The sequence below is a fragment of the Amblyomma americanum genome, chromosome 10 (genome assembly GCF_052857255.1).
Source record: "Amblyomma americanum isolate KBUSLIRL-KWMA chromosome 10, ASM5285725v1, whole genome shotgun sequence".
In the NCBI taxonomy this organism is placed as follows: Eukaryota; Metazoa; Arthropoda; class Arachnida; order Ixodida; family Ixodidae; genus Amblyomma; species Amblyomma americanum.
Genome location: NC_135506.1, coordinates 85,579,342 through 85,723,520, shown reverse-complemented (window position 1 = coordinate 85,723,520; position 144,179 = coordinate 85,579,342). Strand labels below are relative to the sequence as shown.

Sequence of the window (144,179 nt, the reverse complement as noted above, 5' to 3'; positions counted from 1 at the left end):
CCTAAACAGCGTAAAGCCTAAGGGAGTCAAGGAAGGAAAAGAATTGCAAATTATTACGCTTGCTGCGTATTGCGCGAAACCAGGCGATAGCTACAAGACTGCCTGCAGCGCTTGTGCAGCATGCATATTGTTTGAGTCGACGTCGTCCAGCACGAGTGACCCGCTTAAAAGCTTTCATTGCCTTGCTCAAATTATGCGTCCCTAGCGCGCGCTCTCCGCATTCAAACCACTGCATGCTGGCTGGCTCTGGCCACCCGCCACGTCGCGGAGGCGTTTCGAAACGTGTGGCACCGTCTTATCACCCAGCGTCACACCCGATGGAGACCAAAGCTCTAAAATGAAAGATTGGTGGGCTGCGTGTACGAGGGAGGGGAGGGGTCACGTGATTGCGACAAGCACGTGCCGCAGCCAAAGTTGACAACGATGATAGCGCGAGGCGCGTGTTATCTGCCGGCATACCCAAAAGGAGTGAGCAAATGCTGCGACCATGGAACTTGAGTCAAACTTCCTGCTACCAGCTATCACTGCAAAAGAAGTGAATGCATGGGTAAAACGCAGATCAGTACTGAGTATAATTCTTTGAGCGGCAGAAAATAACGACATCGGGAAGACCATGCAAAAGGACCAGAATTTTCTGAACGCGTCAGACTTATTAACGTAAAAAGAGTTAAGGAGCTCGATAGGCGGAAAATCCAGTTTTGTAGTCACCGTCGGGCTAAGGTTTTCTTTTCTAGGGGGGGGGGGGGGGAGAAATGGCGCAGTATCTGTCTCACATCTCGGTGGACACGTGAACCGCGCCGTAAGAAAAGGGATAAAGGTAGGACGGAGAAAAGAAAGGAAGTAAGCTTGAGGGTGCCATAGTGGAGGGCTGCGGAATAATTTCGACCACCTGGAGATATATAAAGTGCAGTGACATCGCAGAACACATGGGCACAACAAGCCGCGGTGGCTCATTGGCTAGGGCGCTCGGCTCCTGGTACTCGGGTTGAAATCCGACCGGGGCGGTCGCGTTTCGATTTTCTTGTAGCTACGGGGCGGTGCTCGGCTTATGCCACCCTTATCGTGGGGCACTGCTTGGAGCGGGAATGGGGAGTGGGGATGGGGGGGGGGGGGGAGGCGAAACGCAAATGCATCCACCGGGCTGCCGCGGCGCAAAAATCGCAGGAGCAGCAGGGGCGGAGGCTTTGCGCAACTTGAGGAAAGGGAAGCTTTCAACTTCTCGCAGAGGCCGCCAGGAGCGCTGTGAGTGTGACGTCATCGTTTGCCCTTCAAGAAGCGGTTTCCAAAGCGCACGGCGGCATCTGAGAGCAGTGCGGAGTAATGCCGTCATGTGGTTTGCCTGCTCTTGACACACGTGTGTGATGGAGCTGGTAACGTCCACTGAAGCGCGGCTGTATGCCTGTGCCTGCCCTGAATGTTGACGTGCCGTTTACATCGACGGATTCTCGCCCACGAGGAAGACCGCATAAGCCAGGGGAAGAGAAGGCACAGACCAAGGTTCGGCGTGCTGAAGGTATGCGAAAATTCTGTGGCCGGGTCCATTAATGCTATCACGTTTCACTCTTAAGGCGAAGCTTATTCTCCTAATTTTTTCCTTCATTTCTATTTTTTTGTTCTTTAGGAAAGTGAAACATTTTCAGATTTTGGCAGTCGGAACTTCTCAATATTATTTTTATATAATTCATTAGTCACTGTATCCAACTCTATGCTTCTTTCTGGGTAGAAAGTAATGACCACTGATTGCAGAATGTCATCCAGATGGAGCGTCTTTTTGTAGCGAGAGCTACACTGCGCTAGCCAGCCACCACGGTACCCTAGTGGTTATGGCACTCGGCTGCTGACCCGAAAGACGCGGGTTCGATCCCGGACGCTAATGTTGCATTTAGATGGAGGCGAAATTCTAGAGGCCCCTGTACTGTATGATGTCAGTGCACGTTAAAAAACCCCAGGTGGTCGAAACTTCAGAGGCGTTCACACCGGCGTCCCTCATAGCTTGAGTCGCTTTGGGGCGTTAGACCTCCACAAACGACTACGCTAGCCGGCGCGATTGCGCCCGTCTCGGCCATCTGCTCCTACTGCGCAAGCGCGAGTTTCGCCACAGGTGCGCCGCGCGGGACGTCCCAGCTGCGCCGCCGCCGCAACCGCCACCAACTCCGCTGCCTCGCCCCCTGCCCCGCTGCGCGTTGACGCCACGGCTAGCTATGCGCCTTACTGCGCATGCGCGTGGGGTCGAATTAATATGGGAGGCGATGCGCTTGGCCGTCAATTTCAGCAAGCCATGGAAAAATGGAAGCCTTGGTCGTTGCGGCAGCAACGTAGGCCTTGGGAAATGAACTCGGCGGATTCCGAAGTCGTTGCCCGGGCAGTTCGGCATGACTGACAATCAAAGGCTGACATCTGTTTGGCTCCATCAGTTAATTTCTCTTTTTGCAACGTACACTAGGCACAGCAGGGCTAAGCCACCGCTAATTTTTCCATGCCTCCTATACATGGTTTCAGCATAACCTCTACGTCTCTCAACGTAACCGCAGCCGCAAACAGCTTCCAATAAATTAAACCAAGAAACTTACGCTCAGATGAGTATCACTTTCAATTCTTACAGCAAGAGAAGTGGCATTTCCAGCCTCTGCATAATAGCCAGTGTCTTTAACTTCCTTTTGTTTGTGGTCATCCCCTTCTCTTTCACTCGCCTACGCCAAATTTCCATCCTTCACTCTGCATGACAAGCTGTAGCCGCGACTATTGCGCATCTTCATTTGAGCGAAGCCCCTGAAAGTAGAAGACAGGAAACCATAATGAGACGACTCGATGAATCACGATCAGTTTCCCGCTGTTCTGTCCCGGCCATCCACTGGGGTTCAGTAGGAATGGCGATCGTCCACTAAACACGAAGTCGCGGCTTTGACCCTTGGCTGTAAAGTTCGCATTTAGGCCGAGTGGGAAATGCGAGAAGCCGCGCGTGCGCTGTGTGAAGATGAATGCACCCTAAAGGTGGCTTCAGACGAGCGAACCGGATCGTGGGTGGTCCGGGCGCGCCAGCGCGGTTATCCTGACACCTGACCAAGCATCCGCGAGTCGGTCTGGACTTGGAGCATTCGAACGAATTCAGTGGACACAATGCGCGTACTATCCCTCGCTCGCCTTTTTCATCCGGTCCGCGGTTCGGGCCCGCAAAAGACCGCACCGCCCGCTCAAGGTCGCTCAGAGCAGTGACGCGCACGTCGCGTGGCACGCGGACAGCGCTGACGCGCCCGGACCATCCGCGATCCCGTCCGCTTGTCTGAACCGACCCTTAGGAATCTCAGGTATTGTAAATTATTAACGCGAAAAGCTTCACTACGCTAGGTAAAGCAGTCGTCGCGTAGGCCGGAAAATGACATTGAACGACCTTCAGCACTATACGTTAGCTGTGTGTGATCATATGTGGTGCAGTTATGGTGTCGAAGCGCTGGCCTTGACCCATGACCTTTAGTTGACCTTTGACATTGCTAGACCTTTGGGTTGACCTTTGACCTTAAGAACACTCGATGGAGTGATGTGAAACCACGTGATCACATGCGATGGGGGTGTCGTAAGACCATGTGATACCACGTTATAGCCACGAGGTCGTGTGGGTATGTATAGAACGGCTGTCGCGAGCGTGTATATATATAGCAGAGCTGCAATGGACGAGCCTCAGACGCTTAGCAAGCGCCCTTGCTTTTCGCTGATTTGCAGGGTTAGCCAAGTTAAGCAACTGCCAGTTTTTTTCCAAGGCAGTCCACTGTTACCACTTTTCTTCTTTTTTGCAGCGCGAGTTTCATCTATTAAGGGTTAAGAGGGGTCTCTGGGGCAAACCACTTAGGCAGTGATGCGCTAAAGCACTAAAGCGCTTAAGTAACTCCAGAGTGAGAGGAAGCAGCACCCTATAGAAGGAGAAAATCAGTGGATGGCGATCGTCGTGACAAACGTGTAGGGGAGCCAAACACCCTGGCAAGTGATGCGTGGTCATTGCAAGCATGTCATGTGACGTCAACAAACCGGAAGTGATGCGACAACACCTCGATTAGCACGTCACTTGGAGGTCCGGCGCGTAGAACGCACCAAAGGGCTGTGGTCCTGCAGATTTTTGAGCTAAGACACTAAGGCTAGCTCTATTTTTTCCCCACCTTATATACTTTCCAGACGGTGCACAGTTCACGTTTTTATGTTGAGAGAGAAATTAGGGCATTTTTGTCATTAGTACCACGAGCGCAGAGCCAATTTTGAATAAAATGCCGCAGTGTATCGTCTGCTCCGCGGAACAAAACCTGGGACATATCTGCTTCTACTGACGTTGGAGTACGCGGATGTGCCCCCCCCCCTACCCTATTCCCCCCCTCCCCCAAAGAGGCTAGCAATATTTTGAAAATAAATAAATAGTATCGGCTCTGTCATAAGCAACAAAGAATTATTCATGATTCGTTTCCATGCCACGTAGCGGCTTGCCCAGGAGCACTTTGGCACCCCTTATAAACACTTCATCTGGGAAAGGTCAGAAGAACACTTTTCCTCAACTTTAAGAGACCTTTTGGTCTTTACGTGTTCGGTGCGGGCTGCACAGTGAGAAGCAAACAGCGTTCCCAGTTACTTTCAGCAAAGGCGGTGCGTAAAATGCGATAGTTAAGTATAGCTGACGTGTTGTTGACAGTTGATGATTCAGTAGCTCACAAACACTTGTGAGATTATGTTATCATCATCATCATGAACTAGGTCCTGACATATATTCTGGTCGTTGGTGACGCCTAAACACCTAAATGCGGTGACACCTAAATTGCTTAGAGACCATGAATTTTTGCTCCACGACTGCAGGTTCTCTGACACCATCGACGCTGTGCCCTTATCGATAGTGTCGAAGGCCATGCAGCAAGAAGTAGACTCCTCGAACGAAGTGCGTTGGGAGATCGATGCCCTTTTTTCTCTGTTCACAGCTAGTCTCACAGTCTTTACGGTGCAATTGAGCGCCACATTCACTTCAACCAAATGATTAGCGCTTGGAGGTATCAATCCGTTGAGAAAGCAATGTCCAAACACAGGCCAGCCAACAGCCATCAAACAACAGGCCGACTGCTATGGGCTGCAACAGCCTAATCGGGTGAACGTAGTGTATGTCGCACACGCTCCGCCAGGGCAAACACGGAGGTTTCCTGCATGTGTATTGTTTACTGTCGACCTGTTTTTCCTCCCTATTCCACTCTGTGAGGCCGCTACAACGCACTTTTCCCAGGACCTCCACATCCTGCGCGATACTAGGGTGAGGGCATATTGTGAAGTCTATTTCATTTTTAGTTTCAATATTAGGGCTCTTCCACGTCCACATCCTGATATTTCAATTTCGGAACCTTATAACCATCAGGGATTAACCTGTGCAGAATATATGTGAATATCCTCTGGATATTAACATAATAAGAGGATAATCACCATATTCGGATAATAAGAGGAAAATCATACGTCCTCCCAACCTCACTAAGTCCTATGACACATTCCATTTAATACCTGCTAGTTCCTCGAACAGCACTGCTAGGCTATCCTCACTGGATAATGTTCTAGTGTTAAACGTTTCTTGGTTCACTTTCCAATGCCAGCCTGTCGGAGTCGGAGGTTTTTAGCACCCTCCGCTGCGTCACAGGTCTGACTGCCGCCTTGGTCAGTTGCTCCGCAACCGCTAGGGACTCAGGGCCGAGGGTCAGTCGGTGTTTTCATAGTAGATAGAAAGTTGTGGCCAAGTACTACACCAAGGGAACCAGATCCTGTTCTGGTGAGGAAATGGGTTTTCGGTTCTGGTCAACGAGATCAGGCCGCACACCAGGCCTGTTTATGCAACTCCATCGACATGCGGATTTTTTTTATATCTTTAATGCGATGGAGAATTTCGCGGCACCGGAATTCGAATCCCGGCCGTTTACAGGCGTAGCACGTCATTGTAGAATTTCGTTGTCACGCAATACTCGTGATCATGGTGTCACCGTCACCACGCGTTCTAATTTGCTTAACCGCATTATGTGCTGTCATTGTGACGTGATGTCGCCGTGACAGCATCGTGATGTGGCCACCAAGTCACTGTGAAGCCGATTACTTCAAAGGTAGCCAGGAGCCACACCAGTGCCCTCCGCACAGGCACTGCTGGTTCGGTTCATGTCACTGTTGATCGCAAAAACACAACTTGCAAAAGCGCAAAGAGCAGAGCTGGTATAACCAATTGATTAGAATGTGTGATCGCACTCATTGTTTGCCCGAAATATTTTTTATGGTGAGAGAAATTCATGTGTAGTACCCGATTTGCTCCTCATTTACACCCATGAAACACGGCGCTGCCAAAAGATTGTTATGAAGACCTTTCCTCCGGTCTATACCGGCGAAGAAGAGAACGAAGACAAGGGCTTGCTTATGTTTCCAGTGAAACAACCATTCGTAGATTATTCCTCCACACATAGCACCACCATTTTGTTTACCGTGCAGGACAGTTCATCATCTTCCTTGCTGTAAAGTGTGAAAGATTCATGCAATCAGCACAAATTAATGCAGTCTTCCCGTCTACAAGAAGACGAAGCATGGAATGTGCTTATTGGTTGGCGCTTTTGAACGTTTTACGCAGTATTGTTTCATGCAGACTGACTATGCGGCTTGTGATTCTCTCTCACTGCGTTGAACTTTCGACAGTAATGCTCATCGTAATAATGTTCCAAGTGAAAGCCCTGAGCCAATCAAAACGCTCAAATAATTTCCTCGTCTAGTTGAAGTTACCGGAGTTTTAGAGTGGCGTGGTACAGCTTTCCGATTTTTTTTACTTGTCCAGGCTGTGTTCCTGGAAAAAAGTAAATGTTCGCTTTCCTGAGACTGAAACCTCGCAATCTTCTGCACTGTGTATTCCTCTAAGGCGTCTTTTTGCACAGTTGGGGTAAAAAAAAATATCGCGATGTATTCTAAGGAGTGCAATGATGCTCACGCCGAAGAAGTTCCGTCTTCCTTTCTAAATCAAAAAGATCACGTTGGCTACTAACGATGGAACAGCAGGAACCGGAAATAGGTTGAGGAGTGTACTGAGGTATGCAGTGACCAATGAATGATCGCTTTGATGCGAAAACGTACGCGCCTTTACGGTAGTGATCGAGCTGCGCAGCACTAAAGGCCCGTATTGTGGGCAAGTAGGGAGCAAGAGTGTTGACCAGGACGAAGCGAAATTTCAGCCAAGACCCTAGCGACAATAAATAACTTTACCACGTACCTTTTTGTGGCGATGAATATAAAAATACTTGCTGTGTAACCAATTCTTTTAGGGGAAGGCATTGGGAAATCAATCTCCTTGGTGTACCCCTTCGTATTCTGGAATAAGAAAAGAACTGTACATTTCACCGGACCGAATTTCCATTGCCGATCTAGCGCCGTCGCAAATGGCAGTCTCGAGCCGAATCAGTATTTCACAAACTCGGCTGCCCTGCTCCAAGGACGCCAACACTGTCGGTACAACGGGCATCTATAGCATTCTGGTGTTGACACTGTGCCCAACAGTGCGATTAGGCCTTGTTCGCCGCTCCCCGTACTTAAGGTATTTTGAACACGGACATAAGGCGCCAAGACCAGAATGCCCTTCGGGGTTGCACATGTATTAGAGAGCGAACACTACATGTGCACGCTCGCCGCCATGGTGGGTGGTGTCAGCACTTAAATATATTTACAATGTCATTTAAAGCAACCGAAGGAGCTAGCCAGCTATATACTTGATGCTGAGTCCCTCCGCATGTACAGAACCAGCTACCCGCGTTGCTTTGTACGTGTGCTTCTTACCCGGTATCGTCTCTATTATTACTCCTCTGAAACGAAACAAAAAAAACTTGAAGGAAAGACAGAGGGAGAGAAAAATGAGAGCAATGCTGAAAAAATGGCGGTGGATTAGCTTTGTTTCAAGCTAGAGTGACGCGATAGCTACAGCTGGCGGATTGGAACTTGCTCAGTCGAATATGAAAGTCAGTCTTTCGCCGCAACGTTTCGCTTGGCGTTGCTAGTTGATCTTCGTCCCACTTGACACGGCACATGCGCTCAGCTGTTGCAGCTCGGTTTCGCCGGCGCGCGTGCCGCCGCCACGGCCACGTGCCACCGATACGCTGAAAGCTCGAAACGGTACCGTAATGTATCTGTCGCTAATGTATCGGCATGACCTACTTGATGCAGTGCGGGACCGCGCAGTGGCCCAGGGACGCAGCTGGGTCTAAAACTCACTTGCTGAATAAAGTTTTTCTGTCTGTCTGTCTGTCTGTCTGTCTGTCTGTCTGTCGCTAAAAAACATGATTTCAAGGAAAACAGGGAAAGGATATGGGAATTCGAAAGCATTAGGGTTCGCGCGGCCGAGTTCGCGCGGTCACCGACGGAATTTCGTCTACTAGGGCTAGTAATGCTTCCGCATTAAAAGAAAAACATAAACACACAGCGAAAGACTACTCTAAAGAACAAGACGCTAAGCAGGTTCATGAAGATATACATTAAGAATTAGCCGTGGTTAAAACTTTGCCTAACCTTGGTGAGAAGCAAAAGCTTCCTTTGCATGGTTGCGTTTACAAACGCCACACACACTGCCGAATGGATTGTCTGTAAGGCCTCGATGAAATGCCCGATGGGCAGGTGCCACCTGCCATGGTGGGCAGATTGTGATGGCGTCAGTAGTTCACATGACCTACCATATGACACCTCTCACGTGACTGCACTGACGCTCCCTTCTTGAAAACCTAGCGCAGTGAAGCTTTCGCTTCAAAAACAACAAATCAGAAAACTAGACGAAAGCAGTGAGTACCGCTGGAATGGTGGGTAGGTGTGCGAAGACGTCCAGGAGGCAGCCTATCACCCCAGATGTCTCGCTAAGGGTGTGCAGCCGCCTTGGCTTCCTTCATATGAGAGAAACCCTCCTTTGAGAACGCTGGCCTAGACACAGCGGCAGCTCACCCTATCTTACAGCCTTCGCATTAATCATCACCCCCCATAATTACACTCTTACTGGGTGACCGACAGTTCATGAGGACACGCCGTGCCCACACTTCCTGTCCACAGCCCGTGGTGACACCTCCTGTCCATGGCGCTCACGAGGCAAGAAATGGTTTCGCTTTAATATAACATCACAACCGGATCTTGGAGAGTTGTCTCATCTCGGCACTACAATAGCTCGCAGGTAACCATCCTCTCGTCGCTGGTGCTTTAGCTCTGGTTCACGGGCGTTCAAGTGCGTATATTTAACTCACTGGTCATCGTGTTCATGGCGATATTCTCCAATTTCTTGCGAGTAACATTTTCGACGACCGATCTCTTCTGCGTCGGGAGGCTGTGAGGGAAACTATAACTGTTTCACGTACTACGTAGAAGCTTCCCGTACGTATAGCGCTTGCGGGTGACCAGTGCGCATGCGCAGAACGAAAAGGGTCTGCGTGAGTCTCACGGATGTACTTGAGATTCGGGTTTTTAAGTTTTAGCAAACCGGAGACGTTCTAGCGGAGGTGTATACCGGTTTACTGGGCCCCTCTTGCGCATGCGCAGCGGCGTTGTTGTGGTCAGAGGGAGCCACTGCGCATGTGCGAGAGGGGTCCGGTAAACAGCCATACATCAGATAAACAGGCATATAGGTAGGTATGCTAAAAACGGCTTGCTACGTAGCATTGACAGCATGGTGGCATCCTGTCCGCCCACTACACAGCGGTAACAGCTTTGTCGCAAATCCCTCGACGAGATATCATGTTCTAAACTGATGTATTCGCCTTCAGCTTGCCAATTCATACCCTCGAACAAAATTTCAAGTCACAAATGGCTTTTGTTTTCCAGATAGAAGGGCGAATTTTCAGCTTTTCTTCCTGACAAAGTAGCTTTTTCCGTTGTCTTAGTATTATTCCGACGCGGTTCGACTGGCTTGGTTTTGACTTGTCTTGCATTAAAGTGGCTACCGTAGTGTTTGTATCTGTTAGTAGATGGCACTAGAAACAACGCCAGTCGTGCGTCGCGTACTTGTAACTATAAGAGTTTCAGACCACATGCGCGTAATGTACGTAGACTTCTCACGTTTGCGTACGTGAACTCTGTATGTACGAGAAACTTAAACTGCCTAATAGATACCTTTAGCATTGCGAGTACCTCTACCGCTTACCGTGCGCCGCTAACCGCACCTGCGCATGCTCAGACCCGCCGCGGTCACTCAGTGGTTAGGGCGCTGGGCTACTGTTCCAGAGTACCCGGGTTCGACCCCGACCGCGGCGGCGGCGTTTCAATGCAGGCGAAACGCTTAGGCGGGCGTGTGCTGCGCGATGTCAGTGAACAAGATCCCTAGATGGTCGAAATTATTTTGTAGCCCTCCACTACGCCACCTATTTGTTCCTTTCTTCTTTCAATCCATCCTTTATTCCTTCCCTTACGGTACGGTTCAGGTGTCCGCCGAGATGTGAGAAAGATACTGCGCCATTTGCTCGCCCCCCAAAATATTTTCAAATCGATTTTATAAGCCCATCGACCTGAGAGCGCCCAATGGCGTCACTTTCCTGTTAACAGCGCGCGCGCCTTGATCGCCGGGACCAATCAGAACGTGCGTAATAATGGGCCGCAGTAAGCACCAGCGGTACGCGCTATGCTAAAAGCACCCATGAGAGGGCTATAGCATATTGCGATCAGTTTCCGTTACCGTGATCCCCGCCTGTGGGGCGTCGCTGCTCTTGCGCATTTTGCCCTGAGGGCACCAGATGGCGCCACGCACCTGTCGGCTGTAGTGTTCCTGTATATGCTCCCACAGGGAGCAGAATTGCGCGAAGGTCCGCCAATTTGTTCCCAGCTATGCGGGAAAGCTGCTTCTCGTGTGGCAGGAGCCTCACGAGAAGGCTGTTTAGAGGCACCCCTCCTCGTCCCGGTGGGGGCTTTACAATACCCCCTCAGTCGGATAACAAAGCAGACAGCACTTAAGGTGAGGAGCCCCTGGCCCCATCCTCGTCCAGGTGGGGCCTTCACAATACCCCCGTCGGAAAACAAAGCAGACTGTGCTCAAGATAGGAGGGGCTTTCCCCCTGTGTAGTGTTCCTGTGGAAGCATATACAGCAAAACTATGCCTGTGAAGTCAGCGTCCCCGCGGAAAGTTGATCACTTGACGTCACGAAAATCATGTGATCGCCTCTCGGCGAATGGCGTTCGGAGCGGCGTTTGAAAACAGACGCGAAACTCTGCTTCCTGCGGGAGCATATACAGGAACACTAGACGGCTGTGTGCACGCCTTCCGCGTCAGTACCAATTAGTCGATGCCCACTGACGGGTTGCAAAAGCAGATCATTGTAGCAGTTCGCGGATCGCGATCTTTTTAACTCTTAACAGACACCTTTAGCACAGCGCGTACCGCTATCTACCGTTTACCACGAACCATCGCTGTGCATGCGCAGATCGCCTTGAGAGCGCCAGATGGCGCCGCGTTCCAATCAACAGCACCCAATCAGAAATTTAATTTTAAATGGGTTTTTGGTGAAAGGAAATGGCGCAGTATCTCTCTCCCATCTCGGCTAACACCTGCACCGCGCAGTAAGGGAAGGGATTCAGGAGGGAGTGAGAGAAGAAAGGAAGAAAGAGGTGCCGTAGTGGAAGGCTCCGGAATCATTTCCACCTGGAGATCTTTAACGTGCACTGACATCACACCGCACGCGGCTCAGTGGTTAGGGCTCTCGGCTACTGATCTGGAGGACACTAGTTTGAACCCGGCCGCGGCGGCCGCGCTTCGATGGAGGCGAAACGCAAAGGCAAATCAGAAATTAAAGTTGGTTTTAAGGAAAGAAAACGACGCACTGTCTCACATATATTGTTGTGCCCGGACAACCAGTCCGGATTCCAAATCTACAAAGTGCAAAATTTCCCCTGTGAATGAACTTTGGACAAGCCCTGGGCTGCGCCTCAAGGCAATCGCGCCTAATGCTCCTTTGACACGTTAAGATGCTGCGCCGCAATGCAGTGCCGCCCTATGGCGAAGCATTGTCGAGCGACATGTCCAAACGTGTAGGAAGTTGCTAGACAGCCAGGCGCCGGTTTCTCTTTCCCCCTGGAAGTCACCGCGCGCGGCAGACTTGAAGTGGGTGGCCAGAGCGGCCGCCGGTTGGACCTCTCGGACGGCCGTCAAGTGCTGGCTCTGTATTGAGCCGTTTGAGTGACAACTGTTTCTTGGGGCTTTACAAACCCCTGGAGGGCAGACCGATCTACCGAGTCCCATCTACCGAGAGACCGACCCACCGTGAGCCGAGATCCGCTCACGAGTGGAGTGGGATGTGTGACGCGTTGAAGCTTCGCCGGACGTCGCCGTGCGAGAACAGTCGCGTTTGCTCTGAGCTCTCGGACCTCGTGCCGACCTTGTGCTGTGTATAAAATCCCTTTTGTATTCTCACCGACGCCTGACTCGGAGTCTTCGCTACTGAGAAGAGAGCTGGAAACGATCCGTCACAAAACTGGTGACGAACGCTACGGGACCACCTCAGAGTCACATCAATATCGGTGCACATCCGAACCGCGCCGTTAAGGGAAGGGATAAAGGAGGGAGTGAAAGAAGATACCGCCTTGAGGCGTCGGGGCTAATCAGCGCGTAGTAGCGGGGCCGCGGAGCGCAGTAAGCGGTCGCGGTAGCGGCAAGCGCTATCTAATATGAGGTAGTGACGCTTTTTGATAGTCTTCGCTGTGAGCTTTCCTCAAGCGCCAAAAAGTTTTTGAAATTTTGCCCGATTAATTACCCAAATTTGTCGAACCACAGCAGCGACGATAAAGATGCTCTCAAAATTCTGAACACTTATACCGCTATTACTAACGATTGGCTGCAAATCTGTTTCCATTTTTGTGCCTCTCTGTAAGAGATAGAAATTTATTATTGGAGTTTAGAGTATTACTTTTATACTTAACATGAATCGCGGTTATCTGACGTCCTCCAGAACTGCTAATATTATGCCGCAAGATGATTATCTTTATCTAAAAAAGATTTTTTAAAACCAGTTGTGGTCATTTCTGAAACATGTGGTTTATTAGATTCCACCCCACATTTAGGACCGAGCACAAACACACTATAAACTGATATGTCAAGCATGTTGCTTCAGAAACTCGCTGAATTTTTAAATTCCAAAGGTCGACTTTGGAGTTGCACAACTAATACAAATTAGCCTGTTTATTTCACTTACAATTTGACACCAGTGTGCCTGTTTTCTTTGGTGCCTGTGAGCTTTAATTTTTCGAAAATGGTAGACCGTGCAGAAAACTGTGATGTAACAATATGTATTTCCAGATTTCAGATTTTCCACTACTCTTACTGAATGTAAATGAACTCGGGGAGCCTTGTTTGTAAACGCTAAAGGTACGATTTCAGTTAGAGATGGTGCAAACAATAAGTCAGAGAAGTAAAATTATAAAAAAAATATTCATTTGCTAAATCCGATTTCATAATTCGAGGATTTTCTCTCTTCTTTATAATAAGGGAAGTCAAATGCAGACGTTAACCCGCTTCAAAACGCTATTTTTTCATTCACGATCGATGAATGCAATTGAGTCATTAAAAAGCTCTCGAGCGCCGCCCTCAATCGGTGTTCCGGGCTTTATTACCAGATATGTAAGCCTGTGCAGCTGCCCTATTTTGTAGCTGCTACGTCCAGTGTTGGTTTTTGTTCCTTGCTTGCTTGATTATTGTATTATATTGTTTAGACTGGCCTGTTGCTTTATTCATCTACCCTTCGGCCATGTAACCCCCGATAATCGGGCCTTCAAGCGCTGAAGAAATATTTAGACAAATAATGACCACCTTTTAGCACTTTACTAGGGCGCAGTTGAATTGCCTTGAAGCGTTGAATTGCATGTAAGGCTAGGCGGGTCATCATTGGTCTTGGACGCATACTCTCATCAGTGCCACCTGTAGGCGTGAACAGCGAACTGGAAGCCGAATTACTCCGCTAGCAAAGGAAAACTTCAAGGCTATTTTATTCTGTTGCATGTGCGTCGTCACACGCCTATCACTGCTGTAGGCGTACAACGTGAACTGGTGGGCGAGTTGGTCCGACATGGTTCTTGTAAACCCGCTTCAAGACGTTGCGCTGGTTTATAAGAACCATGCTGTAGACGAGTCTTTCTCCGCGGGAAGTGGTGCGAATGGAAGATAACTTAACCGAAACATTTTCACTTTCCTACATTCGTCGAACAAATTTTGTCGTGTACAGGCCACTCATGCTACCAACAAACCTTCATGGCGTCTTGCCTAGAGAGATACTCATCTCAATGCCACCTTCGTCGCCCTCGAGGCATTGATAATACTTACTCAAGCTACAACTATATTTTTTTATTCTAGCCAGACAGCCAATTTACAGACGCCTCCACAGAAGCTGCTTCCTCTTTTTCTGCGGAACTGGTCGTACGAGTGGCGTGCAGCCCACTGTCAGTAATTTTCAGACCAGTTTTTACAATTTCGAAAACGCGGTTGCCCTCGGCACTGTGGCTCAACAAATTTTGGCTATTTCGACGAGTTACGTGCACTGGAGAGGTTGCTTTGTTTGCGAGCTTCTCGAAAGAACATGAATTTCGGCGCGGTGTATAGCCAAAATTTGGTGCGCCACAGTGCCGAGGGTAACTGCGGTTCCGAAATACCAAAAGTTGATACGGATATTACTGTGGCTTAGACGCCTTCCAATAATTAAGGAACATAACACAAAACGTTAAAAAGTTAACTATTCCGTATTAGTTAACCAGCCTTCTGGCTGGCATGTCTTAGCTGTATACTGATGTACTACATTCTGAAAGTGGTATGCCACAAGAAGCGCTCTTCTAACTTAATAAAACTATTTTAAAAATTGGGTGAATTATTGTTTTTTTTTTTTTGAAGCGATGTTTTTTGCCTCAGGGCATAAAAACTATGAAATGAGAGGTGAGTAAGATGAATAAATAAATTAAAAAAGGCGGGCGAATATTATGAAATCAAAAAGTGAACGATGATATGAACCCTGTGTCCAGATAATATAGGAACCAGATTGTCCGGTGAGAGACCCACTGCCGCCAGGTGCCGAATTGTCGTCGGCTTCAGCGCCGACAAGAATACTGTTGTTCGTCGCCGTCCACCTGCTTCAATTTTGCCCAGTTGTACCCAAGAAACATGACAACATTACCCGGGAATCATGGCAAAATAATTAAAATTTCTTACTTCAGATTAAATACTCTCCGCAGGAGAAAGTTACCGCAGATCAATCTAAGCTGGCAAAAAATCACAAGGTGAAGATACCTACCTCAAAATAGAAGTGGTGGCCTGGTTTGTTTCCTATTCTGACCATTTCTGCCTTGTCTGACATCGAAAGTCCTGAAAAAACGCCGGTATTTTGTGTCATTTTTTACGGCGAAACGAGGGTTCAAAGAAGTCATGGACCGCAGCAATCTTGCCTTCTCGCCTCCAAAAGAATGCAGAGCTTCTGGAACGTACAGGATTGAAACCTCTCGCTCGAAACGGTACAGCACAATCAGTCGCTATCTCAGTTTGGCATCTTGACTGGGAGTTCGTTTGTCTAAGAACAGCCAGAGTAATGGGGATGCGATGGTTGTATAATAAATGGTCGGACGAGCAAAAAGCAGTGGCGTCATTGTTTTCAAGCCAGATGCGAAGGTTGCCACAGAAACTAGTGGGAATAAAAAATAGCTCACATTTCAAGATTACCAGCAGCAGGTTTCGCCACTGTCGTCGTTGTCATTTGGTTTCTGGTCCTGCACGTTTCACTCTGGTGTACCCAAAAGAAGCTTTGACGAACAAGCGCAAAAGAACACAACCACCAAAATGGTGGAGGTCGACGGGGTATGAAGCGCTCAACTTATATCATCCAGTGCAAATGACGTGACGTTTTCTCTTTTGCACTCAAGGCGCTTGTTGAAAGACCCTCTAATCAACGGCAAATTTTCACGGTACACACATTTCAAAGTTTGCTTGGGAACAATCCATCAAACTTGGCTTTCTGCGGCCAGGGAAGTCCGATTTTCTAACTGTGCAGCACTTTATGTCAACGACATTGATACTGCTTGATCATTGCCTGCACAATTGTCAAGACGTGTCAACAGGTTTCTGCACTTGAAGCCATCGTAAACGATCTAGGTATTCATGTCTATCAAAGAGAATGCATGCCGCTTCCATGCTCTTGGCCCTGAATGCCAGCCCCTCTAGAACTTTCAAAGGTAATGTCATTTTATTCCTTGTTCTATTGGACATGACGTTACAACACTCGGCGTGAGCCCTATTTCGAAGATATCGTATTCTGAGCCCGAAATACGCATTTGTCAGTCAGCATGATTCAAAGAAAACTATGAGTGGGAAACATATTTTTCGATGATTGCTGGTGAACTCTCACTTTACATGCACATTTCCCAACGGCGACATACTTCTGCTATCTCCGCCTTTTAGAAAGGCCCGATGACGCACCTTTGGAGCAGATCACACCTCACAGCCAGCTAGGCCAGCCTCGGCAGACGAGAATGTTCCTACTGACCCAATGGGTGGCGTACATGGGACTGTCCATTGCTGCTGGACGTTGGTCTAAAGACATTTGCATGACAGTGGATGCCCCACATGTCTTTCCTGTGTGCAATTATGCTGTGTGGCTCCATGTTCTTAGCGGACTTGTAAGCCGCTTTTAACATTTTTTTTGTTGTGTTAATGGGTCTTTGTGAGTTGAATGCCAAATTACTGAACAGATTTGCACGTCGCCATGGGCAAATGTTTTTGAAACTGAGAGCACTGCCGCATTTAGTTTTTGCTAGCTTGGCGGGAAAATTACTGCGAGAACAACGCCTAGGCCACCGCACGAACAGCAAACTCGAAGGCAATGAAATGGCAGATGCCTCCGCCCGCGCGCTAATTCTCCGGGTAACAACGCCTTCTAATCCTACCGCAGCGGATCCCGATCCCAAGCCCGTCTTTACCTTTAAGGAAATAACACAACTTTACCAATCTGAGCATTCAATCTTTCCCAAGCCATGCAAGGACCTCACTAAGATGGAGGAACACATTCTCCTCCGTCTCTTCACCAAAACTCTGCTGTGCCCGGCAGTTCTGAAATTCTTTGATCCCGCTTGCACGGGAAAATGCCCACACTGTGAGAAGTCATCGGATATCTACCACATGGTGTGGGCATGCCAGTCAACCCCGAACCTAGACCCCAAACCCAACCCCACCCCGGAGGACTGGGAGGCAGCCCTGCTCAACTGCTCCCACCTAACGAGCCAAAAGGCCCTAGTCGTCCGAGCCCGAGCAGCCCTGGAGGCCAATGGGCTCCTGTAACGAGGAGCCCACCTAGTGTTTGTAAGGGAGGGTCCCTTCAAGGCCCTCTCATACTTCCTCCATATATATTCCTAATAAAGTTTTCTCTCTCTCTCTAACAGCAACACGGATCGGCTAGGAAGAGCGGTCGTTCCTAACATCTGCGAAGTGAGCCATATGCTTAAGAAGATAGTCAGAAAACTGGGAGTTCGGGTAGCCCTTAAAACAATTTCTTTATAAAGTCCATAGACTGTCCATATACCTTTGTCTATTAAGTCTATATTCTGGCTATAGACAAATAATAGAGAATAGTCTAAAGACAAGCCAAATCCTATAGAAAGTCTATAAAAACCTATAGCTGTATGACTATACACTCTTAGAAGACTTTTGTCTATAGACAGTCTATAGAATATGAATATACAAAAGGAAATATCGAAAGGAAGGCAATAGCGTCTATAAGAACTCTATAGACTGTCTATAGAAGTTTTATAAGTTAGCCTTTTCGGTGCTCAACAAATTATGAGGCCTCTGCAAGAAAATTAACAGAGACGATCAGCCAAAAAGCAAATGCACGATGAAGCACAGAGTTTTATTTTTAAACCCATGCGTGACCTCGGTCGTCTACGAGATGCGGCTATCATGTGGAACATCCAACATTTGACAGAGCTGGAAGAAACATCAACGACCGTCAGCCGGAACGTTCCAACACTGTCGAGAATGGCGCAGGCTGCAACTTGCCAGTTCGTTGTAAGAAATTCTCCTGCCTGCCAGCCTTTGACAGGACGAAGATTCTAAACCGATTTGACGAAAAAGGCACGCGAGATATTCATTAAGCATACCTGATACGAAACCATAGCGCCGCGTGTGCCAGCAGTCCGTCCGTATACCTGAAAAAGAAGTAATCTTTTCTTCTTTAGGAAATTTTTAGCATGCAACCTAATCTTTCAACCACTTAAATATTTTACTCCATTTTACCGACCCTTCAAGCCCTAAAATTCTCAGTGCATTTAACGCCACTTGTCTTATTCTTTCCCCTTTTCATTTCTTGCTCTGCCCACAGTCTCACACCATGTGCCTTGCTGAAATCCTGTCGCTATAGTGAATAGTAAAATTTTATCCCTTTTATTTGGACTTTTATGTTCCCCCTGAAATTGACTGACAGGCTGGCAACTCGTCTCAAGACTACGTATTGCCCTTGGCCCTTATTGCCATTTTTTCTAGGAGCCCCCGCCCACGCGTTCCTCCTCAAATGTACACAAAAGCGAGGAAGTCATTGTCGGCTTAAGTGTCGCTACAACGGCCAAAGACTCCTGGCATTGTTATCCGCGGGCACCCGGTGGCGCCAAGAAAACGCGCGTGGCGCGTACAATGGGTAGCAGTCGACAGGCGGCTCCACTCGATCCTGTCGGGCATTAAATGGCATGTTAAAAACGCAGAAGGTGAAAATTGGATAAATTAAATAAAAAAGAAGCGCATCGTAGGGCTATATCGATAGTGGAAGAGGCAGATCAGGAAGGAAGCGTTTTATGATAAACCAAAAGGCAGTTCCCTAGTCTTTGATGCTAGGATAGGGTGTCTTAGAACGCGCATCTACGAAAAGAAATTTAACGAAGAAGAGGACACATGTGCTATGTGCGGTAAATCTGTAGAAACAATAGAATACGTCATACTCAAATGTGATGGTATTTTTATTTTAAAGGAAAAATACAGCGCGAACAGAGACGACGGACCAAGAAGAGGTGCACAACACAAGCGCTGGCTCGCAATTAAAACTTTATTCAGGAGAAAACACATATAAAAGCGACCGAAAAAAACGGCGAAGTCCGCAATCACATGTGGCAATCAACACAAGGAAAAACTAAAAAACTGAAAATATAGAGCGGAACGCCCTTTTCTATGACTCATGGCAAATCAGGTATTGTCTAGGAAACGTATCTCTGCATCAAATAATGTGACAGAGGGTTGGCTGATGCACGCGCTAATTTTCTTCTTTATGAAAAACGCTTCCATAATCTCTTTGGTACGCTAGTCCCCGTGCCGGTACAGTACCTCGGTTTTCTGAAATATCGCCTTACAGTTATTTTTATCTTCGCACTGAACGCAATATTTTGATATATCTGACGATGCTTTTTTGTGTTCTTTTAGGTGGATATTTAAGCAGCACCCGGTTTGTCCGATATACACCTTTTGGCAAGTGAAATGAATCTGATACACGACTGAACGCACACAATTCACAATCTCGATCTGCGCCGCGCCGAGCACGTAAAAGGGTGCATTTTTTTCCTACATTCTTGGACATCTGTCCCAGTCATCGGACACAGGCGGTGAAGCTTTAGGGGTGCTGAACAGACCACGTCAACACTAAAACGACGAGCAACATTCCTTAGGTTGTGCGCCATGCGATGCATGTAGGGAATGGCCACTGCTGTTAATTTTTTAATTAATTTTTAATTTACATAACACTGCAGACCTCATGTGGTCCAAGCAGGAAGGGCAAATAACAAGGCATATTAACAAACACCATATGGTTATTACTTAGACAAAAGGTTTGACACATGACAAACATGAACGGAACAGGTCAAAGGAAATACATTGCACATCAATCTGCACATCAAAATTCATTGCTGAGATTTCTTTCAAAACTGTCACTTGAGACAATCTGTTCAGGCAGTGCATTCCAATCGTTTACTGTGCGCGGAAAGTATGAGTATTTAAACAATTTTGTTTTCGCAAAATGTGGTGTTAGGGCATGGGTATGTTGGTGACGGGTTTTTCGTGTAGTTGAAGGTGTAACATAAGGTGAAGAAGAAATTCCAAACTTTCCCTGGATGAGTGAATGAAGAAACGTTAATCGAGCAATTTTTCGTCTTATATCAAGAGGTTTAATTTCGTTGGAGGCCATTAAAGCAGATGGGGAATCAGTTCTCTTGAATTTATTGTAAATGAAGCGCACAGCCCGCCTTTGCACGTTTTCTATTTTTGCTATATCTTTTCGGTGTACGGGTCACACACTATAGCCGCATACTCAAGTTTGGGCCGAATAAGAGAGTTATAGGCTAATAGCTTAACGTGACTGGGTGCTCCTTTGAACTTGTGTTTCAAAAATCCAAGTTTTTTTAACGCAGATGAACAGATGTAATCGACATGGTCGCTCTAGTTAAGCTGTGAATTTATTAAAACGCCTAAATATTTGTATTTTTCGACTTCCGAGATAGTGGTGCCGCAAGCAGAGTAACTAAAGTGGATAGGACGTTTCTTTCTTGTCATGCGCAAAAGAGCAGTCTTATCAGAATTGAAGACCATTCCTGATCTGTCACACCAGGCCAAAATTTCGCGGAAAACATCATTCAGTAATATTTGGTCAGCCACAGAACTCATTGGGGTGTACAGCATGCAGTCATCGGCAAATAAACCAATTTTAACATTTCTATCAATGGAACACACAATGTCGTTTACATAAAGCAAAAATAACCGTCGACCTAGTAAACTTCCTTGGGGCACGCCAGATGTCACTGGAAGTAACGTGGAAGAGATGCCACCAATATCCACAAACTGTGTTCGATTTTGTAGGTAGGAAGCAATCCAGTCAACTAAGGTCTAGGGCACGTCAAATAATTTCAGTTTTTCAAAAATTTATTATGGGGAACTTTATCAAACGCCTTGCTGAAGTCTAAAAATTATGTCCAGTTGTCCAGATTTATCTAATACGGAACTAAAGTTATGGATAGCAGTAACCAACTGCGTGACAGTTGAAAAACCTTTCCTGGAGACGTGTTGAAATGGAGGCAAGCATCCTTTAGAGTTTAATATTTCATGTATGTGGTTAGCGATAATGTGTTCGATTAGTTTGCAGCAGGTACTCGTCAAAGAAATCGGACGGTAATTGCTTAAACACGCGCGGTCCCCATTTTTTATGCACAGGCACAACTCTGGCTGTTAGCCAGTCGGGGAGCAATGAAAAAGACGATAAGGATAAACAGAAAAACTTTGTTAAGAACTGAGCTAATGATTCAGCATAACGGCGTAAGAGGGCGTTTGGTATGTCATCTGGACCATGCGAACTTTTGGTATCTAGCCGGAGTAGGGATTTAACAACGCCTTCGTATGATACAGTGATTGATTCTTCAGGCGGAAGGTCAAACACATGTTCATTGGCACTTTCTTCAGAAAATACAGAATAAAAGTAGGCATTGAAATGCGTAGCAATTGATTGAGGACAGGTAATCACGTTGTTATGCACAGTGACTTGAGTTATATGCTTGTGGGAAGTTCGAAGGTGACCCCAAAATTTATGGGGATCATTTCGTATGAATTGTGGAAGACTCTCTGTAATGTTTTTTTTTGCTGATTTAATGCTAGAAGAAAGCTCTTCTGCTAAAACAGCTAACTGACTAGAACTGGCGTTCTTAGCTTTTTTCAGCCGTTTAAGCCCTCGTTTTAGGTGAATAATGTGCCGATTTACCTAGGGATTTGCTTTCTTTAAGCGATTCTTCTTATCGGGTATGAAGCTATTGATACAATATTTACAGTGTTCCTTGAACGTGTTCCATAACTGTGTGACACTGGTTCCCTCAAAGCTTTCATAAGCTAATTCCAAGTAATCAAGGGTAGATTCACCAGTGCTTTTCAATAATCTTTTACGTTCTTATGTTTTGCTTTCTCTATACGTCCGTGTACTACAGGTAAAGATACGACTACTAACTTGTGATCAGATACCCCGTCATGAACAGATACTGTGTAACCACAATAAGAGCGTTTTATGAATACTAAATCTAAGATTGACTCAGTAGAACCATGTATTCTGGTTGGTTCGGTGACTATTTGCTGAAGGTTGTGGAATAACATTATATCATAGATAGCGTCAGCATTTTCAGAACATCCAAGGTTTTCGTTATACCAGTTTATGGTTGGCAGATTGAAATCCCCTGCAAGTATCAAATTTTTATTTCTGTAGTCGAACAAAAAATCCTGCAGGTTATGCAGATAGTCCAGGTCTGAATTAGGGGGCCTAACAGTGCACATAAGATGAAAGTGTAGCCAAGATACGTGATTTTCAGAGCAAGGCTTTCAAGGTTTTCTGGTGAATTTAGAACTATAGCGGAAACATTCGGCTTTAATAAAATGGCTACGCCACCTCCTCGAGACCCCCTATCACGCCTAAATACAGTGCATGGTGGAGGAAAGATGCAATCTTTAGTGATATCACAGTGAAGCCAAGTCTCGGTTATAACAACTATATCAGGGCTGTGAGTTAACAGAGCGATCTCACGGGCAGTTGCCTTGTTCACTAAGCTTTGGGCATTTATGTTTAAGATAACAAGATCACGAAGAGCTGGGTTATCTAAGGTGGTCTGTCAATCAGAGTTACTAGAAGAGAGAGGAGAAAGGCTAATCCGTTGTTCAGTTGAATCGTTACAAGCGTGCATGCTGTTGCTGTTGCTGATTTTGAGCTTGTCATGAACGAGATAAGCCTTCTTTCCATCCTTCCTTTCGGTTTTGCAAGATTCCCAGAGCAATTTTCGTTTTCTTAGTGTCTCCTTAGAATAATAATTTTGTATGGAAAAACCCGAACATTTAAGTTTGCTAACATTTCCATACAGGGCCTTTTTCTCATTAAAATCTTGGAACAATGCGACTACAGGAAGGTTTGAGTTGTTTGCTTTTCCTTCTATGTATACGGGCAATGGATGACGTTGAGACGCCAAGGTGTTTTTCAAAGACCTCAGAAATCACCTTATTTTTAAGTTGCTCTTCAGTTTCAGAGGTATCTTCCATTATGCCATGTATAATCAAATTCGAGAAAAGACTGCGATCCTCCAGGTCAGTGAGCTTTTGATGCTGCTAGGAAAATGACTGCTTTATCGAATTCATATGCTGTTCGATTGGAGCAAGCGGTTCAATACCGGCCTTGAAGTCGCCAAACAGATGTTCTATGCGATCTAGTCAAGTTGCTAAGGAGCTGAGAGATATATCTAGCTTACTTTTGAAAGCTTTCAGTTCCGAAATTTCCTGTTGTGTGATAGTTTGAGATTCCATGATTTTATCGAAAACTTCCTGAACAGAGGGGCCAGGGTTGCTATCTACATCACCGCATAAGAGCAGTTTGCACACAATTAAGCATTCATATGCAATGCACATCAAACGCTATGGGCACGGCAGGAACAGCAACATACGGTTATCGCTTTTGCACGAGGAGTAGCAACCAACCTGGATAAGCAGAAGGGGAGGCATGCTTAGAGCCAGTTTTCCGTGTGGTCCGCCGTGCCCAGTGAAGTAGAAGCGCTGGGGATCTGCTCTTATACCGGCTGTTGAGGATAACGCCACTCCCCAACCGAAGTGGCCGGCAGGGGGACGGATGAGCATTGCTGTGTCATGGACAGGGGAACGGTGAAAGTTGTATCAGTTGATACTGGCAAGCGGGTGTGGTTGTAGCACATGTTTTCATCGGCGAAGCCAAGCAGCAGAACCTGGATAAGCAGAAGGGGAGGCATGCTTAGAGCCAGTTTTCCGTGTGGTCCGCCGTGCCCAGTGAGGTCGAAGCGCTGGGGATCTGCTCTTATACCGGCTGTTGAGGATAACGTCACTCCCCAACCGATGTGGCCGGCAGGGGGACGGATGAGCCTTGCTGTGTCATGGACAAGGGAACGGTGAAAGTTGTATCAGTTGATACTGGCAAGCGGGCGTGGTTGTAGCACATGTCGTTTTCATCGGCGAAGCCAAGCAGCAGAACCTGGATAAGCAGAGGGGGATGCATGCTTAGAGACAGTTTTCCGTGTGCTCCGCCGTGCCCAGTGAAGTCGAAGCGCTGGGTATCTGCTCTCATACCGGCTGTTGAGGATAACGTCACTCCACAACCGAAGTGGCCGGCAGGGGGACGGATGAGCATTGCTGTGTCATGGACAGGGGAACGGTGAAAGTTGTATCAGTTGATACTGGCAAGCGGGTGTGGTTGTAGCACATGTCGTTTTCATCGGCGAAGCCAAGCAGCAGAACCTGGATAAGCAGAAGGGGAGGCATGCTTAGAGCCAGTTTTCCGTGTGGTCCGCCGTGCCCAGTGAAGTAGAAGCGCTGGGGATCTGCTCTTATACCGGCTGTTGAGGATAACGCCACTCCCCAACCGAAGTGGCCGGCAGGGGGACGGATGAGCATTGCTGTGTCATGGACAGGGGAACGGTGAAAGTTGTATCAGTTGATACTGGCAAGCGGGTGTGGTTGTAGCACATGTTTTCATCGGCGAAGCCAAGCAGCAGAACCTGGATAAGCAGAAGGGGAGGCATGCTTAGAGCCAGTTTTCCGTGTGGTCCGCCGTGCCCAGTGAAGTCGAAGCGCTGGGGATCTGCTCTTATACCGGCTGTTGAGGATAACGTCACTCCCCAACCGAAGTGGCCGGCAGGGGAACGGATGAGCCTTGCTGTGTCATGCACAGGGGAACGGTGAAAGTTGTATCAGTTGATACTGGCAAGCGGGTGTGGTTGTAGCACATGTCGTTTTCATCGGCGAAGCCAAGCAGCAGAACCTGGATAAGCAGAGGGGGATGCATGCTTAGAGACAGTTTTCCGTGTGCTCCGCCGTGCCCAGTGAAGTCGAAGCGCTGGGTATCTGCTCTCATACCGGCTGTTGAGGATAACGTCACTCCACAACCGAAGTGGCCGGCAGGGGGACGGATGAGCATTGCTGTGTCATGGACAGGGGAACGGTGAAAGTTGTATCAGTTGATACTGGCAAGCGGGTGTGGTTGTAGCACATGTCGTTTTCATCGGCGAAGCCAAGCAGCAGAACCTGGATAAGCAGAAGGGGAGGCATGCTTAGAGCCAGTTTTCCGTGTGGTCCGCCGTGCCCAGTGAAGTCGAAGCGCTGGGGATCTGCTCTTATACCGGCTGTTGAGGATAACGTCACTCCCCAACCGAAGTGGCCGGCAGGGGGACGGATGAGCCTTGCTGTGTCATGAACAGGGGAACGGTGAAAGTTGTATCAGTTGATACTGGCAAGCGGGTGTGGTTGTAGCACATGTCGTTTTCATCGGCGAAGCCAAGCAGCAGAACCTGGATAAGCAGAAGGGGAGGCATGCTTAGAGCCAGTTTTCTGTGTGTTCCGCCGTGCGCAGTGAAGTCGAAGCGCTGGGGATCTGCTCTTATACCGGCTGTTGAGGATAACGTTACTCCCCAACCGAAGTGGCTGGCAGGCGGACGGATGAGCCTTGCTGTGTCATGGACAGGGAACGGTGAAAGTTGTATCAGTTGATACTGGCAAGCGGGTGTGGTTGTAGCACATGTCGTTTTCATCGGTGAAGCCAAGCAGCAGAACCTGGATAAGCAGAAGGGGATGCATGCTTAGAGACAGTTTTCCGTGTGGTCCGCCGTGCCCAGTGAAGTCGAAGCGCTGGGGATCTGCTCTTATACTGGCTGTTGAGGATAACGTCACTCCCAAACCGAAGTGGCCGGCAGGGGGACGGATGAGCATTGCTGTGTCATGGACAGGGGAACGGTGAAAGTTGTATCAGTTGATACTGGCAAGCGGGTGTGGTTGTAGCACATGTCGTTTTCATCGGTGAAGCCAAGCAGCAGAACCTGGATAAGCAGAAGGGGATGCATGCTTAGAGACAGTTTTCCGTGTGGTCCGCCGTGCCCATGAAGTCGAAGCGCTGGCGATCTGCTCTTATACCGGCTGTTGAGGATGACGTCACTCCCAAACCGAAGTGGCCGGCAGGGGGACGGATGAGCCTTGCTGTGTCATGGACAGGGGAACGGTGAAAGTTGTATCAGTTGATACTGGCAAGCGGGTGTGGTTGTAGCACATGTCGTTTTCATAAGCGAAGCCAAGCAGCAGAACCTGGACAAGCAGAAGGGGAGGCATGCTTAGAGCCAGTTTTCCGTGGGGTCCGCCGTGCCCAGCCGCCGTGCCGAGGCTCCCGTTTTTTCACCTCTGTTCGTGGTTCGGAGACCCCTGAAATTGCCAATTAGTTTTTCGCATGTAGATGTTACATCAGAGAGCGGGAAACCTGCCGCGGTCATCCATCTTGATGTCGATTCAGGCACAGTCACTTTCCTGAGGTTTTAGAGTTTAGAGATAACTATAGTCATGTAAATAAATCTTCGGTGGAAATTAGCAAAAAGCGATAGGAAGATTGGTGGCTAAAAACGCAGAGAGGTGACACAAGGTTAGAAGTGTAGGAAGACGTATTTAATGAAAATAGCGAGTTTTTTTACACACAACTAACAGCACATTTATACAAAAATAATTGAAAAAATGCTTGGTGGCAACTGCCATCACCCCGTTTCAATGGGTACGCTTCCACCTTCCATCCATCGATCTATCCATGGCGTACCCACACCAGTAGATCCGCGCACCATATAGCGGAAAGATTGGTGCCTGCGAAGAGTTTTGCGAGGGGTCTTTTCGTTTGCAGGCATTCATGCCGGCACAGGAACGTCGCGGGCTTGTTTCCTGCGTCGCACTTCGCCATCCGCCAGTTTTCTGTTGACAGCGTTATGACAACTGGTACTAACACAATTAGCCAGGCAATTACTGGCGCTGTCAATTGGCGAAAAGGGTACGTCATCCTTCGGAATGCGGCACGCAATTGTGGATGCGAACAGCCGGACGCGAAGACTAACCTTGAAAGTGCTAGAGAGTACACCACGCTGAGAGGGCGGGGAGTCCCGTTTGTAGAGGGTGTCCTCAATGTTTTCTAGATGTGTTTTTTTGCCTAGCACTCTGTTCGAGGTTGTGCCAACCTAGAGAGGCTTTGGCTACTTCATTGGTTAATGAAAGTCAAGGGAGGGCTTGTGAACATCAGAACCATAAATACTTTTTGTGAAACATAAAAATGGAAGAAAAAGCACTGGACACCAATCTGGGTAAAGGCTACGTGCTCAGCAAGTAACTTTAAGAGCATCCAGGCTTTAACTATTACGTTTAGTCGATAAGTAAGGCACTGTGGAGTTGTTTCTTTGTGTAAGATTATTTTTAAGTTGGAGTTAGCTCAGTTAGTCAGTTTCGGTTCGCTTATGTGACGTTGTCCAAGTTATGTAACTTGAAGTGCTTGTATTTTCTCAAACTTCAAACTTGAAGAATTTATTTCTTCCTTACGAGGAAAGAGGAAGCTGGGGCAAACAACCAGTAGTGACTGACGAGGCCTCAGCTTCCTTGTACAGTTTGCAGTACTGTTTAGCGGTAAAAAAATTGAACATGTCACAAATCAAACAAATACTGAACGTATTACAGAGCAAAACAAAGACAAGGTGGCTCGCACATTGCATGAAGCGTAATCACAGCGGAGCAACAAATATGACATAAAACCAGACTTCGCTTGCTGACAGAAAACAAACAGGTGAAATACACTAGACTTTTCAAAGTTAATAATAATGTTATGACACAAAAAGGGCTGTATTTATTAGGGGGCTAAGATTGTGTTAGAACGTCAGTGCACAAAAGTTTAAGGGTTTAACATGTCATTTTGGATTAAGTAGCGTTTGGTTGTGACATGAAAATGCTTGATAGAAGCCCTAAAATCAAGATCGCCAGAAAATTCTATTTCCTCGTTTCATCATTTGCATCATTGAACGTCTCCTTCTTCATCACCATCGAACCTCAGGTAGGGAGAGGCCTGATCCCTTCCGAAGAAAGCGAACGAACCGTATTTAATTTTACTATACCGGCCTCTAACATACATGTACAACTAATAATGTTGGTTAACGGAGTGCATTGTAGGTCAGCAATATGTTTCAAGGGACGTCATTAATTTTCATCAAAGCCAGTAGCAGTGTCATCCTTCAGGTTGTTTATATGCTTTCTACTTCCTACTCAGTGGCAGGTGCTAAATTTATTCAACTAAATATAAAAGGTTTTCCAGTTGAATTATGCTATCTGGCATGTGAAAATTCGTTGCGGCATAAGCTAGATCGTTTAAAATGTGTTGTTTAGTGCTGCTGCTGTAAGAAATTGAGCCGTGTCCATATGGGTCGAGGTTATCGTGAAATCAAGCGTATGAGCATACATTTGTGAGTGAGAGTGTTATATTGCGCGAGATTTTTCTGAGTCAGTGCCATTACGTGAAATTAACATCTAATTGCATTCTAATTTCCGTTTCTTTAGCTCAGAATTAGGCTGATTCCCAAAATGCTTGAATTTTTAAACCTCTCGAGGGCGCGGTTATTAAAAAATAATGAAATATTTTGCTCGCTTCTTCAATCTTCTTGTGGAGTTTTTGTAACACAGGGTTTTCTTATCTTATGTTTCTCTCTTACACTTGCTTGAGAAGATCTTTATTAACAGCCGTTTAATTTGTTTGCAAATAAACTGAAAGCTTTGCTGGCGTCTATTTCATTCACGACAAATTCCCAGTTTACGTTTATTAAACTGGATCGGAAAATTCTAATGTCATCGTGTTAATTTCTCGGAACGATGAAGAAGCTGCAATGTTATTTGTATTCTGCCCAGCAGCGACACAGAAGAAATTAGACAAGAAGATGTTCAATAATATCAGATCTCAGAAAACCGGCTAATGAATGAGTATTTGTAATGCATACACATAACAACGTAGCAAAACAACTTGTAAAGTGTGTGGAAACTGTCACAATGTTGTTATATTCGTAAGAGCTTATATCATTGAGTTCCCTTGTGTGCCCATCATTGGCAAGGGCATTAGTATTCATATCGCCCTTTCTCAGAAACTTATGTTAAAGATTACGTAAATAATGTAGCATTTATCAATGACGAAAAAAAGCGATTGTTGGTGGTCTGTATGGAACTACTTAGTATGATTTTAGACAAACAGCGAGGCACTCAACATTATCAACTACGAAGGCGAATTCCGACATGACATCATGGAAAAGGTGTTTGCTTTTTGCTTTTCTTAGTTGGCGCCGGTTACTCTCACCTTTATTTAGAGCGCGTAGAGAAGGGTACAGTACAGGCCAGTCAAAATGAAAAATAAAGAACAAGACAAGGTTGCCTAATGTAAGAATACAAATTGGCGTCTGCCAACAAGTATACAAATATATTTGTAGGTGTCAGTTTTGATTTCCCTACTCCCTGTTTCACAATTCGAGCGGAACAATCGTATGCCATGGGAGGACCTTCCCTACACCTTCTTTTTTGGGCTAGTTGGTGCATAATGATTGTCATTGTATGCGCAGTTACAAACTCATGCTAGCACGTAGGTTATGCTTCATGTACATTATACTACGACGTGGACATCGTGTTGAGCAACGAGTTACGAAGCACCAGCGTGAGGGTTCTTTATGAAAATGTAAGCCAAAACCTTTGTCTTTTTTTCTGCGCGTTTCATCGGATGAGATTGGCGTGAAGAAGCCAAGCACACTCTTTAATCGATGCGAGAACGCACGCCCTTTTTAAATCGTCAGCTCTCACTACTCTTGTTCGAACATTTCTTGTCCATCCGAGATTTCAAGATGGCGGCCAGAAATCTCATGTCAGGAAAATGTGAGCCGCCATCACGTGACTGTGCGCGCACAGTCGTTGGGCCAGTGGCCGGTTTACCCCCCATGCTAGCATTCCGCTATGTACGTACCGTCTGAGCGGGTGCCTAGGCAGGTGCCACATGGGGTCGCCATTGGTGACAAAATTATGCCCTACCCTTTTGTCACATAGGCTTCCGAATGCAGCAGACGCGGCAAAGGAGTCGTCATGATTCTCGCACAGAGTTGTTAGTCGAGTCGAAGCCTTGTGCGTGTGTAAGGGATTCATACCGACGACTTTTTTTTCGTCAAAACCGTAATGGGGGGGCGACCTTCGGAGGGCCGCGGTGGCCGAACCAGTGGTCGAAAAGAGATGCGGAGGGTACCAAAAAATTCCCCGTTTCGTGATGACGCATGGGTAAAAACAACTTAGCTAACCCTATTCATTTGATTTCGCATTCACGAATCCTTTAATTTATTTTCCCCCATAAAGCATCTACCGTATGCTCTCGCTTCAGGGCCGTGGTCGTGTATGGGCCCCTGCTCCGAACTTGGCTCCCGATAATAAGTAGGAAAGTGCGCAAAGAACACGTTTTCACACACGTGCTACTTTTCTGCCGTGGGGTAACCTGCAGGGAGCCACCTTGCCACCGCTGACTTCGATACACTACATAAAAATAAGAAATAAGAGGATTGTTTACAGTCTGAATGGCAGGTGCTTGTTTTTTTTTTGCTTCTTGAATGCCTCGTGCACGTGGAAGCCAGATTAACAACGTCCGCACAGCTATTCGGAATCTTTATATTACTGCAAAAATTGTAATCGTTCCAACTCCATTAGGGCGTTCCATTCAGCGAGTTCGTAGCGCACAGATTACCCACTGGTGTTTTTACCACTTTTGCTGCTACGCTTTGATAATTAGGCGTCTGATGGAAGCCATGAAATATATCTTTCTTTGAACTCTTTCCCGAAGGCCGGAAAAATGACCATTGTTGGTATCTAGGAAGGTACCGTAGTCGCCAGTGGCATGGGTGGTGTGCTCGCTTTAGGCTAGCAGCCAGTAAATCATCTCCTAGCAATCTGTCATCATGTCACCTCGTTCTGCTTGCCATCACGTAGCATTGGTGGAGGTGCGACCTCAGTGATGGCTCAGCAGGTTTCTCAGATCAGGCTTCATCCGCTTTTAATCGCGGCCGGCAAGCTCTTCACCTTCTCTTCCCTCTGCAACAGTCCACTCACGCCCTTCGTCATGTCCTACATCTCATTGACTTGCGAATACCTCTTAATTCGTGATCGGAATGATGATGATGAAAACATCTTAATTTAATCGAAAATTGATGGTCGGTCCCCTATTTCGGGGAGTCCTTTGTACATTGCAGCCGCTCTTGCCCTTTCGGTCAGCTTCTGCTAAACTTTCGGGTCGTGGCTGGACAACATTTCCTCCCACCTTCGGTTATTTCATTCTTTCTTATACTTTATCGTTTTGGCGGGACATATCATGTGACATACGTCCGTCTCTATGCCACAGTGTGCGCACTGTGGCTCATAGCATTCTGGGAAGATTGCAGGAAGTCTTTTTGGGCTTGAGTATGTGTTAGTATTGTTCAGAGTGTTATTTGTCATGTTTTTCACCTGATGGCGCGTATTCCCTTCTGCCCAGCCTATAGTGTTATAGGATTTTGAGTATGTGGCGATTGCTCGGTAGCCTCCGGTCGTGTTGCGGATTAGGAAGACGAGGAAGCGAGAGTTGCACGGACGGAGCGCTCGCGCTAGGCGAAAAGCAGCTTTTTTTATGTGTATCGAGTTAATTTTCGACATCATAGTTTTTGGAACAAAATATTTACCGGAAATGAATAAAACAAAACCTTCTGTGAAATGCTTATTGTCTCCTTAAATTTTGTTGCGAAATCAAGCTTTCTTGAAATTTTCTGCAAAATTTGCATTAATGTGCTCGTAGAAAGGAAAAAAAAATGTGTATAGAAACTTTTAGATATTGTGACTGTTTTCCCACACAGAAGAAAATACTTTTGAAAAAAGTCAAACTCTTATGCAGTATAGTTTTCCGGCTACAAGGCACTCACTTTAGATCCAAGAATAAGGTACGCCATTCGCGAAACTGTCCGTTGTATTTTTCGCAGCGCAGGTGGCATAGAACAATGTGTAATCAATGTAGACACCTTACAAAAGAGAACAATAACATCTGTCACTTCAATACCCTTTTTAACCCGCTAGTTTGTCTTAAACGGGCTGAAGTGAGGAACTGACGATGATAATTATGGTTTTTTATGCTGCAATTGCATCTGAGGACAAAAAAGGTCATGACGCAAGGTATTTTCATTTCAATCAAGTTGAGTTGAAAGACCGATTTCCCAAGCATTTCACCCTAAATAAGCCGAGCATCAGGGAGAGGAAAGATCGTGCCCATTGTATCACCGGTGGGTACCCGGCGGCATTGGGAATCGAACGCCGCACCTCCCGCATGCGAGGCGGATGCTCAACGCCACTGATGTTATATGCTCTCGTTCCTCGGTTCTTCATCGCCCTTTGAGCTAAAGTCGGATGATGAGGCAGCATTCCCTCAGTTACTGCTGCCCAGATATCCGACAAACTCAAACGTTGGTTCAGCTGAGTCGCAACATTTACCGAGTTTTAATGCGGTTTCCACTTTGGCGGAGACGGCCAGCCTCAACTTTAAATTCCCCTTTTTTCACAAGCGGTTCATAAATTGCTGCCACGAGGAAAAAAGACAAATTAAAAAGAAATTAAACAGAGTTTTGTGCTTTGACCAGTGTAGATAGTATGTCGATGAACTTCACCGAAGGGTTTGAAATTGACGCTTGCATCTTCAACGGCTGTCAGTGCAGAAAGAGTTAAACGTATATTGTCGATGGCATAGAGCAACTAAATACTCTATATACCATTCATCATTCAGCAGCATCTGCAAATATGAAATTTAAGTACTTGTAAATTTAGCAGTGCCCTATAGTTCTTCACAACGAACTGGTGGTTAAGTCAACATACTGCCTCCTGTATTCACGGATTTCTGCGGTTGCAGTAAAATAGCTTGAGGTACCTCCGAAATATCTCAAATTTATCCACTGGAAGCCTTACCGAGTTCACTTTCTAATTAAACAAACATCGGTCCTGGTAAAGACCTTGAGCTCTGTTTTTATGACGCAAATAAATGCGAAACATAACTAGAGCCATCCCAAACGTCGTACTCCAGGAAACAAGAGTCCGCATGACGGTACAATGATTGCCGGTTGTCATGCGTGTTTGCATTTTCTCGTGACAAATCATACAAGTCCTGCATGCCAGTATTGAAATAAGGTTCACTGGAGCAGTGAAGCTTTGACGCAAACTGGCTGTCAGTTGTCGTCAGTACCAGTCCAATTACGCACACTGCAGGATATGCACCTCTTCCAAATCTCTCCAAATATCTCTGTCAGCTGTAGCAGAGCATTTTGCCGACCGCCAAGCAGAAATTTATTGCCATGTACTGGATGTAAACAGCTGCGCTACGGCCTGGAGTTTTCATAAGTTTTATGGGACGGACCGAGCTTGGGAACGTCGGGAAAAAAACTGTTTTTTTAATTCTGTTTTCGACTTCAATTTACCTCGGCATTCCTGGCTAATAGGCTCCCTAAACTAGGACTTTTGGAAGCAGCGAATGATTTGTTCCTCTCGTTTGTCTCCTTAGCGAGAACTTTATTACCGAACGTCACGATAAATCGTTGCTGTGCGATTGACGTGACGGCCGGCAGGCAAGGAGCGTCTGTCAGCAGCATGCTGCGATGTTCAAGCGCTATGGGCACATTCGCATGCAGCCGCCAGTGGATTATATAATGGCCGGTCATCGTGGCCGTACGGAATATCTTTGCATTGGCAATCGAAAGTTGCATTTCGCTATGAAGTCGCTTTCTGTCCTTTTCATCGTCGCTTTGGGTCTAGGAGGACTCTGCCCTCCCACGTCGTCAGCCCGATCAGGTAATCGCCGCTGGGCCATTTGTTTCACCTGCAGAACTTGTAGACGCGGACGGCGGCTTGTTAAAATTTTAATGCCTTGAGTATATTTTATTCACATGGCATCCTTTCTAGGCATGACTTATAATAATAGCCAGCCGTTTTAAGTCATGACATATTGCTGATTTAACGTACCTCAACAATGCTTAAGGATATTATATAAAGATATTTTATTTCGTAAAGGATATGAATCGCTTAATTTTCTCACCGTAAACTCTGTAGCCTATCTAATTAATGCTGAAGCAGTATACTTACATTTACTTGAGATGGAATGTGGAGTTAAATATAGCGTAATTCTGTACTGATATGATTTTCAGATGCGCGCCGAAAACGTGGTCACCTGGTGAAAATAGAGAACAATAATTAGGTCCTAAGTTTGCTTTCCGAAGAATACAGCCTGTAGCAAATTTCTGCATCACAACAGGATCAGTTTATTTAAACGAGCAAGCAGTACATACACATATTTGTTAAATACACAAGGAGCTCCCGAAGTCAATGGCTGCACAGGGAATTCTCTGTTACAAACTTACAAAAAATGAATATTCACGAATCACAGCTGAAAAAATTGAAACAGAGCATAAAATATAATGAGCAAAACACGCGAAAGTGCAATAAGATGCAACAGTAAACGAAGCATGAGTAGGATAAATGTACATAAATGCATAAATAGACTAGAGCAATTAAAATGAGCGCTCCGTATGCTCTATGAAAAAAAAAAGATTTTTTGATTGAAGAAAAGTACAGAAACTACGCTTGAAAGCATGAATGTGAGATGATTGCTTTATACTAAATCGTAATGATTTCCACAAATAGAGAGGAGAGGCAGAGAAATTTACTGTAAATTTACCGTACTTAGTTTGTAGGTTTAGATAGTAAGAAATTGTTTTCGCCTGAAAAGTGAGTGAAAATTCGTCGAGGAAACTGGATATGATGAGGAAAAGAATTTGAATTAATGTCCAGGCCTACAAATACTGCTGCATTTGACCAATAAAACGTCGCTTGTAACGTTTCTTTATTGTTTTTATCTGGAACAAGGTGCGTACTGTCATGGATAGAATATTCATGTTAAATTACACTTGAGTAAGTCTAGTTGTGTTATGACAATGTTAAACCCGCCATCATAACATTTTTTTTTACCGCAAATATGCCCTTCGGCATAAGTGGGTTATGAATACATATGTAGGCCGGTGTCTTCTACGAACGCCAACAAGACCCTGCATTGGGGCTCATGGGTCCAGAATTGAGGGTTCGGTGGTTGGCTGCGATGGGAACCCTGAATGCCGCGGTGTCGCTTGCGTGGTGTCGCTTGCCCGAAGTCCAGGGCAAATTAGCATAAAGTGAGGTAACGTCGCCTGTGTAGCAGAAGAGGAGCATAAGGGGCAGTTCAGGAGTTTGTGAAGCGCGAACTTGCGTCTTGAGCACATCTGCTTCAGAGACAGCTGCCTGTCTCGGGCCCATTGCGGGAACAGTACTGAGATTGTTTCTGCGGTGAGATTCTGTTCCATAAAGTTTTGACTGTCAGTTCAATCTTGCGTCGAGCTCGTTTCGCCAATCACGAAATCTCGCGTCTTCTTTCCGCGGCTTACAGGCTGCGTCAACGTGTATTTTCCTGACCCAGGCACCATCAGCGATGTACGTATTTTTTTCTAGCATGATATTCTTCACGCGAGTTAAAATGTGCAAGCCTGCTCTGCTTCTAACCGATTTGGTGTGAGCGATGATAAAAAAAAAGGCGCCTCGGTGCTGTGTTTGACAATGAATAGTGCTGTATATTCATAGCGGTGCTTAAAAAAATATACCAGATGCTATCAGTATTCAGTGGAAGCTACTCGAGCGTAAAATATCGAAGGATCATTGATCCTTTGACTTCTTTATTGCGCTCTGTTTCATTCTATTATCGTAAAAGATAGAATCTTCATTTCTTTTGTTTTAAAAGGTCGCTGCGTATACGAAGTTCAAAACGGGGCTTCTATGGCCAGGTTTTTTACTTCTGCTTCGTGGCATTCTGATCATAGCTGATAGACTGTTCAGCCTCGATTTTGGCCTTTATATTCTCGTCTAACAGTGACAATCTTAACAAGACCGCATTGTTTACGGACCTCAAAACTGCGATCAGCATTGTATGATGCAATGGCGCTCACTGCAGATAGTACTCGTATCAGTAACGCTAAGTACTTGTATTAGATTTGCTGCCTAACCTTTAAAAACAAAGAAAAAGCTACAACAGAAATACTAGGATGGTATACGGTGACAGCCTAGAGAACGCTTTTCATGACTCCTATTGAGAGCACTGTTGCTTTTTTCAGACTCTAATAGACGAACAATAAGCTCAAAGAGGGCCCGGTTATACTGCCTCCTTAAAATACACGGAATACTCAAGGTTGTTAGTAGGAACGTCTTTTGGGGTGGCAACGGCGTTATGAGAAATCAGAGACAGTTCCAAGTTAGCGCCGCTAAACCTAGCAGCTTATTTCACTAGATGTCGTGGCTTTTCATATGAACAATCTTGCATAATACATAAAAGGTTTTTCTACTAGATTAAGGTTCCGGGAGGTCCGTCAACTGCGTGAAAGGTAGTGATGTCTCGGCGAATCGCTTGAAGTTTATGGCAAAATAATTCAAATTTACAAATGGGCATGTATGAAAACAGTGAAAGTTTAGAGCACGCCGTCAAGGATTCGACGAAAATTCGTCTGGGCAGGTATAGAAGTGAAAGAAAAATTTGCAATCACTGATCATGTCCAGCAATGATGAAAGACGATTCGGAACCCGTACGGGTTCCTTGATCGATCCTTGATCACAAGGAAGCCGTACGGTGATCAACGTGTTGTGGAAGAGAACTCGTACGGGTTCCGAAACGTCTTTCATCATTGCTTGAATGGGTAAGTGACTGCAAAAATTTCTTCGACAAAAATTTTCAGCCTTTTCAGTTGAGAACATAACATTTAAAGAGTCTACGCTACAAGAGCTCGGTTTAGAGGCTTTAAAAGTAGAGGAAATAGAGCTTACATTGTTGAATGCTGTTTTTTTCCGAAACAGAAACAATGGTCCATAATCGTATTTTAGACAACAGGGTTGCCCCACGTAACACGGAAGGGCTATAAGCCGATGCGGCCACTAGTACGTATGTGTAGCACGGTAGACTCTGGCCCAACGCTACACCGCACAGATGAAGAGGTAGTCAGGGGACTGATCGAACATTCGCTTCAAAATGTGAAACTCGATGTCGGCTTCGGCTGTAAAAAGTGGCCACGAAAAATCGGCATGATGTGATTGGACAAATTACACGATCCCAAGGAAGCTATGAGTCAGTGGGTACACTACTTGTTGACAATGGGTAGACACAGTGATAACAAAAGAGAGGTCGTAGTTAGTGACGTCATAAGTAAATTGTAAAGACATTTAGCTCAAACATCTTCAGGGTAAAGGCTTTCAAGCTAAAGGATTTTAGGTTTATGGTGTTTTGGGTAAAATGCCTTTATGTTAAAGGCCTTTCGGTCAAATGTCTTTACAGTTGCGTTCGTTGACATTCAGGGCTTAACTCTAAAGGCGCTTAGGATCAAGGCTTATAGGGTAAAGGCTTTAAATCCAAAGGATACTTTCCCATTCACAGCGCGTAAGGAAATTATGTGCCAACTGTATCTATTTCTGATTTGAAAATAATGGATCGGATATTTTCTTGTCATGCGCCACGTGGCGGCACAGAAAGGAAAGTAGACCACTGTCGCGGATTCGTGTAAACGAATGGGGCGCGATCTTACTTAATATATCACGGTTACCGGCGCATGATATTAGGTCTTATTACTTTTTTGTCACGTTTACCATCTCTTCATATTTCTCGCAGAACGGTGTGCGTTAAGGCGGTTAAAACATGCACATGCCATCGCTTGCCGCATAATGTCCACTGCCGCGGCCAAAATGTAGTCACATCGCTAACTGCAACAACTCCGCATTGTCGTTTCAAAACCAGCTCCTGTTGCCAACTTCAAGCATTGTTATAGCTCCTTCTCTCGAGCGGTGGGAGACCATGCTGGCTAGCTCTGACCCCAGAACGCAAGTTTTGGCGGTGGAGTGGGCTGACAAAGTCGTCGAGGGCTATGTACTCTCGACCACTTAACGCGACCTCTTGCCAAGCTCTTCCCGGCGAATAAAATGTTTTCCAATCAATCAAGCATTGTCGGGGTACGAATTTACCCGGTTCTAGCTGAGCCTATCCTGCTTGTAATAGAGAGCGCGCCAAGCCGGTTACCATGCATTCCAAATACCCATGCATTCTGCCACGGCGCACTTACCCTCCGCGGTGGCTCAGTGGTTAGGGCGCTCGGCTACCGATCCGGAGTTCCCGGGCTCGAACACGACCACGGCGGCTGCAGTTTTATGGAAGCAAAACGCTAAGGCGCCCGTGTGCTGTGTGATGTCAGTGCACGTTAAAGAACCCCAGGTGGTCGAAATTATTCCGGAGCCCTCCACTACGGCACCTCTTTCTCCTTTCCTTCTTTCACTCCTTTTTTTATCCCTTGTCTTACGGCGCTGTTCAGGTGTCCGTCCATATATGAGACGGATACTGCGCCATTTCCTTTCCCCCAAAACCAATTATTATTATTATTATTATTATTATTATTATTATTATTATTATTATTATTATTATTATTATTAGTATTATTATTATTATTATTATTATTATTATTATTATTATTATTATTATTATTATTATTATTATTATTATTATATTATTATTATTATTATTATTATTGCCGCTCTTGACTAATCCCTCCTTGCAGTCTGGGCGCTATTCTTCGCTGTCGCAATATTTCGCTGGGCATCCGCTGTGAGAATTGGCCGTGCACTCCCTACATGCGTGACAAAGACATCAGGTACTTTCTTCGTGTCGCGCACGGTACGAGGCGCTTCGGCTACTCGTTGTCAAAACCAGTGCTCGTGCTCAGCAGCAGCCCAGGCAGCTCAGGTAGGGACCACCGACGGGTGCGCGTAGCTGAACCTCCTCGTGCCCGGGAGATCAACGATGGCGAAGAAGGGCTCCTCGCGCTGCATCTTCGTCGTCTTGCCTAGAAATTTCGCTGCGCCCAGCGCTGCTGACGGCGACGGCATGAAACTGAGGAACGTGCTAAACACTCTAAGACCACTTTGCTGTGAAGCTGTCACCAGAAACAGGCTAGCATATTTACTTATCGACGTTCGGCGTAGTGCAGTAGCAGCTTAATCTGTTAACGATGTTTGCTTTCGCATTTTGCTGGGGTGTCGTTAACGGAGGACTGGGATTGCGAACTAGCTAGTAATAGTGACTTACGTCATATTTATAAACTGATCTTAGAAATATAAACCTAATTGGCCGCGCGTCTTTCTTTTATGCTACGGCTTCGGTGCCTCGTTTAGCCCTGAGGCCAGAATGAATGCTCTTTCGAGGCCTGGTGCTAAGATTTCTCCCTATTTGCAGCTAAATTAATTATAATTGCTGCAGTGCATAATAATCGGTGCTTTGAGCACTTCATGAAGTTCAGAGCAAATGCGTCTGAACATTTTATGGCGCGTGCCGATCATTTCGGTGCGCGGAGGGGTGGGGAGCTTACTGGTTCACGTTGCATTACCAAGGTGAAGTCAAGAATTAGTTGAGGTAAGTCATATCAATGAAACTAGTGGCTGTCATTGTTACTATGCAGCGCGGCCTCCGCCGACAGCGGAAGGGAAGTTTTCAGGACTGCAAATCCTTAATTAGATTGCCGCATATTCAAGTTGGCTCAATAATTTTTCTCTTTGTTCTTTTCAGTGCCCCGATGTTTCCTACAAGTGTACTAGAGAATTCGTGAGTGTGAAATGTGAACGTGACAGTAGGGGAAATTAGTTTGGCGACAAGCGAATACAGTGTCTGCGCAATAACGCAATGTTTTATGCTGGTAATTTCTTGGGAGCTCTAGAAGCCTCACGGTGCGAAGTGGCGTGGCAACATTCAGCGAAAACAAATGCAAATGACGCCTTATTCTTGTTATCAATGCGAAAGCCACTGATAAACCGAGATTAATGAACAAGAAAATTATTGCAGAGGGTGTGGGAGAATCAACAGATACCTCGGTAGAAACGCCTGGTGTAGATGGGGCCAGTTCCTTAAGAGCCTTACCAGACTGTCAAAAGTGCGTTGATAGAGAGCTCTGTTACATAGCAGAGCAGAGAAACAGGCGGAAAAAGGTGGGATCATTGCCCGCATGCGCATAGTTCCGTGTTTCACCGTGTTACTTCGTCACATGACTTAGTACGGCCGTTTATTTGAAATAGATTATACAGCAAATTAGCTGCATGTATTACGCAATGTTACACGATCACCCAGGCAGCGAGTCTCGGTGAACGTGCCTCGGATACTGAAACATCCCCACAGATAAATAAACAATTTTCAGTCTTTGCCGGATACTCACAGGCCACCATGTGTGCTGCTAGGTTCTATACCCGCCGCTTATTCACGGCCGCAGACTGCCACCGTTGACAATGCACGACACTGCACTGAAGCGGTCCCCATAATCTTGTAACCTTTCGAATATGTACGATCTGTACGCTGGTTACATTGGAAGTTTTAAACTTCCCGACTGACCATTATTTGCACCTTTAATACCTGTCTAGCAACCACGAATGGAATTATTATGCTGCAACTTCAATACCGATAGATGAAATATGAGGTTCAGCATGCTTGAAACGTTGCAATTGATTTCAGTATTGTATATTCGGCTTGCACTACAAAACTCTCCGCGATGGCAATCTTAAGATTCAAGTTTTAACTTCGCGTGAGCCACAGTCGCAGGGCATCACACCCTAACCACCCAGACGCCCAATGTTGGCTGTGGCGTGCAGTGCAGAAAGATAACCTAATTGCATAATTCCTTTGTAGACAACACTCCGAGCTTATTCACAATGGTGAGAAGGTGAAGAGGACAAGCAATTTGAATTAAAGATCCAAAAAATTTAGAAGCTATAAATCACTACTAAGGCAGCACTGACAAAAAGACAAGCTTACTTTATTCTTCACGATATCCTATTCAGGATCCGTATTTCCGTTTCTGCTTAATAATTCGATAAACTATTTGCCCTGTGCATACGGAATGAACAACTTTTATTGTGCCTGATGTGAACTTACTTGATGGCCTTGTCTATTTTGTGGGCCGTGGCCTAACTTGTTGAGCTGTCGTTAAGTTTGATGTACACTGTTTTTTCTCTTTCCGCATGGACCTGACTTCCGATGCAGTTCTTTGGATTCGCTCTACCGCAGCTGTTCCGTGTAAGTGAGCAATGCTACATGAGAAGCCGTGACGGTGGCTCATGAGACGAATGCGACGACAGATGTAAAGCAGAGATGCAACATGAGTAGAGAATAGGCTAGAGAATAAGCTTTGTTGATATCCATGCATTGAAAACTATACATTTGATCTGGGCAGAACATGAAATGGTGCGGACTTTAACGCCCGGTATCCTCACGTGTGCACTGAAAAACACTGTAGCTTAGAGTAGGGACACCAAATTTTAATTAGAAGTAAAGGCTTTGGTGCGGTTTCTGGATATGCACACCGCGTATCAAGCGCAGAACCTGCTGCGAATATGCGATGATTAGCAGAAGATGATGCTACCTAAATGCAAAAGCTGTACAGACGCTTTAAACAGCTCTGGGCCGTCCATATTGTCACGCGGTAGTGGCGGTGTGATGCATTTGACAAAGAGCGGCTAGCGTAAGCTGCGACAATTTCGCCGCTTCGCTGCTTCAGAACGAGAACAGCACCCAACCTCACACTGCATGCGTCTGTATGAATTAGATTTCGGCCTTTATGTTCAGGTGTCTATTCACGGCCGGCGACTGAAAACAACACTAAAGTATTGAGGCGAATGCCTTTCTTGCCTCATCTGAGTGCGCAAGACGTGTACAAGAAAGGTCCGCTGCACCTGTCAATCAAATCAAATGCCATTCAATGTAATAAGTAGTCATCAAATGTCATCCAAGGTCATCAACTGACATATTAAATTTACGATTTAAAATGTCAGTTAATCTACGGCATATTCATCATTTATGAAGTAATTAAGAATAATAAAATAATGACCATAAATAATGATGAGAATTACATGGCGTAGTACGTCGTAACTTGAAACCAGATATATTGAAGACATCGAAAATAACGAAGGGGCAGTGTGTCATAACTTAAAACCGGATGTAACAAACAACGAATATAACGAAGGTCTAGTAATTCGAAACCAAAACTACTTCGAGAAGCGTGAGGCGATCGTGCTGTGCTTGAGAGTAGAACAGGATGACACAAAGGCTTTTGCCTTGATGCACGTAAGGTGACTAAAGTGCTGCCCTGAATTTTTTGTCGAATGCTCTCCGGTGCGGGAATTCCCATTCGTATGACACATCCGGCTTAGGTAGCCGCGTAAAGAGTTCCGCAAAACAGCGAAAATTTATTTACTTATACGCACGCAGACGCAGGCATCTGCGCACCGCTTTTCTTCTTACGGCTGTGAAAACTCCGTGAGAGCAGTCAATTTGAGTAAATCCAGAGGTATAAATAATTGCTTACGATATGGCCTACAAACAGTAGCTCCTCGTACGTGAATGGGCACTTCTCTGTCTTGAGGGTTAGCCCTGACGAGCTCATCGCCTCCACCGTAAACGAAGATGCGTGAAGGGAATTTGTCTGGCAGAAGGTTTTTGGCTTTAAAAACAAAAAAAAACAATTTAATTGTGTACGACACGGAATTTCGAATAATAAAGCGTTTTGAGCAGTCATGGGTAATGAAATGAAATCCTCATTGCGACACACACTTGGGTGGAGCACTGTAAGAAAAGGTTCTGTTTTTCATTGTGACGTTGATTATGCTGGAAATGTTGCAATAATTAGAACAGTATGCAATTTTATGCAACACAGGAGGCAAGTGATGAATTGACTGTATTGTAAAGCGAAGTTCATTTTAAATTATTTACCGAGAGTACACGAGCTCTGCGCAGCAATTCATAATTACTTAGAATACAGAAAACAAAATCAAAAACCTCACAACAGATATCTTGGTTATCATGTCTGTATAAAGATATATTACGCTTCTTGCAAGGTGTGAGCTTAGAAGTCAGTTTCCATTGCCTGCGTATTTAAGGCCTAAATTAAATAAACGAGGTAGAACACTTGAACAGTGCGCATTTAAGTGTAACAAGCCGAATCGTCAACGTTCTTCCTTTGAAGAAGTGGTACTGGGCCCAGCTTCAACTGGGAAAAGCCACCTTCCCCTCTGCCCTGCCACCACTGTATTTATTTTGAATTGAAGACCACCGAAAACATATCCTAGGGTGAGTGCACAGTCTCTAAGGGCGTTCAAAGCCCAGGATGTCAAAGCATGTCGAAATATTATTTTGACAAAAGCTATGACTCAGGAAAAACTTGGCTACAGCTATGTGGTGTGTACCTAGCTAGCACACATGCACAAGATCCCTCAAGGCTGTCAATGTTGTCCCCTGTGCTCTACCGCATGATCATATAAAAGTCCACGCTAGTTAGAGAATCAAAATACATATTTTATTTCTAGTGTACCATGGAGACAGCATGGACACAACCGCAAGGATTAGTAGCCCTCTTGGGAAAGGTAATCCTTCGATTAGCAAAGGAAAGGAACCCTGAAGGTGAGTCCTTGCGTCGTTTACAAGAGCCCGACCGGAGCTTGTAAAACTGTTTTGCCAGGAGCACAAATTATCTGTGAGGATGAAGTGGAGGCTCTGCTGGTCGAGCTTCGCAGGCCTCAGAGCTGGCTCAGTCTGATCTCTGATCAGGGATGAATTGACTCCCATAACAAGCTTTGCCAAGTATCATGTTTGCAAAAAGTAGCAAGTCAGCATGATTTTGCTTCTCATTCGCACAGTGGACCACTACACTCCCCCCTTCCTCAAGCTCTAAATCTACCCGCACAAAAATTTCTTTAGACTGTCTATAGACTCTCATAGACTTCTGTCTATAACGTCTATAGACTGTCTATAGAGAAATTCTAGACAATAGTCTACAGACAATACAAATTCATTAGACAGTGAATAGACAATCTATAATTTTATGGTCATACATGTTTAGTAGACTTTTGTCTGTGGACAGTCAATAGACTATATATCTACAAAAATAAATAACTATATGAAGGCTATAGAGTCTATAATAAGTCTATTAACCATTTTTATAGGGGTATGTAAGGTAAGGCGATTTTTGGACTTCAAATCTCAACACCATCTCATTTTAGGGAAGCTGGGACGGCTCCATCGTACGAGTGACGAGTCAATCAGACTGCCTCTAACATTGATCATAGACGGTTTAAGAAAACGAATGCTATTATCATTTGAGCTCCGACTGTAGGGAGCGTAGCATGCACTCGACACGTTGCTGAAACGGTCTGCTTGTAGTAAACACAGCTTGGGTGGTGAAAGGCATACTAACAGTTTTTTAGGGGAGCAATAAATATTTTACTTTTTGAAGAGTTTAAAAATATTTCTTAGCCTTGAAAACATGTTTTCACTCTTGCCAATAGACTATTTGTTGCCGCGGAGCCGCAGTGGCGATTGCACTCGGTTGCTGACCCTAAAGACGCAGGTCCGATCTCAGCCGCGGCGGTCGCATTTCGATGCAGGCGAAATGCTACATGTCTGTGTAGTGCGCGATGTCAGTGTACGTTAAAGAACCCCAGGTGGTCGAAATTTTCGGGGCCCTTCATTATGGCGTCCCTTATAGCCTGAGTGGCTTTGGGACATTAAATATCTTAAACCACACTTGCTAACAGAACAACGCGAGTTATTAGTTCTCAGTTGCAAAGATGTGCCATTGAGGGTAACGGTTAGAAAGCAAGAACTGCTCTGTTTTTGCACTTGAACACACACACGAAATAGAGGTGTCAACGATGAAGCGGGGCGTGCATTCACCCGCACAATTACCTTAGCTCTAATCTAAATGCATCCTTCTCGTGATCACTATAGCGAGCAAGTCCTCGAAAAGTTAGTAATATACCTCCAGCATAGGCTCTTAACTCAACAAATTCAAATCGCGAAGAACATATGCGATACCCATGAAAAGGTTCCGTACATACAGCTCGCCAATTCAGCATCCATGAGAGTACGTTTAAATTGTTTGCTGACAAAACACGAGGTGCTGTGCTTTGTTAAGGAAAACGCGATCCGTCGGGCTAGTGATGTTTACAGAGGCTGCAACCATGATGTCGGTAAGACCCACCGGATCGAAGGCAAAGTACTGAGGCACCATAGCCATGCTGCTTAGGTGCTGGTGTCACGTATCCTGGACACCCTAGCGTTGTGTCGGTGATACCCCTAGGTTCCGGTCACTAATGGAGCAGTCCTGGATTTATTTTACATCCTCCGCAGGAGCATTAAGCCCGAGACAAAGAACGGGAGAGTGATCTGGTGCTAAGGTTTCTACGCTCGCTACGCAGAGGAGGCACAGCATCAAGTTAATAGCCAGAAGAATGCTGGCACCGAGCGCCACCTCACTATACCATATGTCTTAAGACCTCAATGGTACTGAAATCTTGTTAGAGAGCTAAATTATCTTAATTTTGAAGAAAGGGCACGTCAAGGACTTTGAAACCACTGACACATCAAATTACTGCGCATTGCCTTCATTGTATACACTAAAAAAAGTTAATAGAGCAAACGCAACCTTAGACTTCTGTAAAGTAAGGACCAGGTTGGCTTTCTTAAAGGCTACTTAAAAAAATCATCTTCAAGTCTTATATCAAATGAGAAAGAAATGTGCAGAATATAACGATACTTAATATGTAGCCTTCGTTGATAAAGAACAAGAATTGGATTGGTTGGTTGGATTATCCGGGTACTCGGGGTATGAGAGACGCCGTAGTGAAGGGCTCCGGAAATTTCGACCACCTGGGGTCCTTTACCGTGCACTGACATCGCACCGTACACAGGCCTCTAGAATTTCGCCTCCAGCGAAATTCAACCGCACTGGCCGGGATCTAACCCGCGTCTTTTGGGTCAGCTGCCGAGCGCCATAACCACTGAGCCACCCTGGCGGGCAAGCATTGGGTTCAGTCGAAACATCAGGAGTCAAGGTGCATTGCGCAACCAGAGCACCGAAGAGGCGTATCTAAAGGTACTAAGAATATTTACTGTGGCTGTAGACTGACCATAGTCCTTCATAGGGAAAGCGATAAAAGCCCGCAAAGAAAGGATGTCAGGAAGGGAGGCACTACACGTCCTGTACTTCTAAGCGACTACTTACAGGAGGTATTCAGAGAACCGGATTGGGAACAGTTGAGGATAAAATTTAGTGGACAGTACCTCGTAATCTCTGGTTTAGTAATGGCACTGTCTTGCTGTGTAACTAAGGGAACAAATTGCATCGCATGATCAAGAACGTGAAAGGCCAAGTTGAGCGGCGGGTCTAAAATTACTATGACGGAACTTAGAGTGATGCTCACTAGTCCCAGAAGTGCCCAGCAGTTCTGGATACAGGCAGCGGAGCAGTGGAAGTTGTTGAAACATTCGTGATCCATAAGGTCTTATGGGCTTGGGATGCAGTGGACGGAGATTTTCTGATGATGATGCTGATTGCCGTGCTTGCAGCATGTGTTGCTGTGTGCGAATAGTAGAAGTAGTCTTGTGCATACCTGTTGAAACATTCGTGATCCATAATGACTTATGGGTTTGGGCTGCAGTGGACGTAGTTTTTCTGATGATGATGCTGATTGCCATGCTTACAGCATCTGTTGCTGTGTGCGGAAAGTAGAAGCAGTCTCATGCGTACCTGTCGAAACAGTCGTGATTCATAAGGACGTATTTTCTTTTAATTCAGAAGTAAGGGGGCATTCTTAAGTTTGACGTTTTCCGGGGCAAAACTATCTTTTGTTCTATGAGTACTCTCCAAGGAGTCTCGCATAAGAAAGCCCTGAGAGCTAAGTGAGTGTTTTCGGAATTCCCTCTCTAGTGGCTGAATCTCTGGAGAACATGAGCCCATTCAGCGGTCAGGCTCCAAATATGAATTGCAATGGAGATTCTATAGTCGTTCCTACAGGATTGGACAAGGTAAGGACACTGGGCTTAATAACATACTTCGTCCCTAATCTTTGTGCATATGTAAATTTGCAGAAAACCATTACTGTGGACGTCTTTTTCTTCTCAAAAGGCACGCATTGGTAGAATATATATGCTTGCCTATAAGCCTATGTCGTCTCTCTCTCCACCCTTGATGCTTTAGGCAGACAAAAAAGGATGTGTGGCTAGACTGTGCTTTCAGTTGTGCAGTTCTTCGTGACTGCTTCAAAATTCACTTTCCCGTTGTCGAATTCCCGGGTTGTGCCAAAAATTTCTAGAGTTCTTTGACAACTTATGGCTTCGGGATGGCGAGGTCCATTTAATAACACTGTTCGAGAGCAATTGGCGATTGAAGGCGATTAAACGGCACAACTACTATGCCGTCCACTCGCTTGCGGTCCAGATGACAAAGCTCGAAACTGAACTCCAGTCTGTCCTGTAGTCTGCATCTCCGCCCTACTCCCGATATGAAGGTTACAGGAAGTTTGCCATCTCCTTGTTCGCCGAGGAAACTCCTGGAGCGATTGAAGCATGTGTTTTAAGAGAAGCAATTTTTTAGATTTTTTTCATACGCGAGTGTTTCAATACATCATGGCAGGAATGGGCACCGGCACAAATGGCGTGTCTACCTCAGGGCTCCAATGTAGGTTGGCTCTTTATGTTGTCCGATACCCCCAGTCCGATTTTCGAAGGTGGCGGCTGTTAATACTTAACAAATACGCAGCGGTATACATGTATTTTCCGGCAGTCCCATCGAGGCGGCATCCGCTCGGCCAAGATTAATCTTGAAAGCCGGGACTCTGTAGGTATACGTGTCGAAAAAAAAACTGGTCAGTCGGTGTCTTTTACGCGCGGTTTCTTAGCACAAGTATTCGACATTTGAAGCCAGGATCAGCGCATTGTGTCTATCGAGTTAGTGCATCTTCCAAACATGACACGTCGGGTAACTGTAAAAATGCGCATTTTCTCAGGTTAGCTCTGATGTCAGCCACCTGCGAAGCGATTACAGTTACAATGAAATCACTGACTACCTGACAGTACCCTCTTGCCATGGCCCCAGTGCCCCTTCGCATGCAGCATGACAAAGGAAAGGCACCTGTACCCTGCATAGGGCCAGTCACCGGCAGATCCACCTTGATACTATGCAGCACCCCCTGTACTACAGTTAAGGGCTCTTTTCAGCTGCAGGAGCCATTGTGATGAAAGAGGGAGCACCTGCCCACTACGCATGTGGACCAGCCACTGGTTCCACATGGAACCAATTAGATCTCATAGCTTTGAGTGGCGAATGTCGGTAGTCTTCCGGAAAAGCAGCATGCATTTTTATAGCGACACCCGTATGTATTGCGCTATAGGTCGTGTTGGTCTGCTTTCTTTTTGCACGGCGCATGCCAGTAGGCAGGAGAAATGCACTGGTGCAGCGCTTTCAGTGCGGGCGATCGCAACAAGCCGCACATGGCGCGCGAATGACTTTTATTCGGATAGCGAGGTGGTGTGGCAGATCTAAGTGATATTGCACTGTCGTATTAGCACTGCGAAGATGTTGAAGCGGTGAATCGGAGAGTGAAACAAGGCTAGAACAGTGCGCAAATGCGGATGCCTCATGCATTCCGCGTCACACCTTTCGGACGCATGGCGTTCCGTAATAGACAAAACGGCCGACCGTTCGAAGCCAGACGGTGGTGTGGAGGTGAAGTATTTCTACGCGGAAAAAGGTGTATAGATGAGGATAGTGTCGTATAAACAGCGCGAGTATAGATGCGCCGTGAACTGGTTGCCGAAAAGTGGCGAAATTCACTTGGGTTTCTCTGAGACTGCTAACGTTCTAATTTTTTTACGATTACTCCGACTCTCCTTGTTGCAATATTTGTAACATCATGTGCAGTGACTTTTTGTGGAATTTCGACCCCTGTCTCTAGCTAATGAGGTGAGCATTTTGCCGAAGTTTCCAGTTCGTCCAATTAAACAAACACGTTCCAGAAGCACAAAACAATAGCAGAAAAACAAAAACTTCAATTTGCAGCAGAATTGAATAGGGTTTTATCTTCGGGTAAAAAGACAGCACCAGTCCCAGACAATGTGCAATACTATGCTCGCCCATCTCACTGAGGCTGCCGTGCAGGCATTGTTGAAATTCTTTAACAAAATATGGAGAACTGGGTATATACCTGAGGAGTGGAAGAAAGCAATAATAGTACCTTTTCTGAAACCCGGAAAACCACCAACAAGTTCTAACAAATACAGACCGATAGCCCTCACCAGCTGCATTGCTAAATCTTTCGAAAGCATAATATGCATTAGACTGACCATCACACTTGAATCTCGTCAACTCTTAGATGTACATCAATGTGGATTTAAGAAAGCATGCTCGACCACTGATCACCTTGTCCGCCTAGAAAACGCCATCCGAGAGGCGTTCATCCACAAACAGCACTGTATCGGGGTCTTCTTCGATTTGGAGAAGGCCTATGATACCACGTGGAGGTTCGGCATCCTCCATGACCTAGCAGAGCTAGGGATCCGCGGCAGGATGCTCAACTGCTTGAACGACTTCCTGACCAACCGCACATTCAGAGTCCGTTTAGGAGCAACTCTGTCCATGACATTCACCCAAGAGAATGGCGTACCCCAGGAATGAATTTTATGTACGACACTCTTCATAGTAAAAATGAATTCTTTGGCCGAAATAATACCCAAGTCCGTAATGTATTCAGTTTATGTAGATGACCTACAGATAGCATACAATTCTTCCAGTATACTGTCCTGCGAGAGACAAATACAAATCACACTAAATAAACTGGCTGCTTGGGCAGAGAAAAATGGATTCAAATTCTCTCCTCAAAAACAGTAGCTGTTCTGTTCTCATTATGACGAGGCCTACAGGTCGATCCCAATCTGTGCTTGAATCAAACCACACTGCCAGTCAAACAGAAACAAATTTTTAGGCGTCACTTTTGGCAAGAAACTTACATTTCTACCCCAAATTAACAACCTTAAAAAGAAGGCATCCCAAGCCCTCAATGTATTAAAGGTACTCTCGCAAAAACGGGCGGGGGGTCCGCTAGAGCATGCCTATTACAAATATACCGCTCTTTGGTGCTCTCCAAGCTGGACTACGGGTGCATAGTATATGGTTCAGCAAGCGCTTCCTACTTGAAACGACTGGACGCTGTTCATAATCTTGGTCTGCGCCAATCAATGCAGCATATACAACATCCCCGGTAAATAGTCTTTAGATGAAGCTAATGAGCCCACACTAGAGGATAGAAGAGTCACACTTACATGCACGCACATCCTAAAAACCCGTTCTCTTCCTAAAGATCTCTGCTATCCCATTGTTACCAAGTGCCCATCTAGAAGATGATTCAAAAATAAACCACTTTTTATCAGGCCACTAATAATGCGCTTTGAGGATAAATGCGAAGAGTTAGCAGTGCTGGACGCCCTACCGAATATTGCACAAAGACATGAATATCGGCCAGCATGGTACAGCCTCCCTTCGGTGTGAGACTTCACACTGACACATGTAAACAAAAAGCAAATGCCACACGAGCACATACTGGAAGAGTTCTTTGCCTTACAAGAAAAATATGACACCTACACTGATTTCTACACTGATGGCTCAAAAACAGAAAGTCATGTGGGAAGTGCAGTAATTCAAGGAAAAATGAAAAAATGATACGATTACCACAGTACGCATCGGTATTTACTGCGGAGTGTTATGCCATCTTTGTAGCCGTAGAACAAATAGTAAAACAAAACATAAAAAATAGCATCATTTACACCGATTCACTGATGTGCTCAAAGCGCTGCACTCTACAAATGCTGCTGAAACCATAATAGGAAAAATCATATATGACGTAGTTAAAATCACAAAGCAGAAACATAACATTATATTCTGCTGGGTCCCTAGCCATGTTGGAATTTTAGGTAATGAGAGAGCAGATGCTTGCGCAGCCCAAGCTCGAATTGGTCATATAAAACAAGTTAACATACAACAGAGGGATTTTTCTAATTTACTGCGCAGTAAACTCAGGCATAAGTTGCAGGTTGCATGGTAAGAACAGACAAACAACAAACTACACTCTATAAAACCCGTTTTGGGAGAGTAGATATCATCTAAACATCAGGAACGTTTTACAGAAGTTATATTGTGTCGACTACGCATTGGACTACGCTATTCACACTTTACACACAACTTTATATTGACCAAAAAAGAAAAACCTCTCTGCGAAATGTGTGGCGATGAACTCACGGTAAACCACATTTTAATTGTATGCACAAAAGTGGAACAACTGAGGAAAAAATATTTCACAACATTCTACAATGAATACATCCCACCACACCCCATGTTACTTATTGGTGATCAAGCACTGGTTGATTTTTCAAGCATTTTTAAGTTTCTCAGAGAAGCCAATGTTTTAAAAAAATTTAGATATAAAAAGCGTAACCTTTAACAAAAGCTCTAACCGTGTGCTTTGCGCATCATAGCCTCAGTTGCTTTTGAGCCATTAAAATCAATATAACTAACTAACTAATTTTTAAACACTATTTTGAATCGTCTTAAGTGATGAATTCAAGCTTGAGTGCATTGTTTGCTTAGTTTTTCAAACGGATTTGCCACTTATAAAAATGGATTGTTTGTTTAGTGCATATTTTACTATTCAACCATTTTTTTGTAAATCAATAGTATTAGATATATTTTCCACGAAATTATTTGCCGGAAATAACTATTCCTCCAACCAGATAACCCCGATTTCCGCAAGCATACTTAGCAGTTGACTAAGCAGCAGGGCAGCTAGTTTCATTAGATTATTCACTCGCTAAATTCCTACAATAACACTATTTCTCTTTGGAATTTGCTAAAACTTTAATTTTGGCGGCGTTATGATAAGCCTAGCCTTAATTAAATTCAATGCTATTGGTGAAATTCCTAAATTGCTACAATAAAGAATGCTCAGGCAATAGCCTCACTTCTTCACTCTAAACCGCCGGTGCGCCACACTGGTCAGGACGCTCGGCTGCGGAGGCCGAGGACGCGGGTTTGGTCCCGACCCCCGACCGCTGGAGCTTTGTTTCCATGGACGAGCCGCCCGCGTACGGTGCGATGTGAGTTCATGTGAATAAACCCCAGGTGGTTGAAAATAACCAAGGGCCCTCCATACGGTGTCCCTCATAGCCAGTGCGTCGCTCTGCGATGCTAAACCGCTAATACCATACCGCCCTTCTTCCTTTCAGTGCATAAGCAGGTCTCGATCATGCGCGGTAAGTCAGGCATGCTTCGCCAAAGTCGATTTTCGCCTAAGCCATGCCCCGTCGATAAAGTGAAAACTTGTCTGCCGTTACAAAATATTCTCTAGACAGTGTTTAGACTGCACTTAGACTTACATTTATAAAGTCTAGACAAACCCTAGAGAGCAGTCTTTAAGCGATACAAATTTTGTAGGCAGTTTATAGACAATCTATGGATTTATAACCATACACGTTTAGTGGATTTTTTTATAGGCACTCTTTAGACCGGGAATATCAAAAAGTATCTATAGGAAGGCAATAGAGTCTATTCGAAGTCTATAGACCGTTTCTATAAGGGTGGTATACATTATTAATTTCGTGGCAAAAGTACAGCCTTAATGTTTACAGCAAGAAACATGCGCAGACTTTGATACAATCGTATCGTTACAATAAATAGTTTTTTATAAAGAAGTGCTCCACGGACACGCAGCCTAACATAGTGGTATCTGTGAAGCCGATATCACCCATTCAAAGTCTTTAATTTGATGTTCTGCTGCATTTGTAAACTAGTTCACCAGTGTTCAGCGCAGCTTACAAAATAGACGGGAAAATAGCTGGGCACAATTTAACTTGGGAGCAGAGCGCCACTCTTTTGTTAACACGTGTGCTGCATTTTTCGTGTGTCGGAGTTGTAAAAAAAAAGGCGTTGAATCCATTCTGTTTATTCGAGAAGAGAGTTTCCCCCTCAACTCTAGAGGTACGTTGGTTATATGCGTTGCATGTGGCGACCATAACATATAGAGTGCATATAGATGGCCCGTAGGTTGCTATCTTCTTGCCGCGTTACATTCTTAAACATATTGCTCTTTGTCTTGCCTTTTCAGGATCGCATAGGTAACACTTTTATGGTAAGTACATTCAAAGAATAGGCAATTTCCTTGAAAGCCGGGGATCCAAATTTTATTTGCTTTCTATCTGAATTTCTATTTTTACTCTTTTACAGTGTCAGTAGTGTTTGCCCGTACAGCCCAAGCTTTAATTATACTGCGGGATGAGGATTCAATACAGACTGACAATACGCAATACAGTCACAAAACATGCAAAAGTTTAGATAATTCGAGCATAAAATAATGGTGTTATTGCAGGCAGTCAGGGCTTAGTACGACATGGCTCTTAGAAATTATTAGATAGCTCAGCTGGTCACTGTCACTCATAAGAATGTACAGCCTCTAAAAAATATGCACGACACTGGGTTAACTGCTGGGCCAAGAAGTGCAGGGCGGGGTGGGGGGGGGGGCTACTTTTGTAGCTCCTTTAGGTTCCTGAACACAGTGGGATTTAGGGCGGCAGTTCTTGCCCTGGAAACAGTGGCAGCCCTGGTAACACAAAGCACTCATAATGCACACCTGTGCAGCAAACACGAGGACCTGTATATTTTTAACAGTGACTGTATACTTGCCTCAAAAATCAAGCTTACCTCGCAAGCGATCAGCGGACCTACCGACGTCTTTAATTCATGGTTATGTGCACTGAAACAAAAACGTGGTCTCATTATCTAGATCAGCGGTTCACAAGACTAGAATGGTATTCATACGTTCCTAATGTATGTTAGTAAAGATCGGGCTCGGTCATCACCGACATTTTCGCTTTATTTTGTCCTGAGGAGCTTTTCCTACAGAAATGCAAACAGTTAAAGTAGTACTCATATTTAACCGAGTTGATAGAAATTTGTTATCTACTATGAACCAATCTGCTCACTTCATGCGCCTCCTAAAAGTGTAAACTTATTGGGCTTTTAAATGAATGCCTGGTAATTTATCAGCTTATTTTGTTCTTTGATTTTCTATACCTGTTCATAAATACAGGTGTGCTGAGACAGAGCGTTCAACATGGAAAAAAATAAATAGTTTCGCTGAAACCTTACTCTCGTGGGTAGTTTTTACTGTTGGCAATAAGGCGTCTGTCTGAGTAGTTTCTACTCATCATCGATTGAGAGGGCGCGACCTTAACCGCGCTGTAGTGATACCGTCTCCCCTTATCTTGTCGATCATCATATTTTATAAAATACAATTTTTGTCGCGTCGGTGGCGTGGCTTTAAATTTATTATAATACTGTTCCAAAAATGTGGTCCATAGAAGAGAAAAATTGATCTAGTACATAGCATAAAAAAACCCCTGTGTTTAGGGAAGCACAATTCTTCAGTTACAATTTCAAACTTATAAAAGCGGCACATTCTACAGCACCCGAGCCTTCATAACTGATATGAAGGTGATACAACATTGTTCGCTAAGGGTGCATCGGAGACCAAAAAGCAGAAGCAAATCTTGCGTTTGTAATCCATATTTGTTGACAGAACAAGGGCGCGAGCCTTAAATGAATACTGCATTTTTTTTTTCAATTGTGTAGTATTTCGCCCTAAAAAGGTAACAATAAGGCATAGCGATATCTCTCTCAGTGGTCAGCCGATAACTCGTCGATTAAGTAAAAAAGATGGAAACAGGATTTTTCTCTTATCGGTTAGCTCAGGTATGACGCAATCATGCGCTGTCTCCTGGGTAATGAAGCGTTCTCATGACGACAGTTGTCAGGCCTGTGGGTAGAACTGCTGCTGTCACGGTATCTAATATAGGATTCCCTGAAGCACTGCAGGATTTTGCAGATACGAGCAACTCAGAGACGTCAATCGTGGTGGGCATAGGTGCGTCCGATTGATCACGTGCCTAAGTAAAGATCCCTTAGCATTGTCTGAACAGAAGCTGAAAACACCTATTCTCGCTGATCAGTACGTATCTCATGAAAGTACACGAACGCAGAAAAGGTGTGCAGCATGAACCGGTGGTAGTAACTCGTTAGCACTCAAACTACTCGTCGTTTACGTGTGGTTGCCTGAACATTTGGCTGTGTCCACTCATAGGTTTAGGATAATTGCTACGGGCGTCAGCGTGGCGGCGGAAAGAATTCAGTGAAGCAGCTGGCAAGCTGCCTTTATGTCCACTACAAACAACTAAAATTTTAAGGGGACAGTAATAACTGGCCGAAAGCGAACACTGTGGCTCCCCGGTGAGCTGCAGAAATCGAAAACGTGTGGAACCCTGGTTCAAGGATCAAAGCTATTCGTCGATGTGCTTTTTAAATATTGACTGTCTGCGACGCTGATCAGTGAGCCCTGTAAAAGGGTTGAACTGAAGCGTGATGAAATGTACTTTGAAAACTTGCTTTGCTTATTCGAAGCAGCAATCCTTATTTTGCTGCAGCTGCTTACCAAACTGACCTCTCCGACGTTGGTGCCGCCCTGAATTTGGACTGGGTATGTGCGGCAGACCAGTGAGTATACGCCGCAAATGTTGTTGCAGCGATAGCGTGGAGAACGTTGCAAGGATGCAAAGGTGCTTCGACAAATAAAAAATTCTTGAATTTTCTGAACATCCCGTTAATTCTCTGTTGCCGTTGTAAATGGTGGCTGTGGCGGAAGGAAGCACTTTATGTCAGTTTTTTCTGCGAGGAGGAAGAGTCAGCGATTTTATTCGCCATGTTTTGCAGATAATCTTTCGGTATTATTTATAGTGTTCTTAAAGCTGCAAGTTTAAGATATTCTCATTGAGTTCCGGAGGGATCGCTAATGGCGGCCAAAAGATGGCGGTAGTTGCTAAACGCTCAGAGCAGCTGGACGTGTCTGTAGTTCACGGCAACCTGGACGGAAGTGTAGACTGTCGCTGCGGATGCTAGGGCACCATGGCGGGACAATGTACTGCTATGGGCCGCATCACTCCTGTTCTGCTGGTGTGAATGCCTTTCTATGGTTGGACAACCACGCCCTCAGTGCAGCTTGACACGAAGTGCGCAATGCATGTTCTGAAAATGCGTTAGGGACACAGTATAGACTGGGATGGCATTGCTTCTGGCTGCTTAATCGGCCCACGGCCTGTTCACAGATTAGGACGTCACAGGAGGCCGTTTTACGCGAAGGTGTTGAAACACCAACTTCACTGCGTGATTGTCTAGTAAACTATAGCGCGTTCTTACAAATGACCAAATACGTCTCATTATTGCTGACGTATCCACGTTAGGCAGGAAAACATACTTGTGTATGTTAGCAACGTTATTTTATCACCTTTATGATTCGGTCTCGATGGTAGGCAGTGACATTCAAGAACTTCTCTTAATCATGTGGTGGTCTTTTTCTTCCCACAGTGATACGTCGAAGAAGGACTTCAATTCCATGACCAAGTAATTAGAACCCAGATGATTTGCAATATGCTTGCAGATTTTTTGTTGATGATTGGCCGTAACTTCAACGAAACACTGGAGGGAATAGCTTCAGAAATAGACAAGGTGAAATGTAAGTTCTGATTGCCGCAGAGTCCGAACATTTCAGTGTCCAGAGACATATTTCTCTTTTATAGGGGACGTGGTGAGATGACATCAGCATACTAAGTATACTGCTGCTTGCATTTTAGAGTTTATTGCAGCCGTTCCCCTATTATGATGGCTGCCAGGTTTCGAACGGAGGAAATATTAAATCCATCAGTCTGTATTAGACTTCAGCGGTCCTTAAATTGTCGCCCTCGAAGCTAGTTTAGAGGCTTCAGATATCAGACTCCCAAATGTCGCCAGAGAAATGTGATCTTAAACACGCACTCATGTAAAACAAAATATAAATAATTTGCGACATTCCTTGAATAGTTGCCAACCACTACATTACTGCGTTAACTGGAAGCGGGAGCCATGATATCTGAACTCTAGTAAGTTCGCATTTGCCAATGGTGTCACAACTTCTCTCAGATAAATGCAAATCAGTTTATTCAGCCTAATAAGCCTGTCAAGGCTAACTTGTCCTCTAAAGTCCTGCGGGGCCACATAAATAAAGTTGGTTGGAGGATCGAAATATTACAGTGTGGACAAAGGCTACAGCAAGACAAGAACCGGACTAATAAAGCACCATGCTTCTTGTGCTTTGTAAATTCTTATCCTTGTTTTAGCCGCTTTTTTAACGATATACATTAATGGTTGGGAACAAGCTAGCATAGCAGTGCATGCTGAGCGCACAGCCAATAACCCAATGGTATTGCGTTCTAGAGTATGTAACAAATACTGTTGGAACATGAAGCACGTGCTCGTTACAAATGTCGCCAACCAGCGTCGGAATAAGCCGTCTCTTTTTTATTGTTTTTGGACGGTAAACGATGCGGCGGCAGGCTTTTTTCTCGAATAGCTACACAGGGCTATTTTCTCTTGAAATGGAGAGTGCAAATGCTACAAAAGTTTGGATACTTGTACGCCAATACACGTTTGCACACATTCGTTATATATATATATATATATATATATATATATATATATATATATATATATATATATATATATATATATATATATATATATATATATATATATATATATATATATATATATATCTTAATGCCAAAGGTAGTATAAGAGGGCTCTCGCACAGTTTCCGCCCTCGCCATTAGATGACGTTCTACGTCACGCTCGCGGTATTACAGGACGTCCTACGTCCGCCGCTATGGTCGAGGGTGGCGCTGGTGAACACTCTCAAGGCTCGCTTACACCCAGTAAACATAAATACCCACGAGAGCAGCAGATTGGACAGCCGTCGCCGTAGCTCAGTTGGTAAGAGCACCGGACGCGATATTCGGAGGTCGTGGGTTCGGATTCCACCGGCGGCATGGTTGTTTTTTCTGCTGCTTTATAAGTAATTTTCTTTAAGCGATTTATTAATCTAAGAATTATTATCCTACTGATAAGCATAACACATTAAAAAAAATTAACGTTCCCCTATGCAGCTTGGTTTCGGTGACTGTTGGCTCCCTTCATAAATTTGTGAAACGGGCCCCTCATTTCCTTTAACTTGTCTGCTGATATATATATATAGCATAAAGCTGGAAACATCCTAATTTACATATTTCGAAGCTTGCTGCATACACGTTAAGAAATTCACGCACATCTTTGGAGTAAAAACGTGCTCGCATACTTTGTGCTTTTCAGGCGAGGGCGCCCTAGGGTTGGGTGATCTTCCACCTTCTATTAGGAATCCTGACGACTATAAGGTTGAACTTTTGGATATCTACTCAGCTCTACGTTGCCCTGGTTGCATTAAGGAGCCGGGATATTGAGGAAATAAAGTGTTTAACACAAACGAACAATTTTGCACACCTGAGTGTTTTTGTGAACCGCATCGCAATTCCAACTTCGCTCCGTGCCCTTCAAGCAATCAGCATTATACTCCGCTGATATTAAGAACCGTTTCTCAAGAATCGCATAAAATCAAGCCCTGTTCCTCGATTTTATTGCAGCGATTGTTCTCTCCAAAGAGGGGTCAGCCGTGAAAGCGTGGTGATCAGTAACCTAATTTATATTTTGTCTGTTAGAGAGCCGAGTACTGATACAAGAGGAATAATATTTTCCTCGGTATTGGTTCTTAACAACTCGTAGACCTCCGGAGACAACAGCAAGTGTGCTCGAATGTCGATAAAAAAAGAATCACTCCCGCTGACGGCAGTGGTCAGATTAGCGGTAATAGATAACTTCCGAGAAAACGCGCGAAGCGCACCTGTGGCAATATTGAGCGTTAGAGAAATAGTTATCCTAACCTACAATTTCGCCAGAGAAATCTGGACGCTTCTCACGCTACAAAAAAGCAAAAAGAGTGCGTACCAATGCTTCCGAGAACGAAAAATGTAAGTTTTCTGACATTACTTTCCTCCTAAAGCACCATCGGCTTGAATAACCAGTCTTTCTGTGAGATCACGGTTGCGATACAGCGTCCAGTCCAAGACCCCGTCACCTGGCTTCTATTCCGTAACTTAGCAGCGTCGGAACTTCGTAGGTTGAACGTCTGGTGCAGGACAGGATGGCTGCCTCACATCCGCAGCCGGGCAAGCCCAGGGGCATCTTCTGCACGGGGGAGAAATGCGATGATCCTCGGTTGTCTTCTTCAGCGACGTTTGGTAGCGTGGCGTCCAGCGTGGTCATTGCCTTGCTGTAATGGACGCGGTGTAAAAGCGGTAATGTGTGGTATTCTACATCACTGTTGTTACGCTAAAGACCGCGCAAGAAGTGGGATGACATCCCAGGCCTGGGTTCGGCATCGACATACTTGGCGAGCTGATCGCTGGTTCTTTTTTTCCAGCGTTCCGTTTGCCAGCAAGTTTGTGGATTTCACATCGTCGTCTCCCGAGGGACTGTTTAGGCAAGGTCGGCAGTATATACCGTTCTGTGGGGGTAACTTCGCAGACAGTGTGGCGAACAAAGAGGGAATGTTTTGGTAGAATAAATTCGTAACTTGTGCTGCGCTACCACGATGCAACCCTTTCGATTCTACGTAGCGGCGAAGTAGCCGGTTGCTACTAATATCTACTTGCTACCGGATAGCGGCGTTCGGAAAGTCCAAATAGGCCCACTCCAATTTGCTGGAGGGTCTCAGTGGAGGTTGAATTGGCTGCATAAATACTGCCAGTGTCGATGGAGGCGTGTTGCAGAGTTGGAAGCCACGACAAATCTCGACGTAGTGCGCGACCACAGCGAAAAGACAGGATCAGCGATATTTGTTTTGACATTTAAGGAAGTTGCATCTTTTGCTTTCTGCGTGCTGCGAGTACTCTATTGTAGCTACTGATATGACTAAGAAACAGTATCTCCTTTTTTTAGGTGAACCTGGAAGTGCGAGGCGAACGCCGCGACGTCATCTGGTACATTGGATGTATTTGTCCGTTCAGGCCGGCCAGTACTCTATTGCCTGTTGGAAAGTCGTTGGTGCCGAAAAGAGTCCGGTAAAATATGCTGAACTCGAAGAGGCCGTCCGCGGTGATAAAAGTGATGACCGCGGTCTTCTCTTGGTGTTTTTCATTGAATCAGTTTCAGCCCCTCTTAGCGTCCACGGAAGAGAAGCACTTGATGCTACAAGTTCACAATACAGGGATATATCTGTGAAAGCCACTGGTGCGGCGCATCATCCTTATGGCGCAGATAGGTGGACATCAGTGGTACAAATTTTAAGGTCGTATCAAGCGGTTTGGTTTATATTCATCAAGGCAGCGAAGGAAACGATGATGGAGTAGTTTGTTGCAGTGTCCATGGTAACCTTGCATTCACCAAGTGCGGCAAGCTTGTGGTCATCAAATCTCACTTCAAATTCGACGGTTCTTCCCCCGGCTTCGTAGGGTATGAGAGTCGTGGATCGGACAGGTCGTCGGAACTATTATTGGTGGTGTCGTCATTTGAAAGTTGCGTCACATCCTTGTCAGGTTCTGTTGCTTCGCTGGCATCAAGGGAAAAACTGACACAGTGGGAGAGTTGTGGTAAAATGCAGCTGCTACTTACTTTTCTCTGAGGAATATTGGTAAAGTGTCATTCATGATCGAGAGTTCCTGCTAAATGCGCTTCATCGTGTTTTTTTTAGTTATTTCACTCTGAGGGGCCGGATCTAGGTCACTACCTGCACAAAAGCGGAATACAAGCTAATCTGGCTGCAGGTAATCGTGTATTTTCCTTCACCAGGGTGTGGTCGTGTTGCGTCGTAGGAGAAAGCCTGGAGACCCATTTCAGGGTATGTGCAGTGCCGCCGGACATGGACTTGTTCGCCACATTGGACACTGAGGAGAATGCGCTTGTCGGGTGCTCGCCAAACATCAACCTTCCTTAATGTAGTCCGCTGAACAATGGAGGAAAGGACGGCTGGCTGCGGTTGTGAAGGTGTTTCGTTGGTTCAAACTAAGCATGTCTGAATGTGTAGATTTTTTTGTGGGAAAGCCTGTTTTTAATGAACTTACATGGATGATTGACTTAACTGATGGACAAACATGACGATTGATACATTTCGCTGTGTTTCTTTAGCGGACCGCAAAAGAGGATTTTGACGGGGTCAGAACATCCTAATTAGTGCTACGTACAAGGCGTCGATGAGTAGGCAGTGCCGCTGAAAGGAGCGCTCGCGCGACATAATCTCAGCGCATACGCGCAACAGACGATTTTGCTGGGCTCTGAAGGTCACGATTAGTGCTCTCGCTCCAAAACGAATGCACATAAACGACGGCTTCACTACATGCGTCGTTGCTTCAGAAGATAAAGAACGGTAGTGTGAAGAGGATTGCCGCTGTAGTAGCTAAAGAAAGGAAATTTGAAGTCCGCGTTACTTTTGAAGCCTGCTTTTAAAGCGACAGCTTTACTGGACGGGAACTTGCGATTTCGCCGTGGCGGTGCTCCGAGGAGGCACATGACGTCACAACGCGCGCACCGCCGAGGATATTACTCTCTCTCTCTCTCGCTCCCTATTCACTACTGCGCATGCGCCAATAGTAGCACCGAGCCACAGGTGTTCCTCCGCTGCGCAGCGCCGCGCCTTTCCTCAAAATCCAACTTTAAATTTTCAGCTTTCTCTTTCCTCTTTCCCTCCCTCCTTTATCCATTCCTTTACAGCAGTGTGAAGAGGCATGGCGCTGCAGTAGCTAAAGGAAGGAAATTTGAAGTCCGCGTTACTTTTGAAGTCTGCTTTCCTTTAGAACAGTATTTTCCTGGCCGTAACAATAAATAGTGCCGTTCAATTTTTGCAGCAGCCACACAATCCACTTGTTGACTTCTGCTCGACAGCACTGTCCTTTTCCTATCATATACCACTTGAGATTTATCATTGCTTGGAGTTTTTGCCTTTGAAACTGACGTTCTTACAATGTGCGGTAATTGTACTGTAGGTTCTTCTACTTGCAATGGCTGGTCTGGCCCTGACGATATTAAAAATAAATTACGCTTGGGCTGGTGTGAAAAATTCAATAAAGAAACGAAATATGACCAGAATCAAGAAAGGACGATGAAGCTATAAGACATTTGGCTCTAAGCGCACTGCTCCGCGTGAGTCGCACTGCTACGCCGGAAGCGGGATCGGCTTAGTATTTGGCGGCTTGTCTTGTTTTCATTTTCCCCCTGTGCATTTGCGACTTTTATCTTCTGTGGATAACGCACGCGGTGAGTTAGTAAATCTGAGGTAATGTCTACGCAGTCATGCGGTCAGGGGAGCTCCCACTGGTCGACTTCTCTACCGCCTCATGAGATCCCTCTGGAAGCTTTTCAGTTCTCTGGCGTCCGCACCATTCCTGTGGCGCTGGTGCAGAGGATGGTAGTGCTATCAAAATCAACAATATAGGGCCTGTTCGAGCTGCTCTTCCGGCGGCCAGTTTCCTTAATGAGGCAATTATTGAGGTAAGGAAATTTGGACGTGGCGGAATGCTGTGCCGTTGACCAGACCTGTCGTGCGTAAGGAATCTTCTAAATTGCTCTTCTTTTGGATCTCTTCCTGTAAACAGCTTCATTCCGTCTCATCTGGCCTGCACAAAAGATTTGGTTCGCGGTGTGGACTCTTGCTTGTCTCCAGTTGAGACTCTCGACCTTTGCTCTGCAGCGGGTGTTGTTGCGGTGCTTCGCTGTAGCCGGGAGGTGAACAATGTGCGGGTGCCAACGGAAACGGTTATTGCCGCATTTGCGAGTTATTGTGTAAATAGTTTGTGAAGATTACTTCTCTCCATATCCTCTCTTCCATTCCCCTCACTTCTTTCATTTCATTTCTCTATTCTGCCTGCTATCCTCTATTTCCGCTGCCCCAGCTAAGGTGCCTCAGTATCGATGGCAGATGCCGGGGCTAGCAAAAATCTTTTCCTTTCTTTTTATTATTATATTAATCAAAAAGCCCATACACTACAACTGCTTAGCGGGTACTGCCTGCCCCTCAGAAATAAAAGCATGGCCCCTAATCTTTCCTGTAGATTTCCTTCCCTCTAAGCTACTGCAGTGCAGCAATTGCTGGCGATATGGCCATAGTGCTCGTGGCTGCAAGTCTACTTTGCGGTGTTGCAAATGCGGCAATGACCATCCATCAAATTTATGCTCTGATCAGAACGAGAAGTGTTGCCTTCGTGGTGAATATCACGCGGCAAATTCCACGGATTGTCTTTCTTAGGATCATGAATTACAAATTCTAGTCATAACCGACCACAAACGCTGTTCGCGGCGCGAGGCAATATCAGAAATTAAAAAGAGAGCTCGCGGCTATGCAGGTGTGACAGCCCGTTCAAGAGTGACAATAGATTCGTCTATCTCTCAGGCAATAGTGAATGCTGTGGAAGCCTCTATGTCTAAGATTGTTGACTAGATAGTGTCCACTGTCACAGAGTGCATATCTAATGCTCTGGCATCGCAGATTTTCAAGTCCATGCAAATCTGAACTTCTGCTACGTCAGCCATGTCTTCGTTAATGACCCAGCTTTTCTTGACTGCGCTGTCTGAGCCCCAGGAAAAAGTTACTGCTGTTTCACCACTTCTTCGGTCTGGCAATTCAGATAATGTTCAAATTATTCATGATGCATTGATGGTAGATTCAGATAAGCGAAACCTTGAACGCAGTGGATCCCCGATGTAAAACCCTTCAGCTCCGCATCCTCAGGCGAAATCAAATGAGCAACAGATTGAGTCTAAGTTAAAGAAACTATTTTGGGGCAGGCAGTTGCGACTGCCCGGATTTCTCAACACTAGGGTTGTTAAGAGTTCTCCAGTGGAACTGTCGGTCATTTCTTTGAGCTTCAACAGACTTACTGTGCCTTATATCCCAGCATAATCCGGACATAATTTTTTTCCAAGAAATTTGGCTTACACCAGAAAAACATTTCTATTTGCAAAATTACTCTTCATTTGGACAAGATCGACAGTGAAGTGGGGGAGGCTTATTCCTACTAATTTCTTCTAAATTTTGTCACAGGGCTGATTTTGTTTCAGTCCTCTATTATAGACTGCGAGTTATTGGCCTTAGATTTTGAAATTTCAGGGTGTTATCTTTTTTCATTAGTAAATGTTTATTTTCTATATGGTGTGCAGGATACCAGGCTGATAGATCTCCTGCTACTCAATTTTCAGAAGTCAGATCTTTTGGCAGGCAACTTTAATTCTCATCATGAGTCGTGGGGCTACAAGACAGATTTCGCCGTTACTGATAATTACCTTTCGTGCATGAATTCGATTTCGGCCACATTTCTCCGCGCACAAAGCCAATATGTGTTAGATTTAATTTTCACCAGCCCTTGTGTCCCTGTACTCAGTTGGTCGATTTTGGATTGTGGAAGATCTAGTGTTCACTTACCGATCATTTTTTATGTTAATTGGCGCTTAACACCGGCGTGCTCTCACTTGGGGTCATATATGAACTATGACCATTTTCAGTCCACTTTGCACTCTTCTCATGCTTCAGCGGTTTGTTATGCTTAAGAGCATACAGTAAAAGGTATATGCTTGGCTATTGAGGAATGTCGAAATAAGTCTGATTTTTGATACGTACATCAAGAGGGAACATTTCAGCTAGATTGTGGAACGGAGATTGTTTGAGGGATTACAGACGCAGAACGGCTGCATGAAAGGAGCTCCTACACAATCAGTGTCCGAAAAATTGGCACGATTATAACTTCATTGCGGCTACCTTTAAACCCACAATCTCACAAGCGAAAGAAAATTATGAATCCGAGAATTTCAATTTCCTAACAAATTCATGAAATCGTCGCGCACTTTTCGGATTCTTAAGATCGCGGAAAAAAGATTCCGGTTTCAGAAAATTCACCCTCATGTGTTTTGATCCCGCCAGAAACAATAGAAACAGTTCAGACAATTTCCCAAGGATTAGAGCAGCGTTTCTCTTCGGTACTTCCTTTGAGCTTCGTGTTTGGTGCGTTAGTGTACCATTTTCAGCATGTCGTCCCTATTAACGTTCCCGAGCTTTCCCCGATAGTGTTGAGGTTAACACACCTGCTCCTGGCCTGATAGGGTAACATAAAAAAATGTTAAGGATCCTCTTTGTGGAGTCCCCTGCCTCCTTATTGCAGCTGGTTAATTTTTCAATCAAACATGTATGGATTCCTCCTGAGTGGAAAATCACTAAAGTGATCCCTTTACCTAAAAACAATGCTGGTGGCTGTTCACTGGATATTAGACCCAATTCATTGACATCAAACGTGGTTAAGTTAATTGAAAGGGTCATACTTTTACGTGTTTCAGAGTTTGTGGACCGCAATAATTTCCTTAGTCCCTGTCAAATTGATTTCTGTCAAAAATGTTCCTTATGAAATGCGCAACCGACCCTAAGAGTCGTATTCTTTTTGCGCGGCACCAAAAAATGCATGGTGCGTTGGTCACATTAGATGCAGCCAAAGCTTATGACAGCATGGAACACTACATATTATTACAAAGATTGTATACGGTGCAGTTAGTGAATTACCTAATTGCGTGGGTATCTGCGTTCCTCGAAAACAGAGTTTTTTTGTATACTATATGGTACCAATTCTGGAATATATACACAATCCACAGGTGTCCCACAAGGGGCGCAGTCCTGTCGCCTGTTCTCTTTAATATTCTAGTGTGCTCTATTTCCAGTCATCAACACGTTCGCAAGTATGTCTATGCGGACGACATTGCAATTTTCACTGCTGTCGCTGATATTCAAACTCTTTATGTGCGCCTGCAATCGTATCTGGATTTGCTTGAAAGTTAGTTGTGTGACTTACGACTCACCTTAAATAATCATATTAATAACAACAACAACAACAACAACAACAACAACAACCACAACAATAATGATGATAATAATAATAATAATAATAATAATAATAATAATAATAATAATAATAATAATAATAATAATAATAATAATAATAATAATAATAATAATAATAATAATAATAATAATAATAATAATATTAATAATAATAATAATAATAATAATAATCGGTTTTGGGGGAAAGAAAATGCCGCAGTATCTCTCTCATATATCATAAAAAGCCTGAACCGCGCCGTAAGGGAAGGGATACAGGAGGGAGTGAAAGAAGAAAGAGGTGCCATAGTGGAGGGCTCCGGAATAATTTCGACCACCTGGAGATCTTTAACCTGCACTGACATCGCACAGCACAAGGGCGCCTTAGCGTATTGCCTCCCTATAAGTACAAGTGCTCTGTACTTGTTTTACAAATGAAAGATCCTGTTCATCTGTCTCTCATTTAACAGCGACAAAATATTCCTTAAATTAAGTCAATAAAATATCTTGGTGCAATTTATGATGATAGCCTCACATGGCGCTCTCGCATTGACCATGTTGCAGCGAAAGGGGCTCATGCTGTGGGCATGTTACATAGATTAAGTAATATCCGGTATTGAATGCGGAGAGATGCAGTTTTGCTGATTTATCTTTTGTATGTCCGACCAATTTTAGAATTCGGATCTGTGTTATATTCTGGTACCGCTGCTTACGAAATTCACCCGCTCGTTCTTTTGGAGCGGGAAGCGTTTCGGTTCTGTGTTGGCCTCCCCAGTTTTGTGGAAAATAACGTGGTTTATCTTGAAGCCCGTATTTCTCCTTTATTATCCAGATTTCAATTCCTAAATGTTCAGGTACGAACAAATTTACACCGCTGCCTGTTTTTTTTTTGTTGCCATCCGACTTTTTGGAGTCCACTGGTCTAGACTTCATACCCCGCAGTTAGTTATGGTACAAAATTTGCTTGATCCTTTAAACGTTCTCCTGTACAACATGTTTCCAGAAGGAAACAGAGGGTCCTCTGTAGAAAATGTCTATGATGAGATTTTCCCGAAAACCGTTAAGCATTCACCACCCCACATTTTAAATAGATTATGAGAAGACCATCCACAAAGCCTACCTTTTACCTTAACCATAGCTACTTGCGCCTGCTAATGATATGAAAAAGCAGGGGTGGGAATATAATGCCGGCTTCTAGATCGGTCTTTTTCTGTGCGGCTTCCCGACTGCACCCCTTTACAATGGGAGTTTCTTGCGGTAGTGCTTGCTCTTCGCAAACTAGAGTCATCTGTCTCTTCAGTGGCTGCCATTTCATACTTTCTTTCTTTGTATTCGTCCCTTGCTTCAGCTGTGGATTCACCAATCTTGAACACCTTGAATTCATTACTACCTCCGCATTTCAGCCTTGTTCACATGATATGGGTATCAGGTCATAGCGGTGTGACAGCCAATGAAGTTGCGAGCTGCCTAGCAAAGTCGTACGGACCTCAATGGCCCGGGCTACCTCTCGCTCTGGCTACAGCGTACATCACAGCAGCGAGGTTTCGAAGACAGAATTTGTTAAGAATGAAAACTTGATCTCTTATGATCTGATGTTTACCTGCACCTGAGGTATTCGCGGAGCAGGCAATCATGCCATTCACGGCAGCTTGAGGTATTTCTATCAAGGCTCCTCTGCTAGATCCCACCCTTAAATTTTATTTGCTGAGGCCTGGGTTGGCGCTTTATCCCGTTTGCGTATTCTGTGGTGAACACGAAACCATGCACCATTTTTGTTGTTTTCGCGCCGCTGCACCATGATGAGAAGACGGTTTTTAGAGAAGCCGTTACAGCAGCTTGGCCTTTCTTTGAGCTGCCCTATCACATTTCTGTTTAGAGCCACCACACTTGGGTACAGCCACAAGTGCGTTTTTACCGCCGACCAAACTTTTTTAAGAAAATCAAATCACCTACCTTGGCAACTTTTTTTTGAGTAGTAATTTTCTCCTTACAATTATCATTATCACTAAACCTCTAGGCTATAAACCTCAGTATCGATCCCTTGCGTGCATTATGAATTTCCCGTTTCAATTCACTGTTCATTTTTATTTACTTTTTCCTTCCTCAGCATTCATTTTATTTCCGTCTAGGAAATATTTACCTGAAAAACTCTCTGCAGTGCCCCCAATTCTTGGCCTATCCCCTTATGTAGGCATGTGTCATTTTGTAAGGGTAACAACAAGAACTTTTCGGAGGTTAAGAAAAGGAAGCTCGGACGAAGATGAAGTCATGACTGTCTTTACTCTCAGCCTTCCTGGTCATCAGCTGCATTCTGGCTGGCGACTACTTCAGATCTGTGCAAGGCCTATCTAGACTGTTTCGCACGGAGCAGGCCGTGGTCGGGGCGCTGCGCCGCCATTTGGAGCACTGCGAAGCTACCTGGCGCCAAGCTTCCGCCGTCGTACCACTCGTTCGGAATAGGCTAAGGGTCGCTGCTTTAACGCGCATGGGAAGTCGGCCTGGAGAACAGCCCCTGTTGAGGCTACTGAGGCGCTCCGCTCTGGGTGCCTTGTCCAGCGTGCTTCGTGACTTCCGCTGTTCTCGGCCGCTGGTAGATAACGCCCGCTTCTTGCCCTGACCCACGGCACAAGACGTCGACGAAGCTGCTGCGGGAATCTGTAGGCTCCAGAAGGCGTACCACATCACGCCAGAGCTTGCCGTGACGACAATGCGCTCTCCCGAACTGCCTCAACCTACGGCGGACGATATGCTCTCGTTGGCTGTCCGCTGCTCACTCAGGGAACGGACACTGGCCAATGAATGGGGGGCTCTAGCCGCCGCTGACAGACGATACACGTTCTTGTTGAAGCACCACCTGCCGGTGCTTGCGCCGTCCACAAGGACAGTGAGGTCCAAGGTCTGGCGCGAGGTCATTGGCTACCCTCCAGAGACGCCGGTCATGTGGCTCTACAGAGAACTGGTGCGAGGAGCCGTCCGCTCCAGCTTCGTCACTAACTCGAGCTTCGGCAAGCTATCTCAGTCCAGCCGGAAGGCAGATATGAGGCCCGCCCGCTCCCTGGTGTGCCGGCTGTCGAAGGGCAAGCGTGGCGCCGCGTCGCTGGCACCTTTCACTGTTGAGGCGCTGTCTGCTGCGGAGCCTCGGGTGTGGCTCATCCACAACTTCATGAGCGCCACGGAATGCGCTGCTCTTCGAAGGCGGCCGGAGGCGCTCGCACCAGCTGAAGTGTTGAACATCAAAGTAGGAAGTGAGGTTCAAAATTTGAGGACAGCGGAGATGAGCCCTCTGAAAAAGAACGCTAACACTAGCGTCTTCTACCATTGCGCCGAGGTGATGACGGGGCTTTCAATGGCGTTCGCTGAGAGAGTGCAGGTGCTGAACAACGGTATAGGAGGGCAGTATGGAAAGCATACGGACTTATTAGGGCCGTGGACAATGGAGACTTACGGGGAGTGGCTGGCAACACTGCTGGTGTACCCGAGTGACGTGGCGGAGGGCGGGGCCACCGCATTTACCATGGCTGGACTATCAGTCACTCCTCGCCTCGGCTCGGCGCTGTTCTGGTTCAACCTGAAGGAGAATTGGGCAGGGCTTTGGGAGCCAGACCGAAACACTATGCATGGTTCGTGCCCTGTGCTTCGAGGATCTAAGTGGATCGCCCCCTTGTGGATTCATGAGCGGGCGCAGCCTGTTGACTTCAACTACAGGCTTCTTTAAGCCCGCCTCTTTTCTTCCCGACACCACATGCACTCGTTCCGCAGTTTCCATTTTATTCCAGCCATCGGGTGCGGAAATCCCATCTCTGCAATTATTTTTATTTTTTATTTCTGCATTTTAACTTATGAAACGACCTGGTCGTACTCACAATCGACATATTATTAACATATATCTTTCGTTGATAAATATATTCACGAGCTCTTTTTCTTCGACTTTCTTAATATTCGAGGGACGCAAGAAAATTTAATTTATATTGCGCTTTAAGTTTGTTCGTTTTATGGCCTTGCTTGGACAGGCCAGGGTGGATCAATCCTTGCACTCACCGTGCACAGTTGTCACCACCAGCGCATCGTCTGCGCGTCGATGGGTAAGAAGCTGTGTTGGAGTGTGAAGAGGGACTCTCGTTCTCTCAGCCCCATCGGATATAGCAAGCAAGACGGGTCCACTATTCCAGTATTAAGTTACAGAGTGGTTGAGGCATGATCTCGCGAAAGATAGCAACGTTTTTTTTCATGGGCAATTTCACGTCGTTGTTTCAGAAAGCGGAAAGTACCCTATACAAGATTGCCATAAAAAATCGTTCTTCGCGGTGTTTGTACACGCTCGCCATGTGCGCCGACAACCACTTTTTTCCAGCCATCACTCTATTAGCATTCCTCCACCGCCGCTTCACTACAACTTTGACAAACGGCTCGAGCTCCAGTCAATAGCGTTACAAAAAATATTTGATATGACGCGCACCGAGTGAGCGGCTACAACAAACAAGCAATTAATGCACACCTTTCAATGAACAGTACTCCATGGTCCCGACAGGCGATAACACAAAGAATAAAATATAAGTGTAATCCACCTCAGAACATGATTGTGCGTTTCCGCAGATGCCAAGTAAACCGTGCTCACACGGCTCTAACGCATAGTTTCATTTCGGCCTTCACTCACGGGCTAAGCGATATTTCTGGCTGTGCACCTACCTTTCAACACGGAAAAGCCAGTAGAGAGTTCGCGAGGAGGGCTTACCGTCCCGGGTTTCGCACCGAGTGCCTTTCCGCCCGTCAGGAAAGACATGGCGGCACAGACGTAAGCGCATTATTCGAGAACATGGCGGCTGCCGCTGCTCATGCAAACGTGCTTACAAACGCCGCTTACAAACGTGGATAGGAAGTTTGTCGCTGCGCACACAATCTGCCCTGCACAAATAACACTGCTTAGAGTGGCTAAGGAGACCAAATGAATAAAATTAATCGTTTAGACTTACCTTAAGTGGACGATTAAGTTGAATTTCAATCAAAACGTTATCCACAAGAGGAAACGCCGCCGACGCCGTCACAACGGCGCACACAGTCGTTTGCTGCCCGGATGATTTTCCGCCGTTTCCGGGCAAAATAGGTAAAAAGCGAAACAGAAACCAATTTCACGGTCATGTCTATATTGGTTGCACTCTTGCCAAGTGTAGCTTGCTCTAGCATCCAAGAACACAAATGTCCATTGGTTTAAAGCATAAATTCCCCACTCGCGCTTTAAAAACCTTGTTACTTTCGCGAAAACCAAAACCGAAACCTTACTACTTCGTCCATGGCACCGCATCTCCCATCGAATATTAAGTGGCGCCCTTTTCAAATAATTATAATGCTGCATAGCATAACGTCTTTTTGGCGTGTGCTCGTGTTTGGAAAACCGGTATGCACAAGAGCGCGTTATGGCCTCCAATGCAGAGGTGTACGGCGAAGAACGAAAACATACTTGTTTTCTGATTGTTGAGTCACAGGACGTTTTTCACGTGAATGCGAACTGCAATGGTATAAATGGCATATCTTAATTCCGCAGAGAACCATGATCATTGAGGCTCTTCTAATCATGTTTCTGAGAGATGGGCACATCCTTGAATTCTCACCCCCGTTATTCCCCCTTATTTTACAGGAGGTTTTAAGGAGAAATAAATGTACAGTCATTGATGAAATGCTTCTTAATTAAGAGCGCTGGACAGTAACGATAGAACGATGTAATGGTATATTCTCGAGCGACTCCTTTAAGGGAGAGCGTGTTCGTGTGATGTAGTACAGTTTGCAGCACCCTTACTTCAGAAATGGCTGCCTTTCCTCGCTCTACCTATCAGCAGTAAAGATTATTGAATTGTATTCTCAATATGCGTCGCGGTTTAAGGAAAATGAGCTTTTCAAAGCTTCTAAAAACAATATACAGGAAGGTATTGCATTGCCGTTGGATAATATTTTTTTATTCCTGAAATAGCAAAGAAAGCGGAGGACTCTGACAATAGTTGCGGTCACCCGATGCAGTTTGGTTCGTAGGGGTTTAACGTCCCAAGCCAACTCAGGGAATGAGGGACGCTGTACAGAAGGGCTCCGGAAATTTCGACCACCTGGGGTTCTTTAACGTGCACTGACATCGCACACTACACGGGCCTCAAGAATTTCGCCTCTATCAAAATTCGACCGCGGCGGCTGGCAACGAGCCCGCGTCTTTCGGATCAGCAGCCTAGCGCCATAACCACTTAACCACCGCGGCGGCCCGATGCAGTTCTACTCAGCATGCAGTGCGAAAAGAAATGGATATTTTATGGACTTAGTCAAAAGGCGGTGTATACAGTGTTAGGTAAAATTAGGATTGTTTCAAACAATAGTCAATAGGTACATAGACAATAGTCTATATGCATTCTAAAGATTGTCTATAGATGATAGGAAATTAAGGCGGTTAGAGATTGTCTATAGGTCGTCTATAGACAAATGGCTGCTACGCCGGTTATAGACTAGTCTACAGATGGTTTATAGATTGTCTGTGGACAAAAGGAAATTATGGCGGTTATAGGCTTTGGTAGCAAGTGTAGTGCTACCATCCAAACATCCATTAGAGAAACGGCCGTATGTCTAAGATGGAAAGAACAGTCGCGACTTCCGCTCGTCGCTTATAGCGAGCGAAGCGCTGTAATCGCATTCTTGGGATCGAAAAATTCAGTTTTCGGCAGCTTGGATACCAAAGAGCGTCTCTCAGTCCCACTGCACAATGAGCGTTGCGACCCCGAAGAGGCAAAAAAAGATGGCACTGGACTCGCCATTAACCTCGGGCCAACTTGCGCCGGGGGCCTAGCTGGTAAATCAGAGCGCGCGTGCAGGCTGAGGAAAGCGGCTGGCGGATGCAAAATCATGTGAGAGACAATCAATCAACGTCAAAAGCGAAACCACAGCCCATGGTCGGTGATCGACAACGAATATTAGCGGCATGGTACACATTATTGGTCAAGCGTTGCTCCCGCGTACAGGCTGCACGGAAACAAGGAACTCCACTTACAGCGAGCAAGTACTCTATATGCTATCTTCATCGCCGAATCGTTACAATTTTGTTCAAAGGTCGGCGACGACAAGGCGTCATTCTAGACACCGGGTGCAGTACAAGTCCACTAGAAGGGCGGAGGGTGACGCGTAGGGCAAAGCACTGGCCACTGCTAGATCCCATCATGCCTCTTAGGCGACTTGGACCTCAACCAGTTACCGTCAACGCTTCAGCCACGATTAGCCGTATAAATTATATAGCGCCCTTAGATCCGCTTATGAGCCTCGACGATTAGCATGGCCACGTTGGAGATTCTAGAAGGCGTCTTAATAGGACTATCTGAAGGAACAAACACGCATAAAAAAATTTAATATGCTACACGTTTATCTGACTTTGTATTTTTTGGCCGTAATATGGGCAGTGCACTTACTACGTACTTCACATAGACAGAGTTAAATACGCGGAACCGTGAGGTCCGTTACAGGTGGACCGGACTACTGGGTTTTGGAAACGTTCACTAATATTCCTGAATATTCGGACAGCAGTTCCTACAGAACAGGCTGTTTTTTCGAAGAATAGACGAAAAATTCTCAAGAAACGCGTGTTTGCGCCACCAATACAAATTGCCGTTGATATGCACGGAGGCATATGAAGTTTTGATGTTGTTTCGAAAGGCTTCTCTTGAAAAAAATCATTAAACACTCTGTTAACTGCCCATAAACTTTTGTTCGTAAAGTCTATAAACTTTCCACAGACAAATTCTATAGACTAGACTGTAAGCAGTGCAAATCCTATAGACAGTCTATAGGCTATGTATAGATTTATGGCCATACATTTTAGTAGACGTGAAGAGTAGATTTATTCAAGGGTCAAAGTGACCAACCCTGGCAGCAGTCAGGTCAATAAAATACATAGCTTTGGAAATTACAACTCGGGCAGTGTAGACAACTGTCAGCAGGAGGTGCTGTGCGTTGGCGGTACGCAGTGTTACGTCTCGCCTACGACGCGCGGTATAGCCGGCGCGGATGCAACGGACGCCGCGGCTTCGTTCAAAGTGGCGGTCATTTTGGGCCCGTTCATCGCTGCCGCAACGCCTCCCGCCAAGCGCGTCCAGGCAAGTTTCAGTGCCACGTGTCGTCGTGCGTGCGTGTGTGTGTGTGTGTGCATGTTGGTGCCCACGCTTGTCAAAGCGCGGCAGCCGGGGAGAGGAGCTCCCCAACTGGGAGGCGAGGAGGTCTGACCGGCGCCGGCCCGGCGGGCGCGCACGTCACGTCTGAACATGTTCAAGCGTCGCCGCAACGGACGCCTCTTCCCAAGCCGTTCCTTCTTGCCCTCGACTCCGTGGGTATAAAGGGAGCTGCCCCGGACGCCAACGGAGAGACTTCGATTCCTTCCTTCGAGTAACGTGGTCGCCCTGACCGGCTGCTCTTTTGCGATGCCAGAATAAACAAGTTGTTCTGTTGCCAGTCGACTCATCCTTTGCCGGGACCTTCGGATGTTTCCAGCTTTGCCCCAGGCCGCCAGGCCAACGCTACCCTTGGGGCTTGCAACCCTTTTGCAACAACTGGTTGCCAGCGGTGAGATCGCGACAACGGAGGCCAGCAGCGAAGATATGCGTTCAACTGTATGCTGAGCAGCACAACGACCATCCGGGAGCAGTGCAACGAGCCCTGTGTGATGAATGGTTGCCTGCACCGGAACGACTGCGCTGAATTCTTGGCTGCGAGGTTTGGTGAGTGCGGGACTTTCTTCTTCTTAGTTTTGCCAGGCTTTTGTTAGTGTCAGAAACAGAGCTGGTAATTGTGGTTGTCGTTGTTGCCGGGTTAGTTTGCGGCAAGACAATAGTAGGCAGTAGAGAAAGCAGCATTCGGAGCAGCCATGGATTTGAAGTCGTTGCGCAAACCGAAATTGCTGGAGCTTGCAAGAGAGTTGGGTCTGGATGTCTCAGACAAACTCAGAAAACCAGAACTGCTAAGGGCTATTCTTGAGTTGGAGGCTGAGGATGACGAGCTGTCGGAATGCCTTGAGACCATTGAGGAGAGGGAGCAAAAAGAGAAAGACGAGCGCGAACGTAAAGAGCAAAAAGAGAAAGAGCGCGCTTTGGAAATGAAGCGTCTCGAGGTAGAGATGGAACGCGCTCGTAATGGAAGTCAGGCACACGGTGCAGGAGAACGAGTACCGTTCAAAATGACTGACCTGATGCGGCCGTTTAAGCTTGGAGAGGACATTGGTTTGTTCCTGGTTAACTTTGAGCGAACGTGCGAGAAGCAGGGGTTCTCTCGGGAAACGTGGCCACAGCGCTTGCTCACTTTGTTACCCGGCGAGGCGGCCGACGTAGTCGCTCGCTTGAAGAGAGAGGAGGCAGAGGATTTCGACCAAGTGAAATCGAGTCTGCTAAAAAAGTACAGGCTGTCAGCGGAGGCGTTCCGTCGGAAGTTTCGGGAAAATGAAAAAGGCAGAAGTGAGTCATATACAGAGTTTGCCTACAGGCTTATGTCAAACATGCAGGAGTGGCTCAAAGAAGAGAAAGCGTTTGGTGACCACGAGAAAATTCTGCAGTGTTTCGGGCTGGAACAGTTTTACAGTCGGTTACCTGAGAACGTGCGGTACTGGGTCTTGGATAGGCCAGACGTTAGTACAGTGGCTAAAGCCGCCGAGCTAGCCTAGGAGTTTGTGACGCGTCGGGCTCGCGGAGCTAAGGACGGTCAAAAGGGTGAATTTGGCTCCAAGTCTGAGAGGCCGAAGTTCACACCCATGAGAGCAAGGGGGGACACACGTAGTGCGGATGCGAGTGAAAGCAGTCCGACCGAACGTAAGGAGACGGCGGCAGCCGAAGCCGAACGCAGAAAGCGGTTCGAGAGGAGGCAAGCGCGCGTGTGTTATACGTGCCAGAAGCCGGGTCACTTTTCGGCGCAGTGTCCAGAAACAAAAACAAAAGTCGTATTTTTGTCATTATGCAGCACTGACGAGAACATGAAGCTTCTCGAGCCTTACATGCGAGACTTCCTCGTGAACGGGAAAGAGTGCCGAGTGCTTCGTGATTCCGCAGCTACAATGGATGTAGTTCACCCCTCTTACGTAGAACCCGATATGTTCACGGGCGAGTGCGCATGGATCAAGCAAGCCGTGGAAGCTCATAGCGTGTGTCTGCCCGTAGCAAAAGTGCTTATTGAAGGACCTTTCGGAGCAATTGAGACGGAGGCCGCAGTGTCATCTATGCTGCCCCCCCAGTACCCGTACCTATTTTCGAACAGGTCCGATCACCTCCTGCGCGAGAAGGGGCTTTTGTTTGGTGAGGCTAGCGTTCAGGCCTTAACCAGATCGAGAGTTCGGGAGCTCGCTGCAAAGGCGGTAGTTGCGGGGCCGACGTTGTCGAACAATGAAAAAGGGTCGGAGGCGCAGCAAGCTGATATTCCGAGCACGTCCGAACTGGATAAAATTGAGCCTGTAGCGTTGAAGGCACCAGGTACTGGAGAGGAAATGCCTGACACGGGAAAGTTAGAAGAGCTTCCGGTCGAGCTTCCGGGACTAGGCTCAGTGACAAACAGGGAAGACACTGATCAGGTCATTAGTGACTTAATCATTAAAGCACCGCTGTCGCCTGAGCAGAAAACCGAACTACACCAACTCTTACAAGAGTTTCAAGGTCAGTTCTCTGAGAGGCCTGGTAGGACTTCTGTCCTTACTCATGATATAGAACTTACCTCGCCAGAGCCAGTACGATCCAAGGCGTACCGGGTGTCACCCCGCCAGCGCGATATTATGGAGGCTGAAGTAAAGAAAATGCTACAGCTCGGTGTTATTGAGGCGGGTGAGAGCCATTATACCTCCCCTTTGATTTTAGTAGAGGTACCGGGCAAGGAACCTCGTCCTTGCGTCGACTACCGCAGGCTTAATTCCATCACTAAGGATCAAATTTATCCGATCCCTAACATCGAGGAGCGCCTTGAGAAGGTTAGTAGCGCTCAGATTATTTCCACCCTAGATCTTGTCAGGGGTTATTGGCAGGTTCCACTTACAGAAGAGGCTAGTAGGTATGCGGCGTTCATTTCACCAATGGGAACATTCCGTCCTAAAGTTTTGAGTTTTGGTTTGAAGAACGCGCCATACTGCTTTTCAAGCCTCATGGACAAAGTGTTGCGCGGACAGGAAGAATTCGCTTTACCGTATTTAGACGACGTAGCGATATTTTCCGCATCCTGGTCTGAGCATATGGCACACTTGCGGGCAGTGCTAACCCGCCTGCGCGAAGCGGGCTTGACAGTCAAGGCTCCCAAGTGCCAATTAGCACAGGCCGAGGTTGTCTACCTCGGTCACGTGATTGGACAGGGTCGTCGCCGCCCCTCTGAAATAAAGGTGGCCGCTGTGCGAGACTTCCTGCAACCGCGCACGAAGACCGATATTCGGTCGTTCTTAGGTGTCGCCGGCTACTATCAGAGGTACATCCCCAGGTACTCCGATATCGCGGCTCCCCTGACGGATGCTCTAAGAAAAACAGAGACCCAAACAGTCGTCTGGGGCGAGACAAAGGAAAGAGCTTTTAGCGCCCTAAAGAGCGCCCTAACAAGCCAGCCTGTGCTACGATCGCCAGACTACACAAAAGGGTTCGTTGTTCAGTGCGATGCTAGTGAGCGAGGCATGGGCGTTGTACTGTGCCAAAGGGACAATGGAGAAGTGGAACACCCCGTCCTGTATGCTAGTCGTAAGCTGACCTGTCGTGAGCAGGCGTACAGCGCCACCGAGAAAGAGTGTGCGTGTCTCGTGTGGGCCGTTCAGAAATTGTCATGCTACCTAGCCGGCTCGAGGTTTATCATTGAGACGGATCACTGCCCTCTCCAATGGCTGCAGACCATCTCTCCCAAAAATGGCCGCCTCCTGCGCTGGAGCCTCGCTTTGCAACAATATTCCTTTGAGGTGCGTTACAAAAAAGGGAGTCTCAACGGTAACGCCGATGGCTTAAGTCGAAGCCCCTAACGTGGGAATCCGCCTCAAAGTTGTTTGTTACTGATGTTTTCTTCCTGAGGCAGGATTTTTAACATATTGCTTTTGTTTAGTGTTTCAAAGTGATTATGTGCTTTCTAGTGCAATTTTCCAATTTGTGGACGCGTTCTGAGTGCTGCTTGACTACTGTAAGGAACTAGGCAGTAGTATAAAAGGGGAAAGAGCCTGGCAGAGCATAGTGAGGGTTGTCTCGTACTTGCTAACTGAGCGGTTGCGTTTCGGCGTAGTTCTAACGCTTGCTGGGAACGAGCACAAAAATGGCAACTCTCCTGAAGTGACTTTGCAGTGTCCTATGTGATCCTGAACCCGAGAACGAGGCCTTCTCTGTGCGCTGCGCTCAAGCAACGTCGAGGGACGACCGGTTTCAATTACGAGCATCATCGAGCGACATCCCTCTGGACAGCGGATGCAGTCCCCTGACCATCGGGATCTCCTTCTCCCGGCGGGGCGGTCTGTTACGTCTCGCCTACGACGCGCGGTATAGCCGGCGCGGATGCAACGGATGCCGCGGCTTCGTTCAAAGTGGCGGTCATTTTGGGCCCGTTCATCGCTGCCGCAACGCCTCCCGCCAAGCGCGTCCAGGCAGGTTTCAGTGCCACGTGTCGTCGTGCGTGCGTGTGTGTGTGTGTGCATGTTGGTGCCCACGCTTGTCAAAGCGCGGCAGCCGGGGAGAGGAGCTCCCCAACTGGGAGGCGAGGAGGTCTGACCGGCGCCGGCCCGGCGGGCGCGCACGTCACGTCTGAACATGTTCAAGCGTCGCCGCATCGGACGCCTCTTCCCAAGCCGTTCCTTCTTGCCCTCGACTCCGTGGGTATAAAGGGAGCTGCCCCGGACGCCAACGGAGAGACTTCGATTCCTTCCTTCGAGTAACGTGGTCGCCCTGACCGGCTGCTCTTTTGCGATGCCAGAATAAACAAGTTGTTCTGTTGCCAGTCGACTCATCCTTTGCCGGGACCTTCGGATGTTTCCAGCTTTGCCCCAGGCCGCCAGGCCAACGCTACCCTTGGGGCTTGCAACCCTTTTGCAACAGCAGATACCGGCCGGAGAGGCCTCGTCACCTTGCGAACCGAGCGACAGAGCTTTTGACTAATAGCAGATACGGCGCCACCAGTGTCTACGAAGGCAAGCGTCAAAACACCTTAAACGATAACGTCCATTAAGTTCCTGGGGAAAATAGGGCTTACACCTCTGTCAAGCGCACAAGTGCACTTATGGGGAGTCCGCTTCGACACCCGGAGTGACACTTCAAGCTACACGGTGCTAAGGGAAGAGAAAGCGCACTCGTAGTAAAAAAAATAAGAAAAATGGCGACAGGAAATGAACGGAATCTTGGAAGAGGTCGACGAAAATGTAAAAACTTAAAAATTGACTGTTTGACGTGATAGCGCAAATAAAGCAAGCTTAAACAGTTTCTAACAATAAAAAAATAGAAATAGAAGAAAGCAAAGCTAAGCCAAGACTATCAAGAATTTTGACAAAGAGATGGCGACGAGCAGCGGAGTTTTATCGGGGCGCGTTGCTATGTTTTGTTGCATCGCTTTTGGCTATGACGAATAATTATTTAAAAACACTGTGTTATAAAAAGAATAAAATAAACTTGCGAGTAGTTTTTTTGCACCGTACATACTGCGCCTTCAGGGATGCTAGGCTCTCAAAGTGTGCTCGGTCATCGCACTCCAACAGGAGTGCACTGTTCTGCGAGTGCCATTCCACTTGCGACGTTTAGAGTTCACAAAGTGCACTTTTAGCGAGTGACACTCTCCGTGAGTGCACTTAAATTGCCCGCTTGACAGAGGTATTAGACGTTCGGACGAGTACGCAGTTCGTGCCTCGGGAACTGGTGCGGTTAGTTTCCCGGCTCGGCAGAAGGATGCCGGCGGCGCATGAGCGAAATGGAGCGGCGACGAGGGGTTGGTTCTATTTGTGTTCGGCCGCCCGCTAAAGAAACAATCATCGTTGAGATCATCGGGAAAAAAAGGAACAATTTCATATTCTTTCGTCAACTTCTATTTTCAGCCGCAAGTTTTTTTTTTACTGCACATCGAGTTAGAAAGACTCGGTGATCAGTGTTCGTAAGTGAATGACCGCGTATGAAGCAGCCCCAGTGATCCACGGCTAGTGAACTGCATTAAAGCTACCTCTGTTTGCTACCTAAAGCGTTTCATTATCGAGTATACCTTTATTTCATTTCTTCTCCTTCTCTACCTTATAAGAGCTTTTTTGTCACTAAGCGTAGCCTCTTCCATATAAGAACGAAGTAATATATCGATACAGGTTAATATTAGTCTGTCCCACTCTGAATTAGTGTCCCACAGTTTGAAGAGGGCGTAGCAGAGTGCTTCAGATTAATTTACCCCAATTGGTGTTCTTAACATTCTGCTCTTCGAAGTAATATGTTACAAATAACTCGGAATCTTGATCACTTATGTCTTCACTTCCACTAATCACATGGACTATTTAATAGCTAAGGCTAATATCTAGTTGTTTTTTCTATTCTTTCTGCCCGGCTACTCGCATACAAAACTAATTCTGCCGATACCAGACTATGCATGCTTTATTTGGGGCCCGTTCACTAAAACTTACACTAACAAGCTAGAAATGGCGCAAAACATCAACTCGCTTCATTTATAATATACTTAGACGTACGTCAGTGACAGGATTCTTAACTAGAGCGGACATGCTACCATTAACGCAAAGAAACCGTGTGTCATGACTAAAATTCTTTCAACGTATTACGGCTGCTATAAAACAGAACTTACTGGAATAATTTCATTTTCGTCTGGTTACGTAAGTATGCAGACACATAGCCGCACAATAACCCTATTCATCAGGCGTAATAACCGTTTAAAGTATTTTTTATTTGCGCGAACAGTAACTGACTGGAATCTTCTCACCAATGACCAAGTTTCAATATAATCTATGTCGACATTTGTTTCCAGTATTTAAAAACGTGTTTTCTATGCGTATTTTTCGAAAAGTTTCAAACTGCGTTGATCTAATTTGGTCTTCTGTCCATTGCTGTGTTATTAAACTTGTGTTCACTTATCTCTATGTCACCCTGCTAGAATCCCCAGTGGGGATTACAGCATATGCATAATAAAAATATACCTGTGGTTTAAGCATTCGTTAACCCTGATGAGAAGCGAAAGCTTCCTTTTCATGACTCCTTTCATAAACGCCGCACACACTGCCGAATAGATTGTCTGCGAAGCGTCGAAGAAATGCCCGATGGGGCAGTTGCCACCTGCCACGGTGGGCAGATTGTGATGATGTCATTAGGTCACATGACCGGCGACGTCACGCCTTTCCCGTGACTGCACTGACGCTGCTCTCTTGAAAACCTCGCGTAGTGAAGCTTTTGCTTCAAAAAAGAAAATAATGTCCACGTACCTCGCACAGCACACGGGTGCTTGTTAATACGCCTCCGCCGTTGAGCCGCCATGGCGACTAACGGCGGCTCCCGGTCAGTACGAAAAACCACGCCGCCTAATGGACGATCGTTACGAATCGTCTCTCAAATTTCTCTTTACAGCTTCCAAACAACGTCGGATACGAGACACCGGCCGATGGTCAGCTCCACGGTCGCCACGGACACAAATCGTGCGCGCACTCTACACACAAAGGTCACAACCAGTGGGTGCACTTGAGCTCGGGGTTCATGCGCGCTGTGGGACCGCAATTGAAAGCCCTCGAGAACTGCGGGGTGTTCATCGCGGGGATGTTGCAGCGGGCGCGGGAGCCTTCGAGAGTCTCCGTCTGCGCGAAATCATTGAAGTTGCACTTTGTCATGCAGCGACCAACGTAGACGAGTTGCTCCGCAGTCAGGTTCAAGTTGGGCAGCGTCCAGCTGCGCTCATCGTCGTGCAGTTGCCAGAACAGCTTGTCTAACAGACTGGCTCCCGCTAGGTCTGCCACGTTCTCCAAGTCGATCAATTGGCTCCCATTCGGGCGACCAGGCAATCCTGCCTGCAAACAAATTGGTGGCGCAAGTCAAACATTTTTGGACGAAAATTATGAACATTGTAAAATTGTGTTTACCCGACGCGGTGGCTCAGTGTTTAGGGCGCTCGGCTACTGATACGGAGTTCTCGGGTTCGAACCCGACAGCGGCGGCAGCGTTTGGATGGGGGCGAAACGCAAATGCACCCTTATGCTTGCGATGTCAGCGCGCGCTAAAGATCCCCACGTGGTCCAAAATTATTCCGGAGCGCCCCACTACGGAACCTCTTTCTACCTTTCCTCTTTTACATCCTCCTTTATCCCTTCACTTACGGCACGGTTCGGGTGTCCGCAGAGATGTGACACACATACTGCGCCATTTCCATTCCTTTAAAAAAACCACTTTTTCAACTAATTTGTAAAATTGTGAGTACTGTTATGGAATTATTGAAGGTAACGGACCATTCTTCCAATATATAGCTAAATTTATCTTTTAAAGTTTTTCTATTGCTTGCATGGAACACTTAGGACTGCCATAGAAAACCAATGGGATTGCTGCTGACGATCGCAAAAACGTTAATAGCAAAGAAATGCAAGCCTGTGGACGGAAAATCTGCCGATACATACATACATATATATATATATATATGCATTACCGGTATTGGCGTTGGCGTTATATGGCAACCATGATGAGCGACAATGAACAACCGGTGGCGCTCGGGAAGAATTTGCCGCACCTATTTAGAATAAAAAGCGCGAAGAAATGAAGGCTGGAGGATTCTTTGAGGAGAGGAAAAAAAATCCACCAGACGTATACCCTTGCGGTAATGCGATATCCAGCGGCAGCTGGATCGGTGCAAAATGTCAGCCGGAGTGTTTAGTAACTCTGGACAGGGAGGCGGATGAGTACCAGTTATGCCATTACAATGCCATTAGGTGCATTTAGCATAATAGTGGGTACCGTTACAGCTTACAGTGTACCGCGAAACGCCGCTGCGCATGCGAAGATCACCGTGAGAGCGCCAGATGGCGCCACGTTCCCGGCAAAAGCACGCGCATCTTGAGCGTAGGGACCAATCGGTGCGTGCGTTTTAGCGGGTAGCGGTAAGCAGCAGCGGTAACGGTATGCGCTACGCTATACCGAGTAAAGCGCTCAAGAGAAAATCTTTTACGACAGCGTTGGAGCAGCCAGGTGTCATAACCAGACACGGGGGTCGTGGAGAGAGTCATGGTAATGAAGTGGGGGGGGGGGGGGGGGCAGAGCCTCAGACGGGATAGAAATTGAACTAGCCATGTAAACTGCTCAGTGGGCGACCTTGTGTCCTAAACAAAAGTAGGAAAATTACGAATTCTGGACAGGCGTTTCAGCCTGACTGAACGCACAAGCAGGTATGCCAGCTAACATTACACATAACTGTTCACCGTCCACCCTCAAACAACCATTCAGTGAATCTCAATACCACACTTAAACCCGAGTCATTCCGTGCTTTCGCATTCAGGTGTGTGGTACGTACGCACAATACGCATGGGATATCGTGAACGAAGAAGTAATGAAGGAAATTTCGAAAGTAGCATTTGCACTCGTTTTGAAAAGGAAGAGACGATCCGCTGCGCAGGCGAGACATGAGCATTCAAGCAGGCAATATGGAGGTTCGAAAATATTCTGACAAATTTGTTAATGCCGCGGTTCAGGTGTCCAACGATATATGAGACAGATACTGCGCCATTTCCTTTCCCCCAAAAACCAATTATATTATATAAACATACTTCGCGGGTTTTGGTTCTGATTGATGTTCTATCGTCCTGGATATCAGCGATGCTACCCAAATATTGCCTTACGCTGGATCCATCCACTCAATTTTAGGATATAGCTAATGTATACATCACTTTCCCCCATGCTCCGTATTCTTTTCACTATAATCAAATATATCACGCATTAAGCCACTGGTTACAACTTCTCCCCGTTGCATGTTACTCTTCTGTAATAAGGAAGCAAATCACCCATTGGCATCCACCCAAGCGCAGCCGTACGGCTTGGGGGATTCCACTAAAAGACATTTGACCAACACTTTTCCCACTTCGAGTTATTGATCATTTCGCTCTCACCCTACAACATGCTAACCATCCCGGTGAGCTCATTTGGTAGAGCGGCTGCTCTGGTGAAGCGGTGGTCCCAGGTTGGTTTTATTTTTTGAGGAAAGGAAATGGCGCAGTATCTGTCTCATATCTTGGACACCTGAACCGCGTTTTAGGGGAAGGGATAAGGGAGGGAGTGAAATAATAAAGGAAGAAATAGGTGCCGTAGTGGAGGGCTGCGGAGTAAATTCGAACACCTGGGGATCTTCAACGTGCACTGACATCGCACACGTTAAAGATCCCCAGGTGGTCGAAATTATTCCGGAGCCCTCCACCACCTGGTCCCGGGTTCGAACCGTCAAAGAGGACGAATTTGTTTAATGCTGTATAGCTTTTTAATGCTGCATAGCTTTACTTAGTAGCCGTATGGCCGCAACTGGGCGGATGCCAGTCAGTAATTTGCTTCCTTATTACATATTTACTCTGCATTGAGGGAATCTTCTGAAATCATTTCAGAAACAGGCACTCTTCATTGGCATTTTTTTGCTCTTGATATCTTTTCGAATATAATCGCCTCGAATTTGTTTTTTCATGCATATTGTTTCGTTTTTATATCTCAAGGTTAACCCTATATTATCCTCGTCAGGCCCCCGGGTAAATTATAATGTTATTCTGTGTTATGCGTTGTTTTTGAAACACACGTCAGTACGGGAGCATAACAGCAAAGTAAGTCAGAGTGCTAACTGCACTCCACTGCAGTCACGTTTCAAGGATCACGCTGCCATAACATTCCTCTGAGCAGCCTTCCAAGTTGGTTGCTTTATCTTGATCAGCTTCTTTCGCCCACGATCGAATTCACCTCAAAAGGATAAATACGTATTAATCGATGCATGTATCCAACGATTGCATAACCAGAAATTTTGTTGAAGCGCATTTTTGCAACGGGAGGTTATTAACGGCCGAATTTTCCACATATAGTGAGACTGCACCATAATTAATATATACGCCGATCCCTCCTCCCGACCATCGTAGTTTTCTGCTGTTTATTGTCAGAAACGCACCCCATTGGCTTAAACGGCACTCTTAAATGCTCGGCGCGAACGCGCAAATGAAACATTAAAACCAAAGTTTTTCTTGAAAATATCGGAGAGGTAGACCTCCTGTCAAGATGTTCTTGAGTTTCTTAAATTCAACAGTTGCGTCACAATTAAAACTGATTACCAAGAAAACTGGACTCCGTGCGTTATGAAATCATGTGTCATGTTTTCCAAGGAGCAGAAACTTGTAGAATAAATTACGAAGAAAAGCCACAGCGAAAAGCCTGCGGGGCATTCGGTAGCAAAATATGATGAGTACCTGTATAGGAACACTAATACGGGAGAATAGAATTTTGTTATTACTAACAAGCCAAATATTTGCTGAGATCTGAACACGATATTGCTTTCCTTAGCACACTGAGTGATCCTCGATCTCATTAACGCATTTGTTCTCTCTTAAAAAGAAAGTCCCTCATGTGATAAGAGATTTTCCGAATGTAAAAACTTCGCAGCTGTGTCCGAATATACATCTGCGATGTGGAACACGGTACAGCGGTTTGGTTCCACTGAAAATACACCTTAATTCTAGAGCCCGGTCCCGTATGGCGCATTGTTACCTGTTGACGCTGTTGTGCCAGGCACTCCACGAGTTCGGTGTACCTCCTCCTGGTCCTGTCAGAGTAGCATTGGTAAGGTCCTTTAATGTCGTAAGCCTTCATGATCTCGTGGACCAATGCCTGCAGTAAACGCAAGCTGGCGTTACGCGAACAAGGTCTCCGCAGTTGACTGCGGGAGGATTGTCCACAGACCCTTTTCCCAAGCGTTTCACCCGTTAAAAGTCGAGCACCAAGAATATTATACCTTGTACCCATCAACATACTGGCGGGTCACCGCTAATACTGGGAATGGAACCCAGCACCTGTAGCATGTGACACTGATGCTCAACTTAGCTCAGAGTTACGGCTACGATACGAGCTCCTTTAGCTAACCCTATTTCACTTTCTAAGCTCCGCTCTCACGGAGCCTTATTTCCAGCCCCTGCAGACGAAATTCAGCGATTCGCATGAATTCTCACCATGATGGTTGGTGTGCTTAAGGGGTCCCCAAACTGCGCCCCGTGGTCGGAATCCGGCAGTGGAGTCATCAGGACCGGCCCACGGCAGGAGATAAACCCCATAAATAGACTGCATTCGGCCATCGACTCGCAGCGACTACGATGCTTGCTCTCGCGTTGGCATTGCATTGAGTTCTAATGAATGATCCTTCCGATTTGTGCTTGGCCATGTAAGCCGAGCGGTGTCTCTGTTTTAGTTCACTCGTTTGCCCACATCACACTTGCAAGTGTAGAACGAGCGATGTCAACCCCCAATGGCCGACGCCTGGCTGTCTGGACATAGGTGAGGAAGGAACAGAATGCCCGGTTTCGCTACAGAGGCAGGAGATCGTGACAAATTCTTGGGCAGCTGTGAAATATCTTTTACGAACATGCTGGCAGTCTAAAGAACTAGCGGCACAACGGCAAGATCAAAGGGCTCGTGTTTGCTGCTCATGCTGGACCTTTGCATGAGCTGAACAACGAAAGCGCACGGCAGTGTCTTAACCCGTCAAGTTCGAGTTCATGTAAACGCGCAATCGTTGAATTGGGGAGACCTTGCACCCCTCAATGCTCGACAAGACTATATAGAAGCCTGGCATGCTGTCAGGACCTTGACGTAGCTCGGGAAGGGCAACCTAAGTTTCACAAGCTACACTGGTGCAGCACTGCCATCGCAGGACAATGGCGCATCGCTTAACCGCTCATCTTGAAAGCGGAGCCTCGAATCGAAGCAGAAGGAAAAACCGAAGCCTTAGCGAACCTAATTCGCATATAATCACCTACGCAAATCGGCTGGCATTTTGTTCACGGCCAAGAGCTAACATTAGGCGCCTTTAGCATATCGTGTGCCATTTTGCCGTTAGCGTTAGCGTAGTACCGGGATCCCACCTGCTGCCAGTGAGCACACGCTGATTGGTCCCGATGAGGGAAGCGTGCGTCCAACTGCCGAGTACGAGGCGCCGTCTGGCACCGTCGAGGTGATCTGTACATGCTCATTGGCGGTGGGCGGGCTCCCGGTACTCACGTAGCGTTAACGGTAACACGGTACACGGTATGCTAATGGTGTCTATTAGTTCACGGCATGCTGCTTACTGCAACTGGTGCCCGCCTTCTGAAAACTTACGTGACGCTCTTGCCCGCACCGACCACAACGGCCAACTAGGCCGTTCCCCATTCCGCAAACAGCAGGCATCAGACAAAGCGCCCGACAACCGCCCGCACTGAATGGTAAAATTCTCACCTTGGTCCCTCGTCTCGCTTTGTTCGCCTTATGGCCGCTTGGAGCCCTCTGAAAAACTTTATTCTAATATGCTGATTCGTAGAAGTACGGGAGTTTTCCCATTTGCAGAAAGTTTTGATCTAAAACCGGGTCTAAAGAAAATTCAGAAGAGAATTAAGAATAAATTGCTGTGTTCTGGCCACAATTGATGCCAAGAAATCGCTACGAAATTCTGTAATCTAACACTAGTACATATGCGAAGATTTGCAATTCGGCCACGGGGAAAAATTGTTCAGAAGTTAATTATATAAATGAACAAATTTCACATTTACAGCAAGGAACTTCACAGGACCATATCATGCAATGTCCTACAGGCCAGGTCGCTGCGATGACATACGGGACGGCTGCGGACTGCCCGGAAGCACAATACCGCACCATTTACAGTGGCATAGTGCATGTCTCACGGCTTAAACTCTACCCGAGCTCGGTCTCCGAAGCAACCTTATCTCCGCTGAGTCTGTTCTTGCGAAAGAGAGGCCGCACCGCGGTTGCTATGGACGGGGCTGTCGGCGTGCATCAAGCGAGACTGCTGGCGCGTGCTGGGTGGTCTTGGATCGCAGAGTACTGACCTGGTATACCCTCGCCTTAATTACGCGTTGCGCCATGTTACAAGGTTCAGCCGCGTAACATACAATTAACCAGCGGCGCCAAAGGCTCGGCACTCATGCCCAAGTGCACTGTGCACAGATTTTGAAAGAAGGTCACATAACCGACACTGGCTAGGAGGATTAAGGATGGAATGTCCTAGAGGGGTGGGGGGAAGGGAGAGCACATATTACACTTGGCTACAACGAAAGAGAATGAGACGTGGGAAAGTTGTTTAGGCCGTACAAATGGCCAGAAGCCAAAGGAAACACACCCCCTGAAGAGGGGGAAACTCTAGTTCCCTGAGCCGTTCTTGGTGCTCGGGAGTAGAGTAGTTCTATTCGTAGATTGCAACACCGATACGCCTATCCCGGCTCTTCGGACACGACCGAATGCATGTTTTCTGAGCATTACTTCGAATCTGCTTGCATAACGTGTTCCTCTATGCAAGTCGTGAGCGGCAGGTCTGAAGCATCTCGCCTCTGATTGGTGCGCTTCCATACCAATCAGAAGAAGATAAGAGATCTGCTTCTCAAATATACTGAGCAGGCACCAGTACGATTAAATATTCAACAAGAGACGGCCTACTCGGCAGGACCATTGTCTTTTCGTGCATGAGATACCGGTTGCTTCCAGCCAAGAGATCGAGATCTCGCACTTAACTCTCAGAGCAACACCGTCATTGCGATGCTTCTTTGACTTGAAGTGTCATCAGTCAGTTTGTGCAGGCAAGGTTTAACAGGAGGAGTTACTGCACCGAGTAGACACCAGACAGGCGCCGCGCACGTAAAGAAATCACTTGGCACGCTTTTAACTCATCACTCACCTAGAGTAACACCAAGTGATGATAAAAACATAAGAAGAGGGGAGCGTTTGTTCAGTGCAATCATTTTCGCTAGCAGAAGAGTACGGACTGTTCGACATCCTTTGCCAAATGTCTTCAGACTACATGTTTTTCCCGCTGCCGTATTGTGGAGCAATTTAAAACCCCTTGAGCCAAAGGATCACAAAAGGGGATGAAGAAGCTTCTCCTCACCGTGGAGAGATTTAGAGCTTCAGGGCAACAATTATACTGATCGACTACGCAGTTTAAATGTGGCCGGTAGAGTTTTTGACCAAGGTTGTGCCTAGGTATAATTAAAAAACAATGGCTGCGGCTTAGCTCAGCTATCCCTGGTTATGCAAGTGAAAGCTTTGGTGTCATGTGGTTAAGCCTCGGTTTAGCTATGGTTATCGACGAGCCAGGCGAAGCTCCCCACTCTATCGGTTTCTGCTGCCCGTTTAGCGCGTTTACGCTCCCTATCGATTGCTAAACCCTCGCACGGTTGGCAAAGTCGACCGGATGATCAGACTCAGCCCGACGTCTGCGAGTACCCGCTCACGTGGACGTCAGCTTCGGCAGGACTAGCTTCGTCTATAGCGAGACGATGGTTATGCTGCGCGCAGCTGCTTCGAGTCACGTGGTACGTGACGTGGTTACTTTCGCAGCTTCGCTCTTCCTGTTCAAGGTCATTCATGCAGACACAGCGAAATCGGTGCCGCTAGGCTAGTGCACCTTTAAAATGTTACTCCGCGTAACACGCCGTTAAATGTTCGGTACTTACATCGCCTAAACTGCCCAAGGTCAAAGCCGGATGGCCGTCACCGTACAAGGAAATGGGTAGGAGTGCTCCCGCCGGGATGACCAAGCTGTGATTGCGCTTTAAATAGAAAGGGGCCGCCCTGCTGGTGTTGAAGAGGACGTGCGTCTGGTCCGTCCACTTCAGCCGAGCCCTCCCCGACAGCGCTTTGAACCATGCGTCCAGGAAACGGCCGGTCGGGGACATGTCCGGGAAACCAGCTGCGCGCGCAGTCAGTGGTGCCGTGTCAGCAGCATGCGGAAGCAGGTGAGCTTCCAGCGTCACTGATAAACATAGAAAAACCAGAACTGAGGGCCTTCCGTACATTAATGTTTATGGCTTAATTATCCTACGCGAAAGCCTCCCATACAGCAGTTGGCGAGCGTTTAGACTACATCTAGAAAAACTGGACATCGGTGAACTACTGTCACTTGGTACTGTTTACTGGCGGCCTGTGTTGAAATTAGTTAACAATTTTATTTTAAGAACTATTGCGAAATATTTCTCTGTCACAAAAGATAAAAGAACTCGGGGTGCCTCATTTATGGTAAAACCCGTTGATTTCGTCTTACTTTCTGCTTCACTGCGTAGGCCCTGCCTTTTTTGGCGGGAAGCAACGCAATATTTTGCTCGTAATTGGCAGGTTGCATTTCGCAAGCATTTGGAAAGCTGGACGGAAAGAAAGCGATGCGCGGGTCGAAGAAACTGTTCAATTTCTCATAATTACAGAAACTATAAACATTAAGCTACAAGGATGAGAGTACATTACACCAGGCCTCGCACTGACCGGCCTGAATGGTAGGCGGATCATTGTCGACCATTCGTTCTTACCGGACCAAACAAACACATGCTTCCAGCCGCCTCACGTCACACCGTCATGCGATTGTGGCAGCCCGCCGGCTTTGTTTTTATTTTTTTCTTGAGTGATTATAAACGCTCACAAATAGCCACTCACAAACGTCCACGCTGTCTAATCGCGTTCGTCTTGTGCTGTTTAGAGCAGGCCTTATTCGTCGGCCAATTGGTTTAGGCCTCTCCTGAAGACCATAAAATCCCGGTGTACGTTTCCCGATCGAAATATTTTGGTTTTCATTCTGCTCCTCGCATATCCTAATAATACTAAGAGCGCCTTCAACAGCAGCCTCATCTAACCTGAAGCCCGCACTAGCGTTGGAAAATAGGCAACTTTCTTTTCGTCACTTTTTCTTTGGAATGCATTACAATGCGAACAAAACCTATTGAAACCAGATTCGGCTATCTCGACAAGTGATGTGCAGTCGAGGGGATGCGTTGCGTGCAAGGTTCTGAAAAGCTTGTGCATTTTGGCGCAATGTATGCAAAATTTCTTGGCCCACAGCGCCGAGGGTAACTGAGTGTTAGGAATTCTAAAAATTGATCGGGATATTGATTACTATGGACTATAAGCCTCTCAAGAAATAAGGAGACTAATGGTAACAGCTGAACAGTTTAGCAGTCAATATCGGTTAAAAACTGCACTAGTTAGCACGTCTTAGCTGTATTCTGACGCGCTACACCGCTGACAGTATGACGAAAGAAGTGCTCGTCTGACTGAAAAAGCCTGTTTTTAAGAAATTGCAGAACATCTTATCTCAAACTCCCGGCATCAAATCGCATTTGATATTTCTTTTCAGAACATGATATGCCGATGTCCATTTCCTATTCGTCTACGCAAACTTGAACCAGCTCGATGAGGGCATCGTCCGTGAGCCTCCGAGCGGAATGCATCAAGGCCGTCAGGAGCACCAACCGAAGAACTTGTTGACGAAGATTTGGTCCAGTCGTTGCTGGGGGCTGCTGACGAGCGGATTCATGAAGTGCACAATCCGCTGAACGAACACGCGCTCTGTTTCCTGGAAGCCATCGTAGAGGTCCAGGACGCCCCTGACGGTATCTTTTGCGGTGAGAAACATGCCCTCCGCTCGGTTCCGTGCTCTCGAGCTGACTACTGCGATGTGCAAAACAAAATGAAGCCCCAGCAGAGCTATTGAGCAGATATGAGCTGTTGAAGGCTGCGTAAGTTAATCAGTTACAGGTAAGAAGATCCCCTGCGAGAGAAAGGTGAATGGCAATGTTCCTCACGCCAGTAGGCAGGAGACAGCAAAGGTCTTTTATCTTATCTTTTATCTTACGAAAAAAGGGGGTCCGAGGTGGCCGAATTGTGGGTGTTTGCGGATTGTAGCGACACCCATTTTTACTGACATAACCCGTGTTCGAGTTGCATGGTTTGACATTGTAGGCAAACGCACAGCCGCCTGATAAAAAATTGAGATTAACAGACCCAGGAACAGATAACTATAGACATAACAGTCGGACAGAAAAATTATGAGGTAACAGAACAAACTATTTTCAACATAAAATGGCAACATATGACGTAACCTTTCATTTTACGCCATTCTCAAGCATCTGAAAAGAGAAGGCCGCCACCATATGGAAGACCTTGAAGTAACGAGCGTTAGCTGTTTGGTTTACTAGGTGCACATAGCGGAGAAGAACTCACTCCTCGTCTCGAGAAACGGAATGTAATATCCTTTGAAACGGGGTGGATTGCCACCATGCTCGGCTACGAGTGCACGCACGCCGCCTTGCGTAACGATCGCCGCCTAGCGCCATCTATCAGAAAAATTACGATGCACGTCTAGCCATTTTCGAGTGGCATCCCCTCAAGATAAGTCCCAAGCAGAATTCACTTCGTTTTGGGGTGAACTTGGGCCTAGAATTCGGCTTGGGGTGCAATATGATAACGTTTCAATTTCTAATTCCGTGTATACAATGCTTACCTATTATTTAATCGTGGTTTTAATTCTATACCAGAACCCTTAGGGTTTGATTTCCCAACCAAATTCGGTATGCAACTGTCCCTGGAATGGTGCCCGTTGCTGTCGGAGTATATATCGCGGAACGATTGCATATATATGTATAGCGGAAAGGGATGGCACCATCATGAAATCAGACAACCGAAACTATGCCGCCATTTTGTCCCCTGACGTGATGCTCACATAGTTCCACCTCTACCCATCGTATTGGACTGTGACGCCATCATTGGCACATGGAAGGTGATTGTTTCTACAATGCTGTTGTAGATGGCACTGCAAGTCTCAATGCGAGATCCGCTGTTTTCTGGTTGCAGCCACAGATCTCGAGGTGGTAGGAGTCCTCACGAAATCTCGAAACGTGGTGAGTAGTTGTTCCCACAGATGGCACTGTGATGAAGGGCTGTAGGAGACCCCACGAAATTTCGAAACGTGATGAGTAAGAGCTAACGTTCTTGAAAGGACAGCTCGGATTAGTCACTTTTACAAGCGGAGATTCCTGACTGGTCGATCAAAAGCACTTCGCTGCTGTTATGAAAGAAGCCAGAAGTTTTATATCTCCATGAAGCAATGATAGCAGGTTGCAGACTCCTGAAGTTTTACAGTCATCTTAATTATAGTTAGGGTAATGAATTAAAAAGAAGTAACATCTTTTAAGCTGTCTTGTGTAGCCCCCATGAAAATAGTCTATAGACAGGCTGTAGACTTGATAGACTATTGCATTCATATAGATAATTCTTTTTGTCTATTAATAGTCTATAGACTGTCTACGGACAAAAGTATAATAGAAGTGTATGCCTTAATTCTGTACATTGTCTATATTGCCACACTGCTCACATTCTGCGAGCGCCGCCATGCGGCCGAGCGGCATTACTGGGCTCGTGTGGGAGCGAAGAAGAGGACGTTCCCGTTCGAACGCGCGCTGCTGGGTTTCTGGCCTTCGGATTAAAAAAGCCCCCTTTCGTGCCGCCCTACGTTTGTCGGCGACATTTTGGTGGAGGTGCTGGGTATCGTTCCATGAACGCTCACCCCGAGGGTAACTCTGACGCTGATCAGCGACGCTTGGACACAACACCCGTCCACAAAGCGAGCCGCCGCCTGCGAGGCCTGCAACCTGAGTGTCAGCCACTGACGAGGCCGGTGCGTACCATGACGTCTACTACAGGCAGTCAGACAGGCCAGCCTTCCGGCACTGTCCCGCCCGTTGTAGTTCTCACCCCTCGCTCACCACCATCCTTCCACGGCGATCGGTTTGAGGACGTCGAGGACTGGTTGTCCAGCTTTGACCGTGTGGCCACTTTTAACCAGTGGGACGACGACCGAAAACTACGAAACGTCTATTTCTCGTTCCAAGACTCTGCTAAGACATGGTTCGAGAACCATGAGGCATCCTTTACGAACTGGGAAGCGTTCCGCCGTCAGTTGCTGGCTACCTTCAGCACAAACGCACGCAAGGAAAATGCCGAACTCGCCCTTCGCACCTGGTCACAGCAGGCGAAGGAAAGCGTCGCTATGTTTATTGAAGACATGGCACGTCTTTTCAATCGGGCTGACCCTGCCATGCCAGAGGCTACCAAGGTGCGCCACCTCATGCATGGTGTGAAGGAGCAGCTCTTCGCTGGCCTCATACGCGACCCACCAGGAACCGTCGCTGACTTCGCTAAAGAAGCCACAGGCATGGAACGTTCCTTACAGGAACGACGCAGTGCGCAGTACGGTCGTCCGGGAAGTGTTGCGGCCAGCAACTATTGTGCGTCCCTGCCAGTCGCCGGGGACGAGGCTCTTCGGGAGCTTGTGCGGAGTGTAGTTCGCGAAGAACTGCGCAATCTCCGCTTAGATGCTCCACCTGCCAGTGTTACAGCTGTAGCCGATGCCGTCCGCGAGGAAATTCGGCGAGCAGTCCAGCCACCACCGGCACCACAGCCGGAGCCATACGCCAGCAGCTACAACGAAGCCCTATGGACACCGCAGCCGGAGCCGTACATCATGAGCTACAGTGAAGCTCTGCGGAGACCTGCGCCAGTTCCACATGCGTTCCGCCCTGCTGCCGAACAAACGCAGGGGTACTTTCCCTCCGCCGAGCTGCGTGACCCGCGCCCTGTTTGAATAGCTGACGTGTGGCGCACACCCAACAACCGGCCACTATGCTACCACTGCGGGGAGCCCAGTCATATCCTCCGCAACTGCCCCTACCGGCGGATGGGATTAAGAGGATTTCCACCGAGCGCACCTCGACCGCGCTATGGTGAGAGACCGCGAGACATTGAGCAGTACCTGGCCGATAATGTGCTGCCCTCAACGCCTCTAGACGCCAGTCTAGGTCGCCGTCTCAAAGACGAGTTCCTCCACCCAGTCATGCACCATCATCTGGTCAATTCAGAGGCACGTCTCCCCGCCGGGAAAACTGAAGACGGCGTCCTCTGGGGGTACGACCGCCGCTGCCGCAGACAGTGGAAAGCCTCCATCTGACGATTTTATGCGACGACCCCACCCGCCGACCTTAAAGACGATCCCACCGCCGACCTCACCGACGACCTCAGCGACGACCCCATCGACGACGGCACCAAAAACCTCGCCTACAAATTGTCGAACAATTGTTTCCGCCGCCGAAATTCTTGTTGCCGCCGATGGCTATGACGTATCTGCACTCGTCGATACCGGAGCCGACTTTTCTGTCATGAGTAGTAACCTAGCCGCAACACTCAGAAAGGTTCTAACACCTTGGCATGGGCCGCAGATACGCACAGCTGGTTGCCATGTGGTAACGCCGGTTGGCGTCTGCACCAGCCGTATAAAGATCCGCGGTGCAACTTTCACTGGCTCCTTCGCCGTGCTACGAAAGTGCTCTAAAGAACTGATTCTCGGCATGGACTTCCTTAAAGAGTATGGGGCGGTCATCAACCTGCACGAGCAATTGGTATCGTTTTAGACACAGCGAGCCGTTGATACCGACCCCGAGCCGCACAGAGCACCATTACGCATCTCTGATGACCACACAACGATACCGCCGAGAGCAAGCAAGTTTGTCACAGTCCAGTGTGATACCAGCTTCGGTACTCGGGGCATTGCCGAAGCGAATATGTCGCTGCTACTGTCTCGGCAAGTTTGCGTTGCTCGCGCCCTTGTCGACCTTGTTCAGGCGCGTACCACGCTCTTAGTGACCAACTTTAGTTGTGAACCCCAACATTTGACGAAAAACATGGTGATTGCCCATTTTGAAGAACTTGGCCAGCATGCCGGCCAATGTGCCTTATCAACAACGGCCCCCGAAATAGCTGAACAGGACACTGCAACAGCCATTAGGACCGACGTGAACACTGACCTTCTGACCAATCAGAAACGCCGCGTGGAAAGCCTTATTGACTCTTTCCGCGACTGTTTTGCATCAACATCCAAGGTTCGCCAGACGCCAATAACTAAGCACCGTATTATCATCGACAGTGACCAGAGACCGCTATGTCAGCGTCCTTATTGTGTATCGTCGAAGGAGCGCGATGATATCCGCCGCCAAGTTGGCGAAATGCTCCACTACGACGTTATACAACCATCGACGAGCCCCTGGGCGTCACCTGTTCTCGTCGCAAAGAAGGACGGCAGCCTACGGTTCTGTGTAGATTATAGACGTCTTAATAACGTTACCAAAAAAGATGTCTATCCACTGCCGCGCATTGATGACTCATTAGACCGCCTCCGCCATGCTACCTACTTTTCGTCACTCGACCTTCGTAGCGGTTATTGGCAAATCTAGGTCGACGAACGTGACCGAGAAAAGACCGCCTTCGTTACTCCTGACGGACTGTACGAATTTATGGTGCTTCCTTTCGGCTTGTGTTCAGCCCCTGCGACGTTCCAACGTATGATGGACACCGTACTAACTGACCTGAAGTGGCAGTCCTGCCTTGTCTATCTCGACGACGTCGTGATTTTCTCCGACACGTTCGAGGAGCACCTGAAACGTTTGCGTGCCGTCTTCGAAGCAATTCGTTCTGCGGGTCTGTCTCTCAAGCCCGAAAAGTGCCACTTCGCATTTCGGGAGCTCAAGTTTCTTGGCCACATTGTGAGCGCTCAGGGCGTTAGCCCCGACCCAGAAAAGACCGCCGCCGTTGCTGCATTTCCCCAGCCAACAGATAAACGAAGCTTGCGGCGTTTCCTGGGGCTTTGCGCCTATTATCGGAGGTTCGTTCAAAACTTATCCAAGCTCGCAGAGCCGCTGACTCGCCTGACAAAAGACTCCGAACCCTTTGTCTGGGGCCAAGATCAGGAAAAAGCTTAAATAGAGCTTAAGGCCCGCCTCCAATCTGCGCCTATCCTTTCCCACTTCGACGAGCAGGCCGACACGGAACTGCACACAGATGCCAGCAATGTGGGCCTCGGTGCGGTGATTGTGCAGTGGCAAGACGGTGTGGAACGCGTGATCGCATACGCAAGTCGCACTTTGTCCCGTTCCGAATTGAATTATTCCACAACGGAAAAGGAGTGTCTCGTTGTTGTGTGGGCAATCACAAAATTTCGTCCATACCTGTACGGCCGCCCGTTTCGAGTCGTCAGCGATCATCACTCCTTGTGCTGGCTTGCGAACCTCAAAGATCCATCGGCGCGACTTGCACGGTGGAGCCTTCGGTTGCAAGAGTTCGACGTCGCCATCGTGTATAAGTCGGGTCGGCAACATAGCGATGCAGACTGTCTCTCCCGAGCTCCTCTTCCGTGCCCACCAGATGAGTCCGACGACGATTCTGCTTTCCTCGGCGCTGTCACCACATCCGACCTTGCCCACCACCAGAGGGCCGACTGCGAACTGCTGCCTCTAATCGAGCACCTCGAAGGAACCGCTCCGTCTCCGCCCAGACTCTTCTCGCGCGGACTTTCGTCGTTTTGCTTAATAGATGGAGTCCTCTACAAGAAAAACTACGGTCCGACCGACACTGCGTATCTCCTCGTTGTCCCAACCGTGCTTCGTAAGGAAGTTCTCGCTGCATGCCACGACGACCTTTCTTCTGGCCACCTCGGTTTTTCCAGAACATTGGGACGCCTCCGCCACAAGTACTACTGGCCACGGCTTGCTGCGGTCGTCCAACGCTACGTTCGAACCTGCCGTGAGTGTCAACGACGGAAGGTACCACCGACAAAACCGGCCGGCCTTCTGAAGCCAATTGATCCACCGCAAATCCCATTCCAACAAGTCGGCATGGACTTACTGGGCCCATTCCCGGTGTCCTCCATGGGAAACCAGTATATTTTTGTTGCCACGGACTACCTAAGCCGCTATTGTGAAACCAAGGCTCTTCCCCGTGGCACCGCGGCTGAAATTGCACAGTTCTTTGTTCACCACATCGTGCTTCGCCACGGCGCCCCCGTGGTTGTATTAACTGACCGGGGAACCGCGTTTACGTCGGCTCTTACACACGAGGTCCTCCGTCTTAGTGGCACCAGTCATAAAAAAACGACTGCTTACCATCATCAAACGAATGGACTTACTGAGAGGCTGAACAAGACCATCACAGATATGATGTCTACGTATGTCGACGCTGACCGTCGCAACTGGGACGAAATACTTCCCTACATCACGTTTGCGTACAACACCGCACTCCAAGAAACGACGCGCTTCACCCCCTTCCATTTGGTGTATGGCCGAGATGCCCTGACCATGCTTGACTCCATGCTGCTCCCGGATTGTACCCCCTCGTCTGTCCCAGGCGCTGACCAATTCGTTCGCGATGCAGAAGCCGCTCGCCACTTTGCTCGACAACGCATTCGCCACCAGCAGACAACTGACGCTCGGCGTTACAACCTCCGCCACAGGGAGGTGATTTACCAACCCGGCGAGCACGTCTGGGTATGGAGCCCTATACGTGTGCGCGGTCGCTCTGAAAAGCTTCTGCGGCGCTACTTCGGCCCCTACGAGGTGCTACGTCAACTCAGCGATGTGAACTATGAAGTGAGCCCGGAAAAAGTTGTCCGGTCTTCTCGCCCGCCCAAGTCTGAAGTCGTCCACGTGTCCCGCATGAAACCGTATTACGCCCGTTAGCCCCTCCCGGAGTTCACATTCAGTGCTGCCACCACATGCCATCGCACTTTCGGTGTCTCCACACTCTTTATCCCCCTTGCCGGAGGCATCGAGGCGATGCCTCTTGAAAGGAGGGGGGCAGTGCCACACTGCTCACATTCTGCGAGCGCCGCCATGCGGCCGAGCGGCATTACTGGACTCGTGTGGGAGCGAAGAAGAGGACGTCCCCGTTCGAACACGCGCTGCTGGGTTTCTGGCCTTCGGATTAAAAAAGCCCCTTTTCGTGCCGCCCTACGTTTGTCGGCGACAATATACTATTTATAGAATTTTTATTTCCTATAGACTGTTCTGTAGAGTTGTCTATAGAGAGTGTAAACTTTATAGACAGAAGTCTATGGACAGTATATAGACTAAGGAAATATTCGTCAGGGAGAACGGAGGAGAGTTTTATCGTAGATCAATTTGTAGAGCAGGACAAGTTACCTGAGGAGGTCATGGTTTCTGTTGACACCAGTGCCTACTCTATTACATAGTGCCGAATTATCTAGCTCTGCGGTTAAATGACCTAATTACCTTATTCCGAAGAACGAATAGATGCGCGAGTTGGTTACGATCTGTGGCACAATCAGCGTGAGAAAACAACAAACTAAACGAAAAAGACACCACGAACCTAATTTCATTGAAAAGATTCACGTATGAATATTTTACCTGCAAATTTTGTAAAGTTTATGCTGCTCCTTTTCTTACCGGAAACTGAGATGACGGCTTCCTGCCTGTGCTTTTGTGCAGCTGTTCTCTTTGTCCTCTTTTGCCTAACCCACACCTTTCGCATAGCTTACCGGCACAGCGTTTTACCGCTAAACATATAGAAAATCTTTCCGGCCTCTGTCGGTACTGTGGGGCCACCAGCCTTTATGCCCCGTGTCTCCCGTACCTGTGTTAAGTGTTTGGAAGCTATACATTTCATAAAATTGAACTGATCTTTTTTAGCATTTTCTTGAGAGAACCGTAGAACTACTGATAAGTTTTATTTAGCAATTAGGTAAAATGATTTCGTGAAGCTTCAGAGCGGTATGAATAGGCTAACGATGTGAAAGTTGTGCAGTACCATCTATTACTTTCTAGAAACCTCCTCATCTTGGTCGTAGACATCTAGCAACAGTAATATCTGTCTCAACGCGCTTCCAGATGAACCTTGCGTGTCTTCAAGGTATCGCCTCTTTCCTTCAAAGCTAAGAAAAGAAAATGCACCATGACTAGGACCTCTCTAATGATAGCCAGTACTTGCATTATTTGGTTTTTCGGAGTAAAGTTTACTGAAACAATAAAAATTTTGAATCAAAGTGTTTGAACACGACCTGTAAAGCCAAATTGTCTACGGGGTTAGTACAAACTAAAATGTGACCTCGGTTGTTTTTGGCGACCAAGAATGGTTTTCATTTTCGTTCTGGCCTCATCCTGAACATTGCTAAACGATGAAGATCATGATGGATTTTTATGGCGCAAAGGCATCTGTGCCCAAAGAGCGCTATGACACAAGGTATTTTTCTTTTACGCAAGTTGTGTCAAAGATCGAATTTCCATGCAGTTCACTCTAAATAAGCTGAGTACTAGGCCAGAAGAAGCTTGTACCCATCTTATCACCGGTGGGTACCCGGTGGCACTGCGGATCGAACCCCGCACGTCCCGCATGCGAGGCGGATGCTCAGACCACTAGCCACGGCAGCGGTATACCGCTGCGGTACTGTTCTGCCTGGGTGTAGTTCGCAAAAGAAATATAGCAATGCTAAACGTTATATTTATTCTGCGCACTACACCGAGCCAGAACAGCAAAACTTTATGTGCTCTTTGGCTTCTCCTTTGCATTCCACAGTGGCTGCGCAGCAGCGCTGGAGTATACATAGCGTGGGGACGCACCAGATCTCAGGTAGCGGCTGGTCGCGGCAAATTCCATGACCTCCAGGACGTGGTGGTAGCATGCCACTTCCTTCTCCTTCCCGAATACCACCTTTGGAGACAACGCGTAATCGAGAAGGCCATCGAAAAGGCCCCAAGCCAGCATGGCGCGAAAGCCGTCCGGGCCCCAGAGGGGAGACCTCAGCAGACCTGCAAGAGCTTGGAGAACTGACTGCTGGAACTGAATCACGTCTGGGCCCTCGTACGTTCCATTGGTGTACTTGCTCACCGCATCGATCCACTGGGCTGCAAGTGCCAGAACGGGAATAATTCGTATTATTTTTCACAGCTGGAATTCTAGTGGTTCCTCAAAACGAGATGATCTCGACTGTGAGAGCCCTCAACGCTCGTGGCATTGCAGTCACGCGTAGAAAAAATGGTGTAGAGAGAGCAGCCTTGGAATTTTCATTTCATTTCATTTTAATTCTATCTTTATTCAACATCCGATGACGTTAGGTGCACAGGCGAAAAGCGAAAGAGGCTTGACTACAGCCAGTGCACCCATTCTTTACAGTAGTGATGGCACATTACGATAATGCATATTATATGTTCGTATCTTAGGTTAAAATACTAACAAAAGATGGCAATAGACGTCGACAGACCATATTTGAGCTACACTCTAACAAAATATAAAAGCAATGAAAGCAATATACCAGGGAACAATATTAAAAAACACTTTTACGTCATGTTTGCATGTAAAGAATCAAACCAAACAGAGGAACATATATTTGCAAATGTAAAGAAAGTAAACTCTCCATATTTAACAAAAGGAATAGAGCAGCCGGTTCACACACGTTCTTTTAATGTCGGTGTCATTTTGTGAGAGCTGATTAATAGTTGTGGCCAAGGTGAATTTTTGCCTTTGTTTTTAATGGTTAGTACGACATTTAGCAACTTTCCGGGATTCAGGATATGATGCGGGGGGTATTGAACCACACTTTTTCTAAAACCCGGATTGTTCAGATGGAATTGGATGTCTTTTTTTGTTACGTATAACCTGAAACATATACATAGTCTAAAGCGATGCGATAAGGCCAGGAGAGGAATATTTGGTTTATGTAAATCACTTGTATGATATCGGTATAGTACTTGCCTTACAACTCATATGCAGGTTTCTGGACGACAATCAACTTATGTATAGTTTATCTTGTGTTCATGGCCCATAGAAGGATACCATATTTAAACAGAGACAGGAAAAGGGATGTAAAGCGAAGTGTATTAATGCATGCAGCAAAAAATAACATTAGCGGAGCATGAGACTAGTGGAGCTAGATGATTTGCAGAACAAGTGATCAACGTGTCTATCACATAACATACTTTGAGAGAAGTAAACTCCTATGCTTTCATAATACGACGCAACTGTGAGGATGTCATCGTAACACAACAGGAAGGAAGTTCTACATTTATGTGACGTATATGAAATGTACGTAACTGCTTTAGACTCACTAGTAATTAAATTTATTGAGTTATAATTACTTGCCCCGTTGTCAATTTGTGAAAGAGTGTGGCTTGCACAATCGCCTGAATCTGAGCCTTCGCTTCCAAGAAAGAACACTTTTCATTTCATTGTAGTTACATCACAGGGAATGAACTTCAGTTCGGAACATCGGTTCAGAACTCCTCCCGTCGTGAGAAGTGCCTGAAGCAAGCTGAATGTCCTTTGTGAGGAAGGCAGAGCTGGTTGGGAAGAGTCAAGTGAAAGTTATTTTGGTTCTTAACAAATGAAAAGTGTTAAACAGTTATGAAATGAGGCTCATCGTAGGCTTCGACAAAATACTAAGAAAGTGAGTTTAAAGTATGAAACATGCACTCAGAGTGGTGAACCTAAACGGTTCATTCCTACGCGTTCGAAAGTCAACTAGGAAGTCTGTACTTAGTGTGATTCTGGCAACAACATTTTCCTGCAGAGTGTAATGAATACACACTAGCACTCAGGTGTCCGCAAAAGCAAAAGGTGGTCTTCTCTACGAACCCGAGAGTATTTATTTGCCCACATCACTGGAAAGTTCATTACCTAGTCTTCTGTTACATGAATTATTTCCATGAAGTTGATAGCTCTCACATTCAGCTCCGCTCAACTTTGAATAACCGCATAAAACATGAACGTACCTGCCGTGATCTGTGGAGTCGTGCGTAGGCCCATATCTTGAATGGCTCGAGTGTAAAAAGGCTCAGTTATGTAACGGTCAGTCTTTAAAATGGCGACAACTGCATAAAACGGCGATTCAAAATCATGGAAAACATTGCAAATAAGAAGTGAAAGATGCTTTCAATGCAAAATACAAGGGTGGCTTAATTTCGTCCCCCCTTGCATTTTACCAAGCCTCCACGTCAAATTACGGATATAAATAAAAAAATATCAGGTGGTGTGACTAATTTCTGATACCGATTCAGCAAATGAGTTTTTCACAATTAAAAAGCTTTACAACCACAGCCTTCACAACGCTGACTCCATTTGTTTGATGAGCTTTGAAGCTTTCGATGCTATATCTGCATCTTCTATTGAACATAAGAAAGTGTGTTTGCGTCTCTGAAATAAAGAAAAAATTCTATGATATGAACTTCAACGAATATAGCCCTGAAACAAATTCTATAGTGTTAAAAAAAATCTATTCAACAAGTCTTCATCCTTGCTTTCTGGCTACCACAATGGTAATTGCACCGCGATGAAAGCGTGGTTTTAAAGTTTAAAATTAATATCTATACTTGATGCCGTTGAGCCGTGTTACAGGAACATGAACATAAGTGCTTATTTTTTTTGTCTTGAGAGCACATAATTTGAGAAGGAGAAGCGACCTATAAGACAGCGCCATGCACTCTTAGCACACACATAGAAGTCGAAACCTTTCAGCGCGGGGTGTGCTCTTGTAACGCGCTTGTAAATTGTGCAAGGTGCTCTAAATAAATAATCTATATATAGTAAAGCACTAAACAGTCGAGCGTTTTATTGTACACTTTTTAAATGATTGAACTTTTATATAGAACACTGAAGCCATCAAGCAAGTGTTAGCAATCGCGTCTCAAGGATTTGCAGAATGGCCGATGGCGTGTTAAAATCGAACACGAAGCAACACGAAGCATTATCACCCTTCAGCGTCACTTTGAAAAGCTTACATGTGGCAGAAAATTGGTTTTTATGGAAAGGAAATGGAGCAGCATCTGTCACACATCTCGGCGGACACTTGAACCGCGCCATAAGGGAAAGAATAAATGAGGTACTGAAAGAATAAAGGAAGAAAGAGGTGCCTACTGGAGGGCTCCGGAATAATTTCGAAAACCTGGGAGTATTTTTTAGAGGACCGATGAGAACTACCAAAATTTGTATGACGCTTAAACTTCGTCTTTAAGAGTGAGATGGGACAGGGAGTTGCAGCGTTGCCAAGGAGTGCACGGTACCCCATCCCCTTTTCGGCGCGACGCGTGGCCCGCTGAACAATTTAAGGCAGTGACGCCTGACTCACATATCTCGATGGACACTCGAACAGGGCCGGAAGAGAAGGAAAATGAATTGAAAATTGGTTTTAAGGAATGGAAATGACGCCTGTCTCGATATTCTCAGTAGACACCCGTACCGCGCCGTAAGGGAAGGAAAATTCCTTCTCTTACGGCGCAGTTCAAGTGTCCCCCGAGATGCGCAGTTTTTCGCTCACTGCCAACGCCGCCTACGCCGGCGACACGGGCTTTTCGGCGGCACGAACTCCTTAACGCTGTTGCGTTAAAGTATAGGCACTTGCCCCGGGTCCTGCGCAGTTTAGGCATGGCTATTATTAAGGTTATCTTTAAAAAAAATTCAGGGGGTATTTTGTTGACCTAAAGTGCGGTGAGGCGAAAGCCTTTAGGCGGTGTTGCTGCTTCTGTCGCTGATGTGTGGTTAAGATCTAAAGTACTTTTCGTTTTCCCGCATTCTGAAGCTCCATTGAAGCGAGCGCTAGGAGGGTGCTTGCGCGGCACCCAACTCTGTCGACAGCTGCGAGGCCTCTGGGGCGGGCACCGGTGGCGCCACCTCACGCATGTGCAGTGAACTATCAATGGCGCAACGTAGCCTCCGAGATTATCCGCGCGCGCTAGCGCCTGCGGTTGCTTTTGCAGACCATGGGTGAAAGAGCGTAACGGACGGACGGACGGACGCAGCATGAGTCATTAAAGGCTTTCGCCTCAAGAGAATCACTTCTATCAATTTAGGACGGTGTTTCCCTACTCACTGAGTGCGAAGCAAGTCTGCCGACAAAAATTATTTCTGAAGCCGCATGACATGAACTCACTGGGTCCTTTATTGAAGGCAGAATGGAAAAATCATGTAAAAAATTCGCCATCATTAAAAGATAGTTGACTCTCCTGACGAACAAAATTCTTTTTAGTATTCAAGAGTAGGGCGCACCGTATCCAAGTCTTGTCTGTACAGTGCGTTTGTACCCTACCTAGAATGCACCTTTAACGTTTTGCAGCATGAATGATGCGTGACTCTGCCTTCACCACGGACGTATGACCGGCTGAGCCCCATTTTAGTTAAACTGCGCCTGCACATGGAAGGGAAAAAGGCAATTTCGTGCACGCTTAAGGGATAATACTGGAAAATAAAATCGCGTTGTCCGCCATGGCGTTGTCCTAGGGACTCCATCCCACGTTGGAATTATGGGGCGAGATGGAATGTAGGGAAAAGGTAAATGGGTTTAAGGTAAACCATATTGTGACCGGATAGAACACAGGAGCAGCAAGATTTCTGACAACACCATTACGTTTCATTATACGCCTGGCTGCACTAACGCGATAAAAAGCGACTACATGACTCGTGCGCCATGGCGCTTAAAACATTTCGGAAAAGGTGAGTCCGTCCAAAGGCTCCGATTCATTATATCCATCACTTTGCGGCCATACAAAGGAATTCTGTTGCCTCTTGTTCTTGCATGATAACAGCAGCCACACTTCGCACATTATTTTCTTATTCTTCATTTTTCTCTCTCCATAACTCTCTCTCACCCAGGTTAGGCATCATAGCTGCAACGCATTTAAGCCAACTATGCGGAAAAAGGTTGCAAACCAGGCACAGAGAAGTAGCTGAAATAATGCGGGACAACGAGGCGTGCCATTAAATTAAGCCACATAAGAGTAAATTATAAAATGGCGCCTTGCGAGGGATGGTGGATGTAACGCTTTAGTGCAGCTTGGCATCGCATAACCGCCGCCATTTTTATTTATGTTGCTCGAGTGTCCTTATATTGAATAGGTCGCTAGCAGATTCAAGGTTACAAACTTTCCTCTTCAACAGCGAGAAGGAGGAGGAATACACTTTATTAGGCTTTTCTGTCGTCATTAGCCACCTTTCGCCCCATGTGGCCTCAATGAAGGGGAGACCTCGAGGATCCAATCTTCGATGTTGGCTTGAACTTGTTTGTCTTCACTGCATATAATCTTTTCCCAGAATTCGGCTGAGGGATATGTAAGGTCCTTTCTAGGAGGTGAATTTTCCTCGTGTTCTCAGACAATATCATCATCATCTGCGGTAAGTATTTTGACACAAATTTGGCAAATAGGATTAACCTCACCTTTCCTAATTAAGTCCAATCGATAAGGGCTCATAACACTTTTTGCCCGAGCTTTTCCAAGAGCCGTGGCTAGTGCCCTGGTAAGCTCTGGGCATGGGTGTGCGTAATGGCGTCTGCTTTCCCTATATATGCTTGTTCTGTTTGTATGTGGTGGGTGTCTCCGCCGGCGGCTCATTCTTGCAGACGGTCTGGTTGTCTAGCCCTCGGGCATATTCGTCCGCCTTCTCGTTTCCTGAGCTGCCGGCGTGGGCAAAATTTTGAGTAGGGACGTGGTGAGTTTACCCACTCTGTCCCTCTGATGGCCGGTGATTGCGTATTTTGAGTCACTAATCACTGTCTAGGTGCGGTGATCCTTAGTGACCGGTCCTATGGCTGCCTCCTCTGCCGCTTTGATGGAGGGGGCAAGAATTGTCCCTACTTTGATAATTTTGAAATGAGCCGTAACCACACAGACGGTGTACTTTCCAGGGCATTGCTTGGCCTCGTCCAGATACACTGCACAGAGGTCATCCGCATACTTTTTATCTATGGCCCCGGCCGGGCAATTCGTCTGTCATCATGTCGTCCCAGAAGCATGTTTTTGGCTAAAGGTTTGACCTTGCGCTTCAGGCGACTGCCTTCGGGAAGTGCTGTGAGCTCAGTTGCTGTTTCAACGGGCCGACGATCAAGCTCAATTAGGACGTATCGGCGTGCGTACGTTCTCGACAGGCGTTCTTTTCCGCGGTTCTTTGCCTCAATTAGCTCCTCCAGGGTATTATGCACCCCATATTCTAGTAGCTTGCTGTTGCTGGCAAACCTGGGTATACCAAGTGCCGCCCTGTAAGCTCCACGAATGACGCTATCAATACCTCTCTGTCCTTTTGACGAATAAGATAATACGGAAATGAGTATGTGGTTTTCCTTAAGAGTAGTGCTTGTGTTAGCCTAGAGAGGTCAGGTTTCTTCATGCCCCCGTGCCTCGTAGCGATTCCCTTAATCAGCCCGCCAATCTGTTTAGGTGTTGGTTTCAGCTGCTAAATAGCCTCTGTATTCTGTGTATTGCTTTAAACCAGAAAGCCAAGGACCCCGATAGTCTTGACCTTGGGTGTTGCCGTTGAGAGTGAGGTTTTTAGTGTCGGCCGATCCGTCCATTCTTGGCTCCCTGTATTTGTTCCGAGTGATGAGTAGCTCAGATTGGCTCGGTGAGCACGTTAGACCTTTAGTTTGGACGTGTGCTTGGACTGTGCCGACTGCCTCCTGCAAGGCACCTCGTGTGTGGCCGTCCGAACCTTGGTGCGTTTAGATGGTGATGTCATTCGCATAGATCGAGTGCTTGATGCCAGATATATCACTTAATTTGGCGGGTAGGTCTTTCATAGCCACATTAAGCAGGAAAGAGGACAAAACCAGCCCTTGCGGGGTGCCTCTCGTTCCAAGAGTAACTTTTTCGGTTTTTAAGCTGTCCACTTGCAGAGTGGCTCTCCTGTCGCATAGAAAGCTTTTCCTATAGTACGTACGCGCTCCGACGTTCATTTGGGCTAAACCCTCCAAAATGGCTGCGCACGCTACATTGTCTAAGGCTTTGCTGACAGCTAACCCAAGTATGGTGCGCGTTGCTGTTACTGAGCCTGATTTGAGAACATCATTTTGGATCCATCTCATGATGTCTTGGGTGGATAGGCCTCGTCTAATGCCTATGTGTGAAAGATTTCATCCTGCTTTACGTAGGTGTTCGGTCTGCCTAATATCACGTGGTCCATGGCTTTACCTAGGCACGACGTGAGCGAAGAGGGTTTATGGTTGCTAATGCCCAATTTTTTGCCTGGTTTGATATTGATAATTACTTTCGCTCGTTTTCACCATGGGGTATTTCACCTTTCTCTCATACATTATTGACGAATTTTGTGATCACTGTAATCTTATGGTCATCGTAGGCTGTGTTTCTGAGGGCCCGGTTGGTAATGCCATCGTCACCGGCTGCGGCGGTACTCTTGTGTCTATTCAGAACCGCCCTGACCTGTGCTTCCGTGATATCTCTATTCAGATAGTCGTTTTTTGTCGCTAGATATGCATCTCTGAGACAGGGGTCCCCGGTGGTGCTGATATATTTTTTTGTTAAAGCCCTTAGGAGCTCGTCGTCGTCACCCGGGATCATTTGTAACCCTCTGTAGATTATTCTTTGTTGTCGATCTAGTCGCCCCTTGGTAAAGCAGATTGTTTTTCCTTGCTATGCAGTACATCCGGCCAATTTAACTTCTAGGTTCGTCTCCTGTAGTGCAACAATGTTCGGTTTAGTGTGTATATTCTGTATTGCGAACTGCGGGATCTTTCGCTTGGTACGAAAGCCTCGATCATTCCATTGGCATACTACGAGAGCGCTAGCCATCGTTTTCCTTGTAGAGTTCGAGACGCACTGAAGTGGTCACTGTTGACTTAAGGGTGTTCTTTTTGTTGCCCTGGACCGTGGTTTGTTCTGAGGGCGACGTAATGTTACTGTCCTTAATCTGAAGATGCCCCACGATTCTTAGGGCAGCGGTGATCTGGTTTTGTTGCGTCCCTCCTTTATTCATTGTGGTCGACAGGCTGGTAGTCATGTTGTTAGCGATTACAGCTTTTGCTATCACCCCTGTCTCCCTGCACACCTTTTCTCGTTCTTTGCGCCGTCCTTCCTGTCCCGTTTTCAGCGATTCCGGGCGCTATTCACGGTCTGCGTTTTGAGACCTAGGTGCGATGGGATCTACTGCTTTTCTCTTGGCGATTCCTGGCTTGTCAGTTTTCATGTTTTATGTCTCGTTAACCTTTGGTGCACAGTCCACAACTTGTTCTATGATCTCTGTGTTTTTTACTTCTGGTGCACAAGCCACGACAATATAGATGTCTTTTTTGGGTGGTCCTTTATGTCGGTCATTTTGTTCCCCTGGTGGCGGAGTTGGCCCTTCCATTCCTCCTAGCGCTTCTGCCTCTTAGAGGGGGAAGCTCGCCTCATTGTCCGCACTGAGTCCCGGGCTTTTGCTTATTCCTCTGGAGAGTAGCGATCCCGTGCTGTTGTGATGTTTGGGTAGCGGCAATTTTTCGGCGGGCTGCTCGTCGTCTTCGTTGCCTGATTTGTTAGGCTTTTTTAGATGAATCGATATTTGCAGGTGATATTTGCAGGTGATGAATCGATATTCCCTGACAAACTATGCATACTGGTTGCCAGGCGGGTGGCGTCCCGTCATGGGGAGGCGCGTGCGATTCTCCGCACCTTCTGCATTTAGGCTTCCGTGGGAGTGGGCACACGTCCGATCGATGCCCGCGTTTGCGGCACTTGACGCAAGCTTCAGGGCGCACTTTGAAACGGAAGTCGACCACGCATCTCATGTATCTAGGAAGCGTCTCCAGCTAGGGTAAACAAGATGCGGTTGGTTTTTAAAATCCACCTCGAGTTCACGACGGGAAGGTCCGAGTTTCTTGCTTTGATGTCATTTATTGTGTAGCTGTCATATTCTTTTCCGAGGGCTTAATAGACAACTCCACTGAATGAGTCGTCCAGCGAAGGCACGTACGCTGCTTTTGGAACACTCTGGCCCACGAGTTCAGTTTCCTTCGTCTTGCAATAGGTTGCGGCTCCTGCACCATCTGGAGTGCTGACGGTAGGCGTGTTGTTAATGGCGTGTATCCGAAGCTGGTCATCTTTGAAGGCATTCGCCTCTCAGGCGTCGCTTGCAGCAAGCAGGGCAGCCATGAGTTTACTGAACGGTATGTCACTGAGCTTTACTGCTCCTTGAGAGGTCGGAGAACTATCTTATAGTCCTCACTCGGTAATCTTGGGATGGGACGCTTTTCCAAGGCCGGTGGTGGACGCCCGCGTTGTGGCGTTTGGCTATTGCTGTCCTCATTGGGTGGCGAGGAGCCTGTCTTTTGTGGCCGAATGGCCCTATTTCTTCTGCATGTCAAACGTACGTCAGGTCCCATTGTTGAACTTTTCTTGAGTCATCTCTTCTCCTCCTACTTCGTACGCCACTCTAGCCGGAGGGCACCGTAGCGGCCTCGACCTGGCTGCCCAGGCCGCAGCGTCCGGCATCCCGAGTAGGCCTAGCTCGTTGTGATGAGCTGTCGCCCACGAGGTGGGCCAAAAAGGCTAAGAAGGATAGAAATGGCTTGACTTTGGCTTGAACTTCTGTCGGTTCTGTAGCCAGGGTCTTCATGGAGGTTATCGGCAGGTTTGAAGGTAGTTCGTCCCGAAGATACGGTGATTTTGCCGAGAAAACTCGGAGCTCGCACAGGACGCGTCCGCACTCCTCCAAGGCCCCTAGGCTTTGCCTCTCAACAGCGAGGAGCGCCAAAGGCTGCCTTGTCTAATTTACTTTCTGATATACATAAAAACTTTAATTTTTGGGAACATCACACCATTGCAGCGAAATTAGAGGCATAAGCAGTCGAGGCCGAAGCCACAAAACATTTTAATGTAGCGACGCGTATTTTGGCAGCACCTCGCATTATCCGCGTAAGCTTCCGGATACTGAGCTATACTCATTGGACCATGTCTTCTAGGCTGTGTTCAACACAATGCAGCTTTTACATTTTCATCTAAAATAAAGAATTCGTTGCTAGAAAGCACAATTGAAAGTTTCCATGCCTAAATTATGTGAAAATGCTGCTTTCTAAAAAAAACTGCGCGAGCCTGAAGGGTACAATGTGATAATACTAGATTCAACATTCGTCAAAGATTCTATTAGAAGTTTTGTGCGTTTGCGTCAATTTATTTGCAATTTTCGATCTAGGTTGCTGTGTAGAAAAAAGGTTGTTCACAACCTGGTAGGCAGGTTGTGGTGGCGTCACAAAGTCGCGAGGCCTCAATCTGTCAATTATTAATTTCATTGCCACGTGCACTGCGGGCAGGTTGCTAACAATCCGGTGGCCAGGCTTCCACCTTCCGCGGTGGACACGTTGCGATGGTGTCACGAGGTGATGTAACCTGTCTCGATTAATCAGGAAGGCCCGTCAGGGCATGTTGTGAAGACGTCAAAAGGTCGCTTGGCCTCTTTTCACCAATAAGCGGAAATATTCTCGGACATGCGCGGGATTTTGGTGGGCCACGACTCTAGTATTATCCAATTATTATTTTGATGCTGCTGAGATGAGCCAGTTGTATGGAATAGGGTGTCCACCGCACGGGCTTAGTAGCGGTTAGAGTGCGCTCGGTAGCTAGATGGCTGCGGAACGGACACACCTGTTCTTTTTTGTCTTGCCTCTCAATTCTTCCAAACTTGATATAGTGGTGGCGGCCCTTTTGGAGTAGTACCGGGCTCGAATCCGTACGTGGCGGCCGTATTTCGATGGAGGGGAAACACAAAAGGCGCCCGTGTGCTGTGCGATGTCAGTGCACGTTAAAGATACCCAGGGAATCGAAATTATCCCGGAGCCCTTCACTACGCCACCTCTTCCTCCTTTGATTTTTCGCTCCCTCCTTTATCCCTTCCCTCACTGCGCGGTTAAGCCACTGAGATCTAAGATTTTTACTACGCCATATCCTTCCTTCACTGCCTGGTTTGGTTGTGCACCGAGAAGTAAGGCAGCTATTGCGGCCTATAAATTTCCTCTCGCTGTGATTAGAGCGCTTCGAAAGGCCTCTCGGACGCTCTGTGCGCGCCTGTAGGGGTTACAAGTGGCAATTAGCCGTGCGCTACTGCGATACGTCTTATAGTACGTGGTCAACCGAATTTTACCTTTGGAGGAAAAGCGGCTGAAGGGTGAATAATAAGGTCCAGAAATATAAAAAAGTACAGGCGTTTCACTTGCTCTCGTTAGATTCGCTACTTACGAAGCATAAGTGGCAATCGCAGTGAAACGTTTCGTTTTTGTTTTTGCGTTGAATCTCCCTCACTGCATATCTCCATGAGTGGACTTGAGCAGAGCGAACACCTACCGAATTTTGGGGGACTTTATTACGAAGAACGACAAGAGAGGCGGCGGGAAGCAAACACACAAAGCGTTTATCCTGGCAGGCAGCGGTAACCGGCGAACGCCTGCGATGGCAGCGCCACGATAGCGGATAGCAGCCGCTGCTGCTACCGGCACGAGCGACTGGTAACTTTTCTGGGTGTCTTTGGTTGTCGCTGCGGAGAAATGCATTGCCGCCGGTTGCCCACAGAAGCTCCGTAGGGAATTGAGGCTATCCTCTCCTTCTGCTCCATAAAATTCTCATCATTTTCCTATTTTTCTTTTCCTTACTATTCTGCCTATGCGGTTTTGTTTGTGGCGCATGCTTTTGTGTGGCTTTAATGCTTCCGGGGGAGCTAAGACTTCGACTGTCAGAAATCGAAGCTCTTCATAGGAGACGCAGAGGAGCTAAAAATCAGGCGGGCATACCTAGGGTGTTTTCTTCTAACGTTCACAAAATTTTATTTTTTTAAGAACTGGAGGGCAGTTTAGGGCAGTCTGTGGAGGCGGATTGTGAAGCAAGACGGACATCACGTACGTGATAGAGGTCCTTTATTATACGATTAATTCACTGAAATAACTAATCAACTTTCATAGTTCACACTACAGGGGCCAAGTTTATATTGAGAAATTGACGGTCGCTAGCATCGAAGCTGAGCCCAGTTTTTCAATTTTCTTAATCGGCAAAGTGGTTCGAAGTGTAGAACGTGAAAAATACGCGTTTGAAAGTCGTGCAGCTGGCTTTCCCTCAATGCATATTATTAAACGGTGTCGCCACAGTCATCGTCCAAATAATGTTACTGATTCTACGTCGTAAAATGCACAATTGAATCCTCCATTTTTTGTGTTAAAACTGCCAGCCTCACCATTCTATAAATTTGCAACGCGGGAAAACAATCTCCGTATTTTTTGCTCTCAATATTACGAGCCACATTGCCGATTAAAAGGATTTAAGAAACTAACCTTCCACGAAGACGACATTCAGTTTCATAATTTAATATTCAACCCTGAAACCAAAATCACAGACGGCGTCGACGCATTTCCGAAAATTACAAAAACCCTGTAAACTTTAAAAGAAATCATCCGGCTGCGCGTTGAAAATCGTTGTTTCCCACATTTTTCATTCGCTCTTTCAGTGCTTTTAAATGCCCGGATGTTTCCTCCGCCCACACGATACCCTATTTTCGGTAAGGAGACGAAAGCTCACAGGTACGACAAAATGGGAGGCGCTTCCATTAGTGAACAAAACACAGAAATGCGCTTACATGCTTCGTCGTATCCGTATGTAGCATTTGAGAGTTCTTTGTGTTTCTGGTTCTCAGGATCGTATCCGGGGTAGTAGAGAAGCTGGTCGGAGATGTAACCGCGGACTCTCACGGGTGATCTCAACTTTTCGCGTTTCTTCTCCCAAGCCGTTCGGGAGTCGCATATCTTGAACTGTCCACACGGTGAGTATAAGAAAAAATTATGAGATCGCTGCGGCAACCGCATTGGGGGAATGCGTAAGCATTGACGCCTACTCGGCCCTCTTTCCCCTATTTTCCTAAATGAATCAAATTCCATCATTGCCCATTTTGAGTTTTCAAACTTGGCGCCTCGCTTCGTTTCCAAAGTTGACGTCACGCGTCACTCCGTCCACACTTCCGGTTTTTCAAGTTTGACGCCATGCTTTAGCTCCACCCACTTCCGGTGTTTCCAAATGTTGCAACACTTTTGCTCCGGCCGCGCCCACTTTTGGACATTTTTGGCTCTATCTAATCACCCCTACGTGCACCTTATGATTTCTCAGCGAGATATTTTGATGCTTCCTCTAATGCAACCATTCTTTTTCTTATAACTCCGTTCGTTCGAACGTTATTGTGATGGCAAGCTCGTGATGGCACGAAACCGCAAACATAGTCATACAATGTTTACTCATTAATAAAGGGTCTACTGTGACGCGATCTTGTTGTATAACCCTGTGTACAGATCTGACTCAATAGGGAACATATATTTGTTGCCTATTTCTCGCCCTCAGACTCGCTTAAAACACCTGTACTTTTACGATATTTTAGTCGGTATTACAGTATTTTCACAGTAGATTCAGATCTGTGGGTAGTCTTTTCCAAAAGTCAGCAGTGTGCATGGTTTGCTTCTTTCAAATATAGTGGAGCCTCCATAGCTTCTCTAAAAACCAAGAGTTATTGGAAGGCGAGAAAACGGTTCTCCTTACCTCGCAGTGGTTTATAGCTTGCTGGTTGCGATAAGTGTTCCGCTATACAACTCAGAAGCAAGCCAGGCAGCCTGGTTACTTTTTGGCAAAGTCTGTACAAAAGGAAGACTCAACACCTTTCTAGGCATCTTAAAGCCCCCGTATTTACAACGCCGCAGAGAAAATGGCGTTGTCTACCGGGATACATTCCCGAATTAAGAGCACCTGCGCACAGCCTACACCCTGTATAGAAATGACTAAAGAGAGAGCAAACTAACGCATACTCTTTTATAAAAGTGTGTGCGCTAGAGGACAGTTCTCCTTTTACACTTATGTAGGCGGATTATTGTTTATTGTGTACAATTTTTCAGCAGCCTATGTGAACCCAGCAATGAGATCGGGGGTACCATCGCACCTGCGGAGGTAAGTTATGCAGAAATAAATTCTAGACAAGTTACCATTTCGCATACACAAAGGTGAAGTTGCATCGCTACAAAGAAAAGCGTTACAGTTTCCTTGGAAGCTTCTCCGTTGAAAATTTTGGCTGAACCTGCTGGTGATGTTGCTTACCCGGGACCACCACCTGTTTGAGGCAGCAACTGTTCCAAGCATACCCAACAATTCTGGACAAAAACATTTTTTTAGTGGAAAGCCGTTTATCAACGCAATTTTTGCATAGAATGTAACATTCTACTGCAATAATCAATATATCCGCAGATCACCCGACGGCAGTCGTATTTTTTTCCATTAACGTTGTTGCTATCGTAAAAAGCTTGCTCTGTTGGTTTTCTATGAGAGTCTTAAATGTTCGATAAGATCGACGGAATAACATTAAAAGAAATATTGTGCTGTAAATAAGAAGAATGGGCCACTGTCTTCATTATTTCCGTCACAGTATCCTACAATTTTTCAGTTTTCTAAATTTTTGACCGAGAATTTTGGAAATGTAAGTTCACCAGGAAAGCAAGCAGATAGCAGGGTGGGAGCGATTTTTCCCTCAGTCGTTAATCAAGCAAGTTGCTGCGAGGACTTTCTCTTAATTTTTGAGGTAAGTTAGCATTTTCCGCTCTTTTGAGAGCTCTGCTTCCTTTGTGAATCCTTTTTTGAACGTCTCCTACAAAATACACAACATGTGGTTATTGGGAAACATCTTGAGTTTGTTTCGGAAATAATGGTGTCGTTATCATAGAAAATGAAACACAGTTCTAACACACAGGACGCACAACAAAAGAATCACTCAAAATGAACAAGGCCAACAGTGACTGAAACCGAAGAAAATGCTAGGGAATTTTTCATTTTTTTATTTTATTTTTAATTGCTGCTGTTGATTAATGGGAAATTAGTAGTGTAACCGTTTTTGCTCGAAAAATAGAAAAAAGACAGAGAACGACCATAAGACATCGATGGGACCCAAATTTACGACCTCCGCATGTCGCTTGTGGCACTCTGCAACTGAGCAACGACGACCACTGTACAATTCTCTTACTTTCGAGAGTATTTACGTTGGATCTAACCTAACCTTTAGTATGCTTGCCAGCGCCACTTTTGACCCAGCGGTGGACGTAGGTACGTCCTGTTATTGCGTAAGTGCCGAAAGGGACGTCATCGAACAATGAGAAAGAAAGCTGAGCGAGAATCTTCTTGTTCTTCCTATTGCATCAAGACTGCCGGAAGCGAGGCCCTCGTTAACCTATCAAGCTCACAAGTAAAGGGAATTGGGATGCTCGTGACGATGAACATATGAAGAAAGCCACGAGTCGCTGAAACCGAAAATATCACAGGGGATGTTTCTACTGTTCTTAATATTCGTACATATGTTCAATGGGAAACATACTGTGACTATTTTTTCACATCTCACTCTAATAAATTATAATCATTGGGAATGAAGATTTCAGTACATATAATGAAGTTCAGAATGCTTTAAATCTTATAGCATCATCATCATCATAAGCCTGATTGCGCCCACTACAGGTATAAGACCTATCCCATATCTCTCCAATTAGCCCTGTCACATTGGTTTAGTCATATACAGCCTTTGTACGTAAACTTCCGCGACTTATTTATTTTCTTCTCTAAATGATTTGAAACGCTAGTGCATATGTGTAGTACCATATTTTCGGGCTAACCTAACTTATTTATGTTAATCGCTGTAGCAGCCGCTAGATGGCACTACACGTAGAAGAATACGTTGTCACAACTCGTCTGAGCATTCTACTTAGAGTGAATGTGGAGAAATGGACGTCCACCTCGAACAGCGTGTCAGCATACAATCCCGTGTGAAGCTTCGCAAGACAGCAGCACAGACGTATGAGTTCCTTCGTGACGCTTACGGCAATGAGACGTTATCGCGGGAGCGTGTTTTCGAGCGGCACAAGAGGTTCGTTTCGGGGAGAACGTCTGTGGAAGACGGCACAAGGCAAAGGCGCCCTTCAACCTCACGGAATGAAAACGACATGGCTCGGATCAGAGAAATCGTAGAGCCAGAACGTACCATTACCTTCCACATGCTGTCACATGCTTTCGGCAATAGTAAGACAACATGACACAAAATTGGGCGTCAAAACTTGGCGAAAAAAAAGCTGAATGCCAGACTTGTGACGCACCCTCACACAGGACAAGAAAGACACGCGGTCATCAGTGAGCGCTGATATCCTCTCCAAGGGAGAGAAGGATGCTGCATTGTGTTTTCAATACGATGCTCAAACAAAGAGTCAGAGCGCAGATTGGCGGTCCACAAGCTCTCCGGCGTCGAGAAAGGTGTGGCGACAGAAGACCGAAACAAAGACGATGCTGAGAGTTTTTTTTGATGCCAGAGGTATCATACACCACGAGTTCGTCCCACAAGGGCAGACGGTGAATCAGGAGTTTTATATCTGCATGCTCCAACACATGCGTGACGCACTGCGACGCCATCGCCCTGACTTATGGGTATCTGGACAATGGAGCCTTCCTCACGATAACGGAAGGCCCCACACGCTCTCAGCATGACAAAATGTCTCGCCAAGCACAGCATTAATGTACTTTCCCATCCGCCATCCCTACCTGACCTCTCCCCATGCGACGTTTTCTTGTTTCCTTGAGTGAAGAGAGCCCTAAAATGTGGCTGGATGGGGAGCGTCGAGGCCATTCAAGACGCCACGGCAAAGTAGCTGACAGGCCTGCTAAAAGAAGCGTTTCCAAACTGTTTCCAAGACCTGAAGAAGCGTTGGACGCTGTGTATAGACTGGAAGGGAGACAATTTCGAAGGGGTGCTGCACAAATGGTTTCAATGTTAGACGCATTTTTTGATTGCCTCAGTCTTGGAACTTTACGAACAAAGGTTGTAGGAGGTTGTGGGCAAGTTCTAGACAAGGGGGTTCAAATCCTGTTCTGATTAAGGAGTGTGTTGTCGGTTCTAGTGACAGAGATCAGGCGCCACTCCATGCCAAGTTGTGCAATTCCATCGATACGCGGAGTTTGTTTCTAAATGCGGTGAATAATTTCGCGGCACCGGGATTCGAGCCCCAGTCCCCTTGCAGCGAGGCAGATGTTTTAACCTCTACGCCATCACTGCATCCCTATAGCTTAAGTCTAAGTAGGCAATAACGCCCTACTGTTCAAGTTTGATTACGCTTCAGTACGGTAGTCGAATTGATTATTGATCGCAAAAACAGAACGCTGAAGTGGCTTGCAAGACTGCGCTGGCAGTAAACGAAGTGAATGTCTCCCACTCATGGGCACAAGCCAGATGAGCGCGTACTAGTCGCCTTCATTGCCGGTTGCGGTGCGGGACACCCGTTTCGCATATAAGAAATCAGTTGGCGTACTTTTCCGGACGCCAACCTCACTACAGCAGGTTTTGAGCCCAAGCCCTTTAAAATGCGTCAGTGCAAAACTGCCCACTGTCAAAGCGCAGCCCATGAAACGTGAAGTGCAGTGGGCGTAATACCAATAATTAGACCGTAGGTAATTATTTCTAAACCCGTGCGGCATACCGACATTTTTCTCGAAAACTGCTTTGCTCTCAATGGCCCTGTCACGATGAAAACCACCCTTCGTCAGTGCGGTAACCACAGCGCTCCTTTATAGACGCTACAATAAAAAAGTCCTTGATGCCTTTGAAGGAGGTGAAAAAAGTGTACCGATATGTTTTTATCTGCTAATCAAGCACAATTGTTAAATATGTCTTAGCGTAAACAAGAGTTTCTTGATGTTCTCGAAGGCTGCCTGTATCGAACGGAAATAATTAACGCAATACTATTATAAACGTCATCTGAAATAACAAAGGGCCGTCGATGACATAATTTAAAGGCTGAAAATAACAACTATACGTTTCGATGTACCTTCGTTGCGTCCGTGTCACTACATCAACACAGACACAAAATTACATGCAGAGGCACCGACTGATTTTAAGGCTATCGCAGTGCCTTTTTTTGTTTAACCATTCGCACTGTAATCGAATGCGTGATGATAGGGAAGTCTTCATTCCTATCAGAATCTCAGTGAGCGTTTTGAACCAAAGCAGTGCTTTTGAATTAAAATAACACTGCAAAAAATTTTGTGAACCCCTAAACTTTCCTTGCTGGACTATATATCCCTCGCAAAGCACTCTAACTGGAGAATACAAGATGAATTTCTTGTGTGTGATAACGCAGGCCGACCAAATCTCGTGTCGTTTCTATGCGGAGGTCAGGTGCGATGTTTCACGGCGCCATTCACAGGACGGATTAAAAAATATGACGATGCTCTCACCTGCATGGCTCGTTTTCCTTCGACGAAATATTCATCGAATAACTTGAATTCAAACATGACCGGGAAGCCAACATCGAGCGACAGACGCGCCACCGCGTTCACGGAGTCTACAGTACGTGAACCGGCCAAGTTGAGCAGATCCAGGTTCAGGCGCACCATCAATGCCTTCAGCTGTTCACGCTGGAAACATTCAATACATGTCAGCAGTGGTTGTGAACTAGCGCTGTGGCGTTAGAAATTTATATTACAAAAGAACGGGGGCACCGCCTGCCGACGAGATATTGAAAACATCTGCGTCCGGTATACTGCGGACCTTACAGGTTTAATTTATTAAACATTTTCTGCCTGGTCACTGATGCGGCATTTAAAGTGTTGAAATAGAGTAGAGACATGGTAGTTAAGCTGTGACAAACCAAAAACAAAAAGCTTTCTTAAGATCTGTGCTAGCACGACTACAGCCAAGGGCTCAACGTTAAAGACTTGAATTGCTAGTTGTTTCATTGAACATTTAGATAGTAATCAAACAAGGGTCTTTAAATAACTAAGCAGGTGACGAATTTCACATCCTCAGCTCTATCACGAAGGGGCTCTTAGAGTTCACAGCGTCTTCGTAGCTTTAAGTGCAGCAACAAAGCTGCAATGACCTCACTACTCCCAGACGACAACGACGCTTTTCACGGCTTTGCAATTTATAAGCACTCTACACCGGCATCTGCCGTGGGAGGATTCGTGTACAACTCAAGGAAGAGTCAATCAACCTAGCACAATGCATTTCTTGAGCTTCGTTGGACGCAAAAACTGAGGTTTCTCAATCTTTCCGCGCGGAAAATTTACTTACGGAGAGATTTGAAGGTGCGGTGCGAATGGAACCAATCGCCCTTCCCCTCGCATCCGCCATTGTTACGGGACCAGGAGAGTGGGCACGCTCAGAGCGACGGTAGGAGGATCGCTATCACTAACTTTTTGAACCGCCCAAGCAGCACAGGTAATTGGCCTTTTATGGGAAATGGATGGCTTCACACTGGTCCTTTCTAGGACCACCATTTGCCAATACATTTCATTGGCAACGCATACCTGGTAGAACCATCAATTTAATCCATCTGCCCTGCCGCAGGCTATCATTCACTGGAATTGCCTTCCGGAACAGATTGCGAGCATTCGTGTTCCAGCTCGTATTAAGGCCAAAATAACGGTCATTTCAAGTTGCTAATGTGTCGCTAAATATTGTATAATGACGTTCCTGCTTTTCAGTGACCGGTACTAACAGTCAATAAGTTTTGTATAAACGTGTTATTCAGCTCCTGTCATTACCGCTTTCTATGTAATCCGCCCCCCCTCAAGCAATAATCCGTTCTTGGAGCATGTGAAGCGATATGAATAAATAGATAAATCAATATATAAATAAAAGTATTGGACCGAGTACTCGTGCTGCTTGGGTTTTCAAAAAATGAAATGAAGCTTGCAGACTTGTAAAGCCACCAGGAAAATTTTATCCGATGCGCTTACTCGGCAACAAGTACATTGTAGCAGGGAATCTCCACCCAGAGCTTGGTATTCGTCTTTTCAGTGTTCGTCTCTTCATATCTGCTTTATTTACGAGGATTGACTTTCATGACTGAATCGAAATAAATTTTCCAGTACACCAGCATTTTCTTTAACTTTTATGCCGACTGTACATGTCTTTGAGACATGATCAGTACGCATGTCTGTAACCATGAGCGACGATAACATGATGACGCCGCGAGGGAAAGAGGAACAGCTACAGCCTAGCCTGAGGGACACCTTATCTGTGGGAGAAAAACAAACACTGGCGGTTATTTTTTCAATGCCACGCAAACGGTGTTGCCATGCCTATGTTACCGCCCCAAAGGAGTAATAAAAAGTGCGTTCCTGTCGGCAACCTGTGTGTTCTTAAAGTAATCACCTCATTCCGATATGACTCGGCGAATGCGAAGCAGGACTGGTAGAGAGCGGCGGCTTTCTGGAAGGCGTTCTGGTTCCAATTCGGCACCCTTGCCGCGCTGAGGGCGGCAATCGTGGCATTCCGTATCGTCTCCTCGATCTGCGAATTGGCACAGCATGATGTAAACGCCTGAACTCGGCGGGGGCTTTCGTCACTCGAGGCTCAAGCAGTGACCAGCTGCAAGCAAATATAGTGATCCGCGCAGTGAAATGCTTAATAAAAATCCGAGGGTAAATCAAACAACTTCGTACTTTTGGTTTTTGGGAATGCAAATGCAAGTAGAGCTGGTCATTTAGATTGTACCAGCTTTTATTTTTTTCCAGCTGTATTTCTCATCCGCATTCACCACATAATGCAGTGCTACGGTTCGTACCATTATTCGACCTTCGTGAGATACCTGCAGTGTGGAGGAGCTTTTTTACGAAACAGTTGTTGGAAAATCTAAATAGAAACAGAGGCTTTTTTTCGACGTTCCTTGTAGGATTGACGCTTAATATTTTTTGCCACCTTGTAGCGCCGTTTTTTAAATCCAGCTACGAAATCTCCTACATAAAATTAGGTGTAATTTAATCCGGCTGAACATAGAAATACGAGCGAAAGCTCTCTTAAGGTAGGCACAAGAGTGTAAGCACACGGCACATGTTTTCATGGAGCGAACGGCGCGTCACGCGATTTCCGGCAGTTGCGACAGTGCTGTCGGCTCTGCATACGCAGCTGTGGCGAGGCGCAGCGAGTCGCGTGTTCGATAGTTGTGAGGCGAGCGAGCGCTGTCAGCTGAACGCGCGCAGCTGTGGCGAGGCGTGGTGAATCACGTGGCATTACGTCAGAGCCAAGCCTCCGCTCCTTTGTTGTGAAGGTCAAATTGCGTAGCCACATAACCTTCAGCTTATTAGGTGATGAATGGGGCTTTCGCTCTAAAACTGGAAGGTTGTGAACATTTCGCGGCCCTGTTGCTTTAGTTGAACCCGACAAAATGTATTGTGGAAGTCTCTGTCTAAAGCGCAGCGCCAATGTCAGCGTATACTTAGTGTCGTGTCGCGTGTCGCAGCGACTGCCAAAAATAATACATTAAATTACATAGAACATATTACAGAAATCACGTTCAGGCACCCCGCGTTTAAAGCGGGGCGCCGAGCTGCTCATAGTATTTTCACACCTAGTAGCACTAAAGGCTAAGAGTGGTAAAGCAGAAAAAGCCAAGCAAATCTAAACGAAGCACCAGTGGAGAAATACACTTCGCATTAACTGGAGAATTGTAAACACGATGAGAAAAATGCTCCATCACTCGTTCTCTTGGGACGAAAAGTTAAAATTAATGTGATAAAATATGAAAAAAATTGTCAATTACCTGAGCGTAGGGGCCGTCCGGATGAACCCAGTAGTTCCCGCACACGTAGTCAAAGAAATCGTTACACGGATCAACAGCGAAATTTAGGGTCTGCCTCAAATAATCGCTCTGGTCTCGGCAGTGGTCTGTGTTGCAGGGCGTGGGTACCAGTGTCCCATTTTGATTTTGCGCAGCCTTTAGCAGCCTAGCTTTCCGAGTTATCCGTCTCCCGGAGCGGCTTCTTGTCTCTCGGCGTGTAGGCGAAGAAGGGCTTCTCGAAAACGTCGCCACTGCTGGAATGCCGATCGGTGCGTGTGTTCTTGGAGGAACGAGGACCTCGATGTCGTTGACACCACGAGGATCGACAGAGTCCCCGGAGCCGCCATTAATCCGACGTCTGTGCCCTGGCTGCCTTGGAACGACCTGGCAGGAAAAACAAACTCATAACTAAGGCGAGCGGTTTGCAATGGACCGCATCTCTTTGGCAGTTTGGCACTGAACCGCTCGTGTATTCTCTTCTACGCGAGTGTTTGAAACACCGTCGGCATTCTTGGCGGTTGAGGCATGAAGATTTTTTAGAAACATTTTGCATTCGTTATCGCCGTACTGACTCAAATAGAAAGCTCCCCGCTGGATTGCCGTTGGCAACGGCGCTCTTCTTGCCAAAGAGAACGCCAGTAATAGGCAGCTAATTTGTTATCCAGCAGACTGAAGCCGAATGCTTTGAACGCGATAACGGCCATTGTAAGAGATAATTAGGCAGGGCTTTTTCTATCAACGTCGGGCCACTAGTACTATCTAGGTCCACGACCCGACCAGATAACAATACTACCTACCCTGTGGGAAGAACAGGGCTTTCTTTCTTTAAAAATGCACAGCTAGTTTCGTGCTTCACTTCCTGGGCAGAGACGTTAACTGCGAGTTATTCGGCTGATGAATTGCGCGACGAAATAAAACTTATGGCAAGCGCGAGCGACACTCGACAGGGACGGATTTCTCACGTAACCTGTGCCTTCCCTCCCGTAAGACTAAGCCTGTGACGCACTGTCACAGTACACACAGACCAGTTACTACGTGTTAAATCTTTTCTTTCAGTGGCGGCCAGAGGGCCCTCTACCAGATTTTCCCACTGACTGACACACTATAAGTCGCCTGCGCAGGTGGCTTGAAGTTTTCGCCTCAATACAGAGGAATATTTACTGAATCATATTGGCGGGAATGCTTTAATATGTGCAGTTTCAGGTTTTATCCTGTCTCTGGCGGCAATACACGTGCCATTACTCCCCTAGCAGCGTGAAGCTGGCCGAGGACAAAACGAGGACGGCACAAGTCATTGTTTTGTGATAAGGGAGTAATTACTCATTGGCATCCACACGAGCGCAGCCATACAGCTACAAAAAAAAGCTACACACCCTTATCAGAAATCTACTCCACCTTGGGGGATTCTCCTAAACATTTGACCAACACTGTTCCAACTTCGAGTTATTGATCAATTCGCTCTCGCCCTACCATAAGCTTGCCTTCCCCACTAGGTCAGTTGGTACAGCGAGTGCTCCTGTGAAGCGGTGGTGCTGGGTTGGAACCCCAAACCAGGACAATTTTTTCTTTAACCACGAAGCTTCTGAGATAGCTGTGTATCTTTCCTTTGTAGCCGTATGGCTGCACTCCGGTGGATGTCAATGAGTAATTACTCCCTCATTACAAATCTACTCCAACTTGGGGGATTCCCCTAAACATTTGACTAACATCAACGTTTCGTTCTCGTGTTGCTTCGAGTCTATTACACGATTGCTACGAAACGAATGTGAAGCCAATTATCCCCACAGCTTGTATAATTCAAATCCATATTTATAATTCTAAACAAAGCAGCTGAATTATTTCGGTGGCTACTAAACTGAAACGTTGCGGCCGAAACGTGCCAAAACTTGATACTCCCGGAGTCGTTTTCTGCGGTCTTCTAAATTCGTCGCCTTCGCATATTCTGTACATATCAGCGCAGAAAATTAAGTCCATATAGAGCCTCTTTCGCAGCGTGAAATGTTAACCAATCTGTCGTGATATAAGGAAACAGAGATAGGAAGTATGGTTGACTGGGCAAAGCAACCTGTCATTCTTCATATTTCGCAGGCGAAGCAATTCGTTGTCCACAATGTACCGCCAATATTGCCAAGTGATCTTGAAGTTAAGGGCGGAAGTGCTGATTTTTCGAGCATCCGCTGAATGAATGCCGTGTCGATCGGCTCCCTCTACACAAAGCAAGGATCAGTTCCACCAAAGAAGCATATACGACGTCAACATTATGCGGTGTTCATTAAGTTCGTTTTTTTTTCTAAGGGCATAACCCAGCGAATCGTGACTCTGAAGAATATATTTGTCTTTTCGAACCGCATACGTAAGCGAAAAGGTCAAAGCATTGGCCAAGTCTTAACCCTGCCGCCTTCCTACAGCGTTCACTGCTTGACAGGTCTAAATTACACAGGAACTGTGGCTACTCCTTTAAAATCTAAAGGAGGAGAAAAACCATGAAGTGGCTTCCATTTTTTAGCTTGAACTAAACATGTTTAAAATGAAAAGCTTTTAAATAACCTAAGCTAATTTCTACCGAATATTCTATGCGTTCTGCTGTGCACCCAAAATCTAATATGACAAAGGTTCGCATCAGCACATGAGCTGAAGAGTGATAGGTTCATGCATGCTTTTTAAAAAGAGCTTCAGAGCTTCTCGCGGTCTTTGCACAGATGACATCATCCTTCACCTGAGAAAAAAAAAGTGTTTACGCTGGCAAGTATAGCAGTGCGCAGCAGCGGAAGGCAGTAGTTCGAACTTTACATTCTTCCTACTTTTACAGCGTAAAATAATTATGGCTTTTTTAGGCCAGTGATGCACAACCTGCGACATCGGTACAAAATAAAGAACTGCAGTTGGCAGTGAAGAGGTGTCGTCGATCGACAGAGGGCTTTCCGCTCTTCCGTCGGTTTTCTGGTTAGCCGCCTTACAATCTTTGTGCGACGTTTCGTTCTTGAAAGCAGGGCATTTTAAACCACAAATAGTACTACGAGCAGACGCACCAATAGTTGCTAAGGGCCTTTTCTCACACACAGGGGGACAGCGCTTACATCAAAATGTTTTTAAAAATCTGTGCACTTTTCTGAAAAGACTGAGCGAAGAGACGCGGTACACAGAAACGAGGTCTTGGATTTTTTTTTGGAAACGGAACTAAAACTATTACTGCATTATGTTTAAAGTTGTATGCTTAAACACTAGCCATTGAAAAAGAAGTTGATCTGTGATAACCACTCGAACTCGCGGTACTCATCGATTAGCTTTGTATTCTAGTTCCTGATAGACAGCTGCCTTTCTAACAGGATGTTTACTTTGTTCTATTTTTAATGTAACCTACTTCCTGTCCATTCTGGTATGTAGCGGGACGCACTGTCATTTTCAGGAACTCTGGTGACTGAATTCACAAGGAACTGCAAGCCGATTTGCAGGCGGTCTCACAAAAACACTGTTACCTCTCGACGACACAAAAGCAGCCCAGGCCGAGCAAGGCATTCCAAATAAGCACTGCAGTCATTTCATGCCGCCATTTTGTTGGCTTGGTGCGGCATTTAAAACTATTGTAATTTACAGAAGAGTTAGACACTCTTACCTTCCACAGGGACAGCGTAGCCAGTCCCAGCAAAGCACATATCACTAAGACGGTAACGGGAACACCAAGCTTGTATATACTCTTTCCGGACACGCCGAAGATACCATTCCTGCGATTTCTTGGCGCCTGCCTTCCCTCCTGTGAGAAACGCAGATATCGTGATGTCAATTTCTTGTTGCTATTGTGTCGCGCATACCACCACAGGGGGGTCAAATTCAAGACATGTGCCCATCAGGGCTGTACATGGTAAACTTTAACGTAAATGGCTGAATGGAAATAAGTGCCTACAAAAAGATATTTTGCAGAGAATTACCTTTCACCAGCAGAGAATGGCCATTCAAGGAGACTACGTCTGTTGCGAAAGGCATCGGCAAACAAGACGTCCACCAACGTGAAATTGGGTCGAAAAAAGAAATTCTACAGGCAAACACACTCGTTTGCGATAGAAATGAGCTAAACCTCTAGGCTGACAGCTTTAACGGTACATGTTGCCTAGATTTATTGGGAGAAATCTAAAAATCGCGCTATCATTGTAATTTTCACCGACAAGGGCATCGACAGTGCAAAACAAAACTCTGAAACTTGATCTCAGGACATCCCTATCCTGTACTGGATTGCTCCTGAATCTCCTGACAATATACATCCCAATTCGATTCTCTGTCTTCCTTAGCTACTCCTTCTTTCTCCTGGCCTTCCTTTTTCACACTGGATGTCGACTTAATATGACATACAATTTGTTTAAGTTTGCATATGCAGGCACCCATACCGATTTTTTTTCCAAAGCTCTCTGCGCTGTGGTTAGTCCTATTATAAGTTTTCGTGTAGCTTCGAGGATTTGGACTTAACAGGAATTCTTGACAGAATCATTTGATAAACATTTTCATTTTCCGTGCTCTCCTAGAATTAACTGTCAAAACATTTTATTCTGCTGCGGTTATTCTCGACATTGCACTTGCGTCTTACCTAAACGTCAAATGAACCATTAACAATGCTTCTTGAGAAAACAATTGAAGAAATTTCAGAATATAATCTGTTTTCCGGCGTTTGGCCGGCATAGCCAGGACGCGTACGCTCTTCGCCAAATGGTATGACGTCAAAAATAACAAGGCGCTCAAAGTGTAAACATTCCTCATGCAGAAAGAGCACCGAACATATGTCATGTAATCAGACATTAAAATTTGTTTATTTCTTTTTAACTTCTATTTTTTAACCAAGTAGTCAAATTATTCAATGCGCAAATTAGTACTTCTTTTCTAGCTTGGAGGCGCCACGGATGCTAAAACTACGCCTCATATTACCAACCCTGTTCCGACATTGTGGCGAAGACGGATCTTACGGAAATTGAAGATTTCTCCGGCAGATATCTAGCGGTCGCGATTGACCAAGTTATAATAACGTAAGCTGAAGGAAGCTTTTATAAATTTTTGTTCAGTTACGTATTTAATTGCCTGCCGCCTCCACGAAGGGCTATCGCGCGCAGCTATAGTCTTGTTGCTCTGGCTAGCATTGCACATTCCTATCGTGAAAATTCCTTCTTTTACATTGCCACCAGATTCAAGGCGACTTCTTGAGCTCTTACTAATATGTGGGAGTACGCTAACCTCAAGAGCTCTCAAAGGTCGACATTGTTGTTGTCACCAATTGGCGAAAGAAACTGTTCACAAGGAAATTAGAGTGCTCAAGTTATATGCGCCTTATATGCAACACCTTATTCATCAACACTATGTCAGCCAGCCAGGTTACGTCCAAATCAAGCCAGACGCTTCTACCACCGGCCTTAAGTAGCCCTGCCTTGCAGGAGCTTCGTCAACCCATTCTCAGAAAATTTCCTTGTCTCATCTTCACGACTGTCTTCAACGCTCGGCTGTTTTCGTTCTCTTGAACCATAATCAGTTAAAATATTGGTGGTGGTTTAGCTCTGGTTAAACCTGAAGTGTCGTGATAGCTACATCGGGCCGAGTGGAACTCGCTCAGCAGCTGCTCCGCATCACGTGACCAGCCACGGCGCCGCACGAGCCACGTGACCAGCCACAGGGTGATGGCGCCACGCTGAAGGCTCGAAATGCTACCGTAATGCAGCTATCGCTACATGACCATAAATTCTGCGTAATCCGTATTATACATGAAAGATGAAGAGTATTGCATGGCAGTTTTTACGATACGGAACTAGTCAGCCAAATCTGTTCGCTAATTCACATTGCTCTCATTTTGCGTTTGAATTACCCGCCGCGGTGGCACAGCGGTTAGGACGCTCGGCTACTGATCCGGAGTACCTGGGCTCGAACTCGGCCGCGGTGGCCGCGTTTTGAGAGAGGCAAAACGAAAATGCGCCCGTGTGCTGTGCGATAACAGTGCACGTTAAAGATCCCCGGGTGGTCGAAATTATTCTGGAGCCCTCCACTATGGCACCTCTTTCTTCTCTCAGTCCCCCTTCAAACCTTCCCTTACGGTGCGGTTCAGGTGTCCGCCGAGATGTGAGACAGATACTGCGCTATTTCCTGTGCCTAGAAACCAATTTTCATTTTCAATGTCATCGATAGAATCTTTGTATTCGTCACTTTGCCATCCTGCTACGGTCAAACCTCGTTATAACGAAATAATAGTTATGGCGAAGGAATTACGATTTCCCCCGGAAGCTCGCTCAAAGCGGGCTGTAGCGAAGTAATTGTCGATCCCCTTGAACTTGGTTATAACGAGGTTCAACTGAATAGCCTTCTGTTTTGAAAGATACAGATAAGAGTGTCAACAGAGCAATGTCACATTGAAATCAGTGGTTCTTACGCCGGCTCCAATAACCCTCAAACCTATGAATAGAGCCAACAGTCGCTGCGGTGATGCTGCTCTGAATGGCTCTTGTAAGCATGATGTGAATGAAAGCTGCGAGGCTGGGGAAACCTGTGTGGCAACCTTTTTTAATGCGAAATAATTACTGGGCTATGTCGACAAGGTCGCGTCCGGCAAACATGTCCGTAAAACGCGCCCGCAGCAGTTGTAAGGTACTTAGAAGAGGTAGCGCCAAACGAATGGTTGTGATCGAAAGAGGGTGATGTGAGGTTGGTGTCTAAAAATGAAGTATGCCGATAAGTTTATTGGTTAATTAAGTAAAGCCAATAATGTCCAAAAAGTGGCCGGAGCCAGGGCCACGTGTGGCGCCAATTAAATTTGAAAAACCGGAAGTGTAGGCGGAGCCAACGCATAGCGCCAAAATTTTAAAACTATGCGTGACGCAAAGTTTTAGAAGTCAAAATGGGCAATTCATAGAACTTGATTAACTAAGACAATTAACTGTGGTAATTGGGAATTTGGATGAATTTACAACAGCGCTTAATCGAGTAAATGTGAGAAGAAGGGACAAGTGAAGCAAAGAGAGGCGACGAGTGAAGCAAAGAGAGACAAAGAAGAGCAAAGAGAAAGGAGGAGGCGTCAAGGATTTCGCATTCCTACAATGCGGGTTACCGCAGTGACTTCAAATGTTTTTGGTATCATCTCACTTCTCCTATTAATACCTTTATATTGGCTGCCGAGTTTCTTAGGGTGTTTTTGCTGTTTGTATAGGCTACCTCCAAGTCCTTGTTACGACATTGCTGGATTACTGCTGATGTCTGCTTATACAAGTCTCTGGGGCACGAAATCTAAGCAAAATCAAATACCGCGGTTCTACCTGCAATTACAGCAACTTCTCAGATTAGCTCACCCATCCTGCGCCGCTATTAGTCCAATTATAGGTACTACTTACTCCCCTGATGCTGTTTATTTCAGTGATCAGAACTTCAACTAACAACAGAGATTCCGGAACTCTTTCCTGATTGGAGGGGCATAAGACTTCGATCTTATTTTGTTATTTGTTTATTTATGGCTAATTTACGTAATTCTTTTCCTTTTTATTTCTTATCATTTAATGTTCAAAGGTTTATCTTTTGACGCAAACTCTCATGTTGTGGTGACGTCGGTCAGGAAGACAACGAAAACGCTTCCAAAAGAATCTCTTTGCCTGGTGGACTCGCGCCCACCAATAACTGAATGACTACGCTGCGGCGTCGATAGCCACAAGCGTGCTCGGCGGTCGTCGAAATGAATGCCTGCAGTTCTTGGCCGCGCTCAATTTAAAGCCGGCAAGGAACCTTTGAGATAATTACCCAAGAGCAACTACAACAATCTGGAAAAATGTGGAAGCATTTGCACGTGGCCATGATTGATGGAAATAAGTCTGGTCGCATCTAGCATTGCAGAACAAAATGATAAAGTCCCGTGCTGGCGGTTTTGAGCGTGAACGAACAAATGTTGCAGAGATTCACGGCAACATAAAACTAATTAAAATGGGAAGCTTTATAGATGTACGCACGTGGAGTGATTAATTACATTTTAAAAATTTGTGCATAGTCTGTTTAAATTCTGCTAATTATGATCATGAACACGAGCCAGGCAGTCGACTTCTGTTGCGACATGTCTGCTTTAGGTTGCTCATAAAAAATGGTTTACAAATAAGCCAAGTAGCTCAACCCTGCTGTACTTTGCATTAAAAGACTCCTAGAACTGAAGTGTTTCAATTGTCAGAAATTTTATCCGAGTGCAAGCATTTGGAGTGTGTGTGTGGGGGGGTGGGGACGCTGCCCCCTCTGGATAAAATGCGGGGGAGGCGGAGGGGGCGACCGCCCCCCTTCCTTCCCCCCCCCCCTGTACTGGGGTCCCTGAACAACAATACGCTTACCCTTTAGTAATACATGATGCGACTAGGCACGTAATGTCTTCCCATCGTTACGATCGCACTGATAACAGGCCATCCTGTATTCAAGAAGCCTCCGATTTCTTGAAGCACAGTTTGAAGCTAGCACCACGAATTTTTTCTTCTTACCTCACCATCCGACACCCAAAGAGCTGCTGTCGATTCCTCCATGGCTCCGCTTTCTCTGTGTTCTAGCAGTCACCTGGAATGGTCGGCAAAGTGAGCATGAAGATGTGCAATGTGCTCTGAGCATATGTAGTCACGGCCTCCTCAGCCAAAAACTGCTGCTCAACACGCAAGGCTTTTTCCCTCGTGCCCACATTAGAGACATTCCCGTCCCCAAAAAAACCGACGCAGTAGGCCTATTTCAAAAGAAGCCCTAACTACAGCTCAGCGCCTTACAGCGCCTTGTAAAAGCCAAACTTACTGTCGATCCGGCTGTCGAGATGTCTGAAACACTGTACCGCTTGTAGCAACGCCGGGCCTGCAAGCAGCTATCAGCACTGCGATCCCTTCGCGGGCCGTCGTGCGCTTTGCAGTTTTTCACTTTCTCTTCCGGCAGTCGGACCGAACCTCGTGGCTCGTGACATGATTGAAATTTGCTGAGAGGCGTGTTAGTGTGCGAGTTTTTAACCGATTTGGCTTTTTTCTTGTTAGTATTACATATAGACCTAATTATAGATTATTATATTCAATGGGAAAAGGTTTTCAACGAGTGAAGTGGAGAAGCGACCAAAATTGGCCGTGTACAATAAAGCAAGCGGTGATGCAATGCCCACACTATCATTCAGGCAAGATTAGCCATCTCCTTAACATGAAACTTAAGGCAGTTATTTGTAAATGCTGCAAGACCGACAGTTGGGGTTTGATGCCCCAGCAGCCAGTGCCGCCGAAGGAGAAAAGGCCGAAGACGAAGCTGACGAAGTTTTGTTTGCGAAGAAGACGAAGCTGACGAAGTTCAGTTTGGCGCTAGGAAGAATTCATCTCTCCCTTAATGTGAAGAAATGCGCATTGTTAGTATTTCCAGTTTCTGTTCCAGTAAATATCTGCCTGGTCTATAGAAATAACATAATACCTCAAGTTCAGACGGTGAAGTATCTCGGTGTAATATACGACTCTACTCTCTCCTGGCGGCCACACATTGAGCAAGTTTCTGCAAAAAGAGTTCGGGCCATTGGCATCCTGCGCAGGCTTTGTAGTGCTAGGTCAGGCATGAGAAGGCATACGCTTCTGATGATTTATAAAATGTACGTCCGCCCAATTTTGGAGTTCGGGTGTGTTTTATTCTCAGGAGCTCCTGCCTATAAACTTCGCCCTCTTGTGCTTTTGGAGCGTGAGGCGTTGCGCCTTTGTGTGGGGCTTCCAAAATATGTCGCCAATGCTGTTCTGCACCTTGAGGCGCGAATGCCTTCGTTATCAGCTAGGTTTCGCCTTTTAACAGTTCAAACATTTTTAAAACTGTGCGACTCACCTCTTCACGCTTCCAGTATAATATTTCTTAGTCAACCTTCCGCCTTTTTTAGTGCTGCCTGGTCTCGATTTCATACCCCGCAGATAAGTTACGTGCAGTCCCTCCTTGATTGCATAAATATTCATTACACAGATGTCCGCCAAATATATAACAACTCCTCATCTGTCCAGATTGAATTGGATGACATTTTCCCATCGAATGCAAAGCTGCAGCCCTTCCCGCTTCTTCAGGGTCTATTGCAGGACCACCTAAGGTCCTTTCCCTCTCATGTTCTTATTGCTACCGATGCCTCGCAGGATCGCGAAAAGGCAGGCGTGGGAATTTTTTCGCCTTCACTGGATTGGTCTTTTTCTCTCCGTCTTCCTGACTTCACTCCAATTATTCTGGCTGAATTATTAGCAGTAATCGTAGCCTTACGAAAATTAGAATCTACCGTTTCCCAGGTCGTGGTTATGACAGACTCTCTGTCCATTTGCTCTTCCTTATCCTCACCCACTGACTCTCGGCCATTACGCCTCTTTAGGTTCCTGATTCCACTCCATCTAAATTCGGTAAGGTTGCTTTGGGTACCCGGTCACATGGGCTTTCACTTAAATGAGGTTGCAGATTCCTTAGCAAGAGCCTCTCTCAGCGGCTCAATTGTTGCTGTCCTGCCATCGTGTGCATATACAGCTGCGGTGAGGTTTCGCAGCTACACAATATTTCAGGAATTTGCTTCCTCGGCTCTTACATCATCTCCCGAATATCAGCGTCTTCTGCATCCTTGGAGTAGCAAAGACTGGCGCTCACGCAGACTAGAGGTCTCTTTCACGCGCTTGCGTTGCCGGGTTCCCCTTCTAAATTTCTACCTTCACAGATCTGACCTGGCAGCTTCCCCACTGTGCCCTTTTTGTGCCGAACCTGAGACAATAGATCACTTCCTGCTGTTCTGCCTCCGCTTTTCTCATTTGAGGAAGCGTCTTTTGCAAATTCCATTTCATCAACTGGGCTTGCCTGTGTCTTCCGCGGTTGTTCTTTCCAATGGCGCTTCTTTGCTTGGACGAAGCGACAGGAGTGTGCGCTCTGCTGTGCAAAATTTTCTTCAAGAAACGCAGCGACTCCCATTCTAATTTCTTTTTCCCGCTCTCAGACAGTAAGACATTGCAACATTACAGGCATTGCGTACTATTATGCACATTAAGCAATTGTCCCGTCTTTGATCTCCAAGTTAACTGAACCCCTTTCCTTCCCTCTTCCAATATCTCAGACTACATACTATTACCACTCCTTTTTCCGTCAAAACTTTCCGGTTTCCAGTAATTTACCGCCTGTGTCTTGGCCACTCCCCCGTAGTGGCTATGTGCCAGCAACGTCTGAAGCCTTCATTCCTTCCTTCCTTCCTGCTTGGCTACGGAGCTGCGCTGCGTTAACAAAGATTTTGGCCGTCTACTTTTCTTTTTTGATTTGCGTCTTTACACTTGGTGAAGGTGCGGCCTGTTCCCACCATGGAGCTACGGACCTTACGGACCTATGGACTTGCAGACCAACGCCCATTACCAGGCTCCACTACGATGGCTGACACCCCGGCCCAGCCTGGCCCAACTGTACACGCCGCCGTCGTCTGTTCCGGTCCCGTGCGTCAGCGCGACCCTGCGATCCTCAGCGACACGGACGACCCCGACGTAGAAGACTGGCTCACCTCCTATGAACGCTTAATCGCATACAATAAGTGGGACGACAGCATCAAGCTGACCAACGTTATCATTTATTCGAGCGGCGTAGCCAATCTCCGGTTCCGAAACCACGAGACTTACATCTACAGCTGGGCAGCTCTCAAAACCAGCCTGACAGAAGTGTTTGGCCGTCCCGCAGTGCGCACGTTTCGCGCCGAGCAACGCTTCAGAAGTCGGACCCAGCAACCCGGTGAAAACTTTACCAGTTATATAGAAAATGTCTTCGACCTCTGCAAAGGTATCAACCCTTCTATGAGCTAGCCCGATAAGATCAAACACATTATGAAAGGCATTGAGGATGATGCCTTCCAGATGCTCGTTGCCAAGGATTCCCAGCTTGTCTCCGGTGTCTTCGGCTACTGCCAAAGTTTCGATGAGCTGCGCAAACAGCGCCTTTCTACCCGCCGTGCTGGCTTTCTGGAGGCCACACTTTCCAGCTTGGCTCTCCCAGGGGACGGTGCTCTGGACCAACAGTCGCTCCTCCAGCCCATCCAGCAGTTTGTGCGGGAGGAGGTCGCCAGCCAGTTATCGTCGGTTACCTGCTCAACCGCTCCAACGACAACGCTGACGCTTTCCATTCAGCGTGCCATCCAGGAGCAGGGTGCAGAGGTCCTGTCGCCCGCTAGTCCACCCCCTGTGGTCACTGCACTGCTGACATATGCTGAAGCTGTCGTCCGATCCGAGACCTCCGCCGTTTGTTCCGGCCTATGCGCCACCTGGCACCGTCTTCCCTCAGCCACCGCTCGCCCCTACAATGCCACTCACTCATCAGCATTTGCCTCGCACCGCTCCACGCCCTATTAATCCGTGCCGCAAGCAAGATAACCGCCCTATTTGCTATACGTGCGGTCTCGCTGGTCATGTGACCCGTCGGTGCCGCGTGCGCGGATCCCGTCCTCACGACTACGTACGGGCAAGCGCCGAAGTACACCGTTCCCGCGCCCTGCGCACCTGCCTCTTCTCCTCTGCCCCAGCATCGCTCTATCACTCCGACTCCTACCACCGAACCCCCCCGTCGCCGTCCCCTCGCCGCCGTTCGGTCTCTCCTATGCTCCACCGGACACCATCCCTCCAAGCGGAGTACTAGGCTCCGCTGTTCCGGAGGTAAGAACTGCGCCGTCAACGACAGTCTCAAGCCCTTTTGCCCCTCCTTTGAACGCTATTGAAGTGCTGGTTGAAGGTGTTCCTGTTCATTTCGCTTATTGACTCTGGTGCTGCCATGTCCATCATTAGTGGCAACTTGTGCCGCAAACTAAAAAAAAATTTACGACGCCGCTTTCTGAAATTACCTTTCGAACCGCCAGCGCTGACCCCATTCGATCTCTCGCAGCGTGCACCGCTCGCCTCATCATCTAAGGCCTCTCCTACACCACTGAATTCTTCGTTCTTGCCCGCTCCTCTCACATCATCATCCTCGGGTGAGAATTTCTGTCCGCGCATCACGTAAGCACCGACTGTGCACGTGCTCAAATTGATTATTCGCGCGGTGTGATGCTCTCGTGGACGCCCCCTGCTACCGCCGCGCATATTCTTGCTGCTGACGACACCGACGTGCCGGATTTCTCTTTTTTGTTCTTGTTCCCCTTACTTGTGCGGCACGTTTTAACGCTACTGTCTTTTTTTCGCCCTCACCCGTTTGTGCGCACCGCAAATCTGTCATGGTCCCGCATGCTGTGCTCACAATTTCTCGTGGTTGTAGCGCCCTGTACGTTGCGAACACGTTGCCTATCCCGACCACTTTACTTCGAGGAGAGTCGCTTGGCACGGTTGACGTCATCGATCTCGACGATGCTTCTTCTATTCTAGTTGACCCTCCCGCGCAAGACAACTACGCCCCCTCACTACTCCCATCGACGCAGCCGACCAGACCGCTCCCGAACGGCTTGCCCATTCCGTCGATGCCGCTCTTCCACCTCTCCAACGCGCCCAGATAGATAGATAGATAAAGAGGAGGAGGGAAAGACAGGGATGTTAACCAGAAAGGGGTTCCGGTTGGCTACCCTGCACTGGGGAAGAGAGATTAGGAGGCTAAAAGGAGGAAGAGAGAAGGGGAAAAGGCATAACACACACACACACACACGCACAACGCTGTCACAATTTGTCACTCAATCCAGTCGCTCTCAAATAGGCAAAGAGTGCCTTGTATGCCTTGAGGGCAGTCGGCTGCTGTGGCCACGGACCGAGGATCTTTCACTCTGTTAATGGGCGAGGATCGAGGCGGTCCAGGGCAAAACACAGTGTATGTTTTGCACTCGCAAATGCAGGGCACTCGCAGAGAAGATGAGCGATGGTCTCCTCACAACCGCAGCTACCAACACCAACCAACGCGCCCAGCTTGCCGCCTTGCTTCAGTGCTTCCGCGCGTGCTTCGATTCTTACCAAGACACTTTGGGTCATGCAACAGCGGGTCGCCACCATATCGACACTGGAACACATGGACCTTTGCGCCAGCGCCCTTACCGCGTCTCCGTTGAGCGCCGCATCATTGATGATTAGGTGAGCGACATGCTATACCGTGGAGTTATACAGCCCAATCAAAGCCCGTGGGCTACTTCTCTCCGTTGTACTCGCGAAGAAAAAGAACTGTTCCATTAAATTAAGCGTCGACTACCACCGGCTAAAAAAAAAATTACTCGGAAAGACGTCTACCCCTTGCCTCGTATATATGACGCCCTTGATTGCCAGCGAGAGGCGGAGTACTTTTCAACGTTGGATTTCCGCTCTGGCTGCTGGCAGGTGCCGATGGCCGAAGCCGACTGCCCGAAACCGCTTTCATCACGCCTGACGGGCTGTATGAATTTAATGTGATGCCCTTCGGTCCCTGCAACGCGCCTGCAACTTTCGAGCGCATGATGGACAATATCCTACGCGGGCTGAAATGACAAACATGCCTCGGCTACTTGGACGATGTTGTATTCTCCCAGGATTTTCTGTCTCATCTTCCTCATCTTGAGAGTGTCCTTCAGTGTCTCAGCCGCGCTGGCCTGCAGCTTAACTTGAAGAAGCGTCACTTCGGCGCCCGACAGCTGACTGTCTTAGGCCACGCCATGTCCTAAGATGGTGTCCTCTCGGACCCTGCCAAGCTCCGAGCAGTTGCTGATTTCCCGATGCCCGCCTCTCTGAAAGAACTTAGAAGCTTTATTCGACTTTGCTCGTACTTTCGTCGCTTCGTCAAGAATCTTGCTCCCATTATTGCCCCACTGACACAGCTCCTCGCCGGCGGCCACGACTGACCGGTCTGTTACACTGCATGCGTCAACGATTTTGCAACGCTGCGCCATCTCAGCTCCCCTTCGATTTTTTGCCATATCGACTCTTCCGCCCCTACAGAACTCCACACGGACGCCAGCGGCATCGGTCTGGGGGCCGTTCTTGATCAGCCGAAACCTGACTTCAATGAGTACGTCGTTGCTTATTCAAGCCGTGCACTCACAAACCCGGACACTAATTATTTCTTCACGGAAAAAGAACGTTTGGCGATTATTTGGGCGATCACAAAATTTCGCCCTTATATGTGGGCACCAGTTTGCTGTCATAACCGATCATCATGCCCTTTAATCTTCGTTTACAAGATTACGACGTTCATGTCATTTACCGCTCCAGACGTAAACACTCCGATGCTGACCGCCCTCTCACGCTTCAATGTGTCCTGTGAACTCGACCAAGCCTCAATTTCTAGCCTCTCGAGTTCTTTTAATACCATTGATATGGCTTCTGAGCAGCGCAAAGATCCTTGGACCGCTTCTAATCTGGATGCCTTAGCCAACCGCTCAGCACGCCCCCCTTCTAGAGCATTCCGTCTTAAAGCTCATCACTTTGTCGTGCGTGACCAGCTGCTGTACCGTCCCATATACCTACTAGATGGTCGCAAATGCCTGCTCGTGATTCCACGGCATCTCCTCTCCGCTATTTGTGCCAGTTATCATGTCCTGCAATGCGCTCATTCCGGTCAGCTGAAAGATTTTACCCGCCTACGTCTTCGATATTATTGGCGAGGCATGTACCGTTTTGTCCGTCAGTACGTCCGCTCTTGTTTGGAATGTCAGCGTCGCAAGAATCCACCACAGCACTCACCTGCTCCTCTGCAACTTTAACCTTGTCCCGCCCGCCCTTTCGACCCTGTTGGAATCGACCTTTACGGCCCCCTTCCGAGCACTTCTGCTGGGCGCCGTTGGATCATTGTCGCCTTAGATCATCTCACGCGTTATGCGGAAACTTCCCCGTTACCAGCTGCAAGGGCCTCCGACGTCTCCGGTTTCATACTGCAAAACATCATTCTTCGCCACGGTGCGCCTCAGGAATTGCTCAGCGACCGAGGTCGCGTCTTCTTGTCCGGAGTCCTGCAGGCCCTTCTTCGGGAGTGTCACATCGTCCACCGTACAACTTCATCTTACCATCCCCGGACGAACGGCATGACCGAGCGCTTTAACCGGACCCTCGGCGACATGATGGCAAAGTACATTTCATCCGATCACTCCAACAGGGATCGCATTTTACCATTCGTTACCTATCTTACAATTCTGCAACGCGAGCAACTACTGGATTTTCCCTATATTTTCTTCTCTATGGCAGGGAGCTGTCTTCAATTATGGACACCATACTCCCTACTGCCCCGGTTCCTCCAAATTTACAACCGTCTCTCAAGTCGCTGCGCATGCTGAAGGATGCCGTCAACTCGCCCGTTCCTCTACTTCGCTCGACCAGCACTGTGAGAAATTGCCCGCGCCACATGTACAGTACCTGTCTGCCGCCAGCTTACTTTCCTGAATGCTTAGCTTGGCTTCGGTGCCCTCCTCCAGCCCAGGCCAGTCGAAAAAACTGAGTAGCAAATACCACAGCCCCTATCGCGTAGTTCAGCAGACATCTGCAGTCAATTATCGCGTCAAGCCATTCACGACTTCGCCTGATCATCGCCGCCACGGCCGTGAAATTGTCCACTTCGACCGCCTGAAACCCTACTGCGGCCCCGCTATCATATCGTGCCGTTAGACCGCCAGGATGGCGCCTTTTCTCCCAGGGGTATTGTAAGAGAGACAATTGGGGTTTGATGCCCCAGCGACCAGTGCCGCCGAAGGAGAGAAACCGAAGAAGACGAAGCTGACGAAGTTCAAGTATGGCGCTCACGAACGATTGGATACGGAGCTGCGCAGTGTTAACAAAGATTTTGGCTGTCCTTATTTCTTTTTTGATTCGCATCTTTACAATGCTAATTAATAATGGAATGTGTGATTCTGGGATGTCACTCGCTTTCTTCTTGTCAGTGAATTTCGCTATAACCTTTGATTAGGCACCACCATAATGCGCAGGCTGCAAGGAAATAATACTATAACACACAGATCTTAGACAAAAAAATCTCCACCCTCCGGTCAACCATACAAATGCAGAGGTCAGCACCACGAATTGAAAGTACGCAAAAATTTCCTGCTTTGACAAGGGCCGAAAAAGCTGAATGCTCATAATCCAGCAACTGACGTATTGAAGAGAGTCAGCGAAGCTGGCCGTGACCGCTGCGCGACTGCTCACGATCTGAATAGGCGAAGTCGAGAGAAGTCATTATTATAGACTGATTTTGAAAGACAGGTCAGGAAGAAAAGCGCAGACCTTGCGGGTCTGCTGCAGATCAGTTTTGCAGTACAATAAGAGGACTTGACTCGATCAACTAAGTCCTCAGCCACACACAAGTTCCTATCTCTAACCTTGTGTCACATAGAAAGAAGCTGATGAAGTATCCAGCTGTGCTTGCGCAAAACGGAACTTCGAGTGTCATAACCCAACTCTATCACTTGTTCCTGCATTCCCGCCAGTGTTTACTGCAGCTACAGTTGACAGAGCACGAAGCCCTGTACGGTCTTCAGTTCCAGCAGGAGCACTTGCGCTCGACGTTCATGCGGGCTCCGTGGTGACAGCCTTAGGCTTCCAAGAGGTCGTCTTTGTTCACTGCGGGAACTCTACACCTGTACTGTGGGCTAGCGAAGCGCGTCATGTGCGTAACGCTTGCAGGACGCCATGCGGTGGACCACAAAGAGATTAGATGGTGCATAAAATATGGTTTGTACCAGATCGCCCATGAGATTTCCGTGCTTGAGTCAGACCATGTGGATGACCAGCTCGCGCTGATCTTCTGTGTCCAGGATCTTATACCCCATAAAAATGTTTTTTCTCTGTCCTGTGCGTTAGCAGCTCAGCCAGAGGACAATTGGGACTGGTGTTGTATTTATTACCTTAATTATAAGGTTACTTAGTACATAACTTAAGCGCCAATCATTTCGTTCAAAAACCGGGAACATCGCTCATAGTGTCATCCCAGATAAAAGTAGTTGCACCAACCAACAATAATCAACAAAGGCCCTTTAAAGATACCTCTGGATGTGATTAAAAAAAACCGGAGGGGACCCCTAAGCTCTGTAGTAAGGACATTGATGCGTTATATGCAGAATTAGTCATTCTCTGCTTTGTATACATAGAGTACTGGAAGTATTCAAACCACTACTGGCTCAGTGTTGCAGCGGTTACGCCGTGCCCAGTGCCCTGCGTTGGGTGCAGATGCTGCCACCGGTGGGGCTTGTGAAACGCCGCTTGCGCTTCCCGAGCCACCTCTGGCAACCAATCGTTAAATTAACTGCCTCCTGCCAGAGTAGGCAGGTTGTTATAACGTCACAAGGTTATGTGCCCTAACTGGCCCATCTTCCACGGAGGTTGCTTTCTGGGGATTTTTGCGCTTTTTTCGCTCACGGCCAACGACGCCGACGCCGGCTTTTCTATGACATGGGGGCTTTAACGCTGTGGGTTAAAACGCGATCTCGGCAATCAGTAGAGAATGGTTTAAAAGGCGATGTTATAAATCGTTCTGGCACTGCCTCTGATGGATTTGCAGGCACCCACTTAAACAGGTACTTTCTGCGTTCACCAAAAGATGTCACGCAGCACACGCTCTACTGGCCGCTAAAACTCTTCATATATCACTTCCAGCTCGGAAAAGTCACATTAGGCGAGCCGCGAGGTCTGTGCGCCTTAGTGTGGGATGTCTCCTTGGGAAGTGGCTTGGCCTCGGTTGCTTCTTGCACAGTCTGAGGGGTTACTCTATGGCGAGTTATTCTACGTCTTGACACTGGCTGGGAGCTTTGCCGGCCACTCTCAAGCCTGAAGAAGCAGGTTTAGCGTCAGATAAAAAGGGGGCTGTCAAGAGGGCTTTTTATCTCTTTTCGACAATGATAGAGCGTATAGCACAAGTTACGAGCATCGGTTCAGGCCCCGTAGAATGTTGGAAATGTAATCTTCATCAGCCTAACTTGGTCTACTGTATGACAAATGCATCGCTTCCCATTTCTCTCCAATTAACTTTGACTCATGCACTTGACCACCTTATCCCTGATACTTCCTAATCTCATGCATCCGCCTGAGCGTATGACGCCCCCTGCTACACTTGCCCTGTATTGTCCTGCAGTCTGTTACCCTTGACGACAATGGTTATCTTGCCTTCATATTTCATGCCCTGCCCGTGTCCATTTCTTCTGCTTGACTTATACTAGGAAGTCATTGAGTCCTGTTTGTTGCCTGACCCACTCTGCCCTCTTCCTGTATCTTAACGTTAAGCCTATCATTTTCCTTTCGATAGGTCACTGGGCTGTCCTTCATATAAGTGAAACCTTTTTGTATCATATCTGCTTGTGCGCGGATTTAGCTTTGCTTCCGAGCACACAACTTTCGACGTTCCCTTTCCTGATAACACTACTCTCTCGCCCAACATGGCTTTATATACGATGCAATAAACGACTACTGGCATTCGTTCTTTCGACGCGAACTGGCGTCCATCACTCTGTCAGTCACCATGACTGATATATGGCGTCAGAAGTGGGATTCGCCTTGAAGTATCGCACCGCAGTGAGTCCTACGGATAGGGCACGGACAGCGTGAATTCAGCGGAATCGGTACGCATAACCGGAGATGATGGAAGGAACTGGAAGCTTCTCAAGCAGCGATTTGAACTTTTCTTGAAAGCAACAGGACACACTTAAAAACCACGCACAGAGGCTGCAAAGACAGCGTTGTACCTGAGCGTGGCAGGCGAGGACGCCAGCGAAGTTTTCAAAAACTTTGTATTCTCCGCAGAAGAGAAAAGGGAGGACTTCCGCACTGTCGTCGCCAAGGATGAAGCATACTGCGTCGAGGAACAGAGTGAGGTGCATGAAAGGTACGTGTTTCGTACCGGAGTACAGTCAAAAGCAGAGCCCTTCGAGAGTTTATTGCAGGATCTTAAAAAGCAAGTTCAGAACTGTAACTTTGGCCTTCTCACAGAAGACATAGTTCGAGACCAGATAGTGCTTAGCACGAACTCAACAAAGCTGAGGGAAAAGCTGCTGAGGGAGAAGTTACCTTTCGGAAAAGCAATTACAACGTGCAAGGCAAAGCGTGTTGTGTTCAAAAGGAAATGACGCCCAAGTCGAGGTTGTCACTTCAAGCCGAGCAACAGTACGCCTACCTCAGCAAGAATTCGTGTGTTACCGGTGTGGAAGGTCATATGCACGTCGACGGTGTCCAGCGTTCGGCAAAGTTTGTTGTATTTGCAACGAACCAAACCATTTCGCCTTAAGTAGCAGATCATGGATTCGAGTCGCAAAAATACAACGCGAGCAAAACTTCGACTTTCTAGACGTCTTGATCGGCGCCGTCGGCACAGACCGCGATTGACTTATCAAAGCTACGATCGGCAAAAGAGAGGTGTCGATGAAGGTAGACACAAGGTCTCAAGCGAACCTAATTCCCATCTCAATGTACCGAAATCTGCACGTGCTGTCCCAACTGTACAACCGGCGCGAGGGGTTCCGCTGGCACTGCAACAACCACTTCGGGACGAGCTGACACGTGTGGAGCGAGAGCACGTCATTGAAAAAGTCAGCGAGCCAACGAATTGGGTAAGGCCCTGATTATTATTCCGAATAAAGATGGCAAACCACGGGTTTCTATGAACCCGAGAAGAATAAATGCATCCATAAAGAGGGAGCATTATCGAATGGCCTGTCGAAGTACGCACGGATTATGGGCCTTAGTTTTTTAGTCGCGAATTCGTCACCCCACGTCGAGTCCGCAGTTTCCAAGGTCGAATTGTCTAGCCGAAAAAGCAGTGCAAATTGTCACGCGAATTTAAAGATAACTTCTGAGGCTAACGAGGACTTCTGGCTTGGTGTACTGGCTTACAGGGCAAGCCCCCTCTAGGATTGTCGGTCTCCGGCAGAGCTTCTTCAGGGACGCCGCCTGTAGACAACACGGCCTGACGTTATCGAAGAGCCAATCATGAAGGTGAGGAAGCACAAAAGGACAAGCATCAATCGCTTATGCCTCCCGTGCCTGAACAAGGATGGCGTGGTACACGTAAATGGTACGCCATGAATGGCGTTTCGTCCGCTTTAGTTAGGAATTCGGTCACTGACATACGTCCAAGTCTTTTATAAATTAAGCAATCTGTATTTTTTAACCATTTCTAGCTTCTTAGAGGAAGTTTTAGTGAAATGGCCCCAATTAAACCATGCATAGTCTATTATCGGCAGAGTTAGCTTTTTATGCGAGTAGTCGGACAGAAGTAGTAGAAAAAACAACTTGCGATTAGCGTCAGCTATTACATAGTCCATGTGCTTGGTCCAAGTGAGGTCATTGGTGATCAAGAGTCCGAGATATTTGTAATGTATTACTTCGGAGAGCAGTATGTTAAGAAGGCCAATTGGGGGAAATTAATCCGAAGCACTCTGCTACGCCCTGTTCAAACTGTGGGACACTAAATGAGAGTGGGGCAAGCTAATGTTTACCTGTATCGATAGATTAATTACTTCGTTCTTATAAGGAAGAGGCAACGCTTAGTGACAAAGAAGCTATTAAAAGGTAGAGAAGGAGAACAAACGAAACAAAGGTATGTTTCGTTATGGAGCGCTTTCTCAAGCAAACAGACGTGAAGTTAATGCAGTTGTCTTTGTGGATCCATGGGGCTGCTTTATACGCCGCCATTCAGTTACGAACACTGATCACCGAGTCTTTCTGAGGCTTGACGTGCAGGAAAAAAAACATCATGTGGCGGACAATAGCAGCTGACGAAAAAAAATAAAATTGTTGCATTTTATCCCTATGATCTCAACTGTGATTGTTTCCTTACCGGGCGGGTGAACACAAATAAAACCAACCCCTCGCCGAGGCTCCATTTCGCCCATGCGCCGCCGACATCGTTCTGACGAGCCGGGAAACTAACCACCGCAGTCCCCAAGGCATGAACTGCGTACTCGTCCGAACGTCTACTACCCTGTCAAGCGGGCAAGTTAACTGCGCTTACGGAGAATGTCACTCGCTATAGTGCACTTTGTGAACTCTAAACGTCGCAAGTGGAATGGCACTCGCGGAAGAGTGCACTCCGGTTGGAGTGCGTTGACGGAGCACACTTTGAGAGCCTAGCGACCCTGAAGGCACGATATGTACTGTGCATAAAAACTACTCGCAAGTTTATTTTATTATTTTTATAACACTGTGTTTTTAAATATATAGTCGCTATAGCCAAAAGCGATACAACACAACGTAGGAACGCGCCCTGATGAAACTGCGCTGGTCGCCGCCATCTTGCTATCAATATCTGAAGTTCGTAGTAAGTGCACTGCCCATATTACAGCTAAAAAATACGAAGTCAGATAATCCTGTTGCGCATTTAATTTGTTTATGCGTATTTGTTCCTTCAGATAGCCCTATTACGACGCCTTCTAGAATCTCTAACGTGGCCATGCTCATCGCAGAGGCTCATGAGCGGATCTAAGGGTGCGGTATAATTTATACGGCTAATCGGGGCTGAAGGGCTGACGGTAACTGGTTTAGGTCGAAGTCGTCTCAGAGGCATGAAGGAATCCAGCAGTGCCCAGTGCGTTGCCTCGCGCGTCACCCTCTGCTCTTCTTCTGGACTTGTACCTTCTATCAGTGCTGCCTGA

The 144,179-nt window shown here is 46.7% G+C and overlaps 2 protein-coding genes across 2 annotated transcripts; one reads left to right on the top strand and one right to left on the bottom strand.

The window, feature by feature from the left end:
* Positions 1 to 68,333: 68,333 nt before the first annotated feature.
* On the top strand, positions 68,334 to 69,302 carry LOC144108515 (prolyl 4-hydroxylase subunit alpha-2-like). The gene has a single exon (XM_077641730.1). It carries the CDS (start codon positions 68,334 to 68,336, stop codon positions 69,300 to 69,302), a length of 969 nt encoding a protein of 322 aa, XP_077497856.1.
* An 11,851-nt stretch (positions 69,303 to 81,153) lies between these two features.
* On the bottom strand, positions 81,154 to 130,571 carry LOC144108514 (neprilysin-3-like). The gene is made up of 13 exons (XM_077641729.1): positions 130,469 to 130,571; positions 130,171 to 130,243; positions 125,319 to 125,456; positions 121,688 to 122,089; positions 120,301 to 120,438; positions 118,377 to 118,556; positions 112,720 to 112,891; positions 102,120 to 102,218; positions 99,972 to 100,256; positions 90,988 to 91,185; positions 89,205 to 89,440; positions 85,258 to 85,377; positions 81,154 to 81,554 (listed from the first exon to the last, which is right to left on the bottom strand). Exons 2-13 carry the CDS (start codon positions 130,210 to 130,212, stop codon positions 81,213 to 81,215), a joined length of 2,352 nt encoding a protein of 783 aa, XP_077497855.1. The 5' UTR covers positions 130,213 to 130,243; positions 130,469 to 130,571; the 3' UTR covers positions 81,154 to 81,212.
* Positions 130,572 to 144,179: the final 13,608 nt, after the last annotated feature.

Excerpts from the sequence above, each read along its gene's own strand:
- LOC144108515 (XM_077641730.1), top strand. The coding sequence starts at position 68,334 with ATGCTCTCGTTGGCTGTCCGCTGCTCACTCAGGGAACGGACACTGGCC.
- LOC144108514 (XM_077641729.1), bottom strand. The coding sequence starts at position 130,212 with ATGGAGGAATCGACAGCAGCTCTTTGGGTGTCGGATGGTGAG. Across the intron at positions 125,457-130,170 it reads TTTGGGTGTCGGATGGTGAG|GAGGGAAGGCAGGCGCCAAG; the intron begins GTAAGAAGAAAA and ends CGTTTCTCACAG. Across the intron at positions 112,892-118,376 it reads AAGGAAAACGAGCCATGCAG|TTCAAGATATGCGACTCCCG; the intron begins GTGAGAGCATCG and ends CCGTGTGGACAG.